The sequence below is a fragment of the Camellia sinensis genome, chromosome 13 (genome assembly GCF_055761805.1).
Source record: "Camellia sinensis isolate YWXY chromosome 13, ASM5576180v1, whole genome shotgun sequence".
In the NCBI taxonomy this organism is placed as follows: Eukaryota; Viridiplantae; Streptophyta; class Magnoliopsida; order Ericales; family Theaceae; genus Camellia; species Camellia sinensis.
The window spans coordinates 123,778,597-123,900,879 of record NC_138973.1 but is presented as its reverse complement, the minus strand read 5'-3'; the positions used below and the strand labels follow the sequence as shown (position 1 = coordinate 123,900,879).

At 35.8% G+C, this 122,283-nt stretch overlaps 4 protein-coding genes and 1 long non-coding RNA gene across 6 annotated transcripts; 3 read left to right on the top strand and 2 right to left on the bottom strand.

Moving 5' to 3' along the window:
• The first annotated feature begins 23,189 nt into the window (after positions 1-23,189).
• On the top strand, positions 23,190-55,678 carry LOC114282866 (2-alkenal reductase (NADP(+)-dependent)). Its single transcript, XM_028225629.2, has 5 exons — positions 23,190-23,687; positions 24,076-24,253; positions 47,155-47,321; positions 52,893-52,975; positions 55,068-55,678. The coding sequence occupies exons 1-5, from the start codon at positions 23,454-23,456 to the stop codon at positions 55,447-55,449; spliced, it is 1,044 nt and encodes a 347-aa protein (XP_028081430.2). The 5' UTR covers positions 23,190-23,453; the 3' UTR covers positions 55,450-55,678.
• Positions 55,679-58,936: 3,258 nt separating this feature from the next.
• On the bottom strand, positions 58,937-71,380 carry LOC114256161 (uncharacterized). 2 transcript variants are annotated; one of them, XR_014349534.1, is made up of 4 exons: positions 70,942-71,380; positions 69,215-69,381; positions 60,471-60,531; positions 58,937-60,032 (listed from the first exon to the last, which is right to left on the bottom strand). It is a non-coding gene; the product is annotated as an uncharacterized LOC114256161 (long non-coding RNA). The 2 variants fall into 2 exon arrangements; XR_014349533.1 differs by lacking the exon at positions 58,937-60,032 and having other exon boundaries at positions 60,058-60,531.
• On the top strand, positions 63,802-67,512 carry LOC114272371 (putative transcriptional regulator tpeD). The gene is made up of 3 exons (XM_082902724.1): positions 63,802-64,313; positions 64,836-66,423; positions 66,515-67,512. The coding sequence occupies exons 2-3, from the start codon at positions 64,841-64,843 to the stop codon at positions 67,152-67,154; spliced, it is 2,223 nt and encodes a 740-aa protein (XP_082758850.1). The 5' UTR covers positions 63,802-64,313; positions 64,836-64,840; the 3' UTR covers positions 67,155-67,512.
• Positions 71,381-83,061: 11,681 nt separating the features above from the next.
• On the top strand, positions 83,062-84,990 carry LOC114256111 (pentatricopeptide repeat-containing protein At5g66520). The gene has a single exon (XM_028195688.2). It carries the CDS (start codon positions 83,268-83,270, stop codon positions 84,864-84,866), a length of 1,599 nt encoding a protein of 532 aa, XP_028051489.2. The 5' UTR covers positions 83,062-83,267; the 3' UTR covers positions 84,867-84,990.
• Positions 84,991-91,856: 6,866 nt separating this feature from the next.
• LOC114256162 (beta-glucuronosyltransferase GlcAT14B) lies at positions 91,857-98,309 on the bottom strand. Its single transcript, XM_028195773.2, has 4 exons — positions 97,422-98,309; positions 96,482-96,557; positions 96,238-96,353; positions 91,857-92,852 (listed from the first exon to the last, which is right to left on the bottom strand). The coding sequence occupies exons 1-4, from the start codon at positions 97,966-97,968 to the stop codon at positions 92,338-92,340; spliced, it is 1,254 nt and encodes a 417-aa protein (XP_028051574.2). The 5' UTR covers positions 97,969-98,309; the 3' UTR covers positions 91,857-92,337.
• Between the last annotated feature and the right edge of the window lie 23,974 nt (positions 98,310-122,283).

The window sequence follows — 122,283 nt, the reverse complement described above, 5'->3', positions numbered from 1 at the left end:
GGCGGCTGAAGCGTCAACAAGGAAATGATGTGGTCCAGCTGCGAAGTAGTGTGAGCGGCAGTCTGCTCCATCTGACCAAGACGACCATCAAAGGCATCAAAACGGGCATCGAGAAAGTCTAACCTCTGGGTCATAGCCTCCTCAAAGTGCTGAAGCTGATCAGGAAAAGTGCGAGGTGGAACTGGTGGAGTAGGATCCTCCTCACCCCCGGCGGCGGCAGCATCATATTCAGCCTCCTCAGCAAGGCTAGCAGTGGTACCTGCAGAAGGATCAGCTCGAGAAGACTCCCCCTTAACATGAGCCCGACTCTGTGAGACAGTTTTCTTTGTGAATGGTCGGGAGGGGAAGGCAAACTCATCATCCTCGAACACCCGAACCCCAAGGTCAGACAAAAGACGATTAATCAAACACCCATAAGGAAGCCCTAAGCAAACAAATGACGGATAGGGATGGACTCGAAAGTGTTAGGCTGGACAATCCGTTCTAGGTGAACAGTGCGAGCCTCAAAAGATTTATGAAACAACTTGTCTTGCTTAGCATTTTGAAACCTCTCAGAATTAAAGGTAGGTCGAGACACAGTGGCCTTTCGGCGTTTAGGGGCGGACATGATGAGATGAGAGAGAACTAAAACCAGAAAAACCAACAAACCCAAAAAGAAACCAAACCCGAATAGCAAAACAGGCACAAGACAGAAATCATTAGTAACATTAAACACATAATGCATAATCATGGATGACAATTTTCAAGGATATCATTTCAGAAACATGGAAGACACATATCAATGAAAAGCATAATGCAAAAATTCACATAATGACAATGGCAGAATATCAATGACCTAGTGAAGCTAAACACTGATATAAAAACAAAAACAAAAAAAACTGCATATGGCAACACTTCTCCAGTGTGAGGTCAAAAACAGGGGCTCAAACAGGCATCACAAACACAAACAAACAACCTCAAGCATGTGGAACTCACAACCCTAGGGCGAATAGACAACACTAATTTCATACACACAAACATGAAATGCAACATGAGGAAGACCAGACCATGTAGTGAAAGTGTGTGTGAGAGAAAGGGGAAAAACAATGAAACACAAAAAAACAAAAACAAAAGACAATCCCCAAAAATGCCGAAATAACAGACAAAACAGAGGAGAAGAGAGGGCAAAACTTACCAAAAGGGAAATCAGTAAGGAAGAGGAGGAAGAAAGGTGAAATCGACCACGCAAAGCTCACGAGCAAAACCCTAGGTCTGAGCAACTGAAGAGGAGAGAGAAAAAAAAATGACCGGAAGAGTCGAGGGAGGGAGTTTTATATAAAATCGGTCCGCTCGAGCGTAGGAATGAACGCTCGGGCGTGATTCAAGGCAAGCTAACACCCACTCGAGCTCGAATAAGGCCGCTCGAGCGCACAAATACCTCTCTCAGAACTGTAAAGCAAAGAGCAAACTACTGCAGGACGAAAAAATACGCTCGAGCGTAGAAAGTGCCGCTCGAGCGGGACCTTTTTTTTTATAATATAAAAAACAACACTATACTCAAAATCAAGAGGTGAGACCTGAAACAAAAATAGATGATCATATTTAACCAAAAGAGAATACTAAGATGAAATAATCCGCAATTCATGAATCCTGTGAACTTGCAATTTTAAAAAAAAATGACACTGGAAATCATGAGCAAAGAAGATAAAATATAATCAATGATCATAAGCTACATGAGAATGTACAACTCAAAATCCAATATGAGAGCTCACATAAAAAAGTGTGTGTGTGCAATCCATGAGAGGTCACTGAGCTAGAGTTAATCCTAGTAGTGATCGGATGGCTGGACCTCCATCAAGAGTAACTCAACAATACAGAGAAAAGTCAAACCACTAGGATTCACGGGGTATTTGTTGAGTAAATGCGGAGGCTCCCCCTCAATCAATGAGTCCCCTTTTTTTTCTTATTATTTTTTTTTTTAAACATTTTCTTTCTTATGAGCACTCACTGGTGGCTTTCACTCTCAAGAGTATGGAAACCAAACCAGAGAAGAATGAAATTATAAAGGATGGCCTGGTTGGTGCCTCTGAGGTAGCCTTTTCCTAATGCCCGGACTTCAAGGAATTGAGAGAGAAACCATGGAAGTGAAAACAGATGGTAGATGGTTAAGAGACTCAACATCACCCATGATATGCTAGTATCGGTCAATTCCACTGTAAAAGTACAAGAAACACTGTTAGTGGTCCATAGAGAACTTTGATCACATGTGCGGAAACCCCTGCAACAATTAATCTCAAGGATGTGTACAGAATGAGATCATGAGGTTAATGAGCATGGGCATTCAAAATGAGCTATGACCAATGAACAATGAAATCTTGTAAGCAGCATGAGTAGTGTACATACAAAGTTGGATGCAAGTACAACAGATATCAATGATAATGAGATTATGACATCCAAGCATACAAAGGGCAAAACACTTACACCTACTCAAGTAACAAGTAACACTCTAGTGATCGAGCATGACACCCAAGGTCTTTCTAAGGAACTCAAACCGAAGAAGATCAAGGGGTTTTGTAAAAATATCAGCTTTTTGGTGCTCAGTGGGAATATGCTCAAGAACAACAAGGCCCTCTTCCACTAACTCTCGAATAAAATGATGACGAATGTCAATGTGTTTGGTGCGAGAGTGTTGGACAGGATTTTTTGAAATGTTTATGGCACTTGTGTTATCACAAAAAAGAGTAAGAGTGTCCTGTTCTATCCCATAATCATGAAGCATTTGCTTCATCCACAGCATCTGTGCACAACAACTCCCTGCAGCAATGTACTCAGCCTCAGCAGTCGAAAGAGAAATGGCATTTTGCTTTTTACTATGCCAGGAAACCAGATTATTCCCAAGGTAAAAACACCCCCCGGATGTACTTTTCCTGTCATCAGCACACCCTGCCCAGTCGGCATCAGAAAAACCAGTAATCTCAGCTGTAGTATCAGTAGAAAACCAAACCCCATACCCCAAAGTCCCATTGACATATTTAATGATGCGTTTGACAGCAAGAAGATGAGACTCTTTAGGACTAGCTTGGTAATGGGCACAAACACCTACACTGAAAGCAATATCAGGACGACTGGCTGTGAGGTACAAAAGACTCCCTATCATACTCCTATAAAGGGTAGGATCAACATCAATACCAGAGGAATCTTTGGAGAAGTGAAGACTGGTGCTCATGGGAGTACGTGCATGCTTGGTAGACTCAAGACCAAACTTAGACACCAGATTTTTCGCATACTTAGACTGAGACACAAAAATACCTGAAGGAGACTGTTTAATTTGAAGACCCAAAAAGTAAGACAACTCTCCCATCATGCTCATCTCAAATTCATGTGTCATGCAATCCGAAAAATATTTCACAAGATGTTCCGCAGTGGATCCAAACACAATATCATCAACATAAATCCGAGCAACAAGAATATGAGACTTAGTATGTTTCACAAATAAAGTCTTATCCACACTACCCCTTTGAAAATCATTATCAAGAAGAAAGGTAGTAAGTCTATCATACCAAGCTCAAGGGGCTTGTTTCAATCCATACAAAGCCTTGTCTAACTTGTAGACATGATTAGGACATTTAGGGTCCTCAAACCCTTTTGGTTGCTCAACATAAGCCTCTTCTCTCAAGTACCCATTCAAAAAGGCACTTTTCACATCCATTTGAAACAATTTAAAGCCAAGAAAACATGCAACACCAAGCAAAATTCGAATAGATTCGAGACGTGCAACTGGGGCAAACGTCTCATCATAGTCAACACCCTCTACTTGTGTGTAGCCTTGAGCAACCAACCTAGCTTTGTTCCTAACAACTGTACCATTCTCATCAGATTTATTTTTAAAGATCCACTTGGTACCTATCACATTCATGTCTCTAGGTCTGGGAACTAGAGTCCAAACTTTGTTACGTTCAAATTGACCTAATTCTTCATGCATAGCATTGACCCAACTATCATCTAGCAAGGCCTCTTTAAAATTCTTAGGTTCAATTAATGAAACATAACACATATGTGATACCTCATCCCGAATCTGTCTTCGGGTTTTCATTCGATCCGAGACACTTCCAATCACCTGTTGAGCTGGATGATTCAGTTTCACCCTAGCTGATGGTTTAAGCTCAGGACTTGCGGTGACAGAGGCAACAGGAGTGATGTCCCTTGGAGCACTCTTTGGACTTGACCTTACCTGTGAAGATGGTTCTGTAAGCATTTCTTGTGATGGGTCCGCACCTTCTCCTTGATTTTGTGATTCCGTATCCAAGATTGGAGACTCATCATTATCATCCTCATTTGTTGCTGGAGTAGGTGCACCTGTGTCATCTATAACCACATTGATAGATTCCATTAAAGATGAAGTTCGCAGGTTATAGACTCTAAAAGCCCTACTAGTGGTTGAATACCCTAGAAAAATACCTTCATCACTTCGGGAGTCAAATTTGCCCAAAGGCTCTCTATCTTTGAAGATGTAACACTTACTCCCAAAAGTTTTGAAGTATTTTACATTAGGTTTCAAGCCCTTCCACAATTCATATGGAGTTTGTAAAGTGTCGGGCCTTAAATACACGCGATTTATGACATGAACAGCAGTATTTATGGCTTCGGCCCAAAATTTTGGAGGAAGTTTCTTACTAAGGAGCATGACCCTAGCCATTTCTTGAACAACCCTGTTCTTCCTCTCAACAACTCCATTTTGTTGTGGAGTAATGGGTGCAGAAAATTCATGCTTAATTCCATGTATATCACAAAAATCCGAAAACGAACTATTTTCAAACTCACGACCATGATCGGTTCGGATTCTTATGATACGATCAATGGAAATACCTTGTTCATTCTGGATTTTAAAGACTAAGGCCTGGAAAGCATCAAACGTATCAGATTTTTCCTTTAAAAAATTTACCCATGAAAATCGAGTAAAATCATCAACAGTTAAAAAAATGTATCTTTTACCTCCGATGCTTTCAGTGCGAGTAGGACCCATTAAATCCATGTGAACCAATTCGAGAGGACGTTTGGTTGTAAAGCTATTCACCTTTTGATGAGGGGCACGGGTTTGCTTTCCAAGTTGACATGGTCCACACACATGGCTCAAATTCTTACCTAGTTTAGGTATTCCCCTCACAAGCTCTTTATTGGCTATCTTAGTTAGGTCATTGAAGTTCATGTGACCTAATCTTTGATGCCACAGGTCAATGTTACTAATGATGGCAGAGTGACAAGTGAGATCATTAGTAGTAACAATCCCATAGCAGTTATCAGATGTGCGAACCCCATGTAAGACAGTATTTCCCTTTTTATCCAAAATTTCACATTTATTTTTTGAAAACAATACTTCATGATGGGAATCACACATTTGACTAATGCTTAAAAGATTTGCTTTAAGACCATCAACTAGTAGAACATTATCTAGCTTGGGAAGACTAGCAACACTTATAGAGCCCTTACCAATGACTCTCGAAGTGCCGCCATCTCCAAAGGAAACAATTCCTCCTTCATATTTTTCAAGGGAGGTGAAGTAGGATTTGTTACCGGACATATGACGAGAACACCCACTATCAAGATACCACATGTGTGAATCATGTGCTTTTAGAGCAATGTGAACAACTAAACAAGTCAAATCATCTTTTCTCACCCAAATCTTTTTAGTCTTGGTATTCCGCCTAGACATGTAAGGTTGTCTCCTAGCCCAAAAAGTATTTGTACTCTTTTGAGACACCTTACCAAACAATTCATAGCAATAAGGACGAATGTGGCCATACCTACCACAGTGATGACAAATAAAAATCGGTTTTACCTCCTTTTTGTTGATCTTACCAGCTTTAGGTAGACGAAGAGAGAGATCAGCCTGGTCTACCTTCAATTTTCCCTTTGCTTGAGTCTTCTTGTCATGTGAAGTAGAGACCTGTCCCTTGTGAGCTGTTGCACCATAGCCTAACCCGCTTTTGTCACAACCCATTTGTTGAGACCCGAGGATGTCTTCTAAAGATTTGGAACCTTTGTTCCACATGGCAATAGTGGCTCTAGCAACACGAAGCTCTTCATCCTTTTGACAGACTATCTCTTCCAATCTAGCTTGTGACAGCTCAAGACTTTCAAGATTTTCTTCATATGTGGAATACACCTTCAGAAGTTCATTCCTTTCAGTTTCACAGGATAGTAATTTTCCACATAAGTCTTGCTTGTCACTCGAGATCTTGACGATATTCTGCTTTGCTGCTACAAGTTCTCCTTTCAGCCTGATATTCTCACTCTCACATGTTTTGATCTTGAGAGAGAGTTTGTCGTTGGTTTTGGATAAATTCAGAGATTCCTTGTATAGCTTTTCGTAAGCTTGTTGTAGTTCATCGCCATTGATCTCATCATTGTCATCAGATGTTTCATCATCCTCTTTTTGCTCTTTATTCTCCTTTGCCTCTTCCAATCTAGCAATTAAGACTGAAAAGTTGCTGGATGGTGGTGAATGTGAATTTCCTCCTTCATGGAATTGGCTCAAAATTTCCCATGCCTCTTTAGCCTTTGTGCAACGAACAACCCGTTGCTATTCTTCAGTAGAAATTGCTCCACGAATAGTGATCAGGGCTCTCTAATTGCTCGGATTGTCAGCCTTGTCTGTATCTTCTTCAATGGCCTGCCAGCCTTCTGGATCAAAAGCTCTCAGAAAAGCTCTCATTCTGATTTTCCAAAACAGGTAGTTACTCCCGTCAAAGGTGGGAGGAAGATGCAAGTTCTGACCACGAGCTAACTCTGCTGGCTTTGGAGGAGGTGGTGTCAAAGTAGACCAAAATGCCATGAAAGCACTATCCCCGTCTTCTCCAGATTCAGGTTCTTCGGGTTCTTGCTCCGACCCGCTTTCATCATCCCAAGTTACAGTGTAGACTTTCTTTCGATTCTTTTTCAAAGGGCATTCAAGGGCAATGTGACCAAAACCTTGACATTCATAGCACTTGACCCCTTGCCCCTTTACAATCTTCTTTTCAGTTTTTGAAGCAAGTTTTGGTGGAAAAGTTTTGGGTTTTTCATTACTCTTGTCTTTAGAAATAGGGTCTATGAAATTAGGCTTCTTTTTCTTCAAAATTTTTTTAAATTGTTTAGTAAACATAGCCGTCATTTCAGACTCTAAATCAAATTCAACCTCCGGAGTTTTTGCAGACTCATGAGCACTAGTGAAAGCCATACTTTCTTTTTGTTTTTTCTTTGAAATCTGGTGGGCTTCATAAGTCTGCAAGTTTCCAACCAATTGATCAAGCTTGAGGGTATCAACATCCTGAGCCTCCTCAATGGCTGTCACTTTTGGTTGGAACCTCTCGGGTAAAGACCTCAAAATTTTTCCAACAATTTTAGCTTCCGGGATTTTTTCCCCGAGTGTGAAACAGGAATTCACGATATCACTAAGTTTTGCATAGAAATCATCAAACGTCTCCTCATCGCGCATAAAAAGGGTTTCAAAGGAGGATGTGAGACGTTGAAGTTTTGACCTTTTAACAGAAGTAGTACCTTCGTGAATCGTTTCTAAAATGTCCTAAGCCTCTTTTGCTACCTCAGACGTGCAGATACGACGAAATTCTTCAGGTGTGACGGAGCAAAACAGGGAATTGAGAGCCTTACTGTTCCAACTCGAGTTTTGGTAATCAGTCGTGTCCCATTTATCAAGGGGTTTAGGAATATTGACACCATCAACGATGACAGTAGGTTCACTCCACCCATAGATTACGCTCTGCCAAACTTTCTCATCGATGGATTTTAAAAATGCTCTCATACGAGCTTTCCAATACGAATAGTTTGTACCATCGAGTAAAGGCGGTCTATGGGTCGAGTTACCTTCACGAATAGAATCCATATCACTAGTCACACAAAATCACACTCCTATATTTTTTTAAAAAAAAGAGCGACCCGCTCTGATACCAATTGAAAATCCTAAGTGATTCGTGATTAGATCAAGATTAAAATATTCCAAATCCCAGAAATCCAAAACACACAATCTAAATCAACAAGCACTTATGAAAGTGATTTAGACTGTTTGTTTTTTCAGAATAATTAATAAATCGACACAAACGATTTTTACGTGGAAAAAACCACAATTGGACACCTCCAACTGTGATTAAAAAACCACGGGCGAAACGCCGCTAATCAATCCACTACTGAAGTAAAAAAGATTACAAAGATATCATACAAATTACCCAACTCAGTCAATTTGTCTTCGAATCTTCTGTAACTCTTTCTCCACGACTTCGTCTCGGAACTGATCAATCCTGAAGTTGACTCCACAACCTCACTTGTCGAATGAACGACCACGTATAAGATCAAACGCCTTTTGAAACTATACGCTTGAATCTTCGGAATCCACCGAAGAGAACTCTCTCTTGAATTTAAAGAAACCAACTCCTTGATGTATGTATTTTAGATCATGAGTGAAGAACTCTTCTCAAGACATCAAGGAAAACTCACCAAAACTCCAGAAGAACCCCCCAAACAAAACCCTAGGACCCTTGAATAAGATTTAGAAAAAGTAGTCCTAAAAACAACCTAAAAAGATATAAATAGGAATCCTGAATCCGCGATCTCCGCTCGAGCGCCCAACATCCCGCTCGAGCGGCTTCAACAAAATACGTGTGTGGTAACACAGTGGTCCGCTCGAGCGCAAAATTACGCACTCCAGTACTTTTACAGACCTATCAAAAATACCGAGAGACCACAAACTCCGCTCGAGCGTCAATGTCCCCGCTCGAGCGGGAAGAACAAAAACACAGAACATAAATAATTTTTACAACTCAAGGTTTTGTATCCGGATTTGACAATCAAGGGACCTAACAAACCTTTTACTACTAGTGAATGTCCCGATTTTACCAAAATGATTCATGAAAGTTTTGCACCGCAATATCAAGGTTTTTCAAGAAATACTACTAGAAACAGGATTTTAAAGAAATTTGAGGATGTTAAAAGTGAATTATTTGACATTTTTAAAAATTTGAATGGAAGAGTTTGTTTAATGTCTAATCTTTGGTCAAATAATGCTTTTGAGTATCAATGTATCACTGCACATTTTATTGATAATGATTGGAAATTAAATAAAAGAATTATTTCATTTAAATTAGTTAAACTTCCATACACTGGCCATTCGCTTGGTGTAGAACCAAGAAATGTATTATAGAGTGGGCTTTACAAAATAAAATATTTACGATTAGCTTAGATAATGCAGCATATTATAATCAAACTGTAACCTATTTAAAATCAACTTTACAATTACTTGTCAATGGTGATTTATTTCATATTCGTTGTTGTGCCCATATTTTAAATTTGATTGTTAAAGAAGCTATGCATATATACAAGACTTTTGTACTTGTAATAAAAAATACAGTTGTTACTATTATGTTTTCTGCTAATCAAATTTGGAAATATAGAAAAATTTGTCAACCAGAAATATGTTGTTTACAAAATTAATTTTAGATGTAGATAATAGGTGGAATTCAACGTATAATATATTAAAAATAACTTGTGAACAAAGAACAGCAATAGATTTATTTTTTATAACAACATCAATAGGAGAAGTACTGACTCCCACAGAACTTAATTAGCGCCAAGGAGCCTTATATAAAGATTTTTTAAAAGTTTTTGATATTTCAACAAAATTATTTTCTTATATATATATATATATATTCCTACTTCACCATTTGTTTTACATATGCTAGCAGAAATAAATAAAGTTTTCGTAAAATATATGAGTAATGAATATTATGTAACCATTATTATTTCAATGAAAGTAAAATTTGATAAATATTTTGATCATTTGCCTCATTTTTTAGGTTTAGCTATAATAATTAATTCAAGGTGTAAAGAAACTGATTTACAAAAATTTTTAGAACGTATTTTCGTTAATCAAACACAGTTTGCCCCTATTATGCAAACATGCAACCGATTATTTGAAGAATACAGGGCAGCTGCATTTGTAAATACACATACACACACTACACTATCAATCTCATCACGAGGCGAGAGATTAAGTGTTTTTTCAGTAGTAAAAAGTAGGAGAATATCTCAACATACAAGCATAAGTAGTTCTGAACTACAACATTATTTGGAAAGCCCGTCAGTAGATGATTCCGATGATTTTGACATTTTGGAATGGTGGAAACAAAATCAAACTATGTGGCCTATGGTTTCATAGATGGCCCGTGATATACTAATCGTTTCTATATCTATAGTTGCTTCAGAAATAGCTTTTAGTGCAGGTGAACGAGTGCTGAGTGATTATCGGAGCAGGCTTTCACCCCAAATGGTTAAGGCACTGATATCTAGAGATCATATGCATGCGCTTACAAGAAGACAAAATTATAGTGAAAATGAGAGAATTCCAAATGATTTGGATGACATATCATCAGGCAACGCTACTGAAATGTTTGTTTCCTCCGATGATTGATCAACATTTTGTTTTTTACTATTTCATTTCATTTCATTTCTTTTTTCTTTTTCTTTTTCTTTTTCTGTATTAGATTATTGAGGTGGAGTATAATACAAATGATTGGTAGGCTAATAGGTGCCAATCTAGTCGGGATGTACTTGACCTTTAGTGATGCAATTGCTCTACCATCATTAATAATCTACACTTATTTTATTTAATAATATAAATTTTTGTAATATTTTATTTCATTTTGAAATAAAAATTATTTATTCAATAAATGTTATATAATTAATTTAACATTGTAATATTGAAAGTTTCATTTTCGTATATATAAAATTATTCATTTCGAGAGAGAAAAATTAATTGCGTACGTTTTTTTAGTTATAAGTTCATAATTAAAAATACATAAATCATATATAATTAAATTTAAATAACTCCATGAAATATAACCAAACAAAATATCTCATTAATATTAACTAAAATACTCTAGTATTTTTTATTCCTAATAAATAATCTACATAGATAATGTATTTATCGTTTATTTTTCAAAAAGAAAAAAGGCCCGACTAGCCCCGGCTTTAGGCCCGATAATGTATGTATACTGTTTTTGGACTGATTTTATGGGCTAAAACTTGTGATTTTAAAGCTGCTAAAGGTGGAGGGGTTAACTACCATTCTTTAAACCTTACTCTCTAACCTTTGGTCCTTGTGTTTCCCACTTCTTTTCCAACTTTTTACCACTGATTTTCAAAGTTTTTCAGAGGCTAAATATGTGATTTTGATGTCCAAAAAATGGAGGGGTTGGCCACTCCTCCTTAGGCTTTCTTACTAGCTTCAATTCTCTATTATTTTCGCTCACTTTTTAAGCTTTTCAAACTAATTTTCTAGCACTGTTTTTGTGAGTTTTAGGACTGTTTTAGTCATTTTTGCTTTGCATAGTATGCTTGTAGTGTTGTAGTCCTCATAGGTTTGGTGGTTTAGGCCTTAGACACCAACTTATTTGAGTTGATAGCATTTATTTTCGTAGCTTTCATACATGTGTTCACACTTGCAATAATCACCTCTGCAACCTCCTTCCTTTCTTGGTTTTCTCTTTGTTTGTTTAAGAGTTGGTTCAAACAATTGATGGTTGTTTAAAGTATGAAAAAGAGACCCCCCTGCTAAATGGTTTAATCTCTTCAGAGGTTCATTACCAAGGCATTACATCTCTCTCATGCCATGAACAACTTCTTGTTTGACACTTCTCTTCATTAGTGGACATAACTCTCACTCTTTGGACTAAAATGATTAAAGAATGGAAAGGTAATTAAAAGAGGCTAATAAAATTGGACTAAAATGGTAACAAGAGTAATAAAATTGGTTTGGGTTCAATCGGACGTTAATTGAACCTATCGTGTCTCGAGTCATTACATACTCATTAGTGATGTTAATGATTTGAGAAGTGATGTCTACCACTTCCCTAGAGAGGTAACTCCATGATAGGGAGTAGGTTTCGTTGGTCTTTCATTTCAATTTATTGAGCTTTTGACCCATCGATTCATAGATCATCATGCAACGAGATTGCGTCGATTGATGATTTGCGAATCGAGCCTAACCCTCCTTTGATCTGTTTAATGATAAGGAGAGGCAGAGAGGACAAACATCTCCTGAAAACTCCCTTTTTGTGCTCTGTTTCATTTCTATTACAGTAGGGCAATGTCAAAAAATAGTGGCTGGGCGGCCACCTAACCATCCGACCGGCCACTTTTCAAGGTCGATCGGCCACCTTATTTTGGGCAAACAGTGCCATTTTTATGGTAGAACAAAGCAGAGACTGAGGGTGAAAATAGAGTAATTTTCTGACTGTGAACAGAATAGTTCTGGCAGCAAAACAGAGGAGTTTTTGGGAAGAAATTTGTGTTCATGCATACCCGATTCTCTATTTCCTATGGCTCGTGAAGTTAGTGCCAATTAGTAGATTCATTTTCATTAATTAGTTAAACTGCCTTGAAATTGTAATAGCTAGTTACTTAGTTAATTAATTTTGTGTTGTAATTAATTAATCAGATTCATTCAATTTGTAATAATTAGTTAATGTAGTTAATTTATTTATGAGGTGTTGTAATAATTAGTTAAGTAGGACATTCATTCGGACCCTCTTACATGAGGGCAAATATGTAGTAATCTGTGTATATCTTCCAACCCCCATTTATTTGACTTGTAGTAATTCTATGAGCGCAGCCTGACCCAGTCATCCTTCTTGATCTTCAAAACACCACAAAACTTCAACTTCGATCTCCATTCTTCAAAACCAATTCATAATAGGTTTTTGTATTCCTTTAAGAACCAATGTAAGATACGTTTTTATATTCTTGTAAAACTCTTTTTGTAAAAAATAAATAAAATAAAATAAAATAAAGCCTTTATCAATGCAACTGAAACATATATGCAAACCTTATCTGATCCAGTAATGAAACGAAACTTGATTCCTTGTATAATAGGATGACTGAGGATGATACTTTTACCAAAATCCCTCATACTTCTAAAATATTCTAACACTTCAAAACAACTAAATTTGTTTCCAAAAATAGCCAACCAAATATATTACAGTATTTTTATGACAAAACATCTACTCGATAAACAAATTAAAAATACAAGTGATACAATGTAAATCATATGCTACCCACAAACATAGAACTTATCACGATCCTTTGCAAGGTAATAAACACAACTAACTTTATGTGTAGCATCTCGGGTTTTAAACTTTATTTAAACCCATTTAGATAGATGGCCGATACACATTCGGATCCTTGATTTGATGAATTGTGTTTTGATTATGTGAAGAAGGTATTAATTCCTATCTAACTTGTGTTATTTTTAATATTTGAGTTTCAGGCGTAAGGATGAAAAGGGAGGACCTAGAAACACTTTTGCATTAGTGAACTTGTTCAGAATTTGACCGCGATCGAAAAGTAGTATAGGACCAAGATTTTGGGCAAGGCATTGCTCGAGTAATTAGCCACCGCTTGAGCGGCATTGAGATTCGCACGAGCGGCGGAGTGAGAATACCTTTCTTCTTAAGCTCTACATATGCAGCAAGGCACCACACGAGTGACCAAGGCTAAAAAGCTATGACGTTGCAGCCTCTCATCCTAGCATTTTTAAACCCCTTTTTATTTTCTGTAGAAAACTCTCTCTCTCTTTCCACCATAACTACAGACTTTCAACCATTAATATAGAACCATTAGAGTCAAAATTGATCTCTGACCCAAGTATTAACATCGTAGAGCTTAACGAGGGCTTTGATATCATCCAAGCCAAAAGTTGATTCAAGTGATTTCTATAGTTCATATTCTCCTCTTGTCTTCAGGAGGTAGGGTTTTTCTTTCATTTGTTTAACATGTGCTTATGGGGGGGTGTGCGCAGAATTTTTTATAGAGAAATTTTGGCTAGGCTAAAGTCCATGTAAACGCATCTGGTTATGGGTAAAAGTTGACAAATCGGGGATTCCAAACCATTTTTTATATTCATTATTGGGCGAAGTTTCCAAAATGGCACCAAGTATTATACCCAACCAAAATTGAGTGTCTACAAGTTGGTCTACTGGTTGAGGTACTCCTTACTAGATGTAAAACTTGGGTTTGAGTCTTATTACTACGACTGCAGCTTTATTTCCCTTATTTCCTTAATTTTCTTCACATAAATAAATCAATACACAAATTGCATGACATTAAGTTAGGAGCACCTTAAATTAGAATTCTAATATCATGGAAAGTTTTATCCTTAGTCACTATTATTTGCACTTTGTATCAATTTGGTCCATGTAATTTTAATTCCATTAATTTGGGAACTCGAGCTATAAGTCCAATCTCAAAGTTTTTGGATGGCAATATTCTTAAGCTCTATTTTTTTTAGGGCCAAAAGGACAAAACAATTTGAAAGACCATATTACCCCCACTTATCTGTCCATTTGTCCACATATCTACTACGTCATATGTCCACCTGTTAGGTTTTTATTATTGGCAATCCCGTTTGACAAAATTCTTTTCAGTTGTAATTTTATTCGATCTTTTTATTTCAGTGAGGCTTTGAGTTTTAGATGCGAATCAAACCCAAATTGCGCCTTGGAGAGACATTTCAGAAGTTAATTGAAGTTAATTCTTTCAATTTTCTATAAATATATGGTTTCATCCGTTTTTAGGGTTACGGCTTCCAAATCTTCTTCTTGGATATTAGGGTTTACATATGGAGTTTCTTTGCTAGTTTTCTTTGATGTTTGATTGAGTATTCAACTCTTGGTTTAAGAAGTAAATATCAAAAGATTGTTTGTTTATTCAATACAAAATAGAGAGTTGTTCTTCAGTGGATTCTAGGGAATTCGAGCCTGAAGCTTTGGTGGATTCTGGAGTGGCTCATCGTCGTTATTCGACATCGACGTTGTGGATTCAACGTTAGGCAAGACAATTCTGAGGTGAAGATCGTGGTGGAAGAGGCATATAGGGGTCAGTTCAATTCAGGCGTGGATTCGTTAGGTAATTGAGAGTAGACTTGTGTAATTTCTTTTGTCTTTTTAGTGGATTGTTTTGTGGCTTTGGCCTGTGATTTTTTTATCATAATTGGAGGCGCCCCAATTGTAGTTTTTTCACGTTAAAATCATTGTGTTGATTTGTCTTTTGACTGTTTGATTGAGATTGTTATTTACTGCTTAAAATTGATACATAATCACAAATTAATATCTAGGGGATTTCTAAATTTTTCAATTGGTATCAGAGTAGGTTGCTCTATTTTTTTTTTTTAAAACTATTAGAGCAAGATCTTGTTTGATTTGTGATAATGGATTCAATGCATGAGGGAAATTCTATGGTTCAACCACCCCTACTTGATGGATCCAATTATGCTTTTTGGAAAGCTCAGATGAGATCGTTTTTAAAATCTATTGATGAAAAAGTTTGGCAATCTGTCATGTATGGGTGGACCGAACCGACGATTACCATTGATGGAGTAACCTTCCCCAAACCAATTGATTAGTAGGACACAATTGATTACCAAAATAGTAGTCAGAATAGTAAAGCTATCAATTCTCTCTTTTGCGTCATCACACCAGAAGAGTTTAGTTGTATTTGCAATTGTGAAATAGCAAAAGAGGCTTAGGATATCTTGCAAACTATTCATGAGGGCACTGTTTCTGTTAAACGCTCAAAACTTCAAAGGCTCACGTCTAGTTTCAAAAACCTTTCAATGAAAAATAGTGAGACCTTTGATGAATTTTATGTGAAGTTAAGTGACTTTGTCAATTCTAGCTTCAATTTAGGTGAAAAAATACTTGAATCCAAGGTTGTGGAAAAAATTTTGAGGTCCTTGCCCGATCAGTTCCAACCAAAAGTTATGGCTATTGAGGAGGCTCAAGATGTTGACAACCTCAAGCTGGATCATTTAGTTGGAAATCTCCAAACTTATGAGGCACATAGAAATTTCAAAAAGAAACAAAAAGACGATATTGCTTTGTGTAGTGCTCATACGGTTGGAAAGGATTCTGATGAGAATTGTGAGATTGACTCCAAGATTACGGGTACTTTCGTTAAACAATTTTAAAAGTCTTTTCTGAAAAAGAATCCTAATCTTTTGGAGTCAACTCACAAATCCAAAGGCAAAGATAAATTCAAAAATAATTCTATAACCCAGAAAAAGAGAGGAAAGATACAAGGGAACTCTGAAAGAGTCCAATGCTATGAATGCCAAGGAATTGGCCACTTTGCTCAAGAATGCCCTACTCGTTTGAGGAAGAAGAAAGCCCTCGCTATCACCTGGGATGATGAATCAGAAACTAATCAAGATGAAAGAGACAACGAAGATCAAGGTGAAGAGGGACATGAACAATTTCTTACTTTCATGGCTGCTTCCGAAATTGAAGGATGAATAGAGTATTCAAAGAGGCCCGTTGACAATGCCACTGATAATGAACCCTCAGAGAGTGATGATAAAGAACTTCAGCAAGCTTATAAAAAGTTGTATAAGGAATCTCTTAACTTATCTAAATTGAATGACAAACTCACTATGAAACTCAAATCATGTGAAATTGAGAATGTCAAACTAAAGGAGGAGATTTTCGAGGCTAGGAATGATGCCATCAAGATTTCTAATGATCGACAAGTCCTTTGTGCCAAACTCTTGACTTGTGAGACAAAGAGGAATGAGCTATAGCAAATCTATGCAACATATGAAGAAAAGATTGAAATTCTCGAGATGTCTCAAGGTGCCTTAGAAGAGCTAATCATCAAGAAAGAGGAAGAGCTCAAGTGTGCTATGGCAGCCACTGGTCGTTGGAATAAAGGATCAAAGACTTTGGACAATATCATTGGGTCTCAACAAATTTGTTCTGATAAGAGTGGCATTGACTTTGGTGGTAAGAAAGAGCAAAAATGGAGTGCATCCACATCTCATGATACTAGAACTCAAGGGCAAGGGAAGTAAAAGATTCAACAAGAGAAAGGACTTCTCAATTTTTCCGGAGTTAGTAAGGTCAAAGAAAAGAAGGTACACCTTGTTTTTATTTGTCACAATTTTGGTATGTATGGTCATATTCGCCCTTATTGTTATGAGTTTCATGGAAGAGTGTCTCATAGAAATGGAAGAAATTCCAACATCTCATGGGATAGGAGACACTTCATTGGTCGTAATGAGGTTAAGGGTCATAATAGACCTTGCTATTTTGATGTGCTTGAGACCAAAGATGGAGCGAGTTTGCATTTGCCTAGATTTAGGACTGAGAAGTTGGAAACCTTGTCGAGATGTGTTCCCCTTGAGGGGGAAAGGAACCACAATGTCAAGACACCACCCAAGAACCGCAATTCTCACAACTTTGTTCATACTAAAGCGGTTTGGGTGAGAAAACTTGACTTGTGTTAATTTGTTTATTCGTTTTAGTTTTTAGGTTTCTATGTGTTTTTTCTTTTTAGGTCATTTAATGTGTGGTATCATTTAATGCCTACTTTTTTTTTCTATCTTGCTTTGTTTTACAAAAAAAAAAAAAAAATCCAAAATTTTTTTCTTAATATGGTTTTGTAAGCTTGAAATTTTTGAGAAGTTCTTATGGCATATTGGAATTGATGAGAATATCCATTACTTATTAATATGTGTTCTTTTTGTGGTCATTACTCATTTTGGAGTGTGTGTTCTTTGATTTGTATGTCTCATTCTATACACACTCTTAAATTAGCAAATATCGGAGTCTTCCGCCTTAGTGATTTTTTTTTCTCTATGGACTTCTAGCATTGTATCTTTTGTTTTTCTAGAGGAATTGACCTATACTAACACATGATGGGTGATGTTAAGTCTCTTAACCACCTTCCATCTTTTTGTATCTCCACAGCTTTCCCCTCAATTCTTTGCAGTCAAGGCATGAGGAAAAGGCTACCTTAGAGTCACCGACCAGGCTATCCTTATTTTCTCTATGCTTCTTTAGTTCAGTTTCCATACTCTTGAGCGTGTCAGCCACCAATGAGTATGCAAAAGAAAGAAACAAAAAATGTGCAAAAGAAAGAAAAAAAAATATGCAAAAAAAAGAAAAAAAAAAAAGATTCATTAATTGAGGGGGAGCCTCCGCTTTTACTCACCAATTACCCCTTGATTCCTAGTGGTTTCACTTTCCTTCGTTGTGCTTAGATTCTCTTGCTGGAGGTCCAGCTTTCAAATCGCTACTAAGATTTAAGTCTAGTGTTTGTCGAACTCCAAGAGTCACACACACACTTTTTTCATAGGATATATGCTTTTCACATAATGCATCACTTTCTTTTATGAGGAATCTTCTAGAGGCTGTGCACATTGTGTTTTCAAGTAATTGTGCTTCTTGGACAATCTTGTGTGTTTTAAGGTACAAATCTGAAATTCCTCGCTTGCTCTACCATATTATTTTTCTTCATGTTCATTGTTTTCAGTGTTTGTGATTGCTTTTAGTGAGGGGGAGTTTGGTTTGTCATTGCAAGGGTTTGTTTAGCATGCACTTAAATTGATTGGTTTCGTAAGGGAGATTGGCATTAATTGGTTGGTATGTTGCTATCCACTGCTTGTTTATAGCTTACTTCTCGCAGGTTATTAATTTTTCCATCATCTTATCCCTGCTTGTGTGGTTTTTGATCTTGCTTTCGTTGTTTGAGCTTCCTTTGTCAATTCGTGACAAAAAATGAGAGAAATGTTGTCGGGAGCATGTGTCTTAGGATTTCATGTATTCATGCCATGTGTCGGGTGCATGTGTCTTAGTTTTCATGTTTTCATGCTACATGTTCTTAAAATCTCCAATTTATATCTATTCATATTTCCATCTCATGCTTCAAGATAATCTTGTCATATGTCTATTGCTTTTTCATATACTCTTGTGGCACTAATAGTTGTTTTGAAGAATGTGGCACTAATAGCTGTTTTGCAGATCATGACCTTGAGAAAGAAGGTTACTTTTGTTAGCTGTAATGGTTTGGGGTGATTAAGATTTTATTTGTTAAGTGTGTTTTGTCATGGCATTGCCAAAGGGGGAGATTGTTAGGTTTTTATTCTTGGCAATCCCGTTTGACAAAACTCCTTTCAATTATAATTTTATTCGATCCTTTTATTTCAGTGAGGCTTTAAGTTTTAAATGCGAATCCAACCCAAATTATGCCTTGCAGAGATGTTTCAGAAGTTAATTCTTTGAGTTTTCTATAAATATGTAGTTTCATCCGTTTTTAGGGTTACGATTTCCAGATCTTCTTCTTGGATATTAGAGTTTATATCTGGAGTTTCTTTGCTAGTTTTCTTTGATGTTTGATTGAGTATTCAGCTCTTGGTTTAAGAAGTATAAATCAAAGGATTGTTTGTTTATTCAATACAAAAGATAGAGTTGTTCTTCGGTGGACTCTAGGGAATTCGAGCCTGAAGCTTTGGTGGATTCTGGAGTGACTCATCGTCATGATTCGACATCGGCGTTATGGACCCAACGTTAGGAAGACAATTCTGAGGTGAAGACCATGGTGGAAGAGGCATATAGGGGTCGGTTGGGTCGGTTCAATTCAGGCATGGATTCGCTAGGTAATTGAGAGTAGACTTGTATAATTCCTTTTGTTTTCTTAGTAGATTGTTTCGTGGTTTTGGCCCGTGGTTTTTTTTATCACAATTGGAGGCACTCCAATTGTGGTTTTTCCACGTTAAAATCGTTTTGTTGATTTGTCTTGATTGTTTGATTGGGACTGTTATTTACTGCTTAAAATTGATACATAATCACAAATCAATATCTAGGGGATTTCTAGATTTTTCACCACCTATATGTCCATGTGTCATCTATCTGTTGACTTATTTGTTTACGTGTCATTTTCCTATTTTTTTATATGTCATCTATCTATCCACTTGATTTTTCTATTTGTTCATATCACCACCACCACCAGTTGCTGTTGTCGGTCACCTCTGACAACTTTTTCAGTGACTTTTTCAGCCATTTTCTATTGTCACAAATAGGAGTCCGGCAATAGTCTAGCAGCTAGCTATCAGTGGTTTGACAATAGTAGGATAAAAATAGCAAAAAAAATTCTTCAAAAAACTAACATGTCCTTCTTACTAAATAATTTCATTAATTATGTCTTTATCTCCAAAAAAAAATCAATATGTGGATCTAATGTCATACCCCCATAGAAATGGGCTTATCACTAACAAACCATATTAATTTTTCCCTCTAATTTTTCACTTGGGAGACTTAAGTGTAGATCGTAATAAATTGATTTATTGTCTAATAGGTCTTATTATAATTAATGGCGTTTTTCATTAAACACTATTAAAAAAATGTCACTAATTGTTAATTTTCAATGACAGTTTAAAAATTGTCACAAAAAATATCACTAATTATAAGTTTTAGTGACCGTTTAAAAAAACCATCACAAAAAAAGTCACTAATTTACAACTTTAAGCGACAGTTAGAAAATTCCTCACAGAAAACGTCACTAATTATAAGTTTCAACGACAACTTATGAAAATCGTGACCAAAAAAAAGTCACTAATTGTCAATTTTTAGCGACGTGTAAAAAATCGTCACAAAAAATTCTTTTTAATGACGATTTTACTGGAATTTATTTTCAATAGAACTTGATGGGAATTAAGTCCAACTATTCGGACTTATTAGTAGTTTACCCCTTTTACTTTGTATCAATTTAGTCCAATTAATAACATTTGTTAAGAAATTGAAATAAAAATCAAATATAAAATGCCCTATTCAAAATGGAATGGATCGTAAATGGAATGTTAACTCCTCAATCACTTGAGAATACTGAATGGACTGTTTTTGTCTCTTGATTTTAGTCTAATTTTTAACTAAGTGCTATCCATTGGATGAAACTGACACAATATAAAATAAAATAAAATAAATCAAAGATAAAATTGATGCAGTTAAAATTATAAGAAATAAGTTGATACAAAAAGAAAATTATCGGGATTATTTGTGACATTTGTTCGATCTAAAGGTTAAGTACTTTTATCACTACACCATGTTATCCATTAAATTATTAAAAATAGATCCCAACAATTTATCAAACTAACGCATCCAAACATTCAATAGATGAAGCATAGTTATGCCATTTGTATTTGGAGTTTTGAAGTTTAGTTCTTTAGTAATTAATTCTTCTCATTCTAAGGAGAGAGACCAAAGTGTCCAATAAAGCAACAAATACTATTGTCAAGCCAATGCCGTTTTCATGTCGCATGCGATCCTATCTTCTCCAAGTCCATTGTCACTAGGTATATTTAGGACGGCAAAAATATTTTTTTATTTTTTATTTTTTTGTTCTTTTGTTTTTGGGTGTTATTTAAAGCTCATCAGGTTGTGAAGAAGCATCAATGGATTTGTTGTACTTCTTATACCTCTCTTGTCATTTTCTCCAGCATAAACAAATGCTTTGTTATAGGTAGATTCCACAACCATTTTACACAACTAATTAATTATGACTTTCCCTCAGTTGAATTGATTTTGTAACTACCCTCATGTGATGAAGTTAACTTTATTCAATTAGTTGTGTTTTCATTTTACGTTTTTTTTTTTTTTTTTTTTTTTTTGGAGATTACCAAAATCCTATTTGTAAATTGTTTTTAAAAATTGTTTTGGTGTTTAAAAACAGCTTAGTCTTTGGAAAAAACAAAATATTGTTTTCAAATTTTTGACAATTATTTTAGCACAAAAATAAAAACCATAAGTAAATGAGTTGTTTAGAATTTTTCATTGTTAACGTAAGTTTTAAAATATGTTTGTTGTCATTTTTGTTTTTGTTCTTATTTTTGAGTTACACATTATTGTGTTCTAGGACCATTTAAATTAAATAAATAAATAAATAAATAAAAATAAAAAAATCCACCTTTTAGTAAAACTTCAAAAAATTATTTTCAATTTTTTTTAAAATTAATTTTATAGAAAGATAAAAATCAATGTTTTTTTTTAATACTTATAAAGACGAAGAAAACGAAATGGATAGTTGTTTTATGCATTGGAGAGAGAGAGAGAGAGAGATCAATGTTTTTTAATATTTATAAAAACGAAGAAAACGAAATGGATAGTTGTTTTATGCATTGGAGAGAGAGAGAGAGAGATGAATGGCATTAACTATAGTCCAAGAAAATTGAATCGGGAATATGGGCGAAAATTGAAATTTTATGCTGGACTTTATTATTGGATGAAAATTGAAACTTTTCAAAATCCAAGAAAAAGAACTGTGCGTCAGAAATATGTGCTGGAACTCTACTATTGAATGAAAATTGAAACTTTTCATAATCAAGAAAAGCAAGACTTCTTGGGCTTAGCGCAATTAGTTAGGGTTCTCAAGTTACTACTAACATAATATTTGGTATAGGTTTGATTCTCTTCTATTGTATAAATCTTGACTTAAGTGGAGCTTATAACGAACAATAAACTATTTTGGTGATCTTGACTCGGGTGCCGTCTTAAACCTATGGAAGGATGTGAAGATTTTCTTATAACAAAAAAAAAAAAAAAAAAAAAGAAAAAAGAGAGAACTGTGCATTAGAAATGCTAGAGATCTTGACTCGAGCTGTCTTGAACTTGTAGAAGGATATGAGGGTTTTCCTGTAACAAATAAATAAATAAATAAAAAGAACTAGGCGTCAGAAATGCTAGAGAGTAGTTCAAAAAAGAAATGCTAGAGATTAATAGTTTAACGTTTCGTTTGGAAAGTACGTTGGGACTAATTTCTCATTAAGATAAAATAGGTTTAAAAGTTAATAAAACAAATGTCATAATCAAAGCAGAATTATTTTATTTTTTTAATGTGGTAATAGAGATAGCCCTTATATGGATGAGTGTGCGATAAGTTAAAATTTGACACCAATTATATGATATCATTATGAGTTATCAAATTATGAGAATTATTTTAGGAATCTCAAACAAAAATTGACAAGCTCTTTATGGAAAAAATAGAGTTAGGTACATATTTAAAATTTAGTTTGTTGTGAATCATATTCGGAATAAATTTTCTCCACATATTTTAGTTCACTTTGTGTCTTCTTATATATTTTTGGAAAGTGTTTGGGTGTGCAACCACATGGACTTGCGTAAATTTTAACAAAAATACATAAATTATCTCATAAATCATGTAAGTTTTTACAAATATAACTAAGTTCTAATTTCTTAAATTTTTATGAGTTAACTTACGAATATTCGTGAAAACTTACGTGATTTTGTTAAATAACTTATATATATATTTGTGAAAATTTATACAAATACATATGATAAGCACTTGCACGAATTGCCCTATATATATATATTTTTTTTTTCAATTATTTACCGGTCACCCAACACTGAAAAAGTTTTATCATGACAAAAACATGTCTTCCCAACCATGTGGTCAAGCAGAGGCTGTCTATATAAGTGAAGGTACTTAGGAGAACCCAAATTGTTCAGTCAGGTTGTATATGAATAAGTAGCTCATATTCTTCTTCTTCTTCTTCTTCTTCTTCTTCTTCTTCTTCTTCTTCTTCTTCTTCTTCTTTTTCTTCTTCATACATCTGAATTACAGAGCTTTGAAAAGACCTTGAAGTCATGGAAGTTATGAACAAGTTCATAACAATTAAGAGGCACATAGAAGGTGCACCACAAGAATCTGACTTTGAGCTCAAGACTGAATCAATTTCTCTCTCGGTTCAGGCTGGCTCCAATGATGTTATTGTCAAAACCTTCTATTTATCAATCGATCCTTACCAACTAAACAGGATGAAGAGTTACAGCTCCTCACAGAAAGCTCACAGTTTTGCAGTTGGCATTATTCCTGGTGAGGTGAGTCACACTAAACATACAAACCTTTTTGTTCTTGTATATAATGGGTAATTATCGGGGCTATCGATCCCTAGGATAGTCCCAAGGGAAGGGGGGCATGGGGGCGAGCGTTTCACAGGATTCAAATTTGTGTGCTAACCTTATGGAGTACTTGGTTTATTGGAATGAGACTGTAATGGAATAATAAATTTATATTGAGAATAAAATCATCACTCTCTCACTAATTTAATTGAATGGTCATTTCATTTCATTGGGAGGTTAAAAAAAAAACATTCCACTTTAGAGTTGCATCATATACTAATTTCTAGGATTAGAGATTGACTTCTTTCCTTTTTTTTGGCACTTATGCCTGCAATTTGCTTAATATATTGGTTATGGGTGTGAACAGGCCATTGATGCTTTTGGTTTGGGAAGAGTTGTGGCTTCAGGACACCCTGGCTTTGAGAAGGATGATTTGGTTGCTGGAGTTATCACTTGGGGAGAGTACAGTTTAATAAAAGGAGCTGTGATGTTAAATAAGTTGGACACCATGGGCCTTCCACTCTCCTATCATGTTGGAATTTTAGGTAACTTTTGTACTCAAACTCCTCACTAAAGCCACTTATAATTGCAAAAATTTTATAACACTAATATCATTTAGTTATCTCAAAGTATTAATGGGAAACTACAGTGGCTTAACCAAAATAATTACCAAAACATACGTGCAAGTTTTTCTTGTACTATTTTAACATTATATTACTTATTTTGGGTAATGCTAAAATACATGTCCCTCAAAAAATATGTATTATATATAAGTTATGACATTTTGTAGTATTGATAATATAAAGTATTATAATCAAATCACTTTTTGTCATTACTTAATTAGTTATAATCAAAATTACGATCACAATAGGTCATAACCAAACACCATGAAGGTATAATCAAAATGATAATCACAATTAATCAAAACTAATGCAATGTTTGGGAATATGTTATTTTAATCAACTTTCTAACTTTTTACGAAAAGATATGCAAAAAAATAGAGAGAATGATGTGAATGGATATTTTGACTCATTGACTATTTTAGCCCCAACTTAACTTGTCAAACGGGGCCTAAGTCATAACTGACACCACAATAACTAACCATAACATAACCAAGTCATAGATGAGGCATAACTAAATCATAACATAATAAGTAAATGTCACAAAAGTCACAACTAATAACATAACAAGTCATACGTAAATGTCACAAAAGTCTTAAATGATACATATGATACACACATTTTTCAAGGTGTGTATTATAAAATTGGGAGAATTACAATTTAGAATGTAAGACCAAAAAAATTTAACAAAACATTAGAAGTGCAACCCATTTTGTGAAAGGGTTCAACTCAAATATTACGAGGGTGCAACTCTTAGTTACACTCTTCCATATTTATGTTAATTGTTTTTTTAGTTCCACTAAATAATAATTCTCCCCCATAAAATTTTTCTCCATATTTCTTGTGTTGTGAAGTAATCTTGATTGGAGGCTGCATTCAATGTGTTGGTTGTTGTAATCAATGCGGTGGTTGATAGCCGTATACGCATTAAATACATTCACATTGAAAGCTGTATCTGCAATAAATATGTTTACACTGCTAGTTTATCTATATATATAGTTGTGTGTGGTGTATCAGATATAGATGAGAGTGTGGAAGAAAGAAGAGCAAGAGAGCTCTGTTTGTTTTTCAGAATCATTTTGAATGAATTGAATTTCAGTTTGATTCAGTTTTAAACCTCTCATTGTGAATCACCAACAGTGGTTTGCACCCCACTCCCACCAACAGTGGTATCAGAGCCGAAGGTAGCTTCAATTTGTAGCCATTCTGCGAAATTTTCAAAACAGAGTGTGTTTTCAAAATTTGCCCAGAAATCAAAGTGGTTGAAATCCATTTTTGATCACATAAGATTGAAGCTCCCGACGAGACGAGCACAACCGTGAAAACCGCATTGATAAATCAGATCGGACGGCCCCACACGCGCCCCACGCGCCTCCTGACGCTGTCCTCAGGCGCGCCCACTCGCCCACGCGCCATACGCGCTGCCAGAGAAGAAGACGCGTCATCCAACGTGCAAGCACGCGCCACACACGCATGCACCAGAGCCTGACGCCATCTACTGACGTCATCTGAGCCACTGACCAGCTTTGACCAAGCCGAGCCACACCGCCGTTGACCTGAGCCATTGACTGAGCCACACCGCCGTTGACCTGAGCCGCTGACCGAGCCAAGCCTGAGTCGCGCCGTTAACCAAGCTGTGTTGACTGAGCCGTTGACTGAGTCGCTGATATCAGCACACGAAGGATTAATCCAGTGTAACGCGGCTAAGGTGCAGCCGCAGATCTGAATCGTTCAACTTGTTTTGGCTTGATCTGAGCCATTCGGAGTCTGTTTCTGGTGATCCAATAGTGCTTTCCAACTATTTGGAGTATTCCGGACACATCTGTATGGTCAAAATTTGCAAGTTCTGTTATGAAAATTTGTAATTTTTTTAAAGACAACCAATGGCCAACACAAACAACTTCTTTCAGCCCCAGTTTCCAAAACTCAGCAAGGAGAACTCCAAAAATTGGAGTATTCAAATGCAAGTCCTACTAGCCTCACAAGATTTGTGGGAGTTAGTGGATCGAGGATATGACGAGCCAGCTACTCTCGTAGATGAAGGAAATTTAAATGATGTTCAGAAGACGGCATTAAAAGATTCAAGGAAAAGAGATTAAAAGGCCTTGTATCTACTCTATCAAGGCATTGATAAGTCAAGTTTTAAGAAGATTTCAGCAGCAACAACCTCTAAAGAGGCATGGAGTATTCTTCACAATTCACACCGTGGAATTCAGAAGACAATCAGAGTCCGACTCCAGGTGTTACGTGGCGAATTTGAAATGTTGCACATGAATGAGAATGAGTCAATTTCTGAGTACTTTAACAAAACATTGACCATTGTTAATTAGATGAGAAGATATGGAGAGAAGATGAAATCTCTTCAAGTGATAGAGAAGATTCTCCGATCACTCAGTCCCAAGTTCGAGCACGTTGTTGTAGCAATAGAAGAGTCCAAGGATCTCAGTGCCATGACCACCATGAGTTGATAGGCACACTTGAGATTCATGAACAAATGATCAACAAGAAGACTCCCTCAAGTTCTCTAGAGCAAGCTTTTTAATCAAAGCTGTCTTTTAGAGATGATATAAACGAGCAAGGGGGGACATCACAAAGAAGCCGAGGAAGAGGTCGTGGTTACAATAACCGAAGTTCTGGTTTTCGAGGAAGAGGCGGAAGAGGTCCAGCCAGAGGAGGAAAAAGTCAACCACACTTTGCTCCAAGAGGTAGAGGAGGTGGTTACAACAACCGACCAAGATTTGACAAAAGTAATGTTCAGTGCTACCAGTGCCACAAGTTCGGGCATTACAACAATGAATGCCGAAGTAGAGCAACAACAGAAGCCGGAGAGCAAGCAAACTTTGCCGAGGAGGAAACAAACAAAGTTGGACCTACAGTCCTATTTGTCCACCATGGAGACACTGAAAACCAAAACAATGTTTGGTATCTAAATTCGGGAGCCAGTAATCATATGTGTGGTAAAAGAGAGTTGTTCGTTGAGCTTGACGAGACTGTACAAGCACAAGTCTCATTTGGTGATTCTTCAAAGACTCCAGTGAAAGGAAGAGGTAATATTCTGATCAAGCTCAAGAATGGAGATCATGATTACATCTCCAATGTTTATTATGTTCCTGCCGTGAAGAACAACACTTTGAGTATGGGACAACTCCTAGAGAAAGGATACGACATCAGCATGAAAGATTGTCATCTTACCATCAAAGACAATCATTGTAATTTGATCGCTCGGATGAGAATGTCCAAGAATCGGATGTTTGCATTGAACATCCAACATGATGCTGCGAAGTGTTTAAATGCCATCATCAAAGACAAAGACTGACTATGGCATTTGAGGTTTGGACATCTCAACTTTGGAAGCTTGAAGCTATTGTCAAGTAAGAATATGGTGAAAAGGCTCCCTCATATTGCTCATACTAATGAAATATGTAAAAGCTGCATTCTTGGCAAGCATCATAGAACTAGCTTTGCCAAAGAAGTGATGTGGAGAGCAACAAAGCCACTGGAGGTAGTACACACTGATGTGTGTGGTCCATTGAAGCCAATGTCAAATGGACAGAATAAATATTTTCTCACCTTCATTGATGATTATAGCTGGAAGACATGGGTGTATTTTCTTAAAAGAAAGTTGGAGGTGTTCAGTATCTTCAAAGAATTCAAAGCTTTTGTAGAGAAACAAAGCGGCTACTACATCAAGACATTGCGATCAGATCAAGGTGGAGAATATACATCAGATGCTTTCGAGAATTATTGCAAAGAGCATGGAATCAAGCATCAAACAACACCATCCTATACGCCACAGCTGAATGGTATTGTTGAAAGGAAGAATCGCACAATCTTAGATATGGCAAGAAGCATGTTGAAAGGAAAGGGACTGCCCAAGCAATTTTGGGCTGAAGCCGTATCATGTGCTGTGTATCTGTTGAACAAGTGTCCAACTAGGAGCCTTCATTCTATGACTCCAGAAGAAGCTTGGAGTTCACATAAGCCAAGTGTCAACCATCTCAGAATATTTGGGTGTGTTGCGTACACCAAGATTCCAGAAGCAAGAAGAACCAAGCTCGATGATAAGGAAGAAAAATGTATCCTTGTCGGATATTGAGATAGAACAATGGGATACAAGTTGTATAATCCCATTACCAGAAAGGTAATCATGAATAGAGATATGATATTTGAAGAAGAAGAAACTTGGAACTGGAATCAAGATGACGTTGTCAAAGATGCAAAACTCATTCTTGAAGATGAAACATCAAAAGCTCCGGTTGAAATTACAAGAGAAGTTCAAGATGAGCCACAAACTCCTCCACATAGAATACCGGCACCTAGATCGCCAGTTTCTCACAGAAGTGATGCATCATCATCAGCATCAACAGATGATAGTTTTTTCAAACAACCAAGACCAATGAGAAATTTGCAAGAAATATATGAAGCTACAGAAGAAGCAGATCTGAATTTGTTCTGCCTACTTGCAGATAGTGATCCACTTACTTTCTCAGAAGCCATCCAAGAAGATAAATGGAAGAAAGCAATGGATGAAGAAATTCATGCCATTGAGAAAAATGACACATGGAAGCTTACCAGTCTGCCTGAGGGGCACAAACCTATTGGAGTGAAATGGGTATACAAGACAAAGATGAATGCACAAGGCGAAGTGCAACGCTATAAAGCAAGGTTAGTAGCAAAAGGTTATAAGCAGAGAGCTGGAATTGACTATGGAGAGGTGTTTGCTCCAGTTGCCCAATTGGAGACTATCAGGCTAATGATTTCTTTGGCTACCCAGCACAAGTGGGAGATTTATCAACTTGATGTGAAATCTGCATTTCTTAACGGTTTCTTTAAAGAAGAAATCTATATTGAACAACCTTCGGGGTATGTTCAAAATGGGCATGAAGACAAAGTGTACAAATTGAAGAAAGCCCTTTATGGATTGAAGCAAGCTCTGCGTGCATGGAATACTAGAATTGATCAGTATTTTCATGACAATGGTTTTGAAAAATGTTCATATGAGTACGCACTATATTTGAAGAAGAAAGTTGATGGAAGCATGTTGCTTGCTTGTCTTTATGTTGATGATCTAATTTTCACCGGAAACAATCCAGCCATGTTCAAAGACTTTAAAAGAAGCATGGTCCAAGAATTTGAAATGACAGATATTGGATTGATGGTTTATTTTCTCGGCATTAAAGTGGCACAAAGAAAAGATGGAATTTTTATTTCCCAAAGTGGCTATGCCAAGGAAATTCTCGAGAGATATGGAATGGAGAATTGCAATCCAGTGAACACTCCTGTAGACAGTGGGGTGGAGCTTAGAAAATTTATGAAGGCAGGTGATGTGGATCCAACTTATTTCAAGAGCCTAGTTGGAAGTCTTCACTATCTTACTTGCACTAGACCAAACATATTCTATGGAGTATGACTGATTAGCAGATATATGGAAACACCAGATCAATCACACCTTTATGCTCAAAGAGGATTCTTCGCTACATCAAAGGTATAGTCGATGATGGTTTATTCTATAAACCAACTGATAATTTCAATCTTGTTGGCTACTCAGATAGCGACGAGGGATGTGACTTGGATGAATGGAAAAGTACTATGGGATTTACTTTCTTTATAGAAGATACAGCCTTCACAGGGTCGTCCAAGAAGCAAGCCATTGTGACATTATCAACTTGTGAAGCTGAGTATGTTGCAGCCAACTCAGTTGTGTGCCATGAAATATGGTTACAGAACATGCTGAAGCATTTGGGATTTCCACAAGAAAAACCCACTGAGATCTATTTTGATAATCGCTCAGCAATTGCATTCGCAAAGAACCCAATTTATCATGAAAGAAGTAAGAATATTGACACCCGCTATCATTTCATCCGAGAGCATGTGAAAAATAAAGAGGTGGAATTATTTCCTTGCAAATCTCAAGATCAACTTGCAGATATTTTCACGAAGCCATTGAAAAATGATATGTTCAACAGAATGAAGATAATGCTCGGGATGAAGCAGCATGGAGAATCAAGATTAAGGGGAGATGTTGTGAAGTAATCTTGATTGGAGGCTGCAATCAATGTGTTGGTTGCTACAATCAATGCGGTGGTTGATAGCCGTATACGCATTAAATGCATTCAACAATGGACAAGAAGTGATAATCGGGAATGACATTTACAGTGATGGGGAGGAACACATGGATCCTAATACTAGAAGAGCGAACAATAATGAAGAAGCACAGAAGGTCGACCTCGAGGCAAACAATGTTGCTAGGGGCCGAAACGGGAACAAGAAAGGTAGTTGAGATGAGTACTACCATGAAGGCGATCTCCAAGTATGGAAGGATAGGTTCCTGAGAAGAGATAAGGAACTGAAAGACATAGCAAGCATATTGACAAACTTGCAGAGAGTAGTCAACTTCATGATGCAGAACAACATGATGCAATTAGTGTTTCCCTTGCAAGACATATCAGCACTAACAGCCAAAGTTGGTGTGCAAAAGGAAGGACATAAGGCAATACCAACTGTCCCACATCATAAGGCAATTCAGATCTGTCAAAGGATACCACCAATTCAGATCTGTCAAAGGACATAAGCCAATTCAGATCTGTCAAAGGATACCACCAACTAAGGGCACCTACGTCAAGGGATCTCGACAGATCCGCAGGCAGGGCCTTTGTTTTGATGATGCAGTGGACATCGAGAAGTCTAAGAGAACACACCCTAACACCGGAAGCAACGCGCCAAAAAGGTTGAAGTCAACTGACAGTTGAGCTCCCTGAAGAACGAAGGAAAACTTGAGAAATTACCTCCGAAGGAAGAGACACCATGCCGAGATCACATCCAACACCCAGTTGAAGACGCCATTCTCGGTGAAGTTGGATGCGTTCGAAGCACCGAAAATGTCGAGGTTTCAGATCTATGATGGCAAGTCTGACCCGAACTTTCAAGTTGGTTTATACCTAAATTCAATGGCTTTGTGAAGTGGAAACGAATAGCTATTATGTAAGGTGTTCCTATCGTCATTCGGGAAAATAGCATTAGATTGGTTCCATAAACTCCTGAAAGGATGTGTAAAGAGTTGAGAAGGCCTGGCTAAGATGTTTGTAACCAAGTTTGTTACAAACAAATTGCAGCCACTGAGGGTAGACTCCCTACTGGCTTTAAAGATCAGTGATGGCGAAGGTCTTAGGGCCTACGCTAAGAGATACTATGAGGTTTACAACTGGATTCCAACTTGTAACCAGGAACTCACAGTCGTATCTTTTAAGAACGGCTTGGATGATGATTGCCCACTTTGGCAATCGCTTGTGAAGACACTCTCAAAGAAATTGAAGAATTAATGGCGCGGATCGAAAAATACGCCGGGGCAGAGGAAGATAGGAAGGTGAAGAAGACGAATGTATCAAAACAAGAAAAGAGAAATGGCTCATCAAAGCGAAGTCAAGGATACACCAGCACTAACAGGCCGGAGATAAGATTGAGATCCATGCAGGCAATGGTTACAGTCTTCAAGATCCCCATATACAAGATCTTGGAAAGAATAAGGAATTAACCATACTACAGGGCATCACAGAAAGTCCTGGGGAAATACATGGGACTATGCCTACCATGAGGAAAATGGACACATGACCCAGGGATGTCAGGCTCTAAAGTCACACTTGAAGGATTTGGTCAGACAGGGACACCTGAGAGATTTGATCGACGAGACAAAAATAAGAGAGGGGCAGGTGGAGCTAGCCTAGGCATCGGTAGCACCACCACCACCACTACAGGCAGAGGAACCACGGGTAATCAACGTGATTCACTCGAAGGTTAACGAGAATGAAGTTCAAGGAGAGACTCAGAGGGTAAGGCATCTGCAACATGTCTACAAGATCCAGCAGAAGAAGCCCAGGACAAATGGATGTTGGAGGCCGAGGCTAATGATATCCTTCACTGAAGAGAACCTAGATATGGTACAGTATCCACATAACGATGCTCTAGTGGCGACATTAAAAGGTGGAGACTGCCAAGTGAGGCGCATCCTAATTGATCAAGGCAACTCTTGTGACATCATGTACGTCAGATGTTACAAGGAGCTCGGCCTCTATAAGGATTATCTAGAGCAATCTGACAGCTCTATGAGCATTCTCACCAAACTCCAAGTTAGTATATCATAGGGTAAATCTTTGGTATCCGAGTTGGGAGCTCTAGAACTCTGGAGTTTGCAAAATACTTCATGATAGCAGACGCGTCCATAGATCTCTCACCGATTTCTATGTGTGCTCTTTCATTGTGTCGAACTCCCCAGAGCTGTAAGATAGAGGGCTAGCCACTGTCGATGAACTAGTAGAAGTGAACATGAATACAGATCAAGAACCCAGACCAACCTATGCCTTTTCCTCACTACCCCTTTTACTACAGGACATTTACCTAGCCAACACTTAGATCCGGCTCAACCCAAACTTTTCTAGTGCACCCCAACATTCCCCACTTGTTCGATTGTTGCTATTCATTCGATTTCTAAAAAGGATCACTAATCCTTAACTTCTTGAGGAATCCTTCATCAGTGGTTGTGAATGGCTGATTTTTTTTAATCTTTTCAGCCTTGGTTCATTTCTGGTAGCCTGTTTACTCTAGAAGTTCCCTCTCGTATTCCCTTTAGACCTATCAAAAGCACATCTGCTAAAGTTTCCAATCTGAGCCAAACTTTGAATGCTTTCTCAGTATGAGAGAAAAAAAAGTAAAGAATCTTCTTTTTCTATAACTTAACTGAAGTTTCTTCAGAATGCTCATTCGAGTCAAAACAAACGTATACAGAACAACCATAAAATGAAATGGTCGTTTGTGCGTATGGAAATCCACTCAACTCAATTCATTAACAAAACAAGATTAGCAACTACTTCTCTAATACGAAAATAATTATGCATCATTCGCATACCAGTGGAATCTTCGAATAGGTCACATATCAATTCTCTTTCTCAAAAAATATACCTGGCACATCAAATTCCATTCCGATCAACAACTTGGAGGTATGGCTGAGTGGTTTTAGGCATTAGTTTGCTAAATCAACATACAAGAAGATTGTATCATGGGTTCGAGTCCTTTGTATAGACGTTGGGGTGGGCGGACGCTAAGATGGAATAGGCCCGCTAATATGCCCAACATCCCTAGTGCAATATGATGAGAGGCTATTCCTCCAAAATTTGAGATGTAGATGTAAAAAACTTTATCTGGAAAAACATCATCACCAGATTTGGGATCCCAATAGCCATTGTGGCAGACAATGGTACCTAGTTTGACAGTAACATGATCAAAAACTTTGGTGCAAAGTAGAAGATCAAGAATTACTATTCCACTCCAAGCTTCACCAAGAGCAATCATCAAGTCGAAGCAGCCAACAAGACCATCTTGGATGGAATCAAGAAAAGACTGGAAGTTGCTAAGGGTAAGTGGGTAGAGAAATTGCCCAATGTTCTATGGGCATATCGCACGACGCCGAGAAAATCTACTGGAGAATCTCCTTTTGTCATGGCTTATGGCACCGAAGTAGTCATTCCAATTGAGATCAGCATCCCTGGGATCAGAACCAGGGAGTGGAGAATGGAACAAACGAGACATTCCTTGCCTGAGATCTGGACCTAATTGAAGAAAGAAGAGAAAAAGCGGCAATTCGACTGCAGGCATATCAATAGCAACTTGCCAGGGCATACAACAAGAAGATCAACCTTAGGGAGTTTCAGATTGGAGACCTCATACTAAGAAAAGTAGCCGGCAATAAGAAAGACCTCAGGGAGGGCAAGCTTGGCCCAAATTGGGAAGGACCATATCGCATCATCTCGGTTGCCGGCAATGGCGCTTACCGGCTTGAAGACACTGATGGGAAAAAGTTGTCAAGGCCATGGAATACCAGCAATTTGAAAATTTTCTACCATTGATTTTTGTTTTTCAAATTCCCTCTCTATGTAAAGAATTTCTAGCCGAAGTATTAATAAAATACTAGTATCGATTTTGTTTTTTACAAATGTTGTTAAAATTTATGATTGTGAGATCGGACTGAGAAAGTCCTTAAGGCGATGTTCCCATGGTAAACAAAGTGATTAACTTAGACTTGTCATATTAATAGAGTTAAACTAAGTATAAGGCGATGTTTCAATGTGAAACGAGGCGAAACTAGCCATGTTTTGGCGGGTTTGTGTGAAAAGTTGAGGTAGCTAGTACTCTCGATACACTAAGGTCAAACCTTAAGTGTTTAGTTTGGGTGAGCCAAACGCAATGACCTCAATCATGAATGTCTAAGTTAGACTTAAGCAAGAATCAGGTGATGTTCCCATGGTGAACAGTGCGATTAACTTAGACTTGCCATATTGGTAGAGTTGAACAAAATATAAGGCGATGTTTCAATGTGAAACAAGGCAAAACTAGTCAAGTGCTTAGTTTGGACAAGCCAAACGCGATGACCTTGGTCATGGATGTCTAAGACACACTACAAAAAATTTAAGGTTTTAGTTACCAAAATTTAGAAGCAAAATTATTTTTTAGGGACCAAATAATTTTGTTGCGAAAAGTGTTGTCATTATATTTTTAGCAACAAAAATTGGACATTGGTGATGAATTATTATCTTTTTGGGACCAAATTTTTTGTCTAAAAAAATAAACCATTTTGAGACCAAATTATTTTGTCCCTAAAAGTCTATTTATTAGTGACATTTTCAAAATTTTGTCGCTAAATGCCTTATTTTTTACTTTTCGGGACGACCTTTTAGCGACTATCTTTATGACGATAGAAATTGGTCCCTAAATGTCTTTTGCAACAAAATTTTGTAGTGACAGACTTAGGCAAGAATTAGGTGATGCATCCTTAATGGGAACATAAGGGACACTTAGGTTCACATTAGGGGGCAAGAAACATGAATGAGTACAACACTTGTGAAAATTTATTGACAAATATTACAAGTTAAAGTTATCCGAGACAAATGTTAGAGATACTATCCGAGATACGTTAATCCGAGATAATTGGTCAGTTCTAATCCGAGATAATATACCTGAGGTATTCTAATCCAAGTTAAGGATCTAAATTGTCAGACTTGTAAAGATAAGAAAAAGTCTAAGTATGAAAATATACAAGACAGAGAAGATAGCAAAGCATACACAAAGTAGTTATGAAAGGCAAACATCCAACACTTAAAAATAAAAAAAAAAATAAAAAAATAAAAAATAAAAAAACATGCATTGAAGGAAGAACTTGTTTGGTTACAAAATGAGGCACATCGACTCGACATTAAATAAATTGTTTAGAAGAAAAGTACAATCAAAGGAAAGAAAAAAGCCCTAAGTACTGGGATTTATCACATTGTTTTCAGGCTGTTCCACTTCGGCAATTGGCATTGCTTCGATCTCGGCGGACAGCTGAGCAGACTTATTGGTCACAATCTCAGCGTCGATCTCCAGATGAGTTTGGTCCAAGCTCTTCTCGGCCGCAAAGACCTCGACATCAAAAATAGCCTTTTTGGGAGAGGCACTCTTGGAAACCTCATCTCCATCCAAGATCTGATCATTCAGAGTCGAGCAGCAACCTCGGCCTCACCCTCTTCTTCACCATCGGCCTCTTCTTCTTTAGTCTTGTCCTCGGATCGGTTGGGAGAGGGAGAAAAGAGAACGCTGAGTTGGCTGATATCATGGAGAGGCGAGTCCTCGAGGATGGACAGCTCATTAAGAGCCATCATCCAACTAAGGTAATAGCCTTTGTTGTAGGCCAGATTGAGTTGTTGCTTGTACTAGTCCTGAACATTGGCCTACCCCTCCACATCTGCCTTCTCATAGGCCTCTTTAAGCTCGGCCTCTTTGGTGGCAAGAGCCGCCTACAGCCTAGTCTTGGCTTCTACTACCTTAACCTCTGTAGTCTGGGCCTCGGCCTTCATCACCTTAGCAACAACCTCAACAGCCTCAGCTTTGGCCTCTACCTTGTTTTGGACAGCCTAGGTTGCATTAGCCTTTTCCATCAAGCCCTTGATCTTTGTCTTGGCCTTATTGAGTGAAAAAAGGAAGCCTACAACTTCCTCGGTCTTTTTACTTAGATCATTCTTCATCAACTCGGCCTTAATCGCGTGTGAATGCGCATGCTAGATGGCCTGCAAGAAAAGAAGCAAGTTAGAAATTTTTTGAGAAGTGTAAAAAACTGAAATGGAAAATTGTAAAAAAAAAGAGAAAAGTTAAGAAACTTACCAAGACCAAGTGTCGCAACATCGTGGCAAATTTTCCGTACTAGTTGAAGTCGGTGATTTGATTTATGTGGGCATGGAGGAAAACGACCGTAGACAGAGTGGCGTAGACTTTGAGGTTCTCAATAGCGTTGCCGCGCGGCTTTAAGAGATTGGTCTCCAACAAGAACCTTTGGAGCCCAGCTCTCCTTGGGATGGAAACTACTCTTACCCTCTAGACCTTCAGATCACGGCTTCTTCGGCGAAGGGGCATCAGAAGACTCAGCCTCAGCTGGCTTTTTCTCGGCGTTGGCTAGTTTGGATATTAAAAGAGAATCCTCTGGATCATTTTCAGAATCAGAGAGGATTTTGGTGACTTTGGCCTTGGCCTTAGCCTTTTTCACCTTCTTTTGCTTTCGCTTAGGCTGGGGAGATAGCATAGATTGCAAGGACACAACGTTAGGCAAACTAGCCAATAAGTCCTCAGTGATTGCCGATTTTCATTCTATCTCTTCTGCGATTACAGCGATGGTTACCCCTAGGCTAAGATTGAAAGCAGGAAGGGCTAGTGGAGGATTAGATGGATTAAACGTCAGTGCAACTGCATGTTTTACCAGCAGGAGCGTTAGGAGGCCGGCGACGACATTGACGTTGCGAGGGGGAATAAGTTAGGCTGGAGCAAAGGTGGAAGGTTTCTCTACAAGATTAGCTATGGATGCCTGGTCTGGCTTTGGTTAAGAGACTGATGGTTAAGTTAAAGAGGATGGTGGTGTTCTGTTCCTTGGAATGTCGATGAGAGGAGAGCAGTAAGTGGGCACGTAGTTTAGGAGGATTGGGACCTTGTAATCTTCAATAGGCAAGTTCAAGAGCTGTTTGAGATCTCGGCTCGGGACGTAAGACTTTCAAAAAGATTTGCTCAGCTGAGGAAGAGCTACAAAAATGAAAGAAAACATTAGAACCAAAAAGACATATATGCATGAATATTAAGAATATGGGACTATGGGAAGACTAAGTTCTTACCCTCATTTTCCCTAAAGACTCCACGGCACAAGGGGTAGAAATGAAGGTCATCGTCTGGCGCAAACTCCCAGTTGCTCGAGATAATGAGATAGTCTTCACCAGCACCTTTGTTGGAGTCTTGGAGATCGGCTATTAGTTTGTATACAATGGATCTGGGTTTGAGGTAATAAGTGTAGCCACTGGAGGATTTGAGGCCACACGTAGTGTAGCAGTATTGGACGTCGGAGAGAGTAATCCTTTCGTTTTCTCGACAAGACAGCTCGACTATGCTATTGATAACCCTAAACGTATTAATGGCTAATTGCATGGGCTTAAGTTTGTAGAAGTGAAAAACTTCTCAGAAGAGGATGTCAAAGGGGAATCTAACCTCACCCTCGATTATGGGCACCATAGGGAAGGGCATATAGGTCTCTCCGAGCATCATGAAGTCCTCTTTACCAGGCAGCCTAAGGTGGACGTCGACTGAAATGTTAAACTCTTGGTAGAACTATTCTAATTTACTAGGTGAATCTACCCCCCACTTAAACATTCCCATGACCTCAGTTTAATGGATTATGGTAATGGTTTATGTTGGGGAAGGTTCTCAGTACCTCAACGAGATCCTAGTAAGCACTGGGGCAGGGGTTCTAGAGATCTAGGAAGGGTTTTGAATCAAAATTTGTTTTAACTTTCCTAAGTGACTGGTTTCTAACAAATCTCAATCCTAAATCTATGATTGCACAAGAACCAATAAAATGAACAAGAATCTGGAAGCAAGCAGGACAAATAGAGAAAACGAGATTCAAAATCGAAACAATGTAAAGAAAGGCACAGTAATGGTTAGTGCAGTGGCATGTATTCAAGAAGATGTTCAAAGTATGAACAAGTGATTCAAAGACACAGAAACACAATTAGAGGCATTGACAGATTTGTAAACATCAATTCTTAACATCTAAGTAATTGAGTGTAGAGCAGTGTGCAAAAAGTATAAACAAAACTAGAGCACAAACACAAAGAACAGAGGATATAGATTTGAAGGCAATACAATTGCAAATGCAGTGTGTAAATCAATGTACAATGATCCAAAAAGAGATACAGTCGTGAACAGTAAAAGAAAACGCAAAAATGAAAGGGATTCAGAGACTTACAGAATAAAACCGAAGGAATAGAAGCCGGGAAAAAGTTCACCGGGGTCAAACGACTCTGTTGAATGGAGCACGACCATTGAAAGCTCGCTAGAGATGATGAGTGAGCTATTGCAGAAAGCTTTGTAGTTTGGAGATGGTGTTTTGCGAGTTTTAGAGAGAGTGAATCTGGGGCAAGAGAGAGTTGAAAAAGAAAAGTGAAAAGACAGAGGTGAGAGGAGAGAGTTTTGTTAAAATGATAAAAGGCGGCAAAAATTGATGTAACCACCTAAGGCGAAGTGGGTGGTGACACGTGGATGACACGGTTTGGGTAATGGTGCGTAACAACTCACACGCAGAGGATGCTCTTGAAATTCTTGAACTAGTGAGGTAATGACCTCAGCTAGCGAAGCGATCTCGGTTGAGATGTTGAAAGAACTTGGCTCTTCATTCATGATGAAGTGGGCATCTGAGTCCTGGTTACCTGAAACTGACGAGTCATGATTTCAATCAGAGAGGTACATTTATATGGCCGACGTGATTAGAAATCAGACGATATAGGTTCCATCACTTCAGGTTGCCGAGGTAATAGAACCTAGGGGGTAGTTGCAAGGAAGTATTTTGAGAATGATGCCACATGGCCAAGGTGCCTTCGAGATGTCGGCCAAGGTGCCACGTGGGCGGGTCATGCTTGCCAAGGTGATTACGGCATTGCCAAGGTTCGATGCAGTAATGCTGGAATCCGAGATATTTGGATAGGGGACAAGAGTTCTAGGTAAGAGAGGACACTTAGTCTAGGTAAGGATAAGGCTCTCAAGGTGTTTATCCCTATCTAGCTGAGAGTCCGAGGTGAGCATTGTGCTTGAGTCCTATGAAGTGATATTTCTAGGGGACTAGGGCATTGCTGGCTATAAAAGTGAGGCACCCTTATGGGTCTAAGGTACACTTTATTCTGTGAGTTTAGTACTTGTTCGATATCTTTGAGAGATTGTTTGACTGACTTGATCGTCGGAGTATCCCGGGTGAATGAGCCATCGAGGTATTCTTATCTTTTTGTTGGCAGGTGGTTGGCTTAATCTATTCTGTAGCGTACTCTCCCGCTAAGTTCTCTGTTTAGTTGTGTAGTCAGAAATCAACACCCACAATATATATATATATATATAGAGAGAGAGAGAGAGGGGGGGTTTAGTTGATAGGAGTGAATCACACATCACTGGCCATATAGAGCAATCGGTTCTTGCTGAGGTCCGGCTCATGTGATGTCAACTGTTTTGCCAAAGTCCAGTGCAGTAATTTAATTAGAGCAACGTTAGAAATATAGAAAACTAAACATAGGCTTTCTGTTTGTCAGACATTTGTGAATTTGTGAGATATTTACGTTTATTATGTGTTTGATTCTTTATGTACTTAGACTTTCTTATTTTATTGGGAAAATGCTAACGACCCCAAATAATCTACCAAATGTTTTACTAAATCTCTCACATAGGTGTAGGACCCACACAAACCCACATGTGTATGGGTCCCACACTCATGTGACAGATTTGGTAAAACATTTGGGGTCTCTAACATTACTCATTTTATTGAGCACCTGAATTAGGTCTAAAGATCAATGATGTAAATGCACAAACATAGTTCATATTAGGATTAACTACACTTAATGGTACATAAGAGTATGTGCCTTGTTATTGTTTCAAATTTTTTAATCTTCTCAATTTGGTTCCCAAATTAAAAAATGAGTTTAAATAATTCTCACACTCAAACTCATTAATGAGAAACCTAAAGCGTTTTAAAATTTTATATCAAAACAAAGTTCAAATACAACCTTGGTCTTTAAAATATGCATTTAAAAAAAAAAATTATAAATATGCATGCTTTATTATTACATTTTGATTGACAACTTGTTAATTTTATTGTGTGGGTGATTTTCCGACCACACTGCCCGCTTAGTAACCAGCTAGAGAGCACTGGCAGAATAGATGGCACCTGACTGACCTGTAACAGAAATATAAGAATCCCGCAGTAGTTTCGACCACCCGGGGGCACTCCGACGATCAAGTCAGTATATCTCTCAAAAATAAATCAAGTACTAAATTCACAAGCTTGAGTATCAAAAGCATACCTTAGACCCATGGGGGTGCCTCTCTTTTATAGCCAATACAATCCTAGTCCCAATAGGAGCCTGGCCCTAATGGACTTAGGATTACTGCTAACTTGGGACTCTTAGTGGGATTAGGATAAACTCTCTAAGAGTCTTATCTTTACCCAAACTGAAGTCTTCTCCCAATCTAGGACTCTTGTCCATATCCAAGTTGAGTTCCCTCTTCATTCTAGGATTTTTGTCCCTTATCCGATTATCTCGGATTCCGATATCTTCGGAGGCAACCTCGGCCTAGCCGAAATGACCTCGGCACAACGACCAAGACACGTGGCACCTTGGCTGACACGTCGGCGTCACCTTGCCACGTGTTGGTACTTAGAAAATATATCCCCACAACTGCCCCCTAGGTTCTATTACCTCGGCATTCTGAGGTGATGGAACCTACACTGTTCGTTCATCTGTGCCCCTCTGTCCGAGATCAAACTCGCCGTCCTCAAAGTTCCCTGGACTTTACTGTCCACTGGTGTCAAGAATCAAGTTTCATGCTCTCCAAGCTGCTTGAAATCGCACCTCCTAGCCGAGGTTCTGGTTCCATTAATTCGTAAACTCTAAGAGCTTTGCAACTGCTCCACTCACATTCTTCGGTGGGTTCCTGACTTCCAGTCATCTATTTGACTCCGGTGATTTTCATATCGGCGTTTATTTCTCTTAGTGGGTTCATAAACTCTTTTATTAAGCTCAATCTTTCATAACTCTTCTGATTTACTTTGAATCTGTTTATTTGCCATCTGTGGCCTTCTATTTTCGTCTGTCTTCAAGTCTTGAATTGTTTGAATGCCTGGCACTTGTTCTTGCCATATCCGCTTTCTGTTGCTAGCATCGTGTCTGGGTCATTATTTTCTTGTTCTTCACATACTTACTTAGTGCCTGTGTACTTGGCTTTATTCTTTGAACTTTGTCATCTTCTTGACTTTTGTTTTTTTCATTCAATCCTCTGGCTTTTTCTCTTTCTAGCTCTTTTGCTTAAATCTGTCATTGTTCCAAGCTTTCAAGCTTCTGCAACTGTCTTCGTTCCTCTCCTCCGGTGAAGCTTACGTCATTCTGTCATTGTCGTCAGACTTCAGCAATTCTCATTTCGGCTTCCTTCTTTCTGGTAAGCCACTGTTCCTCCTGGTTTTTTTTCTTGTTGCTTTCCAAGAAGCTCTGCTTCATTGTTAATCACCATTGCTTGTTTTACCCGTTATTTCCAAATCATCTTCTTGAATACACACTATTCACACATCCATTGATTTCTACCACTGTTCTTGGCTTGATACACTTATGCAATCTTTTTGTCTTGATTTCTTGATAGCTTCATCATCATTCTTGATTACGAATTACATTCTTGTTTCTGTTTTCTGTGTCTTTTTCCAGATTCTTGCTTTCAATCTTTGCCTTCAAACTCCGAGGTGCCAATCGCCAAGAAGAGTTTTGATCAAACTCTTCAGGAGGTTGATGCTGAGTTCGTGGCTGAGAAGGCTGCTGAGAAGTTCTTTCCAACTGTCTTCTGGGGATGAGACACAACCTACCGCTGATGCCGAGTAGTTTGCTTCCTTCTTGAAATTGATGTCGAAGTAGCGGTAGAGAAGCTCCTCCAACTGACTGCCGAGGCTTGAACCATTGTCGTCCGTCGAAACAGATTAGTCCGACGTTCTTGCTTTCAGTCCCTAGTTCTTTAAGGTCTTCATTTTTGTACTTGCCAACCTTCTCAGCTCTTAACAAGCTAGTTGGTCATCTCGGTTGATCATATCTTAGAAACGTCTTTCAGTGTTTATCTCGGCTATACCAAACTTGTAAATTGCTACAAATTTCAACAAGTGGTAGACTTCATAATCTTCGGTTAACTCATCTTGTAATTTGCTCAAAAATTTCAACAAGTGCTAACATTCCTTGCTCCTTAATTATCATTCCTTCCCCCTGCCCCCTAATGTGAACGTAAGTTGTACTTAGGATCACATTAGGGAAGTTGGCTTTGTGCCGTAGTCACAGACCTGATGTGTTCTTCTTTCGCCGATGTATTAAAACTTCTGGTATTTAATTCACCCCCTTTAGACCCTCTTTCTCTTGGCTTTTGCAAATTATCATCGCTGTTTCTTGAAGCATTTATTCCTTTCACAATTCTGGTCACCACTTCTGGCGTGCATTTAGTGGTTCTAATCAAAACGACGTTTGACTCCGGCGAATCTTTTTCCAACATTTAACTTTGTGCACTCTTGTAAATTCTCTCAAAATTTCAACAAGTGTAAAACATCATTTCGGTTTAACTTCGGTTAAGTATCATCTCAATTTCAGTTAAACATCACCTCAGTTTAACTTCGGTTAAACATCATCTCGGCTTAACTTCGGTTAAGCATCATCTCAGTTTTTGAAGTTTTTCCTTCTTTTTGTCGCTTGTACTCTTGTACCTTTTTGTTCTTTAGATAATGTAAGTTCTACATATGGCCGATGTGCCTCCTTGTTCTTGAAATTCAATTTTCCTTCTCTGAATGGAGCGCTCTTCGTCGCCCTCCTGGACGAGGATTTTCTTCAGTGTCTCTTCACTTTTTTTGGCTAGCTCCTTGCCGACATCATCTAGGACCTCCATGTCCTCGTCTTCAATCTCTGCCTTCCCTGGTTCCTGAATGTTTGCAGGTAGTTTTCATTGCTGCCATGGAGCAATTCTTTGCCTGCAGTTGGTCTCTTCTGACTTCTTCAATCCCATGTTCTGTGGGGAATCGCAATAGTTGATGCAACGTTGAGGGAACTACCCCCATTGCATGCAACCATAGCCTTCCCGAGATGATGTTGTAAGGTGAAGGCGTGTCAATCACGATGAATTCTGTCTTGATCTTCTTCTAACTGCTCTTGCATGATTCTATACTTAGAATATTTTGCATGTCTTTCATACTTTGCCTCCTTTGTGCAATCTTCTCGGGGTTACATACCTCGGGTATAATAGCTACAAAACTTTTACTTCGGCAAGATACTGACCTGCAAACTTTTCATAAATTCTAACAAGTGTGGAACATATACTACTCAATGTTAACTTTTGCAAACTTTTTCTCAAGTTTCAACAAGTGTTTAAACAAGGATTAACATTTACTGTAACAGGGATCAACAAGGATTAACATAACAAGTGTTAAATGGTAATCTATTTGTAAATTGCTACGAATTTCAACAAGTATTTAAACAACATACTTAGCTTTTTCCTTAACCTGTAAATTGCTGCAAATTTCAACAGATGATCATATGTCGGCTTAACATTATCTTGTAAATTGCTACAAATTTCAACAAGTGTTAAGCATCTTCTTTGGTTGGACCAACCTGTAGATTGCTACAAGTGTTTAGCAATAACCTCGGCTTTACTTCGACTTGTAAATTGCTACAAATTTCAACAAGTGAAGAGAAACAGTAATCTCGGCTTAACTTCAACTTGTAAATTGCTACAAATTTCAACAAGTGAAGAGGAACAGTAATCTCGGCTTAACTTCAACTTGTAAATTACTACAAATTTCAACAAGTGAAGATAAGGAATCAGCTTAACTACAACTTGTAAATTGCTACAAATTTCAACAAGTGAAGATAAGGAATCAGCTTAATTCCAACTTGTAAATTGCTACAAATTTCAACAAGTGAATTAAGGAATCAGCTTAACTCCAACTTGTAAATTGCTACAAATTTCAACAAGTGAAGAGGAACAGTAATCTCGGCTTAACTTCAACTTGTAAATTGCTACAAATTTCAACAAGTGAAGATAAGGAATCAGCTTAACTCCAACTTGTAAATTGTTACAAATTTCAACAAGTGAAGATAAGGAATCAGCTTAATTCCAACTTGTAAATTGCTACAAATTTCAACAAGTGAATTAAGGAATCAGCTTAACTCCAACTTGTAAATTGCTACAAATTTCAACAAGTGAAGATAAGGAATCAGCTTAATTCCAACTTGTAAATTGCTACAAATTTCAACAAGTGAATTAAGGAATCAGCTTAACTCCAACTTGTAAATTGCTACAAATTTCAACAAGTGAAGATAAGGAATAATCTCGGCTTAAGCTTCAACTAAGCATCATCTCGGCTTCACTTCGGTTTAGACATCATCTGGGCTTAACTTCGGTTAAGCATCATCTCGGCTTAACTTCGATTAAGTATCATCTTCGGCTCAACTTCGGTTAAGCATTATCTTCGGCTTAACTTCGGTTAAGCATCATCTGCGGCTTAACTTCAGTTAAGCATGATCTTCGGCTTAACTTCGGTTAAGCATTATCTCGGCTTAACTTCGGTTAAGCATCATCTTCGGCTTAACTTCGATTAAGCATCATCTCGGCTTAACTTCGATTAAGTATCATCTTCGGCTCAACTTAGATTAAGCATTATCTTCGGCTCAACTTCGATTAAGCATTATCTTCGGCTTAACTTTGGTTAAGCATGATCTTCGGCTTAACTTCGGTTAAGCATGATCTTCGGCTTAACTTCGGTTAAGCATTATCTCGGCTTAACTTCGGTTAAGCATCATCTTCGGCTTAACTTCGATTAAGCATCATCTCGGCTTAACTTCGATTAAGTATCATCTTCGGCTCAACTTCGGTTAAGCATTATCTTCAGCTCAACTTCGGTTAAGCATTATCTTCGGCTTAACTTCGGTTAAGCATCATCTTCGGCTCAACTTCGGTTAAGCATTATCTTCGGCTTAACTTCGATTAAGCGTCGTCTCGGTTTCACTTCGGTTAAACATCATCTGGGCTTAACTTTGGTTAAGCATCATCTCGGCTTAACTTCGGTTAAGAATCGTCTTGGTTTAACTTCGGTTAAACATCATCTGGGCTTAACTTCGGTTAAGCATCGTCTCGGCTTAACTTCGGTTAAGCATCGTCTTGGTTTAACCAACTTGTAAATTGCTGCAAATTTCAACAAGTGGTAAACACATTCTTCTTCTCTCTGCCCCCCAATGTGAACTTAAAATCCACTTGGGTTCTCATCATACATGTAGCTTCGACCTTGTCGCCGAGGTTGTCGGCCTTGGTTTCTCTATTGGTCTTACTTGGCTCCAACCTGAGTTTGATTTTTGGCCTCGCATCGGCGAGCCGTTTCTCTTTTCTTGTTCCGACGCCTTTGTTCCCGGCATGTCTTCCTCGGCCTTAGCATACTTCTCAATTCTGGCCAACTTTAGTCTGATCTTGTGTGTTTCTTTTTTATCTTCTAGGATTTGAGATCTGCTCATTGTGCTCTTCTCTTCTCGGACTCAGGTGCCGAGATCTTATCTTCTGGAATCTTGGATCTGCTCACTCAGGTTGAGCTCTTCTTTTCTCGGACCTACTCATCTAGGCTGAGATCATGTCTTCTGGGATCTAGGATCCGGGATTTGCTTACTTAGGTTGAGCTCTTCTATACTTGAATGTTATCTCCTTGGGAGCGCTCATGCCCCCTGTCTTTGCATCCCTTCTGGAAGGGTATTCGTTCCTCTGCAGGTATCTATCCTTTCATACCTGGAGGTCATCTTCGTTGTGATATCCGCTTCGATCTGTTGTCTTTGGTGCGTCACCTTCCTGGCTGCCGTCTTTTACTCCGTGACTCTGGTCACGAGTTTCTGTGTTGCGGTTGTCCCCTTCAACGTCGAGATCGATAGGTCTCCCACTCCCAGCAGGAGCATTGTCTCTAATCTGATCCTTCTGTCCGTCATTGGCCATCTATTCTTCTTTCTTTCCCACAGACGGCGCCAAATTGTGTGGGTGATTTTCCGACCACACTGCCCACTTAGTAACCAGCTAGAGAGCACTGGCAGAATAGATGGCACCTGACTGACCTGCAAAAGAAATATAAGAATCCCGCAGTGGTTTCAACCACCCGGGGGCACTCCGACGATCAAGTCAGTATATCTCTCAAAAATAAATCAAGTACTAAATTCACAAGCTTGAGTATCAAAAGCATACCGTAGACCCATGGGGGTGCCTCTCTTTTATAGCCAATACAATCCTAGTCCCAATAGGAGCCTGGCCCTAATGGACTTAGGATTACTGCTAACCTGGGACTCTTAGTGGGATTAGGATAAACTCTCTAAGAGTCTTATCTTTACCCAAACTGAAGTCTTCTCCCAATCTAGGACTCTTGTCCATATCCAAGTTGAGTTCCCTCTTCATTCTAGGATTCTTGTCCCTTATCCGATTATCTCGGATTCCGATATCTTCGGAGGCAACCTCGGCCTAGCCGAAATGACCTCGGCACAACGACCAAGACACGTGGCACCTTGGCTGACACGTCGGCGTCACCTTGCCACGTGTTGGTACTTAGAAAATATATCCCCACATTTATTATATTGTTTTTGTAAAGTTCCAAAATACCCAATCTCTTTCCTTTGAGTAGCATTGATATAACTTATATTTTGATTTTTGTAATTTATGATATAATTAAAAAGTGTTTTGGTGTGTTGTAGGTTTTAGTGGGCTTACAGCGTATGGAGGGTTTTTCCAAGTATGTAGGCCGAAGAAAGGAGAGAAAGTGTTTGTCTCTGCAGCTTCTGGTTCTGTCGGAAATTTGGTTGGTCAATATGCAAAGTTGTTTGGATGCTATGTTGTCGGCTGTGCTGGAACCAAACAAAAGGTTTGCCTTTCTACCATATTGTTTCCGCCAATTTTATTTTTATTTATTTTTTTTAGTGAATTATATCAAAGGTCCTGTATTTTGCTTCTTATGTTATTTTTGTCTTTATAATTTTAATTAACTTGATTTTTACTGTTAATTTTAGATTTTATATTAATTTGGTCAAATTAATAACGCCAATTAGGATTTTCTGAACAAAAATAGTTATTGAATTGAACAAGTTTACAATACCTATAAAAACATAACGTATACCATTTATGTGCGCATTTTTTTTTATTATCAAAAAACATTAACAATTGCAATCAATTGGACTAGATTGAAATAAATTCATAAATTTAAGGTCAAAATCAAATCAATTTAAATTACAGGGATTAGAATGACACAAGGGCCAAAATATAAATACTACCAGTATATAGGGGTGTAAATCTAGCCCGACCCGGCCCAGCCCATGTCGGGCCTCGCGTGCTTCCGCCAAAATTCGAGCCTGACCGGGCCCACCCACGGGCCAAAAAATTAGGTCCAAGCCTAAGCCCGGGGATATTCGGGCCTTTGACCCGCCAATAGGCCGACCCGGTGGGCCTGGGTAGGCCTGATCTTTATTTTTTTTGTTTTTTTTTTTAAATTTTTTCTACCAAAAGTTTATTATTTTCAACTAAAAAAGACATTAGGCCTCGGGCAAGGGCGGGGGCAGGCCGGGCCTTGAGTAGGCCTTAAGTGTGCCGATGGGCCAGGCTTCAAAATGATGGCCCAGGCCTACGCCTTGGGGCTTGGGTTGGGCTTGGGCCCGGGTCTAAACGGGTCGGACCCACACAGGGTCATTAGCTGGTTTTGGGCCGCCCACGAGCCGCAGACCATTTTTACACTCCTACCAGTGTAATTTGCCTAATATTTTTTTAATTTTTGGTTCTTTGAAAATGATAGCGTGGGTATGAAAGGTTATTTTTCTCCATCCAACTCCTCTGGTATAACCCGCTCCATTTCTCTCCAATCTTTTTCACTCCGATAAGGAAATGGGTCCAGAAGGTGAAACTGTTAAAGGACCGCAACCGGGCCTGGCCCTGGCCCCTCTCGAAATATATAAAATTTTACTTATACCCTATATAATCTTAAGTATTTACAATATAATTAGTATATTATTTTTAAATTCTAAATAAATTTGATTTGATCCTAATCTGAATAAAAAAAAATTTGTTGTCTTTTGAAAACTCCTCCATTTTTTTTACTTATCCCAATATTTTTCAAGTGCTTTTTATAATTCAATATAACCAAAGAGTAATGTAATTGAATATAACCAAAAAGTAATGTTAGAGATTAAGAATTCAGATACAGTATAGTACCAAGAAAAAAATAATATGTGACCTAGATTTTATTCTTGTGTGGTGGAGATTCAAACATTATTTTTCTTGGTATTGTTCTATATCTGAATTATTCAATTTTACTCACTTTCTGCATATTCTTATGCTTTTTATTAAAACATCATCGTCATTCACCACTCACATTTTAAGTGAGAGCAATGACTTATAATAAACATTCGCTTTGTAGGCAAATATTTTGTTCATATCAATTATAATTAACATTTTTTTAAAATAATAGGATAAAATTCAATTTATCCTCTTACGATTTGATGCTAAAGCACTTTGCTCCCCTATTGTTCAAAAATAATCAAAAAGGTCCCATGTAATTTTAACCATTTTGCACTTAACCTCCCAGCATGCGTTGATTTTGAAAGTGGGATAGGAAAAAAAAAATGATAAAGTCAAAGTTCAATTACATAATAGACAAATTTACCCTTTATACCTTTTCTTCCCATTTCAAAACCCCAATCTTAACACACCAATAGGAATGGCAACAGGCCGGGACGTTGGCGAGGATTGCACTCCCCGTCCCCGATCCCCAAAGATCAAAATATCCCCGTCCCCGCCCCCGCCCCCGATCCCCGGTGGGGAACCCATCGGCCCCCCCACCCCCACCCCCAACGAGGATCGGGCTTTCCCGACCCCGAAAAATCCCCGACAATCATCAACCACAACAAACTCAACTCTGAAAATTTAGATCTGAAAAACCCCCAAAAAAAGCCTCAATCATCAACAATTTAACAACAAAAAAAATTAGATAACCCAACAATCATCAACAACTTAACAATTTAGTATGTTTGTTCATTACACACACAAAGATCTAAGAAAACCCTAACCAAAAAAAAAAATTAGAGCTGAAAATATAACACAGATCAGATCTAATCCAATCACACACATAGATCAGACGCCGTCGCCACCGTTATCTCAGATTTGCGCCCCAGATCGGAGATCGTTTTCATCTTGCCTTTGTTTGCTCAAGTTGTCAAGCTCTTCATGATCTGGTTCAATCTGAAAATAGAACACATACAGAGAGTGAGTAAGAGAAAGAGAGAGAAGAACAGTGAGAGAAAGAGAAAGAGAAAGATAGTGAGAGAGAGAGGAAGAGAGAGAGGTGGTGGTGTTAGTATCGGTGATGGTGGAAGGACACCGGAGACGATCTTCAGATCTTCTAGATCTAGAGACGAAGCCGTCGTAGACATCACAAGGCAGCAGAGACAAGGTGTGAGAAAGAGAGAGGGAGAGAGAAGTTGTGGTGTCGGTGTCGGTAACAGTGGAAGGACGAGAGAGACAAAAAGAGAGAGACCGAGACACAGTTTCCCAGAGTTAGAGGGAGGGGAGAAAAACGAGAGAGACAGAGACAGAGAGAGTTGAGAATTTGAAATTCTAAATGGATAAACTCACCAAACACACATATATTATATTATATATTTTGATATTCTAAACACACTAAACACACATATTATATATATATATATATATATATATGTATACGAGGGCAACGGGGATGGTTCGGGGAAATTGCGAGGCGGGGTGGGGCGGGGTCGGGGCCGGGGCTGGGGCCGGGAACCTATCACCGTCCCCGGCCTAAAAATCATCGGGGATGTGTTTTTTAATACCAGCCCCGGCCCTATGGGGAATAATTTTTGGGGAAAACCCTATTTATCGGGACGGGTTCAAATTGTCATCCCTACACACCAATCACCCCATCATCATCACCACCACCTCTTCAATGCCCAGATCTAAACTAAAGATGAGGTTTTTGCTGCCCCTTTTTTAATTCATACTATTTATGATTCCCAAATCTCTATATATATATATATAAAGATATCTAAACCTAAATTTTCTTATATATATAAAACATATATATAATCATTTATTCAACCAAAATTCAAAATTGAGCTACCATCGGAATGTCGTCAATGTCACTACTGTAGCTCCATGGCCAGAATTCTATCTCAGATTTCTTATCTCCCTGCTGACTTATCTATTCTCCTCTTTCTATATATTCTTTCATGGTCATTGCACATGTAGTATACATACTTCACTGCTTCAATAAAATTTTATTTGAAATTAAGGTGATTGTTGGGGGTAAGTTTCTAATGGTTGGATAAATTTAATTTGGAATTATGTGATTTAATTTGAAATTAATTTGGAACAAACTTTCTGATCGTTGTTAGATTCAAGTGTATACATCTATACATAATTGTAATTGCATCTGGTGAGTTGTAGCAATGGTGAGAGTTCACACCAAAGAAAAGCAAGAGAAGATAATAAAGGGTGTAAATGTCATTTTCTATTTACTGTTAATGGTGTTAGAGTTGCCTTTTAGTTCAAAATTATATGAGGCTTCTCTGGCTATTTTTTAACGATGAGGGGGTAAAGTACTCTAGTGTCAAATCACAAAAGGGTAAATTGGATTTTGTCCAAAATAATATTATGGTGTTTCATAATAGGACATGAATACAATCATTTAACACTATAAATATTATAAGTTTCAAATGCAAGAAAAAATAATCAAAACAAAAGTACTAAAATGCGATAAAATCAATACATCAATTAGGCTTTTAAAATTGTACTAGTATAAAAATATATATATCAAAAAAAATCTAAAAGAGAAGACATATTTTGGCTTTCCTCAATTAAAAATCCGAGTTCCTCCCCCGAGTGGGACGAAGGTGAGTTTTGCTTTATCTGTCACATCTTAACTTGCGCCTACCTCGTATATATTTGCTAAACAGGGACTTATGTATAAGTCTTAAAAGATGAACTTATTGTCCAATAGGTTCTATGATAATTAATGGCATTTTTCATCAAACACTATTAAAAAATGACACTAATTGTTAATTTTCAGCAACAAATTTAAAATTTTGTCACAAAAAATGTCACTAATTATAAATTTTAGCGACAGTTTAAAAAACTCATCACAAAAAGTCACTAATTTTCAACTTTTAGCAACAGATTGAAAATTTTGTCACAGAAAAACGTTACTAATTGTAAGTTTTAGCAACAATTTATAAAAATTGTGACAAAAAAGTCAGTAATTGTCAATTTTTAGCGACATATGTAAAAAATCGTCACTAATAATTATTTTTATCAACGATTTTATTAGGACTTATTTTCAATAGAATTTGATGGGAATTAAGTCCAACCGTTAAAACTTATTGGTAGTTTGGGTTTCTCTCATGTTGGTCATCTCAACTTGAGAGAACATTTAGGTTTAATAGGTCTATTTTAGGACCGATTTCAATAATCCAAACCGTTCATTATTTGGGACTCATTGAGTAGAACATTGATGTAAGAAATCAAGATCATCAGATATTGGTAGCTATATGTTTGAAACAAATTTATATTACAAAAAATGAATGGCTATTCTTGAAATTATATATGCAGTCTATTTTTTTAAAACAAATATAATTCAAACATATAGCTACTGATATCCAATCATCTTGATTTTTTGCATGAATATTCTACTCAACAATTTCTAAAAAGTAAACAATTCGGATTATCAAAATCAATTTTAAAATGGGTCTACTAAGTCCAAACACTCTCTCAAGTTAAGATGGCAACTTGAGAGAAGACAAACTCTTGCTAAATATATTTATGTGTATATATATTATTTAATTTTTTCTAATATAATAAAATTTAAACCTAAACTATTACACTTAGTATTCATCTTTAGTCATTTATTTCTCGTATTATATTTTGTTAATTATAAATTACTATCCATAATATGTTGTATTATTTATAATTTTTATTTCTTAAGTAAAAAAATTAACCCACACTACTCTTGCCCCACCCCCACTACCAACCCGATTTGCTCCGCCCCAATATGATACAGGACTGGAGTGGAGGACTTCAAACTGACCCCAAACCTGCCCCGTGGACATCCCTAGGTATGGGTGGTGGTGATGGTGTGAGTAGAATGGTCATGGTGGTGGTGATGATCATGACGACAATAATGTCGGGTGATGGTTGTGTGATACATATCTCATTAGGTTTGAAAAATATTTTTCACAAATTTACCTCATTTTTTGTTGATCATATAAAATATTTTTAGATGACTTTTATTTTTTGTTAAATCAAATGCTAAGAAAATGCAAAAATTATTTTACAAAAAGTATTTTTGACATAAACAAACGGAGTCTTATTGTTATTAAATTGAGTTCTAATAATTTCAATTCCTAGAGTTATGAGTGTGTGATAACTTGGATTATAGGTGGAATTGCTTAAAGAGAAGCTTGGTTTTGATGATGCATTCAACTACAAAGAAGAAACAGGTCTCAAGTCAACTCTCAAAAGGTTTGACACTCAGTACATTTTTTTATTTTTGTTTTTTATTATTTTTATTTTTTATTTTTTGGTAAATTACCCTTGTCTCTTTTATGTTGGGGTCGAGACTAGTGAACCAGCCCTATTTGTTTTGGGAGATGAAGGAGATTGGATTCATGATGAGTAAAGACAACAAAAAAATTACGTTTGTTTGCAAAGTGGAGATTGGGATTGGTAGTCCTTTCATATTAGCATAGGTCTTGGAGGAAGGAATTAGCAAAGGCCCCCAAGAGTTCATTTCAAAAAAAAAAAAAAAAAACTATTTTGCCCATGTTGTGTGTTGTGTATTTCTATTTTTTTTTTTTTTTTTGGAAGGGGGCCTAAAACATCATTATATATAATATTAAAATAATATAGTACAAAAAAAATTATAAAATATAATTTTTAATATTAAAATATATCAAAAACACCAACAGGTATTTATGATATTTCATATAGTCATTCCCCTCACTAAAATATCTCACAAACAATTATAGTTTTTCTTAATTCTCTCACTAATAATCTCTTCAATAATAATCTCCACACTAACAATTACACTCAACCTAACTCTGAAAAAAAAAGGGGGGGGGGGGGGGTAATCCTAATCCACATATGTATGATAAAGGGAAAAACGATTGTGATAGTGGGCATTGACAAGTATTATTTGTTTCCAGCATTGTGGCACAAATTTGAATCACTAGAATCAGTAATTCCTCCAAATATATATATATATATATATATATTAATAATAATATAATAAAATAAAATAAGGTGAAATTATGCTTACTTATAGTCTCTCGTATCATATTATGCTGTTAGCAAGATCCTTGTGGAATGAGTAGGTTATTCTTATGAAATTTTTTCCAAACAAATTGTCTATATTTTTTAGTTTATGGGGACATATGACATTAGGTTCAATAATTAATCTTTTTTGGTGATAAGAATGTGTTGGAAAAGTCATCATCACTACCGATGGCAGTGGCTAGTGGTAGTAAGGTGAACAAATAAATGAATAGATAGGTGACACATGTATATATTGTTAGAAAAATATATGAAAACTCTGCTTGATTAACAAACTGAAATAGATACTAGAAGATAAAAGCAGAATAAATAATAGAGAAAGAATGGAATCGAGGTGCGAAATTCAATCCGTTGTCCTTAAGAAATGATTTCACCCCACTTGCTGCAAATGGCTGCTGCCGGTTGTTCTGCAGGATACAACGGCAAGTCTTGATGGCATGCACTCACCAAGCAAGACTTGAACTCGTCTAAGAAATAGCATAAAGAAACCAAGAAACTGTGAGGGAAAAATAGAGAAGAAAAGAGAACTTTTTCTGTGGATTAAACTACTAGGAATATGTATATATATAATTCCAAGTTTGCAAGTAAGGTAAGAATAAATCAAGGATTTGATCAAACAAATTCCTTGAATTATGAATCAGTCAAAATCCCTTGAATTATGAAATGACTAGTTATTTGCTTAGTTACAGTTAATTACAAAAGGAAATGAATCTTACAAAAAATCAATGAGAGGAAAAAAAAAAGCATATATATATATATATTGTATTAGCTCACACGTACACCCAGCCTAAGTCTAAATCCAACACGCGTGCGTGTATATATATATATATATGAACTTCACACATATCGCCCAAAGCCTACATAGGCTCCCCCTACATCCTTGGCCCTTACCCTATAACAAAGGTCTACATATAAAAGGTGTAAGAAAACTAATAAGAAATCAATGTGGGACAAGGAACAAGAAGGAAATTTTGAAGCACTTCCAACATATATATATATATATGTGTGTGTGTGTGTGTGTGTGTGTGTGTGTGTGTGTGTCTGTGACATTTGGATAAATAGATGAACAAATTAATGACATTTGGACAGACAAATAGGTAGGATTTGGACAATGTGTCTTTTTAGAAAAATAGATATTATTTTAACTAAAACAGACTAAAACTTGGACATATTGGTCTAAAAGTTTAAAAATGAACATGTGGCCAAAGTTCCCCATAAACAATAATAGCTTCTGTCCATAAAAAATTCAAGCTATTATACACTACATTTATTTATTTAACAGGTACTTCCCTGATGGCATTGACATATATTTTGACAATGTGGGAGGTGATATGCTTGAAGCTGCAGTTTTCAACATGAACACATTTGGTAGAGTTGCAGTTTGTGGGGTAATCTCCGAGTACACAAACGTCGCAAAACGAGCTGCACCAGACATGCTTGATGTTATTTATAAGAGAATCACTATCCAAGGCTTCTTAGCCGCCGATCAAATGAATGTTTATGCAGATTTCCTCTCAACAACTGCTGATCACCTTCGCAATGGGAAAATGGAGGTGCTCGAGGACATTTCACATGGCGTGGAAAGCATTCCAACCGCTTTTATGGCACTTTTTAGCGGTGATAACATTGGAAAAACGATTGTTCAAATCATAGCAGATGTTTAGAACTCATTTTGCATATTAGATGTTTTCCTTCCCATTGATTTAGAGAACATTTTGATAAAAATTTCTTAAAGTTCTATAGAATTTTGAGATGTTTTCCTTCACACTTATCTTACAAGTTGATATCCAAATAATTGACAAATTTGAAGTGATATTATCTTCGCATATTTAACCATTGTTTGTCCTAGATCTTACATCTGTAATTACTTAAAGGCGCATGTAGATTGAGAAATTTGAGAGAAAATGAAAGAAATGAATAGAAAGAGAACTTTTATTACTTGTTAGAATGATTAAGGGGAAAAAATGTTTCAATTGGTTAAATAAATAGCAACATAGGAATAATTTGCCTTTATAAGTATGTCTTGGGAAAAGTAGTGGTGTTCTTGGAGGCATGGCCAAGTCTTCTTTTCTAAAGACGGCAAATGAGGGATATGTTCCTTTGAATAAGAATGGGACTATGGGAAAGTTAGGGATCACACCTTTGCGTAGGAAGGAAAATCGAAAGAAGCGCAAAGAAAAATTTGCAATTAACAAATTTCAAATAGGATTTGGCTTCTCTTCAGTTGAACTTTCAACTGAACCAAATAGTTGAGGTTTCTTATTGGTAAGAATCATTAAACGGAGGTTTCTTATAAGTAAGAGTTTATGAAAGTATGACCCAATTAAATTTTTTCAAATATTCTTATCAATAAGAGTCTTCCATTTAATGACTGTTACCGGTAAGAAACCTTCATTTAATGATTCTTACCGACAAAAAATCTCAACTATCTAGTCCAGTTGAAAGTTCAATTGGAGAGAAGCCATTTCATTTCAAATAATATTATGTGGGCATATTTTGTTAGAACAATCTTCTGTGTAAAATAAATAATGTGAAACCAAATCAAACAAATAAAAATAAATTACTTACAGAATTTATTTATCGAACTGAATAAGTACAAAAAGATCAAGTCTAGTATGTGACACTTTGTCCTTAAGACAGATTCACCCCACTTTGGTGCTTACGGATGAATGGCGTCTATCTCTCAGGATACAATGATCTACACGGATTATATTAGCAGTAAAAACAATCTATTTCGGTGAATTAGAACCTGTGTTCTATACTCTTAAATATTTCTCTAAAAACTAAAATGAAGAATAATGCAAAGAAAGAGCAAAATCGGGAAGACAATTGAATTTTTTTCCTTTTTTTTTTTTTTGGATGAAGAACACTGCTAGAATGATCCAGTATTTATAGGCAAGAAAGTGACCTTTGGACAGATCCGAACATATATAATTTGAATGAACAGGTGCAAAATTCAATTTGAATAGATGCAGAACTCAAACTATGACAGTTTGAATCTATTTGAACCAAAACTGAATCTGTCTGATACTAGAAATTTTCAATTTGTTAGAACAGTTTAATTTAGACGAGAGGAGGTAAAAAAATGGACATAAAATGAAATTCAATTTTTCACACAAAATTGGAATTAATTTCATTTAGAAAATATTTTTCCTGTAAGAATATCTAGAAAAAATTCAAATCAATTTGTCCAAAAAATTAATATTAGAACTGACCCGACCCACAACCCACACCCGCACCCGGCACAGCTTAGCCGGACGGTAGCGTGTGTGCGTGTGTAGTGGTTTGTGCCAAAGGCCACTTTGACCATAATGCCTCCCTTCTACAAACATGGGGTGCCCCTTGGGGCCCAACCCAAGTGTTGCAACCTATAATTTATATACACACATAAGTTCTCTTAAGTTTTCAATGTGGGACTACCATTACAAAGAAACCCACATTTACTTCTTTAATTGTTCATTCTACGAACTCAAAAATGACGTCAACTTTCCATTCACTCATAAATGATTTTAACGAACCATCTTCACCGTATGACTTGCCATGCGACAAGAAACACGTCACCTCTTTGGACCCACCCCAAAAGACGTGTGGGACCCACTCAAATTTGGGCTCAAAGTTGGCCCAAAATAAGCCTATAAAACCATAAATTCCAACAATCCCCCACATGAATAGAATTTGATAGAGAGAAAATGTAATAACATGATCTAATTACAGAGAGTACAGAAATTGAAAATATTCTGCAAAGGATAAGTAGCTTTTGGCTTTGAACCTTTCCTTGTGAGACACTATCAGATTTACTAGCTAACCAATGAATATGATGTCTTGAACTGTTCAGCCATTTATGTAAACCAAGACAATAAAACTCACACAGTATATCACCAAACACAGTTTAGTTCTCAATATTGTATTCATTTTAGCCCTGAACAACCTGGTCTTTCATGAGTGCTCTGGAGAATTGTAGCCCTTCACAAATCTCATAGAACCAGCCCAGTTCACACTCATATAGGTGATTCTTATGAAAAGTATCCTATCATACTCCACTAGGTATTCCTAGATAGAAGAATCATTAAAAGTATTACTTAACCTAAAACATTGCAGATATCACTATTTCATCATAGAAATGGGTAGAAGTTTGACACTCTAGTGGATCCTTATGAGTCATACACAACTCGGTTGTCCCGTTGAACCTAGATCTTGAGATCTCCAATCAACTAGGTTGGGTTGCTGTTATGGTAACTCTTATTTAATAGGCTTAAGTCTCATTCCCCTCGATAAATTCTCAACTAACTCTCTTGCTAACCCTTTGGTTAGTGCATCCGCTATGTTGTCTTTAGACTTCACATATTCAATGGAAATAATTCCATTAGAGAGTAGTTGTCTCATGGTGTTATGTCGAAGACGAATGTGTCGTGACTTACCGTTATATTTATGACTTTGTGCTCTACCTATTGCTAATTGACTATCACAATGAATGCAAATAGCAGGCATTGGTTTTGGCCGCATTGGAATATCTTCAAGGAAATGACGAAGCCATTCTACCTCTTCTCTAGCTTTATCTAAAGTTATGAATTCTGATTCCATAGTAAACCTAGCAATGCAAGTCTGTTTGGAAGATTTTCAAGATACAGCTGCCCCACCACTACTACAAATACAGATAAAGATCACACTTTTTTTGTGTGATGTACATTTTTAATCACACCTTTTAAGTTTTATTAAAGTGTGATCTTTGGGAGTGTGATTAAAAGGGGTCATTTTTAATCACACTTTTTAAGTGTCATTAAAAAATGATTTCATCACATCTTTCAAGTGTGATTAATAATATTTAGATCACATCTTTTAAGTGTGATGAAAAACATTTAGATTGCATCTTTTAAGTGTGATTAAAAGTATTTAGATCACATCCTTTAAGTGTGATTAAAAATATTTAGACCATATCTTTTAAGTGTGATTAAAAACATTTAGATTACATCAAGTGTGATTAATAACATTTAGATCACATCTTTTAAGTGTGATTACTAACTAATAAAACCTGTGATAAAAAAAAAAAAAAAAGAATTCGACATATTTGAAAAATAATCAATATTATTTTTGTATGCGCATTTGAAGAATGTAATACACACTATATACTATATTTTGAATCACAACCATATATTGAATGGAATAACGTCATATATTTCATAAATGAAAATTAAATGTTCAAAAGTATATAGAAAGGAATTAATAAAAAGTTTTCAACTATGATTACATATATTAAAAAATGAAAAAAAAAACTTGAAAAAACTAAGTTTGAATTCTTTGACCATATTTTGCATCTGTCGATGAAATTTCTGACCTGAAAAAATAAAAACACAAATTAATTCAGAAACTACTAGAAGCATATGAATAAACTTACTATTTTTGTAGAGACTGTTCTTCTCTTACAAAAGACAAAATCAGACATTTTCTCATCACACTGACTCTTCATCCCCTGCATCAATAGAAAAGGAATAACGACTTTGATTGTTACTAGTATAAAATGTTTGTATTACCATATATAAATATGGCATATACACAGAATCAATAAATCCAAAATGAAAATCTTCAATGTATGGCCGAATATTTTAAAGTCATAAAACCAAATATATATAGAATCAACAAATCCAAAATTATAAACCATACATAACAAAAAGAGTTCCCTCTCTCTCTCTTTCTCTCTCTCTCTCTCTTCATTTCTCACCAAATCACTCTAAACAGAGTGTAATTTTTTGAATTCAACTTTTGGCAAACAAGAACTCAACTTAACTCGACTCCATTGATTAATAATCCAACTAATTTGAAATTAAAAATAAATAAATAAAAGAAAAAAGAACTGCATAATTGGTTCACTCTCCAATTATGAAATAACAAAAATGAGCAAGTTACTGGATTTGGATTTATCAATATTACCCTCACTCTTTATATGAAGACTGGTTTCCCTGTAGCCTATGGAGCATGATTGAACAGTATATATAAACACATTTGTAAATCATAGTCTTGAAAAGATTTTATCAAAAAATTATTATGGCAACACATCAACAGAGAGAGTAAACTAAACTAAATCCCAACAAAAATTAAAGCTCGGATCAAGGTAGAGAAAGAAAAACAATTAATATACCAAGTCAAGATGGGTCAACTCCAAAAGAACAAACAAATGAACAATCCCCCACAGTTCTAATATTTGAGTGTTGAGCAATTCCACCAAGATTTTAACAATTATGTGCTGGTGTATCTGTTTTCAAATAAGAAAAAATATAAATAGAGAGTGGATAGAAAGAGAAGAAAGAGATGAAATGATGAAAGAGAAAAAAAAATATATAAAAAGGGATAAATCACACCCTAATGAAAAAGCAATCACGATCAACAATTTATAGCTAGTTTAAAAATCTCGTTTCACCATATGTAGAGGAATATCTTTTCATAAAATTGATACCATCAGGCGACACTAAGTTATATGCTAGCAAGAGAAAATGCATAATCATTTATGTAAAAAATACAAACAAATAAAAATTGAAGGCATATAAAGTTCTCAGTTTAAATTCAGAGAACAGAAGGAAACTTGAGATAAAAAGGAAGTAGTCTACTTATATTTCAAATTTCATCAGAGAGAGAGAGGAAGAGACTTGAATTGAGTCCATACCTTGCTACTAATTTTTCTCCTAAAACACACCTGTTGGAGTGACTACTTGCTTCTCAGTAAAAGGCAAATGGCCAAGTCCATGCTCCACCACCTGAAAATCAAAAACAATAAAAGCAATGATGATTGGTAAGATTTAACATTTTTATTCTATTAACCTTTTGTAAATCAATGAAATTTGGATAAGCTAGTTGGTTGAAAGTACCAGACAAATAAGCCAATCCAAATAAAATACCAAATCATGCTTTGATATATAACGATCTCGAATTAGCGTATGCATACCTCTTATCTGCAGCATGGGTCTCCAGTATGATCATAACTACAACTCAAGATAAATATTCGCAATTGAATCACAGGGAATGAAAAAAATGTTAACAATATAACCATTCCTTTATGTCGATATGAATTCCCTATATGCAACAGCACTCTAATGTTAACTAACTGGTTTGTTGTTGTTACTGTTCACTATCCCCAAAAAATTATTTATACAATGTGCCACCATCCCAGAAGCAGAAACCACATCTTAGTTGTAAAGCGGCGGCTCACAATTAAAAAGTTGTAGCTCAACCTTACTTGAGGTCAGTTTTTGTATCTATCCAAGATTTAATTTTTTTTGTATCCCCCCTTCTCTCAAAAGTTTGTCAAGATCACTGATCAATAAGATTTTGGATGATTACCCATAAAAAGATGGTCCCCCCCCCCTCCTCTCCAAAAAAAAAAGGGTTAAGACCACCAGGGGCAATGAAAATAATAATAATAAAAAATCAAGATGATACAAAAAGGTGTACCTAGAATGTTGATTTAATAACATAAACATTTGAATATATTTTGCAAAGGTTATGCTAAGCAAGTTTTGTGCGGATATTTTGGACAATTAAAACAACAAAGAAAGCAAAAAGAAGAGACCAAGAACCAACAAAACCATAAACCGGCTGCAAACAGAAGCTAGCCAGCATGGCAAAAGAAAAAACAGTACAACAGACCAGCAGAAACAGCGAGTCGGCAGCACCAACAGGCCGACAGCACATAGCAACACCAGCACACAGCAAAATATAGTAGGCCAGCAGAACAGCACAGCAGAACAAACGGCACAACAAAATTGCATCAGTAAGGCAACACAACATGAAGCTATGTTTATATGCATGATCATCATATAGAAATGCTAGAACTACAGTTTGCAAGGAGGCATGGTGTCTATGGCCGTCAAAAGGAAGCTATCTACAATGAACATGCGCAGAGCTAATACACAAAAAAATAAAAGTAGGGCAATTGGTCATCCTAAAAGAGTGAAGTTGATCTAATCCTCGGTTGGAGAAGATAACATGGCAAAGGCATAACTGAGCCAATTAACTTTCTTCTTTTAACTCATAATAACATTGTCTATGTGATTCAGTGACAACGACTGCTTAGGTTAGCTACTGGATAAGAGCATTACTATCTGACACATTGACTTGATCTCTGCTTGTTCCAGCTCACTTTCATATGAGTTTCTTTTGTCATACATGTCATATGTATGCCAACATTGACACATTTGACACATCTGCTATTATCTGTGTTAGATATGATTTGGACATTAATTTGGATAAGCTTTCTTTGTTTTTTTTTTATGTTTTTTTTTTTTTTCTTAATTCAAAATCTTGGATAAGTGAATGATATAATTACAGGTCTGAAGGGAGCACAAACCATGTGTACAAAATTGGTACAACAAAAAGCCTGTATGAGTCATATGACCTATATACATCAACTAGAGAATCCAAACTCTCTAAAAAATAAATTAAATTGTCTAGTGAAGGATTTACTGCTCTTGTTGTCACCCAACTACACAGAAAACTCAAAAACTGGCCTTTCAATTGATGAATAGACTCCTCAATGTTATCAAAAGAATGCCAATTCATCTCCTGTGTACATTACATTAAGAAAAATACATGTCTTCTGATAAATCTCTCGTTTTCTGAAGGCTGCCTCTTGAGCAAGCATAACTATCTTGGGCTTTAGTATGGAAGGCTAGTACACAATTAGAAAAATTGAATAGTACCTTCAAAAGTGAACCTATAGCTACATAAGTTTAGGAGCCTTTTCCATTGGAAAGTGGGTCAAACTGAAGATGCCTCTTGGGGCATGCTACAGTTTTGAAGAACTTTTTTTAAAACTTCTATGAGCTTAAAATTATGCTTAGTGTTGTTTGCTCTTTTGGGGAATAATATTATTGAATTGGTTTCTTCTGGGAACCTACCTTGGTTTCCACTAAACCCCTAGAGGTGTAGAAGAATGGCTTTGTATTCTTTTCTCCATCGATGAGACAAAGCTGGAAAAACAAATAAAATAAATTAAAAAAGAAGAAGAAGAAATTTTTTGTATTGGTAACCTATCTACAAGATAGTGCTTGTGCGTGTTGGCATCTTTTATTTTTCCTTTCTCCATCTCAAATAAAATTTACCTTCTTTGTTGATTTTTTGTTTTTCCTCTCTCTTGTTATGTGATATGCTATAGTTATGTTGTGTAGTCAAATAATTTGATTTGTAAAAAAGATTATCCTGAGTAAACGTGGTGGCTATGTTAGTATTTTGAGTTCAGTGAAGCCTGACAATCGGTTTGTAACAGAACTTACCGGAACAAGGTTGCCACCACAAAGTTGGTACCATGGCCCATAAAGATAAGATTTTGTGAGCCTAATACTGCTACCAATCAAACTAAATCTCCTCCAAGGTTAGCCCTGGTTCTTTGTATCATTTTTTGACTTCTTTTTTCTAACGTCTTGAATATATAGGCTATTTTTAGGTGTACATGTATATGTCCACACATTTGCACCTCATTGGAACACAATTATTTTTGTTGCAGTTTGAGGTATTGGTTTAGAGCAAAAGGAAAACTTTCGGATGACCAGGCTTTGCATAGGTATGAAACTTCTTTCTAGTAGTTGTTCCTCATGAGCTATGTTTTCATGGAAGAAGTTGAGCAGAATGAACATTAGTGAATCATGATAACAGCTTGTGCTTTATTTTAACTTTCAAATTATGTTTTATGTGATATATATATGTACATCTTCATAGAACGATCTCTTTATAATGGCCTTTCAGAAGTGATGGTTCTTCCTTACATATGTTGAGTATTTTATTTATTCCTACTATATATTGTGAATTATCTTAAAGTTACTCATCCTAATGGCTGAGGACACATAGTATGTCAAGTGGTTATTGAATCAAGCTCAATGTTACCTTGACTCCACAAATTTTGGTTTTAAAGTATGTCTTTTTGAACTTTTGTGCAAATATTGGTCAGTATGAATTTCTCTTAGAGCAGTTCTAGAGACATTTTCATGGATTATATTATAGGCCTTCAGGCACTAGCTCTAAACTATCATTATATCCTATGAAGCATGGACACTCCAAAATTGATGCCGTAGCAGTGTCCGACACGCGGACACGCCGGGGACACGGGGACACGCCGTGGACACGTATGGGACACGCCAGATGGCGTGTCCCTTTAATTTAATGATTTTTTTGGAAGGGGACACGGCAGGGACACGGAGGGGACACGCGTGTCCATTTCTGGACACGCCATGGGACACGGCGGGGCTCGTTTTTGAATTTTTTATATTTATTTGGGGCCAAAGTATAATATTTATAAAGTAAAAAAAAAGGCCCTAATCGAAACTGAGTAAAGGAGAAAAATTAACCTTCTCTCTCAGTCGAAGCCCTCTCTCTCAGTCGAAGCCCGATCGAAGCTCTGTCTCTCAGTCACAGTCCTCCGACGTCGATCGCAACCTCCGACGTCGATCGCAGCCTCCGACGTCGATCGAAGCCCTCTGACGTCGATCGCAGCCCTCTGACGTCGATCGATCGCAGCCCTCAGTCCCTGCTCCAGTCGTCTTCGAAGGTAAGCCCGTCTCTCGCTCTCTCTTTCGCCTGTTTCCTCTTTCGCTCTCTCTCTCTCTCTCTCAGCTTTCGACTGAGATGAGATGAGATTGAGTTTTATTTTTATTTTTTTTATTTTTTTTTACGTTTATATATGTTATTACTTTTTTTATTTATTTTTTATTTTGATACTCTTTTTTTATTTATTTTTTATTTTGATATATATTAATAAGCCTCTTTTTATATATATATATATATTATATGTAAGACTCTTTTTTATTTTTATTTTTATTTGTTTATATGTTTATATATATATATATATATGTAAGAACTTTTTTTTTTAATTATATGTTTATATATATGTATATATATATAACTGTATTTAAATTCTATTTTTTTTTATTTAAACTCTTTATTTAGATGAGGCTGTTTTTTTTAATTATATGTTTAAATTTTGTTTTATTTAAATTCTATTTAAGCTCTTTTTTTTGTTTTTTTTTTTTATTTTTTTATTTATCCTTCTAATGTTAATGTTAATTTATAGGAAAAATGTCTAGTTCAAATTCTGCCAATAACACACCATCTGCCTTTGATGCTGAAGATGATAAGCCACTGTGGAAATATGTGACTAGATTAGAAAAATCTGGTGCAAAGGGGGGAAATTATACTTTTCAATGTAACTTTTGTCGGGTTACACGTAAAGGTTCATACACTAGGGTAAAAGCCCATTTGATGCAAATTAAAAATCAGGGTATAGAAGTGTGTCCAAAAGTAACAAGTAAGGATAAAGCAGATTTTGAGAGAGCAATTGCAGAAGCAGAGTTGAAATTGAAAAACTCTAGGTTGAAGAAAGTCCCATTGCCTCCTCCTAGTTCAAGTGCATCATTAGGTTTATGTTTTAATGAACCAGAGGAGATATATGGATCAAAAAGGAAGAGGTCAACTGCTTTAGGGAGTGGAAGTAGTAGTAACCCTGTTATGAAAGCATTTAACATTGGGGCTCGAGAACGACTAAATAGTGAGATAGCTAGAATGTTTTATTCAGCAGGCTTGCCATTTCATTTGGCAAGAAATCCTTACTATGTTAGTGCATTTACTTTTGCTGCAAATAACAACATACAAGGGTATGTACCACCTGGGTATAACATGTTGAGAACTACATTGCTTCAAAAACAAAGGATAAACATTGATAGGTTGTTAGATCCTATTCGAGGCTCATGGAAAGAGAAGAGGGTAAGTATAGTCAGTGATGGATGGAGTGATTCCCAACGAAGGCCATTAATAAATTTTATGGCTGTTACCGGAGGTGGGCCTATGTTTCTTAAAGCGGTTGATTGTTCAGGGGAAACAAAGGACAAATATTTTATTTCCAACTTGATGAAGGAAGTAATTATGGAGGTTGGGCCTAAAAATGTGGTTCAAGTCATTACAGATAATGCCGCAAATTGCAAGGCAGCCGGGCACCTAATTGAAGCACAATTTCCTCACATCTTTTGGACTCCTTGTGTTGTGCACACCCTCAATCTTGCCTTGAAGAATATTTGTGCTGCCAAGAATGTGGAAAATAATTCAGTCGCATTTGAAGAGTGTAATTGGATTAGTGAGATTGTGGGTGATGTGATGATGATCAAGAATTTTATTTGTAATCATTCCATGAGGTTGGCAATGTACAATGAGTTTGTGAGTTTGAAACTTCTTTCAGTTGCCGAGACACGCTTTGCTTCTTCTATTGTCATGCTTAAGAGGGTCAAGTTGATAAAGCAAGGTCTCCAAACAATGGTAATCAGTGACAAATGGAGTTGTTATAGGGATGATGATATTGGCAAGGCCAAGTTTGTGAAGGATAAGTTATTGGATGACTTTTGGTGGGATCAAGTTGACTACATACTTTCCTTTACTGCTCCTATTTATGACATGATTAGAGTTTGTGACACCGATAGACCTTCTCTTCACTTAGTATATGACATGTGGGATACAATGACAGAAAAAGTGAAGATGGTGATATATAAGCATGAAGGAAAGCGACTAGAAGATGAGTCTACATTCTATAATGTAGTACATCAGATTCTTGTAGACCGGTGGAACAAGAACAACACACCACTTCATTGCTTGGCACACTCATTGAATCCAAGGTGATTACAACACAATTTACTATTTTTATTAATTTAAGTTTAATATTATTCTTTCACATTTATAATGAGTAGTACTTTTTTTTCATTTTAGGTATTATAGTGATGTGTGGCTTCATGAGGATCCAAGCCGAGTTCCCCCACATAGGGATGAGGAGGTTTGTCTTGAGAGAAAAAAGTGCTTGAAAAGGTTCTTTGATGATCCAATGGAGCGCACTAAAGCAAATTTGGAGTATGCTAAGTTCTCAACAAAAGAGGGGCCATTTGCTGACATTGATTCCATTGGAGATAGATGTGATATGGATCCTCATAGTTGGTGGGTTGTTCATGGTGCATCTGCACCCACTCTTCAATCTTTGGCTTTAAGGCTACTTGTGCAACCTTCTTCTTCATCATGTGCTAAGAGGAATTGGAGTATATACTCTTTTATCCATTCAATGAGAAGAAACAAGATGACACCCCAACGTGCAGAGGACTTGGTTTTTGTTCATAGCAACCTCCGTCTTTTATCAAGGAGAACCCCACAATACCATGAAGGAGAGACCAAGTTATGGGATATTGCGGGCGACACATTTGATTCATTTGATGATGTTGGAATGCTTGAGGTTCCAAATCTGTCACTTGATGAACCTGAGATGGAGGTTGTGTTGTTTACAGATGATGGAGGTGCAAACGAAGAAAAAGGTGGTGATGCTAATGATGATGAAGACGTGCAAGAAATTGGATCTACTTGAAGTTTTGAAAGGCCTACTTTTTTTCTTTTTCTTTTTTTTCTTCTTCTTTGTCTCTTATTTAGTGTTTTTGTGAAGAATATTGTTGGATGTTTTCCCCTTATATTTATTGTTGGATGTTGGATGTTGAATCTTTTGCCTCTCTTATATTTATTGAATTAATGGTACTATATTAGTGTTTGTTAATTTTGATTTAGAATGAATGTAATACGAATCTACATAACACATAAAAATATATATATATATATAAAAATCGCCGTGTCCCCTGCCGTGTCCGTGTCCCCATTTTTTGAAAATTGCCGTGTCCCGTGTCCGTATCCGTGTCCGTGTCCGTGTCCGTGTCAGTGTCCGTGCTTCATAGATTATATCTGCCACATCAACAGGTGTTTAGCAAAACTTAGGGCTGGGAAAATTAAGGTTATAAGGGTAGAAATGGCAAAACATTATGTATTGAAACTAAAATCCAGAAAGATTTTCATAACTGTGATGGTCTAGATAAAAGTCCATTTATCTTGTTTGTTTCTATGTGATAATTATGTTATATCATGTGATTGACTACAAATGTGTAGCAGCATATACTTCAGATCTAATATTTCTTTCTGTGAGTTTGAATCCTTACCGGAAGAAGAATTTAAAAACAACTTCTATCAGTTTAGATCATGCGTAAGTATACATGTCCTTTTTCTCTGTTATTAATTCTATCATTACAATTTTACACACATATTTACTTCCTGTGAAAATCAGTTTAGCTAGTAGGAAAAATATCTTACGACTACCCACTTGGTTGCATTACTACAAACATTCCAGATTTGCAACCGACTAAAAGAGCAGAATCGAGATTGCAGCTTTGGCTATATATGTCTATTATTTTTAAGTTATTTAGTCAAATATCATTATAAAAAAACTAAAAACAAAAAACCACCTTTACTAACTGCCGAGTGTTTTTTAATGGTCATGGAAATTGTGATGTCAAGTACACATAAAACTCTATAGTACAACTCATAAACTAATAATGGGGCTTCTAGTTATTATTTAACTCAATAGTCTATGGTTGCTATCCTGACTTGTAGAAACACTAACTTAAAAAATTTGAAGTCTCCAATGTATTTTTTCCACCATGAGATCCATATATAGCTAAAACTTGAAATATGTTTCATATCAACCACTATAATACATTGTCTAGATAAAGAGATTGGCTAGAGAGAGAGAATGAAAACCTTAAAATTAGGAGCATTTCTTCTTATATTGATCACACTTCTTGTGACATATTTCTTCTTCAACTCTTTGATCTTGCTTCCATGTTCTCAACTCAAAGTTTTGTGGCTGCTATCAAAAGGTTGGCTGAAGACCAACATGGATCCAATTTGCGTGTGCCTAAGCTATTATGATTAAATGTTGCCCCACCCAAAACCCAGTTTTTTGGCTGGTTCGCTTGGTAATGGAGGGTGAAAACAGCTGACTATTTGCAAAAAAAAATGGTGCTCTAGTAATGTCTGCCCTTTTTGTAAAAGTGAAGCTGAATCTAGCAACCATGTTCTGTTACAATGCTCTAAAGTGTGGAAGATATGGTCTGAGCTACTAAATTGGTGGGGATTTCAGTGGGCACAACAGCTGCAAAAACAGCTCTACAGTAACAACAGCAACTAAGTGCAGCAGCAGCAAAAGCACTAAATTGGTGGGGTTTATGGTGCCTATGTTACGTGTTAAGATACATAAAATATCAATGTACAATTGAATGCTCGACTACTTTAAAACATTTAACTGGGAGGGGGGGACCAATTTGGTCCATGCCTTGGTTACTTAGGCTCCATACATTAAGAAAAGGAAATCATCTACTAAATAGAATTTATCTAAATTATGGTAATGTTTGTCTCCCTCTCAATATATAAAGTATATTTTAAGGTCTTTGGGTGAAGGATTTGATTCCCTTTTCAGTCAAGTACATCCAGTTGCTAAGACAATTTTCTCCAACTCTCTGTTTTAAAAAAGAAGATTAGAATCCATCTTCAACAGCCACAAAACACAGTATTATTTTAATTAACACAACCAAAATAGAAAAATACCTCTGTATACCATCTCGTCATTCCTCCTTTGGAAAGAGCACACCAGATATAGATGTCACTTTATCAAAGAAATCAAATTCTCTTCGAAACACATCAATAGCCTTGGGAGTGAATCCATCAATTATTTGTTGCCTAACAATAGGCAATAGCTCTAGAAATGAACTATTCTGAAAATAACAAGGATACATCCAAGTGATTAAGCAAAGAGTCAAAAAAACTCAAGCAGTGAAAATGTTTCCTGTGATTATATAAAATCACAATTTACTGTCATAAGATCATGCAAATTATGCACACCAGTAGAACAAAACTCCAACAATAGATATATATATAGCCAAGATCCATCCCCTAAACATGCAGGTATATTGGTACACATGAGTTGCATTATACTATGTTTTCAAGAAAGAAATGTCATGACCGTATTATTGCCGATGGTATCTATGGTGGAGTTTTGAAAGACTTGAGAGCAAGGTTAAAAACAAAAATGACGTTGCATTTTGAGGCAATAACTCTCTACTTCCACTAGAAGCGTTCTTTTTGGCTTTCTTTTGTTGTCTTTTCTGCTACAAAACAACAAAGTGCATCTATTATGTTATCCAAAATGACACATACCACACAAATGTCATTCAGGGGTTAAAATCGCTGGACTATAAAAGTAGAAAAACAAGTCTTTACCAATCAGCCCAAGCAATCAGCTTCATACGACTAGGTAAAGAATGAAAGTGAATAATTTGACAGTACTAGTAGCTTCAAAATTTACACTAACTAAATTCACATTAGAACATCTCCAATCCGTCATCAAGTTTAAATTTGATGAAAATTTTGGTGAAAATGAGATCCAATCCATTCATCAAGGTCATGAAAGCTACAAATAATTTCTCCAAACAATTAGGGTATGTTTGGTTTGTGTTTGTAGAGTAGTTTTTGAAAACTTGTTTGGTTTGCCTTTTTTCAGAAATGGTTTTGGAAATTTTTTTTGGGGAGAGAGTTTTAAAAAAAGTGATTGATTTGATGTGTATGAGAGAGAGAGTGATTTTGGAAAGTAGGTAACCAAACAAAATTTTGAGATTTTTTTTGGAAAAATTTGTTTGGTTTGATTACTCTTGAAAATTTGTTTGTAGAGAATTTTTCCCAAAATTTTTTCAGAAAAACAAACCAAACAAGGCCTTAATGTCCAATTTGTTAAGGCTCATGAAGAACCACCACAACTCCAATTACTTATTTATGTTTATTCAAAAAATTATACAGATTGGAAAAGTTAACATACAAATGGCCTCATATTTGTTTAGAATCATCTGGTTCCAAAAGCCACCGCCATCCTGAAGCATGTGACACATGCAATACATCTAACACGGTGCCTAACTTACAATTCAAATAAAACATAGATTATGTTGGCACCAGTAAAGGATTAATTTTACAGAATAACACCTCTATTTACAACTTCAAGTACACCCATTCATAAGTCCATGGTAAGTTATGCCCAAAATAAACAAAAAAATATGGGCCAACACCCAAAATTGAATCTAAAAATAAATTAATCAACAAGATGTATAGATAATCAACTACTAACTACAGCTTGTCCAGTTGGCCAAAACACCAGAACCAAAGTAGGAGGTCAAGGGTTTAATTCTATGCAAGATTTCCTCTTCCCCCATGCTATGGCCTCCGATGTACCCAAAAGAAAAGGAGAAAAAAAGAATAATGAATAAATATTTTTTGGATAGACAAACCTTCGCAAATCCTTCATCTTTCCCTGATTCTGATACTGTCTCACCCTGTTTATGGCAAACAGATAGTCACTATTAAGCTAAAACATGTTTGACATTAGAAGCACATTATCTTAAAAATGCATTTGCTTTCATCAATATAATAAGAAAGAGCAGCCATTTATTCAATTACATGACTAAAGCAAAAATTTCCAAACCTGTAAATGCCATATCAGAATATGAGCAAATATATCACAAAAGGGGCATAAAAAACAGAGAACTCGCCAGAAATTTCAAAAGGCTTTTGATTTCAAAAGACAAATTTGAGTGAGTAACTTCAATGGTGGTTCGGAGCTATGATGAAGAAAACAAATTAGGGCATCGTTTCATAAACCTATGCTATTTGTGAAAATCAATTGTTGGGAATGGAAAGAGTCGTGCTCTCTCATCAATCGTGGGTAGAATAGGCGCGAATTTGGAAATAATATTTTATATAAAAATTAAATTGAAATATTTTATACAATCACTTATTTAGGGAGTGTGATTAAAAATATATATATAATCACACTTATTTAAAAAGTGTGATTAAAAATAAATATTATCCTTAAGTATTATTAATAGTGTATATATGATCACACTTTAATTAGAAGGTGTGATTAAAAATATATATATATATATAATCACACTTAATTGAAAAGTGACATAAAAAATACATATTATCACACTCAATCAAATGAAGTGTGATTAAAATATCAATCTAATTTTTTTTTCACACTTTCAATAAAAGTGAGATATTTTTATTTGTCAAAGTGTGATCTTTAACTATTTTTGTAGTAGTGCACCAAGTGTAAAGATATACTCACTGGTGGATTTTGAGTCTCTAGTATTTGATATTCAATTTGCATCACAGTATCCTTTAAGTACTGCTGGATATCTAGTATAACTTAGCCCAATGTTACGAGTAAATCGGAGATATCTTAGAACCCTTATAATTGCTTTCCAGTGTTCTACTCTTGGATTACTCGTATATCTACTTAATTTACTTACTGCATAAGCTATATCCGAGCGAGTGCAGTTCATCAAGTACATTAAACTTCCAATAGTTTGGGCATACTCTAATTGAGAAATACTTTCATGTACATTATTAGAAAGAAATAAATTAACATCCACAGGTGTTCTAGCAAGATGATCATCATCTTTGCTGAATTTGTCAAGTATTTTCTCAATGCAATGTGATTGTGACAAAGCATAACCTTCTGATGTTTTGATAATTTTCATACCAAGTATTACATCAACAATCCCCATATCTTTCATGTCAAAATGTTTATTCAACATTTTCTTGGTAGTTTTAATCTTGTCATTATTACTACCTATGATGAGCATATTATCCTCATAAAGACATACTATAACATAACCTTTGTTTGTGTTTTTAATATAAACACATTTGTTACATTCATTAATTTTAAATCCATTTGAAATCATTGCCTTGTCAAATTTCTCATGCCATTATTTTGACGCTTGTTTTAAACCATATAATGATTTAACCAATTTACACACTTTCTTTTCTTTTCCTGGAATAGAAAAACCTTTTGGTTGTTCCATGTAAATTTCTTCATCTAACTCACCATTTAAGAAAGTTATTTTCACATCCATCTGATGAATTTCTAGATTGTACAAAGATGCAATGGCAATTAGCATTCTAATGGATGTTATTCTAATAACTGGTGAGTATGTGTCAAAGTAATCAAGACCTTCTTTTTGTCTATATCCTTTGACCACAAGTCTTGCCTTGTATTTTTCAATTGATCCATCTGCTTTCATTTTTCTCTTGAAAATCCACTTGTACCCAAGAGGTTTACAACCTGGTGGCAAATCCACCAATTCCCAAGTGTGATTCTACAAGATGGATTCAACTTCACTATTTATAGCTTCTTTCTACAAAGGAGCCTCAGGACTAGACATAACTTCTTTAAAAGTTAAAGGCTCATTTTCTAACAAAAAAGTTAGAAAATCTAGACCAAAAGATTTTGAGGTTCTAGCGCGTTTACTACGCCTAGGTTCCTCTTCATTATTTTGATCTATCTCTTGCTCTTGTTCTTGATCATAACTAGTAATAGTATCATAAGATCTTTTATTAGTATTAGTCTCTTAGCCAGTTTTATTAGGAAATATGTTTTCAAAGAATGATGCATTCTGTGATTCAATAATAGTATTTACATGTATTTCGGAATGTTCTGACTTATGAATCAAAAACCGATACGCACTACTATTCATGGCATAACCAATGAAAATGTAATCCACAGTTTTAGGGTCTATCTTAGTCTTTTTAGAACTATGAATAGTCACTTTAGCCAAACACCCCCACACTTTTAAGTATTTGTAGGATAGTACTCTCCCATGCCACAATTCATAAAGTGTTTGATTCACTTTTTTTCGAGTACATTATTAAGAATATAATTAGCAGAAAGTATTGCTTCCCCCCATAAGTTCTGAAGTAATCCAAAACTTAATAACATGGCATTCATCATTTCTTTTGAAGTCCTATTTTTCCTTTTAGCAATTTCATTTTGCTGGGGTGAGTAAGAAGCGGTGGTTTGATGAATTATTTCATGTTCTTTACAAAACTCACCAAAAGGTGATTCATATTCACCATCTCTATCACTTCTTAGTTTTTTACTTTTCTTACCAAGTTGATTTTCTACTTCATTCTTAAATTGAATGAAAGTTTCCAAAGCTTCATCATTTATTCGAATTAAATAAACATAACTATATCTAGTACAGTCATCTATGAAAGTGATAAAATATTTTTTCCCACCTCTAGTTTGAATTGGTTTAAAATCACAAATGTCACTATGAATTAGTTCAAGTGGCTCCATACTTCGTTCAATTGAATGAAAATGAGTTATAGTTAATTTTGCCTCAACATAAATTTCATATTTATGATTTAAATCAATGTCAAATTTAGGTAAACATTCCATATTAATTAATCTAAGCAAAGATCCATAATTAGCATGTCCTCGTCTACCATGCCATAAATTTGAAGACTCAAGCAAGTAAGAAGAATATGTATTTTTATTAATAACAGAAGGTACAACAGTCATTACATTAAGTTTGAAAAGGTCATCAGACATGTAACCATTTCCTACATACATCTCATTCTTTGTAAGTACAAATTTATCACTCTCAAACACTAGCCTAAACCCATTTTTATTCAACAAAGATCTAGAAACAAGGTTCTTAGGAATGTCCGGTATATGCAGCACATTGTTGAGAGTGAGTTCCTTTTCAGATGTCATCTTCAGAATAATCTTTCCTTGTTTTTCAACTTTTAGAAGTCGAGGAGTTGCCCACAAAAATTTGTTCACTGTTGTTCACTGTAGAATAAGACGTGAACATCTTTTTGTCGGCATAGATGTGGCGAGTAGCACCAGTGTCCACCGACCATTCTTTAGAATTTCCGACAAGGTTTGCCTCGGAAACAACTGTAGAAAGATTATGTCATCTACACCATTGGAAATTTTGTCCACTTCGGTCATATTGACCTAAGCAGGCTTCTTACTTGATCTTCCTTTACCTTTGCGTTTGCTACGACAATCTTTGGCCCGACGTCCCTCATTGTCACAGATGTAACACTTGCCATTGGACTTGTATTTCTTTGTTTCCCCTCCTTAGGAGCCTTCTGCGGAACTTTCTCCAGAATACTTCTGTTTCTTTGCTTTTGGAGCATATTCCACCACATTTGCCTTAGACTCCATTGGATGCTTACCAGCCCGCTTCTCAAAGTTGTGATTGTCCTCCTTAATCCTCAAATGCACAATCAATTCTTCCAAATTCATTTCTTTGCGCTTGTGTTTGAGGAAATTTTTGAATTTCTTCTAGCCTTATGGTAATTTTTCAATTAAGGCAGCAACTTAGAACAATTCACTGAGAGACATGCATTCTGCATGAATGTCATGCAAAATGAGTTAGAGATCTTGAACTTGGTTGATCACAGTCTTAGAATCAACCATCACAAAGTCTAGGAATTTGCCAACCACGAATTTCTTCGAGTCAGCATCTTCTGTTTTGTACTTTTTCTCCAAAGACTCCCAAAGTTCCTTTGCCGTCTTGATAGGGCTATAGACGTTGTACAATGTGTTATCAAGCCCATTGAAAATGTAGTTCTGACACAGGAAATCAACATGTTTCCAGGCATCGACAGCAACAATTACTTGTCGGTTGGTTTCATCATCTTTTAGAGTAGGAGCATTCTTATGAAGGAAACACACCAGGTTGAGAGTAGGAAGATAGAACAACATTTTCTGCTGCCATCTTTTAAAATCAGTTCCTAAGAACTTCTCTGGCTTCTCATCGCAATTTACTAGCACAATCATAACAGGGGAAGGGGTTGGAGCAATTGCAGCCACCATACCAATACTTGTTTAAGCATTAGTTTCAATAGCCATGAATTCTAAATTATAAAACAAAATTAGAATTATAATTGTATACTACATAGAAAATTAAAACCATAAACACAGAATTTAATTCTGTAAAAATAAAAGAAACAAGAATTGTAACTTTTATTTCTAATTGATTTGAAAATAAAATAAAATTTTATTTAAACAAATTAATTCTACACAGAAAAAAAAATTGTAACACTTCAAAAATTAAAATGCTAAAAATAGAATTTTAATTAATGAAAAATTCAGAAATTATTTTTGAAAATCAAAATTAATTTCTGACCAATTTCACAAATAAATATTTTGAATTCTTAACGACTACTAGTATATTAATACTAGTTGTCAAAGAAAATAAACAGTATATGACTACTATTTGTCAAATAGTATATTACTACTATATGTATTTTCCAACCAGAATATTATTTTGTATACGTGCAGAAAAAAATTTTGTAAGAAGAAGAAAGGAAGAACATAAAACAAACGAAAAATTCTGTATAAACAGAATAATTCGAATCTGTCTTAACATTGTTTGAACAATCTTCTGTGTAAAATAAATAATATGAAACCAAATCAAATAAAAATAAATAAATTACTTACAGAATTTATTTACCGAACCAAATAAGTACAAAAAGATCAAATCGAGTGTGTGACACTCTGTCCTTAAGACAGATTCGCCCCACTTCAATGTTTAAGGATAAATGGCGTCTATCTCCCAAGATACAATGATCTACACAAATTGTATTAGCACTAAAAACAATCTGTTTTGGCAAACTAGAACCTATGTTCTATACTCTATTCACTTTTCTCAATTGTAGCATTCACTGATATGTATATGCTATAAAGCGCAAGCACTTCTATGAAGGCAGCATATGGGTGTCTGACACGTGTCGGACACTCTACCTAACATGTCCTCCTTTTTATTTTTTTGAATTTTCGCAGCCAGACAAATTGGGACATTGTTGGACACGTTATAGACACGGTGGAGAGAGAGAGAGAGAGAGAGAGAAGCCGAAGCAAGAAACTAGAAAAAGAGAGAAGTTGAAGCACTTACCCAACATCATTCGAGTCTAAGAACAACTTCGTGCAGCCCAGATTGCTTGAAAATCAAAGTCAACTTTGTAGATTGGTGCAAAATCTAGGTAAAATTGAACAAACAAATCAAACCTAGATTTGATTCAAGCACACGAATCATCTGCGAACTCGAATCAATCCAAGATTCACAACCTAGATTGCAAGAAGGTATTAAAAGTCGAGATTGAGGTTGAAATTGTAAGTCGATGAGTTCCAGCCAGTCGCGAACCCCAATCACAACTCTCTCTGTGTATTCAACTCTCTCTCTCTCTCTTTCTCTCTCTCTCTCTCTTTCTCTCTCTCTCTCTCTCTCTCCCCTTCCTTCTTTGCATTTTTACTTTCCCTTTCTCTTTCACTATGAACCTTTTTTTTATAGTAATTTTTTTTTTGGTAACAATAACTTTTTTTCCCCTATTTTCCTTTTTTTCTTTTTTCTTTTTTTGGATATTCTTGTTTTCTAAACATTAACATATGTAGAATAAATTATTTTTATTTGTAGAAAAAAAATTAATTTGTGAATGATATTTGATATTAAAGTAAATAAATAAATAATAAAAATAATATATATTTTTTAATTTTACATATAATAAATAATATATATATATATATTAAGCATGTCCCCAACGCATCGTTTTCTCTATTTTTAAAATTAGCATATCCACGTGCCCATATCGTGTCTATGTCATGTCTCGTGTCTATATCCGTACTCCATAGTGTATAGGTTTGCCTCTATCTTCTCTTATACAAAAATATGTGAAAGAAAATACACACATTTTAATTTTATAATCAAAGAAAAATATTTATACGTTTCTATCGAATGTATATACAAACTATGGGCAATTCTTAAGTGTGCAAGTGCATACCATATGCACTTGCATAAGTTCTGACAAATATATGTAAATTATCTCACAAAATCGCATAAGTTTTTACAAACATACATAAGTTAACCCATAAAAATTTGAGAAATCACAACTTACGTATATCTGTGAGAACTTACGCAATTTTGTAAGATAACTTATGTATATTTGTAAAAACTTACGCAAGTGCATATGATATGCACCTTGGACACCCAAATACTTATATGTTGAATGAGAATTAATTCTTGAATAGACATTTTAATCATAAAAAAAGGACTTGTACAACTCACATGTCATCTTTTTATCTTCTTTAATAATATAAAATTAGCACATTATGTAGCAAGGTTAATATTACGGTGCACACCCTTATGACATTTGTGGGTGTGATTATCACAAATATCATAACTCAATTCTATGTGAGTCATATAACTTTGGACAAAAACAAAAACAAATTCACCCATAAGGTATAATCAAAGAGTTCGTGGAAAATAACCAAAATAATGTGATAATTAATATCACAATATACCATAACTAACACCACAATATGTAATAACCAAAAATCACAATGGTCATAACCAAAAATGTGTGTGTACTACATAATTTTCCTATGTAATTAAACAACTCAAAATCATATCATGATTGGTTCAATTAAAACTCATTTAAAATTAATTTAAAATATAAATAAATCAAATTTAAAAATATTTTAAAATATGTTAAATTTTAAAACAAAGTTTATAATTTATGAAACACACAGTTACCTAGCAGAATCATACTACCATATAATTTATCTTGCAAGTCACACCAATTTACGTACTTCTAACTTCCCAACCTAGTACCAACTAACCTAGTACCATTTGCTTAAACTTGGTGGCCTTGGGTCTAAGGGTGGCTCTAAGTGCAGTCCAAAATATTAGTTAGACACTCCATTTCTTTGTGCATCTCAATCATAATTTTGAATTTGAATTTATTATTATTATTATTATTATTATTATTATTATTATTATTATTATTATTATTATTATTATATATTTTGTTGAGCACCCCACTACATTCAATTAAACCCATTTCTACCCTTCACCTATGGTTGCTGTTGGAGTAGTCAGAGTTGCTGCCACCTCCCGACTCACACCATCTCGTCTCATCCATCCATTGCCCCATTTTCTTCTTCTTCTTCTTCTTCTTTATCCTGAAACCCTAGATCTAGGACTTCATTGAGTTTCGGAATAAAGGAGAAGAAAATGAAGAAGAACAAGAAGAAGAAAAAGTGATGGCAAAGCAGGAATGGGAAGAATTGCGATAGGAGAAGGTCATGGTGGTAGAAGAGAAGCGTGGCGGTAGCAATGGCAATGGTAGCAGTGCGACACAGAAAAGAAGAAGAATGGGTTAAGAGGAGCACAGTATTAGTGGCAATGGTAATGGCAGTGATGATGATGGTAGCAACGAGACATAAAGAAGAAGAAGAAGAAGAAGAAGAAGAAGAAGAATGGGTTGAGAGAAGCACGGCGGCAGCAATAGTAGTGGTGCAACATGAAGAAGAACGATAAGAAGAATGGAGCAGATTGTCGAAACTAATGAAGGAATGACCGGAGTTGGGTGGATGGCCGGAGCTAGGTGGCTGGAAGGGTTAGGATTTTGACCATTTTGGTCATTTACTTCAAGGACAAAATTGTATTTAAAAAATTGAAAACATGGGATATGGGAAATTTTATTTCCACACACCACATTGTCTCTGTCCACACACTTAATGAACTTCATTTTTATTACAAATTTACCTTTAAATAAAATGACCAAAATAGACATCTATCCACACACTTAAACATCCAAAATAGAGATCTATGTGCACATTTTTTGTCATGACCCGAGCCCACCCCCATGGGTTAAGGACATGACCGGCCAGTAATCATGAGATTACCTACGGCCTTGAACCAAGTCAGATATGTTTTAACAGAGTTAGGGGGCCAAACGGAAGTAATTTCAGTATTTTGTCCATAGAGCTGTGCTTACATGGCACGTCATAACAATCCACACATATACATGTTAATAACTCACATCAAAATATGTAATAACACAAAGTTCTGTACACAAAGGATCATTCAAGTCTAAGTCAGTCAAACCCAAAGTTTATGTACAAAAGTAGACCAACATTTTCGCCAATATAACCAAACCATATCAAAGGACAAAAGAGGCGAAGACAAGTCTTGTGCGTGAGACATTTGGGCTGACTCTTCAAAACCCTTGGCTGTTTCTCACATACTTCACTGAGGCTGGGTTTGGACCTCCCTTGGCTCACCTATAGACACATGAATGAGCGTGAGCGAAAGTCCGGTGAATAACATCAAATAAAGAAGATACACGAATGGTATTTAGAATAACATACATCAGACGGCCTCGGGCCCAATTCATATTTCTATCTAGTATATATACATATATATAGGTCAAGTGACTGCGGTTCCAAACACATCAAATGGCCTCGGGCCCAATTCATTCATATCCGACAGCCTTCGGCCCAACCATTCCTGTCTGACGGCCTTTGGCCCAATCATTTGTGTCAATCGGCCTTTGGCCCATTCATTCGTGTCATACGGCCTTTAGCCCATTCATTCATGTCATACGGCCTTTGGCCCATTCATTCATGTCAGATGGCCTTTGGCCTATTCATTGATGTCATACGGCCTTTGGCCTATTCATTCATATCAGACGGCCTTTGGCCCAATCATTTGGCATAACAGATATTTGTCCTCAATTCACTTTTAACAAACTTATAAGACTTACATGGAAGTAGGCAATTGGACAAATAATATACTTCAAATATCTTTATTAAGATATTATTCACAGTGTTCTGCCGGTGGATTCACCCTTGAGCTTGACCCTACACATTACATAACACATATGGGTCACAATCAATCCAATCCGTTCTTAATTCATACATCCCTCTTAGGCTTCTTCCTTATCTTTTTAATTCATTCATAATGCTCAATGCATGCCTAAGAGTGCTTAGAAATGAAAGAGAACGGAAAACGAAACATAGAACACTTTTACAAAATTTATGAGACAGGGGTCCCCACTCGAGCATGGACTTTCCCGCTCGAGCGGACCCATTAGGTCTGCAAAAGTACTGGTTGCCTTATTTTTACGCTCCAGCGTGAATTCGGACGCTCGAGTTGAAAGTCACTCTACATAGCTCCCCTCTCGAGCATGAACTTCCCCGCTTGAGCGGACATCCATGTCTGCAAAAAGTTCTAGGAGCTCGTATTTCCCGCTCGAGCGGCGGTTCCCCCGCTTGAGTGTACTTCATGAATTCTGGGTTTTCCAGAATTCCCTTTGAAGCTTCAATCATGCATTCAAGTTGGTATTTCTTGCATTTTACAGCCCATATTTCTCATATACATATACTAACATGATATAAACACCAAATTACAACATTGAGAAGCTCAAATCCCATGAATCAAATACATGCATGTTCCAAATTACACCAAACTCCTTTCCGCATAACAAATTCATGCATTCAAAACTCATACTCTTATGAATTGTACATGCATGTGAGATATAACTCTAATTTTCAACTTAAATGGTGCAAATGGTGATCACAAGCATAGACTTTAACCAAAATTCTACATGGATCATACTTCTCATGCTTAATTATACAAATTCATGGCAATTATACACATGCATGCATTCCATGACTTCAAACTCATCAATTACAACACAATTCTTGTTCTTGATCACTTATTCTCTTTGAATTTACTTAATTACAAACTCAAACCCATGAGTTAAGGGTTGATTACTCACCTAGGAGCTTTAATTCTCACAATTGTGGTTGAATCTTGAACCTAGCCTTCCCAATTCACAAATCTCGAGCCAAAATGCACAAGAATGCCTTCTCTCTCTCTCAAAGTCGGTTCTCTCTTTCTCTAGAGAGTTGATCTCAACCAAATGACTTAAAAGAGGAGGAATTAAGTGTAATAAGGCCCTTATATATATATATATGTCTAATCAAATTTAATTATGGCTAATTAATGGCACTTAATTAATCGTTTTGAATCTAATTATTTTGATTCGAATTAGTTTTCAATTAAATTTCACTGTAGGCTCTAAAAATTACGCTAATCACAATGGCGTAATCAATTTCGGGTTTTGTGGCCGATAGGGCCTTCAATTTAATTTCTAAAGCAGAAAATCAAACAGATTTTCCTACAGTGAATAGATAGAAATTCAAAACCACATATATTCCTATAAACGACACTCAATATCATATCAAACACATAATCACAATCATAATTAAGATTAATTAGCATAATACGGACCAGGGTTATCACATTTGTTTTCTTGTAAAAGCTCTCGATACACATGTACTGTCCACTCAATTCGATCTGCTGTAATGGGTCTGACTGAGTTGGTGCGTTTCATTGATTAGGAACAAGAATCGTACCCAGAATACGAAGATTTCATAGTTCTTCCCTTCTTTGCTCTGTTATTCCCATTTGTTCGATTCTTTCTCGACAGATATGCATACACAACACTCTTGATTCACAACACTCTTGAATGGGTACAATTCATTCAGAGCAAAGAATGGATGATTGTTCAAAGACCCATTTGTATAGATGTAAAGTACCTGATTCACAACACATTTGAATCACTCAAGAGCAAAGAATCGAATAGGAGCAAATAAGAGATGATTGTTCGAAGACCTATTTGTGTTGAGAAGGGATGAATAACAGAGCAAGGAATAACATAGCAAACAATTAGAGAAAACAATCAAAGACCCATTTGATTCACAACACTCTTGTATAGATGTAAAGTACACTCTTGATTCACAACACTCTCGACATGTACTTTACATCTATACACAACACTCTAGATTCAAATGTGTCTTTGATTGTAACGTTATTATACATATGTTTCAAATATATATTATAACTTTGAGTCTTTTGAATGAGTGATTTAATACTGTATTATTTTTTTATAAACCTTTATTGTAGCATTTACACTTGTTATCTACGGTTTTATACACACATTTTTTTATTAAATGGGTATATTTCGAATGTAGGGTGTGTAGACTAAGATAAATAACTAAGAATCAAATTACTAAATGAGTGGAGTGAGAAAAGATGTGTAAAGAGACAATATGATGTGTGGAAATAAAATTTTCTATGGGATACACAACCAATATTTTGGAGTGCATTTAGAGCCTCCTTTGGTCCAACCATCTGCACAAGGGTAAATTACACTCACACCGATTGATTATCTTTAAAATAACACTATCAACCCTTTATTCTCTAAAATATCAATTACTTCCCTTATTTTAGAAATTTATGACCTATCTGTGAGTCAACCATGAGTTGAACTCATAAAATTTGCTGATCTAAGCAAAGAATTATCCCTTAATACCTAATTTACGAAAAATCATTTCATAACATTGTCACAAATCAATCCAAATTATTCGGTGAGTTCTCGTATTCTTAAACGGTGCTTGTTTGGAGGGATTAAAAGGGGAAATTGGACTCGATATCTACCATATCGAGTAGTCCGTTGTTTAGCTAAAAAATTGTAAGTTGGACGTCTATATATGGGACTATTTTGCCCTAGGAAAGGAGTGGACAAGCCCTCCTCTAAATTAACTATTAAAAAGATAATTTTGTCCTCCAAATATTTTTTATTTTTTTAAAAAAAATTAAAAATTAATTTCCAAAATAATCAACTTTTAATCCCTAAACAAATATGAAAAACATACCATTTTTAACTAAATAATGGAGACTTCTCAGATTAACAATTCAATCCTCCTCTTATCCACTCTGTCTAAACAACCATAAGATTATTCCTTTTCCAAACCCAGCTCCCCCCGGTCATCCTTCTCTTTTTTTTTTAAATTTTTTTTTTAGAGAATTGTTCGGAAAGTCAGTGATAGATTCTCTAACCATCCTCGCCACTATACGTTCACTGGTCCCCTAGAAATGTCCCGGCATCTTCACCTTTTTTTATTCAAATGATTCAAAAAACCGTTAAGTCCTACACTACCAACACCCTCACATCTCTCTCACACAAATGCAAAACTCTAAACCACCTCAAGCAAATCCATGCCCACCTCCTCAAATCCCGCCTCCCTGAAAACCCAATCGCCATCGGACCTCTTCTCTCGTTCGCCGCCACCTCCACCTCCACCAACGCCGCCTTCTTCTCCTACGCCTGCTCAATTTTTCAAAACCTTTTCTATAGAAACATTTTCATATACAACACCATGATTCGAGGATATCTTCAAGCTCGTTTCCCAATTCCCGCCATCTTGTGCTATCTTGACATGTTAAATTATGGCCTTCCCGCCAATAATTACACTTTTCCGCCTTTGATTAAAGCTTGTTCGAGTCTTTTACCTAATTATTCGAAGCCAATTGGTTGTGTAGTTCATGGGCATGTTGTGAAATTTGGATTGTCACATGACCCTTTTGTTGTTACCGCGCTTATTGAATTTTATTCTTTAAATCTTGAAATGGAAAGTGCACGGATGTTGTTTGATAAAATTCCTGAAAGAGATGTTGTATTGTGGACCGCAATGATTGATGGGTATGGGAAGATGGGGGATGTTGAGAAGGCACAAGCGTTGTTTGATGTAATGCCCGAGAGAAATGTGATCTCTTGGAGTGCAATGATGGCAGCTTACTCACGGATTAATGAATTCAGAAAGGTGCTCAGTTTGTTTAGATGGATGCAAGAAGTGGGCACAGAGCCAAATGAGTCAGTGTTAGTGAGTGTTCTGACCGCTTGTGCCCACCTTGGTGCTCTTGCACAAGGATTGTGGATCCACTCCTATGCTAAGCGGTGCAATCTTGAATCCAACCCAATACTAGCCACTGCGTTGGTTGACATGTACTCAAAATGCGGTTGTTTGGAGTCAGCATTATCAGTGTTCGAGGATATTCCTAATAAGGATGCTGGAGCATGGAATGCCATCATTTCCGGGGCTGCAATGAATGGAGATGCTAGAAAATTACTCAGTCTATTTGATAAAATGACAATTGATGGGACTCGACCCACAGAGATCACATTTGTTGCCCTTCTCACCGCTTGCACGCACGCAAGGTTGGTTGAGGATGGCCTTAAATTGTTTGAACAAATGGGTACATTCTATGGGGTCAAACCCAAGTTTGAGCATTATGCTTGTGTAGTTGACCTTTTGGCTAGAGCGGGTATGTTGAAGGAAGCCGAGAAGTTTATAGAGGAGGAAATGGGTGGTATAGAACGAGCAGATGCAAATGTGTGGGGAGCTCTATTGGGTGCTTGTAGAGTGTATGGAAATGTTGAAATTGGAAACAGAGTTTGGAAAAAGTTGGCTAGTATGGGAGTATCGGATTGTGGAACGCATGTGCTATCATACAATATCTACAGGGAAGCAGGCTGGGAAATGGAGGCAAGGAGAGTCAGAAGATTTATTGCAGAGACGAGAATGAAGAAGAAACCGGGTTGCAGTGTTATAGAGGTGAATGGTGTTGTTGAAGAGTTTCTTGCAGGTGATCTTTCTCATACCCTGTCAAAAGAGATATGTGAACTGCTTGATTCTTTATTTAACATGCTGTATCTTGTTGAGTAAATTTATTTAGAAGTCATTTTCTTATTTGTAGAGTACCACTTTTCTTCTTTATTTATACATCTGAATGTCATTGTTCATTCTTTAACATACATCAAAGATTTATACGAATTATGAATTGAATTCATACAGCTGAGAAATGCAACCCCTTCCTCGCCTGATTAGGTTAGATGGTATAATGAATACGGTGAGAATTTTTCTGATCAGCAAAAGAAAGCAGCCTTTTATTATTGAGATCAAAATATTACATCAATAAAGGAAAGAGAGGAAGTGTGAAATAAATGCATCGTGGCAAAACCAAACTTATCCCAACTAGTTTGGCACAATATAGAGGCTCACAAAAATCATGTGCAAGCACTTCCAACAAAGCAAAAACAGGTTGACAAGAGGACAACCCAAAACAAAACAGCAGCAACAAACAAACTTGAGCATAGCAGCTCCCTCTGTTATCAACAGCAGCAGAGCAGTCCAGCTCTACCCAAACATGAGCATAACAACAAATGCAAAAATAAACCAGCAGCATCCAAGTTCCAGTTCAAGATCCACCATTACCAAATCATGAAATTACTTACCCCTGGCGCAATATCTCACTTGATCTAGATTATATATGAAGTCATTCACTGAATAATGCGATCCTTTTGTAGAAGTCTTCATCCAAATCGCAACCCTCACTTATATGAACTCACATACCTCAACCAGATTTGGTTTTTTTTCCATTGAAGAGACAATCATTTCTGTGCTTCCATACCAACCACAGCACTGCAACAGGAATGGCTTTCCAAACTTGACTTTCCAACCTTTTGAATTTGATTTGCAACCACCACACCAGCAAGGTAGTGACAGAACTAGGAATTACCCACTGAAGTCCCCACCAATTGATCATGCTCGACCAGACCTTCCATGCAAACGGACACAATAAAAAACATGATTCAAATTTTCAAGCTCATCTTTGCAGAACAAGCAGCTGAAAGTTGCATTTCTGTCCAAATCTTCAATCCTTGCAAAAAAATCTGAAGTCTTCACCCTACCCTTCCAAGTAAGCCATGCCAAGAACTGAACTTTAGGAGGAGCAACATTATTCCATCATAACCTTGGAACTCTGCACTTTGGGCCAAATGCAGATTCACACTATAAAAAAGATGATTTAACACTGAATATGCCAGAATTTGAGGCTTTCCATTTTAGCCTATCAACAAAACCTTCCCTCAGAGCCTGACATGAGGTTAACAATTCACATAACCTATCAACCTCCTCAATTTCCCAAACGAAAAGAGCTCTTCTGAAATCAAAATTCCAATTCCCATAGCTAACCCTTTTATCAACAATCAACCTGAGAGTACCCTCTTTTTCTGTCAATAAGCTAAACAATCTAGGAAATTTCTCTTTTAGTCTTCGATTCCCAATCCATTTATCTAATCTGAATCTGTAACTTTTATTTGGAAAAGAGTTCTTCTGAAATCAAAATTCCAATTCCCATAGCTAACCTTTTTATCAACAACCAACCTGAGAGTACCCTCTTTTTCTGTCGATAAGCTAAACAATCTAGGAAATTTCTCTTTTAGTCTTCAATTCCCAATCCATTTATCTTCCCAAAAATGAATTCTAGTCCCATCGTCCACAACAATCTCAGTATTTTCCAAATAAAAGTTGTCAGATTCGGATTAGAGAAAGCAATTGAGATTATATCCTGCCAAATACTGAAACTTAGATGGTTAGTTGGAGAGATTCCACCCTTAACATTAAACTTACTGCTCACTACTTTTTTCCAAAGAGCATTATCATCGCAACCAAATCTCCACCACCACCTTAGAAGTAAACATATGTTCACATCCCTAATACTTTGTCAAATCGGGATTCGAATCGTGAATCGAAATGGCCTCATACCGAATCGCGAATCGAATCGAATCGAATCGTGAATCGTCAAGATTCGGTCATTTTTTCTAAATTACTTAGAAAAATATATCTACACATTTCGATGTTAAATATACCTTATGAATATGAAATATTTAGACTTAAATTAATGAAAATGTTATTTTGAATGATCATGTATTTTAATATATAATAAGTTAACAAAGGTTCCTATGTAAGATCACCATATTACCTTTTCTCTTTTTTTAGATATTTCTTATAAACCATTCTTAATAAAAGATAGTAAACAAAGACAAGCTCTCAATTTCTAAAGTAACAATAATTTGACAAGGATATTGATATTTGGACAATAAACATATACACTTTTTCAAGTAACAATGACCAAATAACAAGAAAGAATTATTTAGGATCTTTTCTTTTAAAGCATAAAACATTTTAAAATGTCTAATTGACCTCATCCATGTAATATTCAACTATATTTAATTTAATAAAATAACAATAGATAATTCATGGTGTAAGTTACTTTAATCTTACACATTTTAGAAGATATATTGTGATTTTTTAAAAGACAAAAAAAATGAGAAGAAAAATTAAAAACATGATTAGTCTGATTGGATCTGATTGGATCCTATTAAAAACTTCATGATCACTAAAATAACAACAAATCATGTATATATATTGGTTATTTTGGCTTTAAATGCTATTAAAATTTGTATTATGTCATTTTTACTAAAGGATGGAGAAAAAAAGAGTTAAAAATATGTCCTACACGATAGTTTTAAGAATTACATGAATCGTAAAAAGTGAATTGAATTGTGAATCGCTTATGAATCGTGCGATTCACTAGAGATTTACTTCCAAAATAGATTCACCTATAGATTCGTATCGATTTTGCAAAAATTACAAATTGAATCGTAAATTGAATCACAAATCGTAAGATTCTAATAACAAACCCAAACCCCTTTGTTCCTTACTCTTAGAGACCTCCCTCCAACTTATCATATGAATTTTACGTTTTAAATCTGACCCTTCCCAAAAGAATGCAGCTTGCATTTTATCGATTTCCGTTGCAACCCCTACCGGCATCATAAAGATCGACAAGTAGTAAACTGGAAGGCACGAGAGAACTAACTTTATCAAAGTGAGTCTTCCAACAAAAGAGAGCAGTTTTGTCTTCCATGTTGCAAGTTTACACTTAAACTTCTCAAGCTCAGATTTCCAAGTGTGCATCCTCTTAGGATTAGCCCCAAGTGGTAAACCAAGATATTTAATTGGCAGACATTGAGTAAGGCTATTTAATTTTGCAGCAAAATCAGTAGCAATTGCGGCTCAAACACCTACTCCACATATCACGCTTTTTGTGATAATTGATCTTTAATCCTTACATTACTTTGAAACACCTTAGGATTCTCTTAACAGTCACCAGCTCCACCCAGCTTCACAGAATACAATTGTGTCATCAGCAAATTGGAGGTGAGAAAGTTTAAGCCCATTAGACCCAAAAGTAACACCTTTAATCAACCCCAGGTTTCTTGCTGTTTCAAGCAAAATGTTTAAGCTTTCAGCCACTACGTTAATAAGGAAAGGGGCGAGCAGATCACCTTGCCTTAATCCTTTCTCAGGACAAAACTCTGATGATGGGGATCCATTCACAAGCACATAAATTCTGGCTGTGGAGATGCAAGACTTCATCCAGCTCACCCATTTAGGTCCAAAGCCAAACTTGGTAAGCATATCAAGCAAAAAATTCTAATTAACTGAATCATCAGCTTTTTTGAAGTCAAGCTTAAGAATCAAACCTTTCTTCTTCGATCTTTTCCACCAGCCAACAACCTCGTTTGCTATTAGAACACCATCCATTACAGTGAGAGTGAGTGATGAAATTACTAGTGTTGTGGTATTAGGTTGGAAATGTAAGATAAATTTTGTTTGTCTGTGGTAGTATTAATTGCTTGGGATCTATGAAGCACGGATACTCCGAAATAGCCCCCGTACGCGTATCGGATACCTATCGGACACGGATACGCGCCCGATACGGCTGGATACGTATCGAATACGGGAAATGAAGTATTCGATTTTTTTTTTTAATTTTTGAATTTCGGATACGGCTAGGATACGTGAGGATACGGTAAGGATACGTTCAGGATACGGTATGGATACGGCGGGGCAAAAAAATAATTTAAAAACTTTAAGAAGGGGTCAAATTGTAAAATATGAAAAAAATATGAAATAAAACACAAAAAAGAGGAGGAGGAGGAGAGATCGAACCCGCAGCTAGGTCGAAGGAGTTCGAACAGCAGCTAGGTCGAAGGAGGAGGACAGTTCGAACAGCAGCTAGGTCGTCCCTCTCTCTCGAACAGGAGCTCTACGATCGTCTTCAGGTTCGTCCCTCTCTCTCTCCCTTTCGCTCCCTCTGTCTGCCTCTCACAACACTCGATCTCATGATCTCTCTCTCTCTCTCCCTCTCCCTCTCCCTCTCCCTCTCGCTCGAGCTCGATCTGTCTGTCTGGTTGGCTGGAGATCTCGACTCGATCTCATCTCCTCCCCCCCTCTCGACTCGATCTCATCTGTTTTGTTGCCTATTTATTTTTTTTAATTTGTTGTATTGTATATACTCTGCGATTTACTTAAATAAATAAAACACTAATCAAAAAAAAAAAAAAAATCAGATAAAACAAATAAATAAATAAACTTATTAATAAATAAATAAATAAAATAAGGTAAAAAAACTTATTAGTAAATAAATAAATAAATAAACTTATTAAAAATAAAATTTGTCAACTTATAAAATTATAAACTTTGTAAACTTATTAATAAATCAAATAAGGTAAAAAAAAACTTATTAATAAATACATAAATAAACTTATTGATAAATAAATAAACTTTGTAAATTTTTTCCCCCTTAATTTGGGATTGAATTGCATTATGGTTGTTATGGGTGATTCTATATTGTTAAAATTGTTGAAATTTAATTGAATTGATGAATTTTTTGTTATGGATGATGCATTATGGTTGTTATGGGTGATGCTACATTAATGTTTTGTTTTATTTGTTTATCATAAATTTTAGGAAATGAGTTCAGGTACATTACCATAAAATTGATGAAGTTTTATTTTTGTGTATGCTACATTACTAAAAATTGTGAAAAAAAATATTTTTTATGAACGTATTCCTGCCGTATCCGTATCCTACTTTTTCGAATTTTGCCGTATCGCCGTATCCGTATCGTATCGTACCCGTATCCCGTATCTGTATCCGTGCTTCCTTGCTTGGGATTAAATCTATGAATTGCATAAAAGTTCTCATTATGGAAAAAGTGATTGTTATTTTTGTAAAGCGGAGGACAAAATAATCTTTTCACCTCCGATTCCACAAAAATGGATTAGCAATCCCAACCTTTCACAGGAATGATAATACCACCATGTGGGGATTCATACCCCCATGAAACTATTAGTCGTATGTCAATTTTGCTAACCAAACATGATTTATGTGAGGATCACCGAATTATTAATCTAATACCTTCACTCATGGAGCTCAACAAACATGGTCTCAAAATTCAGGACTATGATAGCAAAAGCAAGAAAGAATGGTGTTAAAATCCTATTTAAAGGTCGTGCAAAGTTTTATACTATATTTGGATATTGATTTAGAAAATGGAAAGAAAATGGAGAAAAAATTTAGTTTATATTTCATTCGTATTTCCCTTACTTTTTTTTCCCTTTCCAAATCTCTATCCAAATCCATAATTCAAACACAACTTTAAAGTTTCTATTTTTAAAAAATTAAGAAAAATATTTTAGGAACTAACAAACCTTACTAATTGATATGTCATATAATAATAAAATTTTGAGAGATAAAAAAGACCCAATTTATAATAAGTGTCACATCTTTAAGTTAGAGAAATTTATAGAATTTATTAATTTATATAATTAGTTCCTACTTCAAACACAGCCATAATAATCTTGACCTATGGGCTTGATAGATGTTCGCTGTAGAAATCCTTTGTTGTTAAGCATTGCAAGCTGTGTTGATTGTTTCTTGGACATTTGACAATGCATCTCAACTGGGTCAATTTGTTTTTCTTAACATTTGCTAACATGGTCAATCAAAAAATTCAAGAATTAAGCATCTTCAATCCTTCATCAATTTTTTCATAAAATTTAAATTAAAAAAAAAAGTCAAAAATGTGGCCTATCGGTCATATTTTTCTTCAAATTTTAAAAAGAGTAACGATCGGAAATAGTTTTTTTTTTTTTTTCATCAAAAATGGTTTTAAACAAGTTTTTAGGATAATTTGGAATTTTTCAAAAAGATTTGATGAGAGAGAGAGAGAGAGAGAGAGTTCAGCACCATGAAATGAAAAGTGCATCTTTTAAGGATGCTTTTGAAATGCTGAGGATTGTAGATCATGATGTTGGCAATGACTTTCCTCCTAGACACATAAAAGGAAGTCATTTTCTTTCTGGATCCAACTATCTGTATTATGCACATGCTGTGGTGTAGTGCTTTGCTTTTGGCATTAATTCCCAACTACATTTTTTGGGTTAAACATACAGTCAAATGCCATGAAGATAATTTCATTTCATAGAAAGTGTACCCTCTCTTCATTTCTTATTTTATTTTATTTTTTAAATTTTTTTGGGAACTTATCTATTGATCTTGAATTTGCTGAGGAATTTGTGGAGAAAACGGTGAGAAAAAATTAAAAAAAATCCAAGTTATTCACTTTTCTTTTATTTTTTATTTTTCCTTTCACACATTATTTCACAAATTCAAACACAACGTAAGAGAAGAAGAATATAGCATAAGAACGTATAATAATCATAACAATAGTTTGAAAAGTCTTCATTTTCATATCTATACGTTTCGTATATTTTTTTTTTTAAACATGTACAAAGAAAAATTTGAAAACACAATTTTCATAATTTTTAAAAATTCAAAAACAACATTTTGATATTTTCCCAAAACTGGGTTGTTACCAAAAAATTTATCCTGAAACAATTTTCGAAAACAATTTGCCAAATAAATTTTCATTGTTTTACCAAAAAATGAAAACACAGCCAAGAGATGATTTTATCAACTGCTCTCAGTACTATTCACGCCATAAACAGTGCAATCAACAAATTGACAAAGCATGACAATGTAATACTATATTCCCTTTTGCATGACCCAACCAATACATTGAATTGCATGATACAGTTTTGAACCGCATATAAACCGACCCGCTCCATAGAAAGGCTTGAATCCTCACTACACACCAACCCTATTAAACCACAAAGTTTGGTGCGGATTGAAGCAGATCGGAAGTGCTAAGCCTGTTGGGCAGATTGGACGGCTTTTTGCACAATCCTAATTGCACCATCACTACTGATCTACATCACCATGGAAAGAAACAAATATATCCCAACAAGTATACATCGCCAACATAGATATCGCAACAAGTATTATATCTCTCATCTACCTTAGTTACTGGGGCTGGGGCCTCCATAGTAGTCTGATAAGCAATCCTCTATTATTGATTGAACAGAGGAACAGTAATCAGTTCATCGATTATTCACTAGACGATATGAGCCTTTCAAGGCAGTCAATCACTGCATCTTGGGTTTTAGATGCAATGCTTTGCATCAAAATCCTTGTCAGATAATAAACTGGTAATGAGTTTTCCAAGCCTTTCAGCCCCAGGACCTGGTCTCAGTTCAGTTATGTTTGCAATGAAGTGATTTGGGGCGGTTATGTTTGTGCCACCGTTACCAAACCAACTACCTGGCACAAACCCATCAGCAACACGGCCTAAAAGCTCAGAATCAATCTTGTCGAGGACTGCTTCATTTCTGCCGAACTTTCGGGCAAAGGGGGCGTTGCTATCGACCATTCTCTGAAAGTCAGCATCAGTGAGGAAATGTGGGTGCTGTTTGGGAGGGTTATCCCACGATATGAAATGGAGGTCATGGTTCACAGTGGTGTTTCGAAATTCTTCAGCGTTGCAAATAACTGTGTGGAAATATCCTTCAGGAGAAGAGAGAAAGTTGGCGTAATACATCAGGACTATCCTGGGGAGGTTGTCCCAACCCCATAGACAGAACTCCATAAATGGGCGAGAGAGCATCATCCAAGCAGAACCTGAAGAAATCAATGCAGTGTCTGTATTTAGATTTTTTTTTTTTTTTTAATGGTCATGAGTTCAAATCAAAGTTAAAAAATTACAAGTTTCTGCATCCTTTCAAATGAATGGACAACTTGAATCTAAAGGAAGACAATAAAATATTTTGAGCATAATGCACTAGGGAATTGACTTGAACCTAACGACAATCATTCACAACTCAGTCTACTCCAAGTCCTGTCTTTCAGTTCAAGTCTACCCAGCCAATCAAATTATAACTGTGTTTTTAGTAAGAACCACAACAGTCTCCCAGTAAATAAATCAGAACCAGCACAGCTGTTGCTCCATGATGATATGGACTCCTAAGGGACAGGTAATTCATTTATAGGTTCGTCATCTCTTAGAGAATCCTGGCTTCTCTATTAAAAATAATAAAAATTTATATAAAAAATAAATATAAAAAAGAAAAAACATGACAACATTTTGAGCCTGCTTAGATGTGCTGCCTAACTTCTTTTTTTTTTTTTTCAGTAGTTACAATACCTACCTATCATTCATCATATAGGCACTAATAAATTTGATGTGCTAGGTATACTTACAGTTCATCTACTCATGTCACTTGTACTAGTTTTCAAGCTGAAGATGGAGAAAAATAAAAGATAATAACAAAAGAATAAGGCTTAGCAATTATACTTTTTTATCTTATTCAGCATTGACTTAATTTCTTTATACAAGCAGATCAGCAGTTTGAGGCATTAGGCTATCAGCAGACTTAGGTAGGTGACACACAATTTTTTTATAAAAGAATTAGCAAGACCATATTTTTGAAACCATTTTCAAAGAAGATTTGGTACCCAAGGCTACAAACAATGGAATACCAATTGCATCTAGATGCGAATGAATAAACAGAGAAATAGCAAGATATGTTTCTTCATGCCTATATTTTTAGATATGAAATTCTGTTTTCAGACTCCATGCAGCTTCCACTAGTAAACAGAGGAATGCAATATAATGATTAATCATTTGGTTCCACATGCCTTTGTCAGCATTAAAAGAATTAGCCTAAAATATCCATAAACAGCAGCATAAATACGTATATCTGGGTAAATCTGCCAAGTCAATTGTTATAGAACTCAGCTGATTAGCAAGGAAGGAAGTTCCTTCTCTTCTATGGATTGGATATGAAAGTTTAACATACTAAATGCCAGCTATCAAAAAGTTGTAAGCAATATAGTTGTTGTGGGAGCACTTAACAGCTCAGATGCCTAATCAGTTGTTTTACACCAAAAGGAACCCAGGTTTTGTTTGTGGTAGTTACTTCATCTGTTTTCACAAGTAGCTTTGATAAACAATGTCAGGAAATGCGAACAGAACTTTTAGTTCAAGCAATGAGAAATCAATTAAAATGAGCTCTCTAAAGCTAGCTTTCTTCACAAAAGGATGCTGTTTGCCAAAAAAAAAATCTTAAATTATTGAGAGAGAGAGAGAGAGAGGAGAGTTGAATTGTCCGAAACTGATTGATATAGAAGACTATAGGGAGAAAGAAAAAGAAAAGAAGAGCAAAAGGGCCATACCCATAAACTCAAAGGACCCAGCCTAACATGTATGAAGCACGGATAGTTCAAACAGAGTGACATATCTATATCGGATACCAATACTTCTTGGATACTCGCGGATCTGTATCGGATACTTATTAAATGTATCAGATACTTCTTAATTAATTTTTCATTAATTTTGGAGTATCGGATATTTAATTTTGAAGTATCGAATCCTCCAAGTCATGTATTACTTGTTTTACAAAATTAAAATTGTAGCATTTCTTGCATAGTATTCTAATATAATATAACTGTAAAGATAAATATAAGAATATTTTTCTAATACTTTATTTAGTTTTCTGATAAGAAGAACATAGTGAGTTAAATAATAGAATTTGTCAAATTGACATATCCTAATTGTTTCATGCATGTCCCTTGTAACTACATACAAAGTTTGGATTAATAGTAGAATATAACAATATTAAATAAATAAGTAAACTTGAATATAACATTTTTTACTAGTGCCAAAGGAAAAAGCCCAGTGATAAGTTGTGAATTGTTCTATTATTATAATATAAACATATTAGACTTGATATTGAAATGAAATATTTATAAGGCCTATTGAAAATTTAAAAAGTAAACAAGCTACTAACTTAAATTAATAGTTAATTCTTAAAAGTTAATATTTTGCATTATAAAATTACATTGTGATTTTTCAACATTCTTTAGTTTATGTGTAACTCACTATTAATAATTTTAAAAAATATATATTTTTCACAAATGTATCATAGCCGTACCCGTATCCTATTTTTTAAAGTTTTGTCATATCGCCGTATCCGTATCGTAACGTATTGTATCCGTATCTTGTATCCGTATCTATGCTTCCTAGCCTAACACTCAATATTTATTAATCTAAAACTAAATAATACAAAACAATTCCTAATATTTATAAGCTAAAAACTCTAATCAAAATAATAAACTAAATCCTAACAAAATAAAGAAACCAATTTTAATAAAATATCTAATTAAAGTAGACTTTAAAACAAATAAAAAAGTTACTAAAGTAATTAAAATATTAAAGATAAAATTATGAAATTGTAAATAAAATATCCCCGCCAAAATTTGTGCGAACACCTTCCGCACCGCATTGCATCATGATGCTTTGGAAAAAGATATATTATGTTTTCAAAGATGCCATGGCCAAAGGAATTTTAACTAGGAGTCAATAGCCTGCTAAAGGCAGAAACAAAGTAATCCCAGTACAATTCTAGAGTTTAATGCTTTAAATTACACAACACCATGCATACTCTAACCAAACCCAACCAAACCTTAAGTCCTATCAAATAGGGTCGGCTACATGAATCTTTCTTCTCTACTCGACTCTATCCAAGACCATGTCGTTAGTCAAATTAAGAAAATTCATATCTCTATTTACTATACTAGTCTACGTCAATCTAGGTCTATCCCTTCCCCTAACACTACCATCTATTGTCACTGTATTGCATCTCTTCACTACTGTCTCTGTTGGTCTCCGTTGTAAATGAGCAAACTATCTCAATCTATTCTCTCTTAACATATCTTTCTATCGGTACTACTCCTAAGTAACCTACAATTCCCTGTAATGCAGATTGTTACTAAATTTCATAGCGATTTACTATGGACTAGTTTTTCCGGGCATAATCCTGACCCAGATATTCTATTTCCTTTAGCAAGTACAGTAGGCATTCAGCTGCTTTAATTACAGAAAAAGATTATTTTTGAAAGATAGTTTTTGCATTTATTCAAAGGGATGAACATGCAATGAATACGAGTCAAACTAATTAGAAAGAACAATAATTATAGCCAAAACAAAAGTTGATTAATTGCTTACCTGTGAAAAGCTTATACGCAGTAGGTATACTCCGTTTTTCCGAGACCCAAAATACATCTGATTTCTGCAAGCTGTACAGACCCGGATCTATTATAACTGGCTTGGCTCTCTGAAATCTAACAATGAGATGAACTTTGTGAGAAAATAGGAAGCCTAAAAATAAAGCATTAAACAGTTTACGATACGAAATTTTGCAAATGATTTGTAAGTTCTTTTAATTAAGAGAAGTAGATGAGCCACATACTCCTTCCAGCCAATGTCGCTAGTATGCTCAAGGAAATTAAGGTCTCTCGGTATAGTTGACAAGGTATGAAGCATATCTGTTGAGAAAATTGAAAAAGCACAAAACAAAGCTATCAAAAAGTAAACATGAAGAATTTTAATCTCTTCATTTTCAATTTTAGCAAAAAAGAAACAATGAGAAAGACTGAAAATCTGGTTTGAACTAGAAACAATTCCGGGTTATAGTTTAGAAACATTATTTGAATTTCTTAGAACCATAGGCAGGCAATTAATAACCAATAAAGTGGTCATGAAGTTGACTTCTTCAGCTTTAATACCCATTAATATATTTTCTTTTCTAATATAAGCAAAGAGACAAAAGTAAATATGCAGCATTTACCTCACTTCATTTCCAATTTCAGCAAAAGAAAAAAATGAGAAAACTGAATCTGGTTAGTGAATTAGAAACAATTCAGGTTCAGACTATAGATACATCAGTTGAAATCAAATGGTCAAGAAGAAGTCAAATTACTTAAACTTGAAGAGTTTTTTTAAGGGCATTGATAAACAAAGCATAAAATAGTTGCAAATTCTTAACTATACATACTTTTTTAAAGAACGAACAACAATTCCAAGCTTATTAACAACGGAAAATGATTAGCCATTCACAAGAACCGACACTAGTTAATAAAATGGTCATGGAGCACATTAATAGCCATCAATTGAATCCCCAAAAAAACAACAAATTCAATAATAACCCTTCCCAGTTTGTCATCAGGAATACCAAGAATCCCAAGAAAGCATATAAACAAAAATCAACTAACCAAATCAATACACACATACTACAAATTTAGCAACCTTTTGAAAAATACTAAAACTAATCAAATGCTAAAAAAAAGAAAAACCCAATAATTGATTTCGAAACAAAAATGAAGAGATTGATCAAAATATCAAAATCATACCATCTTGGGTTACCAATGGATAATCAGAGGCACTCAAATTGATGAACCAATCCCACTCTCCGCCTTCCTTCAACAAAATGGCGGCAGCGTGGAGCGTATTGCTGACCATGGTGGGTCCCCTGTAGGTGATCAAATTGGATCTGACCACCACTCTCACATTCCCAACTCTCTGAAACAAGCCTTCATTGTTGACAAAATCCACCAGCTCCAACCTCTCCTCCGGCGAGGCCTCAAGGTCTAGGTGAACAACGTACTGGTTAAGAGGATGGTAAAGGGCTTTGAGAGTCCTCTTCAAGCTCTCTCCATCGCCTTTAGACCCAGAAATCAGATAAGCAAGTCTCGGGATAGAATTGGTCAGTGTGGGAGATATGTGAAGCTTTGATTCGACAAACAATGGGGTTTGTGGAGCCTTGATTGGGTTGCGCCGAAATGGGTAGGAGGAGGAGGTGAAGAGAGAGAGGATTATGAGGAGTGTGGATGTCAGGAGAGAGAAAATTAGGGGAACAAACCATTTCATCTTCTTCTGTGGCTTATTGTTACCATCCATGGCAAAGGCCAAAAGTTTGTAGAGAGAGAAAAACAAAAAAATACTAAAGAACTGGTACTAGTCACTGAAATCTGTTATGTGGGTTTGGGGGTGGAGGAGGAGGAGGAGGAGGAGGAAATGGAAGAGTGGGTGGTTGCGCACCACCAGTCGCCACCAGGAACCACCACCGGATTTCACGGAATCTTTGGGGTGTATATGTCCTTGGTGTTGATGATGAGTGGGTGGGACTGTGGTCTGTTTGGGGTGGACTTGAAAGACTCTTTTAAAGTGGGGAATTATAAGGACTTGTTTGGTTTGTTTTTAGAAGAGTTGTTTTTGAAAAAAAATTGAAGAGAGAGTTTAAAAAATTTTTTGATTTGTTTGGTTGTATATTTTGGAAGAGTTATTTTTTTTGGAGGTTTAGGGTGATTTGATATTTTGAGAGAATTTAAGTAGATGTGTGTGAGAGAAAAAGTAATTAAGAAAAAGAGAGAAAAGAGAAAAAGTGATTGATTGATGTGTAAGAGAGAGAAAGTGTTTTTGAAAATTTTTTTGAAAAAAACTCAAACCAAACAATATTTTAGAAATTTTTTTTAAAACTCATCTCCCAAATACAAACCAAGCATACCCAAGATTTTTTTTTATTTTTTTTTTTTTATTTTTTTATTTTTTTTTTTTGTGGATGGTTGGATATTAATTATTTGTTTACTTTTCCACGTCTCAGCGACTGCCCCACCTGTAATACTCATACCAGAATGTAGGACAATTAATTACTGGGTTTGGATTCTCTGTAATTTGTTATCCCATTTGAGAGAATGTTTAGGTTTCATAGTTTTATTTTGAGATTTATTTTCGTAACTTCAATCGTTTATATTTTTTTTTAAACTCGTTAGGTAAAATATTTACATAAAAAATTATATGATCAGATATCAATAGATATATGTTTGTAAAAAATAAAAAATAAATGACAAGTTCATCTTGAACTTAGTTTTTAGAATTTATTAAGTAGAATATTTTTGTAAAAAATAAAACGATCAAATATGTGTAGTTATATGTTTGAATTACATTTATTTTTTAAAAAAATAAACGACAAATATAATTTTAAAAATATACATCAATTTTTTATAATATAAATATAATTCAAACATATAACTATACATATTCGATCATCTTATTTTTTACAAAAATATTCTACTTAATAAATTCTAAAAACTAAGTTCAAGATGAACCCACCAAACCCAAATACTTTTTCAAGTTAAGATGGCCAACTAGACAAAATACAAATCTTTTATTGTTCAGAAATTGTCCATTTTCTTTCACTTAGAAGAAAAAAAAATTGTTTGATGTTTGAGTTTATTTCACTATTAATTATCTGCTAATTTATTATTGTTTTTTCATATCTCATTTTTAAACTATTAATTTCATTTATTTGATTTCTAAAATTTCATGTGATCTATTTAGAGATGATTTTACAGATCAATAGGTAAATCTATTTATACACTAATCAATGTGTTTGGTTTTAATTTTTTGAATTTAATTTTTTGAAAATTAAATTTTTTATTTTTCGTATTTTTTTTGTTTTTAGTGAATATTTTTGAAAGTTTAGCATTTTTTAACTTTTTTAAATACACCTTATTTAAATGTATCTAAAAAGTAAAATATTTATAAAAAAATTAATAAATACACAAGAATACGAAAAATGTAATGAATTCTCTTTTTATTTTTTTATTTTTTTTGGCATTTTGGTTTTTAGTGATTTTCTAAAGATTTTTTTCACAAATATTATATATTTTAAATATATTTATGTTAGGTGTATCTAAAAATTTTAAAAATTGCTTAGAAAATTAATAAAATTCAATAAAAAAAACACAAAAAATATAAAATTTTAATGTTCTGCAAAATGAATCCTGAAAATTCAAACCAAACAAGCTTATTAATTCTCTCAATACATACCATTTAACCATTAAATTTATATAACAATAATATACTCAAATAAAATGACTATTAGGTACAATATGGGCGTTTATATACTCATTTCAACAATTCACATATGAAAACACAAATATCATTGAACACACCATCACCTAGAGCAAATCTCTTTTTTTATTATTTTTTAAACTCAAAATATTATTGTTTGAAGATTTAGGGTTTTAAAATATTGAAATTAATTGATTTTAAAGATTTACATCCTATGGATGGCATTGATTTGGAACAAAGCAGCAATAAAAATGCCAATTACTTTATTGTTTATCTTTTTCGTATTGATTAGAAACAAAATATAGTTGTTCATCTTTATAACAATGTCTTATTCGTTCCATGCAGATGCAAAGTTGAACATTTACAAAATTTTCAATTATTTATATTTGAACAGAATCATTTTGTTCATATTATTATAGTTGAACAAGTATTAGACGTTCACATATAAAAATTGAACATTTTGGTTTAGTTTGAATATAAATTTGTGAACATATTAAAGTTTTTAACACTGTATTTATAAACAATACTAAAACTATTTTTATGTTTAAAGTTTTGCAGAATACCACACTGATTGCTTCGTCGCTATAAAATTTCAGCCCACCATTTGGTTTTCGCCTTTTACTCTCACGTTGCTTCAATAAATTCAATCCAGATCGGGGTGAGAAAGGCACAGGAATTTAAAATTACCGTGAATTGTATTTTGGACCTTATTATCTGTTCAACTTTCATGGTGTTTATATCATCTTGTGTGTGTTATGGTGTGTATTGTACTGTTTGGGTTAGGCTAAAAAAGCAATATTATGGTGTGTGTTGTTGGGGAATTTTCAAAATGGGTTTTCAAAATTTATTGTTTAGTTTTTTGGTGTTTTCAAAACTTTCCTTGTTTTTCTTTAGAAAACTTGAAATAAGCTTGGAGATTTTGTCCCACATTGGAAAGAGAGAAAAACATGGAGCACTTAATAGAGTGCTACATGGAATATTCCTTTAAATATGAAGTTGTGGGATAAATGCTAGTGTACATGCATTCACACCACAAGGATGGTGCTTCGTACCATCTGCACACGCAAGCTTGGACAGTGTGGCGTTTGATGGTGCACTTTGAACTTTGCACAGACGCAAGGCGCCATCAGGGCGCTTTTCTATTTAGATCGGACAAGTTGGAGCGATGACGTAGATCCAACGTGACATGGGTGACATGGAATACAATTAGCTCCATGTGGCAGTGATGTGGCATCCGTTGGCGATGAGTCAACCAACAAATCGAATGGTTGCATGTCCGATCTAGAGCGGTTCGATTATAGCCGTTGATTGGAGATATGCGCGATCGTATGGATGAGATGGCACCCAATCGTGATCAGGTATGATCAATCAAGGCATCTATTATGTGTGAAAATGATTTACACCATAGATCGCCGATTTATAGCCGTTGATTGGAGATATGCGCGATCGTATGGATGAGATGGCACCCGATCGTGATCGGGTATGATCAGTCAAAGCATCTATTCTGTGTGAAAATGATTTACACCATAGATCGTTGATCCAATAGTCAAATATGATAGGATGCAATCAAGGGACATGACCATTCAATCAGATGCATCAAGGCCTATAAATAGGCTGTGAAATCAGCCATTTCAATCATCCAAAAATTGAGAAAGTATTCCTGCAATTCTCTCTCTCTCTCTCTCTCTCTCTCCCTCCCTCCCTCTCGATTTAGTGTTTCTTAAGCAAGTTTTTGCTTTTCTTACCGGTAATCAAATTTTGCAGACTTGATTATCAGTGTCTTGGTTTTCTTGATTATATCAAGAGTATTCTGATCTACTGTCGTCAATGCAGACGCCGATAGACTTGATTTTTAGATCAGGCTTCATTGTATCCTGGAGGCGAATTTGTTGTAACCCCCCTGCACACCTTTTTGGTAGGTGCAAATATTGTCTTTAGAAAAGCGACTAAGTAACGCGACTTCAAGTACCAAATTTCTGTTCCATAAAGATATGATCATCGCCAAGTTTTGAAGGCTCGAAAACCACTAACTGAAGAATTCAAAACAAATTATTCCAACAATCTAAAGACGATATTTAGATATGGCGATGTCTATTCAGAAAATGACTCAAGATTTCATGAAGCTTGACCGATTTGATGAAGGAAATTTTCGACGCTGGCAAAAGAAGATGCACTTTTTGCTCACCACTCTTAAAGTGGTCTATGTATTGACTACCCCCTATCCGGTGGAGCAAGAAGATGAGATTATGGAGCAAATCCGTACCAAAACCAAATGGGAGAATGATGACTACATTTGTGGAGGACACATTCTGAATGCGCTATTAGACTCTTTGTTCGATGTGTATCAATATCTTGAAATGACAAAATAACTCTTGGACATATTACAATCAAAGTACCTCACGGAGGATACCACTAGTAAGAAATTTCTTGTTAGTAATTTTATGGGTTTTATTATGATTGATACAAAGCCCATTATGGAACAATTCCATGAGATCCAGCATATTCTGAGTCAGTTTTGACAAAAGAATATGAGCATGGATGAATCTATTGTGGTTTTGTCTATAATAGAGAAACTGTCATCTTCTTGGAAGGATTTTAAGAAAACTTTGAAACACAAAAAGAAAGATCTAGCTTTAGAAGAATTGGCTCAACACCTCCAAGTTGAGGGAGAGTCAAGACTTCTTGAAAGTAAAGATAACCAATTAGCTCAGACTTCCAAGATTCACATGGTGGATGATAGTAAGAAGTTTAACAAAAAGAAACGTAATAGTGACCCCCAACTTGAGAAAGATGCTAAGAAGCCGAAAGGCGCTTGCTGGCACTGTGGCAAGCCAGGGCACTTCAGAAATGAATGTCGATCATACAAGAAGAAACCAAAAGCATCAAATGCCAAGAACAAGTTTGTGGTTGTTGTATCCGAGGTGAACATGCTTGAAGATGTTGGTGACTTGTGGATTGACTTAGGAGCAACAAGGCACGTCTGTAACGACAAGAGCTGTTTCACTACTTATGAACAAGTGAGTGATGAAACAGTTCTCTACATGGGCAACTCTGCAACTGCTGCTATCAAAGGCAAGGGAACGGTGGATCTAGAGTTTACATTTGGAAAATTCTTAAGTCTTAATGATGTTTATCATGTACTTGATGTTAGGAAAAACCTTGTATCTGGAAGCCTGCGTAATAAGCATGGTTTCAAGTTAGTATTTGAGTCAGACAAATTTGTCATGTCTAAGGGTGAGATTTTTGTTAAAAAGGGCCACATATATCAAGAAATGTTCAAACTTAATGTTATCAATAATATATCTATTTCTGCTTATATTGTTGATTCTCTTTCTTTATGGCATGCTTGTTTAGGTCATGTTAATACTAGGAAAATGCATGATATGGTTAATTTAGATTTAATTCTGAAGTATGACATTGATATGTTTGAAAAATACAAATTTTGTGTGCAATCTAAAATTACTCGCATTCCATTTCCTAAAGTAGATAAAATCACATCTCTGCTTGAACTTGTGTATAGGACTTAGATAGAGGCGGTGAATACCATTTTCCAGAATATTGTGAAAATATTGGTATTATTCATGAGAAGTCTGCACCCTATACACCACAATCAAATGGAGTGGCTAAAAGAAATAATATGACATTAACATAAATGATTAATGCTATGCTTTCTTACTCTAGTTTAAGTTCTGATTTTTGGGGTGAAGTCTTGCTCACTGCCTGTCACATACTCAATAAAATTTCTCTCAATGGAAGAAATGTTACTCCTTATGAACTTTGGAAAAACAAGAAACCTAATCTAGGTTACTTGAGGTCAGATTGCTTGAACCTAAAAGAAAGAAATTATGTGAAAAAGGAATTGAATGCATATTCCTTGGCTATGCTATATATAGCAAAGCATATAGGTTTCTAGTAGTATAGCCCAATGGTTCAATGGAAACAAATACTATCATTGAATCATGTGATGCGGTATGTGATGCGGTATTTTATGAGAATTTGTTTCACAATCATTCCAAAGTTGGATTCTAATCAAGGAAATGAATCAACTCCTTTAATGTCTACAAAGGAAAGTGAACAACATGAACCCATTGAGTCTAATGAACCTAATGAGTTTGTTGAGCTAAGGAGGAGTAAGAGGGGTAGGACTGAGAAGTTATTTGGCCCTAATTTCATTGTTTACCTTGTAGAAGGAACTAGGAAAGCTTATTGTAAGCAAACATGATTTCTTTGAATATGGACTCAAATCCATTAACCTTTGAGAAGATTATGAAGTCTCAAGATGTTGCTTTCTAGAAAGAAGTAATAAACGATAAGATGGATTCTATCATTCGTAACAATACTTGGATACTTGCTAATTTGCCATCTGGATCCAAACCAATTGGTTGTAAATGGATTTTCAAAAGAAAAATGAAAGTTAATGGCATAATTGACAAGTTCAAAGCAAGATTAGTTGCTAAGGGTGTTACTCAAAATGAGGGTATCGATTATTTTGATACATATGCTCCGGTAGCCAGAATTGCGACCATTCAAGTTTTGATTGCCTGAACCTCAATTTGCAAGCTTGAAATCCATCAAATGGATATTAAGACCGCTTTTCTAAATGGAGAGTTAGATGCGGAAATCTACATGCAACAACCGGAACGATTTGTTGTACGGGGTAAAGAACACAAAGTGTATAAACTCATGAAGTCACTATATGGATTGAAACAAGCTCCAAAATAGTGGCATGAGAAATTTGACAAAGTAATAGTGTCAAATGGTTTTAGGATACATGAATCTGATAAGTATGTGTACAGTAAGTTTACTGGCAATAGAGGTGCAATCATATGCCTATATGTAGATGACATGCTTATTTTTGGTACTGACAATGATCTCATTAAAAGTACTAAAAGTTTCTTGTCGTCTAGCTTTAGTATGAAAAACATGGGCTTGGCTGATATTATTCTAGGTATTAAGATCAAACAAGAGAACAATAATTTGATTTTTACCCAGTCGCATTATGTTGAGAAAAATCTTAAGAAATTTAATCAATATAATTGTACACACATGTTTACACATTTTGATTCAAATTTGAAATTCTATCCTAATATTGGAAGAGCTGTTGATCAGCTAGAATGCTCAAGAGTCATAGGTAGCCTGATGTATGTCATGACTTGCACTAGACCTGATATTGTATTTGCAGTGGGAAAACTTAGTAGATACACTAGTAATCCCAATAGTGTGCATTGGCATGCTGTTAACCAAATATTTAGATACTTGAGGAAAACGATAGACTATGAAATAATTTATAATGGCTATCCAACAGTACTAGAAGGATTCACGGATGTTATCACTCGTCCACGAGTGGTTGGATTTTTACTCTTGGAGGATGAGCTATCTCTTGGGGTTCTAAGAAGCAAACACGCATAACAGACTCAACCATGGCGTCATAATTTGTATCATTGGCTTCTTGCAACAAAGAGGCAGAGTGGCTAAGAAATCTCTTGTTAGAGATTAAGATATAGCCAAAACTTGTGCCACCAATATCTTTACATTGTGATAGTGAAGTGACTCTATCACAGGCTTATAGCCATGTCTATAATGGAAAGTCTAGGCATATAGGACTGAGACATAGCTGTGTAAGGCAATTTATCACAGAAGGTGTGATTACCATTAGTTATGTAAAATCAAGTGAAAACTTGCCTGACCCCTTAACAAAGGGACTTGCAAGAGATTTGGTGTGGAAAACATCAAAGGGGATGAGTCTTAAGTCCACTTAACATAATCACTTATGGTGGAAACTCGGCTCAACGCTTGAAGAAGCATCAAGTCTTGAGTTCTATGAACCTAAGTACACCATATATCGTGATTGCAAGCACTTAGTTTTATTTCATTTTCATCACAAGGTTAAAGTGCTTAGAACCTGTAATGTGGAAATAAGAGAATGAGTTAGCAAACTCTTAATAAGCTTACAACTAGGTTGTTAGGGTACTGTAAATTATAGGGGTATTCTTAGTAAGCTTACCTATGTGAGTGTAAGAGGTGGGTCACTTCCTATGAGTCCATGGACTTGACTCTAGAGCGCTCATGAAATAGGATATAGACACAAGGTCAATCCACGTGTCCGTTTGTTTGAATACTTGAGGTAACCTGTACTGTACGTGAGACATGTCCGGTTAGTCGTATAAGATCGCTAGTTCAAAGACAAGTCTACTATGCCATCTTGACTAACTTTGATATGTCTTCACTAAATGGATGATTCAAATCATAAGATATCTTCACCTATGCATATGACTACCAAGTGAACCAAGAATCATCATCTGATATTTTGAAAATTGTGGGAGAATGTTGGGGAATTTTCAAAATGGGTTTTCGAAATTTATTGTTTAGTGTTTGGCTGTTTTCAAAACCTTCATTGTTTTTCTCTGGAAAGCTTGAAATAAGCTTGGGGACTTTGTCTTACATCGGAAAGAGAGGAAAACATGGAACACTTAATAAAATGCTACATGGAATATTCCTTTGAATATGGAATTATGGGACGGATGCTAGTGTGCATGCACTCACACCGCAAGGATGGTGCTTCACACCATTCGCACATGCACACGTGCGCGCGCGTGGCGTGGGCAGTAAACTGTGTGGCGTTTAATGGCGCACTTTACACTTAGCACAAACGCATTGGCGCCATGATGGCGCTTTCCTATTTGCATTGGACAAGTTGGAGTGATGACATGGATCCAACGTGGCATGGTGGATGTGGAATACAGTCAGCTCCACGTGGCAGTGATATGTGGCATTCGTTGGCGATGAGTTAACCAACCAGTCGAACAGTTGCGTGTCCGATCTGGAGTGGTTCGATCATAGCTGTTAATTGGAGATACGCGCGATCGTACAGAAGAGATGGTACTCGATCGTGATCAGGTATGATCAATCAAGGCATTTATTCACCATAGATCGTCGATCCAACGATCATATCTGATCGGATGCGATCAAGGAACATGACCATTCGATCAGATGCATCAAGGCCTATAAATAGGCTGTGAAATTAGCAATTTCAATCATCCAAAAATTCAAAAAGTATTCATGCAATTCTCTTTCTCTCTCTCTCTCTCTCTCTCTCTCTCTTGATTTAGAGTTTTTGACCAAGAGTTTCTTAAGTAAGTTTCTGCTTTTCTTATTGGTAATCAAATTCTACAGATTTGATTATCAATGTCTTGGTTTTTTTGATTATATCAATAGTATTTTGATTTACTGTTGTTTGTGAAAAAGTCGGTAGACTTGATCTTTAGATCAATTTTCATTGTATTTTGGAGGTAAATTTGCTCTAACCCCCTACACACATTTTTAGTGGGTGCAAATATTGTCTTTAGGAAAGCGACTAAATAACATGACTTGAAGCACCAAATTTTTGTTTTACATAAACAAGATCATCGCCAAATTTTGAAGACCCGAAGACCACCAACTAAAGAATTCAAGATGAATTGCTCCAGCATGTGTTGAGTGAAAAATCAAAAGTTCAAAATATTATTGATGTAAACTAAATAATGATGTGTATTAAGAGGATTGATGATATGTAAATAGAATCATCCCAGATCAATGACGGTTACATCTTGAATTGATGGATAAATATATCACTTTAAAATTTGAATGACTTAAATCATATAATCAATTATTATTTGCTCTTACTATAACTAATTAGATGGGTGTTTTTTATTGATTAAATTTTTTAAAGATTTTTTTACCAGTAAATTATGTTTTAACGATTTATTTATTTATTTATATAATTAACTTTAATTTGGACTACATGAACCAAAATCATAAATTTTAGGGAAATAAATCTTATCTCACAAATAAGTACTCTTATTAGTTCTAAGTTTTTTATATTAATCTGTTAAATCCTATTAATGGAGAGTTTCTTTCTGTATAGTCCTATTTTTTATTTTGATAGTGTTTTGGTAAACAACTATACACTTTTATTAATGTGACAAGTCTGATGTAATATTTTAATGTGGTAGGTATTAATGTCACACTCCAAAAAAAATTAAAAACTTCTTAGTATATTTTTCCTAAATGTGACAACGTAGCGTTATGATGTGACACTCTAAAAAAAATAAAAATTCTTTAGTGTATTTTTTCCAAACGTGACAACTAGGGGTGTAAATCTAGCCCAGCCCAGCCTATGTTGGGCCTCGCAGGATCCCGCTAAAAATTCGGGCCGGGCCGGGCCGGGCCAGACTGAACCACGGGCCAAAAAATTAGGCCCAGGCCCAGTCCTAGGCCCAGGGGTGTTCAGGCCTTGGGCCGGTTGGCCAAGTGGGCCTGGTCTCGAGCTTGGGCCGGTCTGACAATTTCTTTTGTTTTTTGTTTTATTTTTTTCTATCAAAATTTTATTATTTTCCACTAAAAAAGACACTAGGCTTTGAGCAGGTCAGGCCAGGCCTTAAGTGGGCCTTAAGCAGGACAATATATTGGGCCACGGGCTAGGCTTCAAAATGATAGTCCAAGCTCAAGGGCTCGGATTGGACTGGGGGTCGAGCTGGGGCCGCGGGCAGGCTTTGGGCCACGGCCCATTTTTACACTCCTAGTGACAATGTGGCGGTTATGATGTGTCAATTCAAAAAAAATAAAAATTTCATGGTGTATTTTTCTCAAACGTGATAACGTGACATGTATGATATGACACTCTAAAAAAATTAAAAACTCTTTACTATACTTTTTCCAAACGTGACATGTGACACTCCAACGTAACGGGTATGATAAAACTCCTTAGTGTACTTTTCTTAAATGCAACAATGTGGTGGGTATGATGTGACACTCCAAAAGTTTTATTCCAAAAGAAAAATAAAAATTTCTTAGTGTACGTTTTTCAAATGTGACAACGTGACAAGTATGATGTGACACTTCAAAAAAATAAAAATTCCTTAATGTATTTTTCTCAAACGTGACAACGTAGAAGGTATGATGTGACACTCTAAAAAAAATTAAAAACACTTTAATATATTTTTTTCAAACGTGATATGTAACACTCCAACGTGCGCGGATATGATATGACACTCTAAAAAAATTAAAAACTCTTTAATATACTCTTCCTAAATGTGATACTCTAATGTGACAAGTATAATGTGACACTAAAAAAATTTTTAGTATACTTTTTCTAAATATGATACTCTAATGTGGCGAGCAAATGAGTCATTACATATGCAAAAGAACTAAATAGATCACAAGAAAAAATATGGAATTATATGGATTACAAGTTTAAAATAGGGTAAACTATCAATAGGTCATAATAGTTGAACTTAATTTCCATTAAGTCCTATTGAAAATAAGTTTTGATAAAATTGTCGTTAAAAATAATTTCTTTGTGACAATTTTTTATATATGCCGTTAAAAATTGACAATTAGTGACTTTTTTTTGTCATGATTTTTATAAATTGTCACTAAAACTTACAATTAGTGACTTTTTTTATAACAAATTTTTCTCATAGGACTTATTAGATAATAAGTCTACTTATTAGGATCTATACAGAAGTAATCATTTAAAATATGAAATTTATTAGTCAATTCTTCTAAATTTTAAGGATGTAAGTATATGAAATTAATAATTTAATAATTAAACAAATAGCGACAGATTATGGAATAAAAGTGAAATTGACTTTTTTTATTTTGGAACGCGAACTGAAATAGACTCTTGATCTTTCTATCAGCGACCTGGTATATGTTAATGACGTTTCCGTCAGCGACTTGGTATACTTTAATAGGGTCGGAATTGCTTTCTGTTCAGATTTAGATGGAATGGTGATGTTCGGGTCAACGTTTTAAAAATGTAATCGGTGAGCGAATTGGAAAGAGTCTGGATGGACGAATTATCAGTTTAATTATCAGGTCAAAACCGTTAAATCGTGACGTTATTATTAATATTATATAATTATAAATTATAAATAAATAAAATTATATATAAATACTTAAATAAAAATAAAAATAATTATATAGTATTTATTAATAATATTTAATAAAATCATAATTGATAAGAAAAAATCACTTGTTTGAACGAAATTAAATTTTTTTAACATTCCTTCCAAACAAATTGATTGAATGCTATATTTAATTTCGGAGAGAAATGAAATATTTAACTCTCCCTCTAATCAATATGATTCAAATAATTTGATTGAATCCCATATAGAATTTTGTAGGTTCTCTTTGAAAAATCTTTTCCTATAAATACCAATAGACTTTCATAATCTCCCAAAACTTTCAATGAAACTCTTTCTCATGAGAGGAGACTCTAGAAGTAAGAATTTTTAGTTAAGATTTTGAAATATATATATATAAGAAAGAAAGAAAGAAAATAAAAGAAGAAAAATAAAAATAAAAATTTTGAAATTTTCCAACCGCCAGGTCCTTCAAAAACCGGTGCCAGGTCACCAGTTTTCCCGATTAAATCGGTGGTTCTAATGGTTTTTGTTGGACAATTTTCACTGTATTTAATTAAGTTAAATTATGTCGTGTACAAAACAACAACAAGAATATAAAGAAATAAAGAAAATGAGAGAATTTATTTGATTACAGAAATCAAACTCGAAATAATAAATAAATAAATAAAACCACATATTTTATTTTGTTACAAAAACAAAAATAAAATCTGATTAAATAAACAAATAAAAACAGAATAAAATTAAACAACTTACTTGGTTAATTTATTTGAATAACTTTTCTGATCAAGTCCAGTGTTTAGCACTGTGTCCTTAAGACAGATTCGTCCTCTCCACGGTGCTTTCAGAATTTGGACGTCTATCTCCCAGGATAAAATGATCTTATCAACGAATAAAAGCAGCACTACAATTTAATCGTTCGTCGAACACACAAAGTGTTTACACTCTTTCTTTCAGAAATAAAATGCAGCAAAATGCAGAGATTTAAAGCAGAGGATGAAGTACGAAAATTGGAGTGAAATCCAAATGGGAGGCTAGTCTATTTATAGATGTAAAGGTGGCTCTTGGTTTTGAATTGAACAGGTATGAAACCTGTTAGTTTCTAATTTAAACAGATTTGAATATGTTGGGTTAATAATTCAAACAGATAAAAAACGGGAAGGGCTCTGTTTGGATGAACAGTAAATCCAAACCAGTTTAATTTGAATTTTGTTAAATTCAAATGTTTTTGGCAGTATTGGGCCGAACAAGCCCAACCCAACCACACACTACGCACCCACGCCCCAGGCCCAGACCGCTCGACCGGACGGACGGCGGCGCGCGTGTGTGGTGATTTTGGGTCCAATGGGTCTAGGCCATTTTGCCCATAACCTTTCCTTCTAAAACACTTGGGTACCCCTTGGGGCACACCCCAAGTATCTAACTCAAGCCTTATAAATCCTTTCAAAACTTCCCATCAAATCAATGTGGGACAAGCCAATTTACAACCTTAAGGAATTTCCACCAAAACTCCATTTCCATAGAGCACACTTTGGCTTCAATTTCCCATTCACTCGGTAATGGTTTTGAGCAACCAAATATACCACGTGAATCACAACGCGGTATAAAACGCGTTACCACTTTGACCCGAGTAAATCGACACTCGGGGCCCACCTAAAAAATAGACCAAACTTGAGAAAAAATTCTGATTTTACCCATAATTTTTCTACCATTTCCAACAGTTTTGACAATCTAGGTCGGTTTTCAGCCTAATCCAGGTTTTGGGGTTCTTCCGAACCAGAATTAGGCTCGAGTCTCGGTTCTACTAGTTCGACCGGCCGGTCCGGTGTGGGTTTTAAAACATTGGTTCGGATCACTTGTTTTGTTTTGATAATTTTTAAAATTTTCCCGTATATATTATTTATTAAAAAAAATTTAAATTAAACCGATAATATGATTTATAACATTTGTCATACAAAATAAATAATTTATTTTTAAAAATACACATGTCATCCATTTTTTTGAGTGGTCAATGTAATAAGTTAAATAGATTACGATTATTAGATTAACATAAGTTTTTTTTAGAAATAATTGTTAAAAATTCCAAGTTAAGGAACGTATAAGGAATTACATTTAGTAGATATTTTTTGTTGGTAAGAGATTTACTCTTTGTGAAATAGTTTGATGAGAAATCTTTTTATTGATTTCGGAGGACATTTTATTTTTAATTTTACCCATTATCTATCTATTGACTTTTTGTTGACTATTTGTTCAAATTATATCTATTTGTTTAAATTATATCTATTTGTTTAAATTTATATATACATGTTTAAATTATTTTCTGTTTGTTCAAATTTATATTTTTCTGTTCAAATTTTTTGACTATCTATTTAAACATTTACCTTATTTGTTTAAATATCTATCCAAATTTTATTATCTCTTCAATTGTTTTGCTAATCTATTTAAATCTATTTGTCTCTGTCTCTCTATCTATCAAAAATTGAAATCTCTTTGTTCTTATATGTTAAAAATTTGTGTCATAACTTTTTTTTGTTTATCTAGTGCAATTATCAACAACAACAACAACAATAATAACAATAACAATAACAAATAAAGAAAAGGGTTTGATCTATTAAAACCTCCTTAACAACAACAACAACAACAATAATAAAGTAAGAAAAAATATATATTCTGTTGAAACCAAAATTGATGAAAAAAAAAGCAACATTATTGCTCAAAAGTAACTAAATAATGATTTTACTCAAATATATAAATAAATAAGCAAACTAACACAGAACTAAACTTTGAATTTTTTCCAGATCCAGATCTGATCCGATATAGATTGATGAGAGAAAGATTAACCAGAATGAGGTTGAACAGAGTGGGCTAATCGACTTTGACGAACTCAGAGTCCAAGGTTCTGAGTTCGTCATTAGCAGATTGATCTTCGGTCTTGGAGATCTCGACGTGTTTCTTGTAGTACTCAATGACCTTAGCGAGGATCTTGTTGGTGACGTTAGAGAGAGGAATGACAATGTCAATCACGTCTATTGAGACAATGAATCAAATCACTCGAATAAAGAGAGAGAGAGAGAGAGAGAGAGAGAAATGATTAGATCGAAGGAGGAGGGATCACAGATGTAGAGAGAGAAAGAAACCCCAGGTTGATACAAGATGATGGCGATGATGAAGAGAGATCCACCGATGATAAGAGAGATCAAAAGAGGAAGAATTGTCGGCATCGATCTGACATCTCTATCGCCGGAACATTAACGAAAGCAAGCTCTTTCAGACAGCTTTGAAGGAACAAGCTTAAAGCGATGTGTGGCCAACGCTACCGCTACCGCCACCACTGTCGAAGTGGAGGGGCTCGGTGACAAGAGTGAGGAACCCTAGCTCCAAACCTTCACAGATGTAGGAGAGAGAAAGAGTTTGGTTTGTTTTACACCCCGATCGTGTGTACCAATATATATGTATATGGGTATTCTGGTCATTTTGCTTAAGTTTGTTCTTATGAACAAATATTTCAAAGTGTGGACCTTTGGGCAAACAAAATTCAATATTGGATTTATGGACCAAGTGTATCAATAATATATAAGAAGCTGTCTACAAAATGAACGATTTGAATTATCAAAATAAAATTTGTAGTGGGCCCAATGGGCCTGAACGACAGGCTCTAGTCCAAATCTTGGGTTAGAAGGAAACCCAACCCATTCTAATGTTTGGATTTATATCAATGATTCAAATAATTTATTTAGGAGAACCCACTAAGCTGAGTATTAATACAAAAAATCAAGATAATCGGACATCATAAGTCCATGAATAGATTATATTGGTCTTAAAAAAATAAAAAATATTTTTAAAATCATAAGTACTACAGCGAGCCTTTTCCCATATTAAGCCAAATTTCTATCTTAATTCTCAAATTAGGCCTAGTTTGGACGGATTTCCCAAACTAGGCTAAAGAGCTATTACAAATCGCGCTTTCACTGTTCGAAGCAGAAAATTTGATGAATAGTGAAAGCGCTATTACAAAAAGCGCTTTTAATTAAGAAAACGCTATTACAAAAAGCGTTTTCACTGTGCATATGAAAAAAACGCTATTACAAAAAATGCTTTCACTGTGCATATCTCACACCTTCAGAAAACATTTAAAATATATTAAAATGTAATCAAAATTAATCTTGAGTTCTCTGCAGCTCAAATGGTAGTGCATTGGTTTTGCCACACCTCTGCACAAGTTCAAACTACATGCACACCAACTCCAAACAATTGCTATCTAAAATGAAATTCAACCTTTTTTTTTTTTTTTTTTTCCCCTTCCACTCACTCTATATTTTATATATTTATTATGTAATTTTTTTATCAAAAAAAAAATATGTTTGTTTGGTTAAATATTTTAAAAAATTAAAAATAAACAATTTATTTATTTAAAAAATTAAATAAACAATTTATTTATTTTTAAAGAATTATATAAAGTAGTATACTATTTATACTATCATCACATCACACGTATAAATAGTATACTCACTTAGACGTATTATACTATCATCACATCACACGTATACTACTTTTTATATTTTTAATAAATTATTTATTTTTATTATTACCCATTACTTTTAAAATATGTTTATTTTTAAAATATTTTAAAAAATTGAAAAATGTACGCTTTTAAAATATTTTAGTACATTTTAAAAGCGCACATTTTGCTGAAAAAATATTTTTTGAGTACGCTTTCACTGTGCATATTTTTTTGAGTACATTTTTCTGAAAAAATTAATATTTTGCTGAAAAAATGCTAAAAATACAAAAATATTTTTTCAGTACATTTTTTGTATTTTTATGTATTTATTAATTTTTTAAAATATTTTTTCACAATTTTTTTATTTTTTAGATACATCTAACTAAGGTGCATTTAAAAAAGTAAAAAAAAAATGTTTAAAATTTTAAAAATATTCACTAAAAACAAAAAAATACGAAAATTAAAAAACTCAGTTTTCAAATAACTAAATCCAAAAAACTCAAACCAAATACACTGAATACTTTTTAAACAATTATGTTGACATTTTGAAAAAAATTGTATTTTATAGAAAAATTGTTTAGTTATTGTATTTTATTTATTTATAGAAAAAATTGTATTTTATTTATTTAAATTGTTTATTTTAAATAAATTGTTTATTTAATTTTTGAAATAAATAAATTGTACATTTTAAAAAAATATGCACAGTGAAAACGTACTCAAAAAATATTTTTTCAGCAAAATGTACGCTTTTAAAATGTACTAAAATATTTTAAAAGCGTACATTTTTCAAAATTTTAAAATATTTTAAAAATAAACATATTTTAAAAGTAATGGGTAATAATAAAAATAAACAATTTATTAAAAATAAAAAAAAGTAGTATACGTGCGATGTGATGATAGTATAATACGTCTAAGTGAGTATACTATTTATACGTGTGATGTGATGATAGTATAAATAGTATACTACTTTATATAATTCTTTAAAAATAAATAAATTGTTTATTTAATTTTTTAAATAAATAAATTTTTAATTTTTAATTTTTTAAAATATTTAACCAAACAAACATTTTTTTTTGATAAAAAAATTACGTAATAAATATATAAAATATAGAGTGAGTGGAAGGGGGAAAAAAAAAAAAAGTTGAATTTCATTCTAGATAGCAATTGTTTGGAGTTGGTGTGTATGTGGTTTGAACCTGTGCAGAGGTGTGGCAAAACCAATGCACTACCATTTGAGCTGCAAAGAACTCAAGATTAATTTTGATTACATTTTAATATATTTTAAACGTTTTCTGAAGGGGAGAGTGAAAGCGCTTTTTGTAATAGTGTTTTTTTCATCTGCACAGTGAAAACACTTTTTGTAATAGCGTTTTCTTAATTAAAAGCGCTTTTTGTAATAGCGCTTTCACTATTCATCAAATTTTCTGCTTCAAATAATGAAAACGCGATTTGTAATAGCGTTTTAGCCTAGTTTAAAAAACTCGTCCAAACTAGGCCTAATTTGAAAATTAAGATAGAAATTTGACTTAATATGGAAAAGCCCCTACTACAGCCCCTTTTCCACTACCACCACAACATCCACCATTGTCATCATTGAATAAGTACTACCATCAGTTCACTACTATTACAGAGGAGCTAATTTCAGTCTGCTAAATTAATTAGGCCCAATAGCCCAAGATTAGTGGGCCCGAATTTATCGCAAGTCCAAGATTGGTGGGTCTGGATTTATCGCCATCAAACGGGCTGAATCACTCTAAGCCTCGAAAGAGTTCGGATCCATGAACTTAGAGACTTACTCAAGTTCGGACTCGAAAGGGTTTGGATCCACGAACTTAGAGATCCGAAGCACCTGGCTTCGAACGGATTCAAACGCAATCTAGAAGTCGCTCCGTTAATGAGTCCCAGAACACTTGCGGGCTCGGAGCTTTCCGGGATCAACGCACCAGAACCATGGGTGTAATGGAGTTCGAACAAAGGACCCGATCCCGAGGACGGTGAGTGGAGATAAATTCACTCTTCGGTTAAACTAGCCTATACCCGGGTCGAGGTGGCACGACTCTGGGGGGTCCATGAGACTCGGCAATATTTAGCGGCAGGACGTCCTCTGGGACTACCCCTGACCCTTTGGGATGATTGGGGATCATTGGTTAGGTGTGGCTAAGAAGAAGGGTTCGCCGAGAGGTTGATCTCTTCTTCGGGGTTTTCCTCATCCTCGGAGAGGTCATCTCCTCGGACAAGGTGGTTAGAGAGAATATTCCCCATGTCCCTTGCACATGGGCTCCATCCTACATCATGAGGTGCCTATAAATAGCACCCACCTATAGCTTTACAAGGGATGAATTTTTGGAGAGATGACTCTTGGGAAAGAACTAATTTCCCATCTTCATTATCAACCTTGAGAGTGAAAGTGGGAGATCCATGGGAGAGCCTTGCCATTATTCTCTCTCTAGCTATTTTGCCTTCTTCTTCACCCAATCTCTTATCTTCATCATCTCCTTTACTCTTGTATTCTTAAGTTGAGACCATTGAAGAATCTAAGCCTCTCACATTTCTTCTAGAGAATTCAAAGTTGTTCTTCAAGGATCTTCGAAGATTTTCGAATTTTCCAACTCCTTTCTTGAACCCTCTCCTACATTTTGGCGACTTCACTGGGAAGGTGGATTGGTTAATGGTCTCAACGAGATCTGGAATCCACACAACTCCAACAAGGATGGCGGGAGAAGATGAAGTTCACCAACAAGGATCCTCTAATGGTGGTGATGACAGAACCATGGCTCCAGATCAACCACTTTTGCTTGAGGCCATTCAAGGATTTCAAAATACTCAGCAGGAGATTCTTACCACTCCTCAAAATCTCACTCACACCATGTTGGTGATGATTTCTAATTTTGCATCGGCGCCAAACAGAAATCAAACGGGTGGTGGAGTTATTCCCGCCGGAGCGCAAAATCAAATCCAAGGAGAAGTAGGCTCCAATCAGCCTATGGCTCATGGCAACACGGCCACAGTAACACATGCTCAAACCACAGTAGGCAGCAGCAGTTTGCCCATGCCCGGTCTCCACAACATGCCAAGCCAAGATCCAGTGGTGACTAGGGGAGGTTCTGGTGTAATGAATGGCGCTCCGGCAACTGTTGGTGTCCAGGAAAACATAAGGGGCATGATGGCGCAAAAGGGAGCTCTGCCCGTACCTAATCTTGTTACGCCACCAGTAAATGTTACTCAAGTACCAGGCGGGCCTCCTTTGGTGCCAACAACAAATTTGCAAGCACAACCCGGAATAGCGGCGCCGTACGGTGGACTCTACGGGCCTCAATTCAATATCCCATCACCAACTGGCTTGTCTATAGGCGCTGATGGCCAGTATCATCAAATGTCTTCACCAATGATGAATTCGCAGCACCAAAATGGCCAAGTCGCCCCTAGCTCAGTCTTCGGGTCCACAAGCCAAGTTCCGGGAATACCACCATTAAATTCTTTGCCTCAACAGTTTCTCACTATCGTCGATGTGCAGGCTATGTTCGATCTCGAGCGGGGCAAGAGGACCTTACCCTCTTTGCCTGATCCAGACGTCAAGCCGCCTTACCCCATTGAGATGCTGAGCTATCCATACCCTGAGGGGTATACAGTGCCGAAATTCATCAAGTTCAATGGCAAACAAGGAAATGCTCGAGAACATGTTGTGCGATTCATCGAGACTCTGGGTATTCATGGTTCAAACCACGTCCTCCGGCTGAGAGAATTCTCTAAGTCCCTCATTGACCGAGCATATAGTTGGTATGTTAATTTGGCCCCAAACTCTGTCTGAAATTGGGAGGAAATGGTTAACAAATTCCACTCTAAGTTCTTTCAAGTGGCGGAGAAGGTGACCACACTTACATTGTGTAAAGAAAAGCAGCAGGAAAGTGAAGACATCCTTGACTACGTCAAAAGGTTTCAGGACAAGGCCGTGGATTGCCATGAAGCAGTGAAGGAGAGTTATCTGGTTCAAATCTGTCTAGAAGGGGCATTGAGCAGGTACAAAATGTTTCTAGTTAATCACAAGCTACCTACCTTCTCGGCATTAATAGAAGCAGCTCGGAACATTAGCATTCCTCAGGCTCAGGAGTCCGGATTTGAGGCCAGTTACAAGACTAGCTTCAGATCGTCTCGTGGACCTATGGTTGCTGCTGCCTCTACCCCAGATACCCGAAAGTCACAAGGAGGAGGTCTTAGAGGCCAGAAGAGAAAGCAATATAATGGTGAAGAGGGGAATGTTTCTTATCCATGTGGAATCGAGGAAGTGAAAGCTCTAGTTAAGGAATGGGTGGCCGACGGAGAGCTAAAATTGCCTTATGTCGAAGAAATGCCATCAAAAAATGACCGCGAGAGTCCTGAATTTTGTGTCTACCATCGTACATTGAAACATCCGACAGAGAAGTGTTGGACTCTCAGGAAAATCTTCAGAGATAAAGTCGAGGCAGACAAATTGAGGTTTAAAAAGCAAGGGACTCAAGATATCCGAGAACAACTGTCACGCCCTCAAAATAGACTCATTATATATTTGTCACTGACATGCAATATTTAAAGTAAACCATTCATTATCTCATTCATCAGAGTATTTCTAAATAAAAGCATTACATGTAACATCAAATTAAATGCCCTACGGGCTTACATCTTTCCAAGCCAACACTTGGACACAAAAATATGAGTTCTAACTCAAATACAAGTAAAGCCCTAGGCTTGAATGTTTACATGTACTATCAAATCAAAACAACTAACTGAAGATAGTCTTCAAAATCCAAAAGTCAAATCCTTCCAAGCTAAGTCCTTGGAGGTAGCTTATCACCTGAACCTGAAAATGATGTTCCCATAAAGGGTGAGCCACAGCCCAGTAGAAAAATACTAAACCAAATATAAGCATTGAATAAAGCTATAGCATTCAATAGATGGTTAACCAAGATAATCAATTGTATCATTATACAGTCTCATGACACTAATGTCTAAGACACATTTCACTTTCCATTATTATCAACATGGCTCAGAACCTGGCCAAACTCACAACGGTGAACTATATATTATATTCACATTACTTTCACTATCAACAAAACAAATGAGACTCAGGCTCATATCAAAACACTTCATACTTCCCGTTTGATACACATTGTAGTGCTGTATCAATAACATGTAAAAACACTTCAATATAATAAGCACACATAATAGTGATGCTAATGGAGTCCATCCCCTATCTCCTCCCAAACAAAATCTGGTTTAGAGGTCCATCCCCTATCTTCCCCTAAACCGTGGAGTACATCCCCTATCTCCTCCCAAACAATATGCATATGCAATGCTCAATCAATACATGTAATTTCTGTATTAATTCAATAGTCTAAATTTATGACTTAAACAAATTGATTAGTTTCAATTTTCCCTAATCCACATGCAATGTCTACAACAAACATGACTATCCTCCACCGATAGCCCAAAACAATTATTTCTAGACTGGAAATAAATATATCAACAATTCAATAGGCGAGTGATTTTAATTATCCAACTACACCATTTAATCAATGAATTCCTCAATTTCATGCATTTAACCAATTTCCCCAATTTCCTTAAATTAATTATACAAATTAATTTATTAATACAACTAGGGTTTTTCCCAAAATTACCAAAGTACTCCCAACATATCAAAATACCAAAACTTAGAACAAAACTTATAGGGTGGAGTAGGAAATCCCTACCTCGAAGAAAATAACCCGAATGGAGAAGACGAAGATGAAGACCTAAATTCCAAAGTGCTCCAAACCACCAAACGTTCAGATTAAATGGAAGCCCTTGACTCACTCTATCTTTTTAATAAAGGACTAAGGTTAGATACTCACCCTAGGTAGATCAATTCTCAGAGAGAAGGCAGGTTTAGAGAGAGAGAGACTCTCAAGGGGCGGTTTTTTAAAAGTTAAGAAAGAAAAGTAGGTCAAAAAGTGATCCAAAAAGTGAAATCACGGACTGATGTAGTCGACTCCCCGCTCGAGCGTCCAAACTCCCGCTCGAGCGTCGAATACGCACTCCCAGTACTTTTGCAGAACCAGGTCCCCGCTCGAGCGTCCAACTCCACGCTCGAGCGGTACTCACACATTTCCGCTCGAGCGTCAAATCCCACGCTCGAGCGTCCAACACTGCACAGGAAATACTGGATGGGTGATAATCCCGCTCGAGCACCAAAACCCCCGCTCGAGCGGACAAGAAACTAAAGAATCCCCGCTCGAGCGGACAAGCAACTAAAGAATCCCCGCTCAAGCGGACAGGTCAAAAACTGGGCAACTAGTTTTGGCATCTAAACTCAACCGACTTGTAACAGACCCGCCCAACACATCCTATAACTCAAATACAAAGAGATTAAAGGACGACAACAACCAATATATACTGACAGGATCCACGGAACCTAAGTCCAGATACAATAATCTAAAGGAAAAAGACCGGGGTCGCTATAACCTCCCCTCCTTAAAAGAATTTCGTCCCCGAAATTAAGCATAAGGTTTCTAAAACAAGTTTTTCTCAAATTCCAACAATATGATAACTCAAAATAAACAACTTGACCCAACACCGGCCATTTCATCTCTTATCAAGAGGCATTTCTCAATATGTAAAATAACATATATTTCCACCTGCATTAACACTATGCAATTTTCTTTCAATTTCAACAATTTTCAATATATTCAACACATGCAATGTTCTATTAAACTTCCATTTCGAGACAAGTTCCAAAATATTTCCATTAACCAAAACATTCTCAATGTTTTACAGCTTAAGACATATATAAAGCTCTAAAGTTCAACAATATTACAAAATCTAAATACAAGATTACAAATCGATAAACATGTCTAGATATTTCTCGCGGACTTCCAACTCACGTTCCCAAGTGGCTTCCTCCACCCCGTGATATTTCCACAAAACTTTTACCAAAGGAATGGTCTTGCCTCGCAAGACTTGATCCCGCCTATCCAAGACCCGGACCGGTCTCTCCTCATACGAGGCATCCTCATCTACCTCTAAATCGGTCCAATCCAATACATGTGATGGATCTGGCTCATACTTCCGAAGCATACTCACATGAAACACGTCATGAACTCCGGACAACTGCAGCGGTAAAGCTAACCGATAAGCAACCTCGCCAATCCTCTCAAGGATCTCAAAAGGACCAATAAACCGAGGGGATAACTTCCCACTCTTCCCAAACCTCATCAAGCCTCGCCTAGGTGATATCTTCAAAAAGACATGATCACCTACCTCAAACGTTAAAGGCCTCCTCCTACGGTCGGCATAACTCCTTTGGCGACTCTGGGCTGTAACAAGCCTCCTACGGATAAGCTCAACCTTCTCCGTCGTCTCCCTAACCAACTCCGGACCCAACAAAGGTGCATCACCCACCTCGGCCCAACAAACTGGAGACCTACACGGTCGGCCATACAAGGCCTCAAACGGTGCCATACCGATACTAGACTGAAAGCTGTTGTTGTAGGCAAACTCCACCAATGGTAAGTGCCTCTCCCACGTCCCACTAAAGTCAAGGACACAACCCCGAAGCATATCCTCAAGGATCTGAATAGTACGCTCGGACTGCCTATCAGTCTGCGGATGATAAGCCGTACTAAAGGTCAACTTGGTGCCCAAGGCACTCTGCAAACTCTGCCACAACCTAGCAGTAAAACGAGGATCTCTATCCGAGACGATCGTCACTGGGACCCCGTGCAATCTCACTATGTCCCGAATATACAAGTCGGCAAGATGGTCTACCGAATCTCTCACGCGCATAGGAATGAAGTGCGCCGACTTAGTCAACCGGTCTACAACCACCCAAATGGCGTCACTACCCCGCTGAGTCCTCGGAAGGCCTACAACGAAGTCCATAGTGACATGCTCCCACTTCCACTCGGCAATAGGCAAGGGTTGTAACAAACCCGCTGGCCTTTG

Coding starts and splice junctions, on each gene's coding strand:
- LOC114282866 (XM_028225629.2), top strand. CDS start 23,454: ATGGAAGTTATGAACAAGTTCATAACAATTAAGAGGCACATAGAAGGT. Junction 24,254..47,154: donor CTATCATGTTGGAATTTTAG/GTAACTTTTGTA, acceptor GGTGTGTTGTAG/GTTTTAGTGGGCTTACAGCG. Junction 47,322..52,892: donor GTGCTGGAACCAAACAAAAG/GTTTGCCTTTCT, acceptor CTTGGATTATAG/GTGGAATTGCTTAAAGAGAA.
- LOC114272371 (XM_082902724.1), top strand. CDS start 64,841: ATGTCTAGTTCAAATTCTGCCAATAACACACCATCTGCCTTTGATGCT. Junction 66,424..66,514: donor GCACACTCATTGAATCCAAG/GTGATTACAACA, acceptor TTTTCATTTTAG/GTATTATAGTGATGTGTGGC.
- LOC114256111 (XM_028195688.2), top strand. CDS start 83,268: ATGATTCAAAAAACCGTTAAGTCCTACACTACCAACACCCTCACATCT.
- LOC114256162 (XM_028195773.2), bottom strand. CDS start 97,968: ATGGATGGTAACAATAAGCCACAGAAGAAGATGAAATGGTTTGTTCCC. Junction 96,354..96,481: donor AGCGACATTGGCTGGAAGGA/GTATGTGGCTCA, acceptor TCTCATTGTTAG/ATTTCAGAGAGCCAAGCCAG. Junction 92,853..96,237: donor TGCGTATAAGCTTTTCACAG/GTAAGCAATTAA, acceptor TGATTTCTTCAG/GTTCTGCTTGGATGATGCTC.